Below are 144,179 nucleotides of genomic sequence, written 5' to 3' on the forward strand. Positions count from 1 at the left end.
CGGTTTCAATCATTTTTTGGTGGGGGGGGTCCTCAGATGCAAGATACATAATATCATCAAGATAAAATTAATAAAATACCTCGAGGACAGCAAAATTAAAAAAATTCTAATTATAACAAAGCATATTAATTTTTTAAAGAAACAGCAGGCACATTAACAGCAGTTAATCATTTCAGAGAGTAATTAATTGAAACAAAAAAAAAATGTGTAAAACAATTCAGTAAACGCAAGCATATAGACCACATCTACAACCTACACAACAAATGACACGCATCGGGGGCGGAGTTACTTGTATCATCATTCATATGTAATCATTGATTCCATTTGCTCTAGTTTAATCTAGTTTATGAAATCTCCAGGGAGATGTTTACTACAGTGCACTATCCAGAGTTTTCAACCTTTCCGTTTCTCTGCACCTCGACATCAAAGCAGCCGCCCACACATTTGCATATATTTGCATACCTGAAGAAACATGTTAATTTGAGGAAGCTGTTTGCGTAAGTGGATAAAATTACGAAGAGGAAGAGAGGCCTTCAGGCCCGACTGAGATGGACTAATGAAGGTCTGAACAACACCCCACCCCAAGCCCCCCCCCCCCCCCCCCCACTTCTTAAATTACTGTAAGAAGCATGAACAAACAAACATCTCCACAAACTTAACTGAAGTTTAGAGCATCTTAACTAGAAAATGTCAATCTGGCTATATCCTTTACTCCCTAATTTAAGATAATTTTTCAACCCTGTTGCTGTTTTATTAATGGGGAAAGTGCCAACAAGCTGTGGCATTCTCTCTCAGGGAATTCAATAAAGTAAAACAGCCAAAGAAAATATTACTCCATAAACTCGTCCAAAAAATATCCACAGCTTGCTCTTCTTCGATTGCGCCTCATTAACTAAAAAGCTATATCTATTCGACCTCGTAAAAAAGCCACAATTACCATTATGGAAATGTTTTCATAACAAGATCTTCATCATTGTCCGGTGCACAATTTCAAGCAACACAATCGATTTTCCACCGTGCTATATTTAAAGGGTATTTAAACCTAAAGAGATGAGCATCTGACGCTTCGCCTCTGCGTTCCCTCCGATACATTCTCTCTGCAATTTTCCGTCTAATTTTTCTCATGACTAATACCACTTGGCTTGTGCTTATGGATAATCACAGTTGACAGCCTCGGCTATGTAGTGGATAATCTTTTTAGCTCTTTTCTCCTCGTTCAATTTGTAGTGTTGTATATCCAGAACCGGCCCACGGGCTGGCCAACATTTGCAAGCATGTTTTGCGAGGGCTGCTGAGAGGTTTTATCATTTATCAATACATGCAAATCATTTCAATGTTTATGGCCTGTGCACCTTATCCTTCCCTGCGAGATTACAATATTATCTACTTAATACCGTAGCTGCCAGAATGCTTTATCGGTACCATTATGAAAGTATTTCTTTATTCCTGCTGATATGCAACATGCAATTTAATTTTGTGTCATACTTTCCATGCAGTCTTATTGCATAGTTACCATTGCTTTTTGTTATGTACGGCAATTTTTGTGCCATCAAAAAAAGCTATGAATTTAAACTTTTAGAGATCTGTTGTTAAAACATATTGCGTACAAAATTGGCGATAGCTTTCCAAAACCACAAGCTCCTATGTGATTGGCTGGGTGTGAATATAAAGTTATCTTCAAATAAATCTTTACAAGACAACTTCAATAAATACAACACTATCTACCAGAATAATTTGCAATATGGAAAAACAGATTGAAATGAATATATGAAATTCAACATACCGTAAATGTTGGCAGTAGCTTGTGGGCTGAAGCTGTGATATTCCCTCCATGCAGATTTGCAGCACTGCCAAAAGCAATCAAGAGCTATTGGGCATGCAAAATATTTCCGACAATACAGAAATGGTTTTGTTTTCCCCTCGGACGAAACAGGGCAGACGAAAATTCAAACACAGAAATGTCACAGCTCAGAGGAACACTGGGCACACTTTGGGTCATGTTGCAGAGAGCGTTTCTCAGCATATAAAAAATTCATGTACGAAGAGGATATATTGGCAATATGCATCCTGCAGAGTCAAATGCATATTTACAGAAATATTGGTTAAGGTGAAGATTAAAACGTAATATTGCCTTGGGGAGCCTATAAATTGACTTTTTATACAAATGAGCCTCAATCAAAGCTGTTGTAAAACAACTCATAACATGGGGCCAATAAATGATATTTTACAATAATGCGCCAAGTTGCTTCAAACACAAACTATTAATAGCATTACTATAAAAATACTAAATATTGGCCCACATATTCATTACAGTTTGTTAAAGGACTTTTTTCATCTGCAAAACACTAAAGACCAGTAACCAAACAACATAGGACTCACACTGACTTCCATTGTGTGGACACAAAACCACAGAGAGATTTCGCAAAATATCTTCATTTATGTTTCACAAAAGAAAGAATTATAAACAAGTGTTGAACTTCATGAGGATGAATAGAGTTTTGGGTAAACTGTCCCTTTAAATCAACATCTATGATAGGAAAACGTACAGAAAACTGATCCAATATATCTAAAGCATGTCTTCAACCTTTCATTCACTCCTAATTCTTCTTGATACCACAGACATGAAAATATTCATTTTGCACAAGATTTAAATTCCTAATGTACTTCCACTGACACCTTTCGATGCAAATTGAATTAAATCCAACAGCCTTCCTATATGCATCATGCCCCGGCCTTCAGGGCGATAGATTCAGTTTCTTCATTCGAGGAACAGGCGGAGGCTCTTTGGCTTAGACGATGCCTCCTGGTACTGTGTGTCGTTGCAGTATTGACAACCCATAGATCTCTCTGGGATGGCACAGTTGTAATGCGTTTAGACACGATCCATATCCCATCCAATTAGCAACATCAGCACTGGCTGACATACACACACACGTGAATAAATGTCTTAATTTCTCTTATAAATTATTGACATAGTACAGAATATTATGAATATGCAAAAGCGATGAGATTCCAAGATTTTTGCCAAAATACGTAGGATCTCACAGGCGATTTTTAATAATTCATGACCACGCAGAGTTATGCAAAGAAGCTTTTGTTGGGACCATAAACATCAAATGCGGGGTTATCAAAACTTTTATGTTCACTGTGGGGATGCAACACACAAAAACATCAAGAAATCATTTCTAAGCTGACTGGAACACAGTTTAAAGGCCAAAAGTAGAAACTTAACCCCCAAGGGGCACAAACTAAACATTTTACAAAGACTGCTTTTTGTTAATTTGAAGTTATTTTGTAAAAAATGTCTTAACGCATTTAAGTACATTTCTAAATAATAGGTGAACTAGCAATGACAGCTCAATTTCTCATCCAAGCCCTCAATCCCCAAGATTCCTTCCACTCAGGGTTAGGACAAAATAGATTATTTTAAGTGGAAAGACAAAAACGTCATGAAAATAAGTACAAAATTTGAAAAATTAAAGCCATTTTCAGTGTAATTCAACCACTTCTGTAAAAGATCAGTTTCGAGATTTTACCAAAGTAAACCTTCAAATTGCAATTCCAAGCAAACATAAGCTTACTTCAGCGTTACTTCAAACAATATTGCACTCGAACTCATACTTTTTCAATTTAATAAAATAAATATTAAAATAGACTACTGTGTTTGAGCACTTTATCGTCCATAAAGTCTTTGAATTGTATTAATGTGTCAAAGACAATACAGTAACCAATGGGCTCAGCTTTCACACGCCGCATTGGTCTAAGCTGTAGATGAAGGCTTTTCTTTTGAGGAAGCTTGACCTCTTGAAACCCTCGATTTTGCTCCTTGGGTTGTGGACTTAGATGAAGGACCAGCATCTGTGGATAGCAGATAAATACAACATGATAAACCGCATTTACAATAAATGCTTGTGCAAAACTCACATTTCCATAGCAGTGCAGATAACACTGCACGGTTAAACACTAAATAGGACTAATAAACTTGCGTCATTTTGAGCTCAAATACAGTGCTGAATAAATGTATTAGACCACCGCCGAATGTCCAGTAAGGTTTGTGCCACAGCTTCCCTAAACAAAGTATTTGTGATGATTACAAAGATGATTATCTTTATGTTTTCTTATGGTTAATCCACTCATATGTGTAAACTCTTTTGTCTCTAAAATATAGTCAGTCCCGAAAATGTATTATTTTTGTTATTGTTTTTACAAGGCAGAAAAAATAGAAAATAATTAGTTTTTTATCAGATGCCCAATGACAGTAATTTACTTGCCGTCCTTAAAGAAAAATACATTTTTAATTACTTCTTGACTTCTGAGAGAAGTTGAATGTGCCACCAGCTCAAATCTGTGTATAAAACGTAAATAACTATATGACTATTTAGTTTCTTAGTTAGTATCAATTTGTTGCCTGATAAATGACAATAAAACCTTTTGTCTTAAACATTTATGACCCTTTAAAAAACGTGTTTTCTCTTTAGTATGACAGGTGGTCTATTAAATCTGTTCATTAATAACGTAAATATTCATGTAAATATGAATGCTTTACCCGGTGGAGTCTGGTTTTCTAGCTGAGCCTCAGGTTGGTCCACCCACAGCTTATGCTTTGGGTTGTTTGGAAATCGTTTGGTCAATCCGCAGCTTAAACATCGTACAATGGTCTTCCGTTGTGCTCTGGGTCCCCCTTAAATACATAATACATTTTGAATCGATAGATTATAAACATGTCCTGTAGCTCAACTGATAAACAGATGTACTAAATCCTTGTGAGTAACTTTGGATAAAAGTGTCTGCCAAATGCATCAATGTAAATAAAGGCAGAGAGACAGACAGTCAGTCTTACTTTTCTGTCTTACTGTTGATGTGACACCTGGTATCAATAAAGCACAACACTTCTTGCAAATGGTTCTCTTCACTGATGGATCTCTGCGGAGAGAAAATGTCACGCTTTAATGAAACTCCATCATAAATGTGTTTGTTTATTCCAAATCAACATTGCACCTAATGGGAATGTCACAGGCATCAGTACAGTTACTCACTGCCTGAGCACCAGTCGTTTAGAGATGGTCTTCTGAGTAAAGCAGTAAAATCTCGCCAATTCAATATTTTCAGGATCTTGAGCCAAAACACAGTGAGCCGCCTGGAACACAAAAACAGCGTCAAGAGAGAGTTTAAGCAACTAAAACCTACTCGCACGGTCTTACTAACCTGATAGAGAAAGTTTAGACGCTGAAATGCGTCTTTATCTTTTATATTTCCGGCCATGTTTATTTACGGACGTCTCGGTTGTTTGGTATCCACGATCGAAACGTTAACGATAAAGTTCCCATATAGTGTCAGTGATATTAAATACGATTAAAGCAGATTATCGTGCAACGCTTTCAGGCAGCACGAATGTGTTTTTCTCTTCTTCGCAGTTGTGCTAAATCAATATATATGTGTGCCGCATGTCGCCATCTAGCGGATTAGCGGTGCAAGTACACATTTAAGTAACGTTAAATTCCTTTATTTTTGGACATGCCAGAATATACTAAAAACTTGTAGGGACACATACAGAACGACACAAGTAATGCGTTTAAAATAAAACAAAGAGTAAAAATAAAAAATAAGCCGACCCATATTTAGCCTATAAGATTTTACAATGATTTTGATTATGAGCAATGTCTGTATTGTGGCAATGTCTATTATTATTAACCGACACGATGAAATATTTTGGTAGTCTTAACCTGCGATCCAGACACATCGGATTTTGGATAATTCCCACCTTAACCCGTTTCAGTCCTTTTCGTTTAATGTTAAAACTGTTTTCAAGTTACTACACCATAAGTAATTAATTTCTCACTGTTACTAAATACGTTTAATGTCACTAAACCATAAGTAACATTCATTTCTTACGGTAACTAAATACGTTTAATTCCAAACGACTAATTCCAAACATTAATTCCGAGTTTGAGGTGGAAAATATTCAAAATCCGAGCTGTCTGGAACGCAAGTTACCCACCCCAACCGGAACCATTTCTGTATCGGCGCTGTTTTAATTTTAATAAATACTTGTAATACTGCAATGCTACTAAATAATTAGTTGTATTCATTTTTTAAGTTCTTTAATAATGCTAGTAAATTATTTCCGGGCTTGAAGTGGGAAATATCAAAAACCGAGGTTCCTGGAACGCAGCATAATTCCCTGATCGTCCATACTTCACAGACTTTTGGTGACGTTGATCATACGTATAATTTAATAATAAACCATTTAAGATTGTATGAATATGAAAATTTCAAAAAATGTATTAGATTACGTGGACATAAGTTTATATAAGGAGTAGTTTAAAACCCACGTTTCTGTAAAGTCTCTATTGGTATTATTTAGGAGAAGCCTTCGTCGAGTTTTTGCGCCCGGGATACGCAAAGGAGGGTATTTGGGCACACACGAGCGCGCGCGCACGGACCAAGCACGTCTCCAAAGCAGCTTGTCAATTTACGCCAGCATGTGAAGACCCCTGCGATAGAAGAGGCCGGAAAACTTTCTTTGGAAACCATAATAACCGGCTTCTAAATGCGCATCTCTTCTGGACAATATTTCGGACTTGTCTTTGGCTTTTAAAGGGCTTTATATGGTCTGAGATGGTGCAATGCTCCGCAGGACAGAATCGCGTATATGTTGGCTTTGCTTTGTGCTCTTCAGTCGGTTGATATGGGCAGTCGAGAGCGTCAGTGCGCAAAGCTGTCATGAAGTTAAAACCGCGTTCCAGCTGCGCCAGGTCGGTCCATTAAAATGGGTTCCGGAGACTGCAGCAACAGGTTCGTTCATATGTAACATGTTTATTATGCAATTTAAATACGAGGCTGAAGACTTTCAATTTGTCCTTTCATTTTTTACCCCCACGTTTTTCATTTTTAATCCTAGTATGAAAATTCAATGGGAAACATTTCTTTTGGGTAAACTATTTATTTTAGATGTTTATCTCCAGTTAAATAATTGAAAGAATACTTTGAAAATGGTAACCAATAAGAATCTCATACCCTACACTATATAATATAATAAAATATATATAAAAGACAATTAAATAACAAACTACTGTATGCATACATAACATTTTAATACACACACTTAGAATATCACAAAAATTTAATAATTCATCATAGTTTCCAGTGATCCAAAGTACTACTTATGTAAACCTAGGTGAACTATAACATTAAGTGTGACACAAATCAATTTCGTTGACAGGATATAAATCAGAAATGTCGCTGGTGTTGACAAAATCTAGTATGGACTGTCAAGTGCCTCACATGCACCACATGTTGTGTTAGAGCATTGCTGAGAAAGAGGTCAGCTCAAAAACTCGAAGAATGTGTCTCGGTCACTTCAGAAATGTGTCTAGTAAAGTTGCTTCTGTTTGGGATCTACACGACCTGGGGGTCTCTCGGACCCCAAACAGAAGGCGAGGGGTTAAGTGTTGAGATGGTCTCCAGAAGAGGCGTCGCAGAGGAGGTGAGCGAGGTCAGGAGTATCGCTGTGATTGCATTCAGCTGTTCTAATGCATGACTTATGGGGTCCAATTGGTGTAAAATTGGTCACATGGGACAGGGCCATCTGACAGAGCAGATCATGCTCTTACTGTAACTCGTGCTTACTTTCTTTGGTGAAAAACAATAGAAGAATCACACCCGCATTCACTTAATAAATGTGGACGGGAGCTGTCAAGCTTCAAAAAGGACACAAAGGCAACATGCATGAAAGATCATACAAGAGTGCGATTTTAGAGAACGACTAAAATTAAATCCTGCCTATAATGTTGATAATATTGTGTACTTTAATATGATGATATTGTTCAAAAGTTGTGGTCACCATTCACTTTCATTGTATGGAAGACAGCAGCTTGGAATATTTCACTATAAATATCCAAATAATAATGTAAATTAATACAAAGAAATAATAAAAGTATTTAAAAATGCTCATTTTGTTTGATGGAGGAAAAAGGTCATACACGTTTTAAAGAAATGAGTGAGTCAATCATTTTCTCTTTAAGAAAAGCACGTACCCATATGTATCACGTGTTTTTTGTGTTTTTTATGACTCATTCTCTACAGATGCAGATCTTCTGATCTGTAAACATCAGGGTCCCACATGTTGCACTCGCAAGATGGAGGAGGGCTACTACACCGCCTCCCAGAGGGACACGCTCCAGAACGTTAAAACCTATAGCTTTGAACTGAAATATCTCATCCACGCCTATGCCTTGTCCTTCCAGGGTACGTACAGTATGCAACCTTTTTGGTTACTCTGCTATAGTAAAACAGTACAAGTGTTTGTTTGGATAACAAAGTCATGGGCTCAATCCCCTGGAACAGCAGGTGGTTTCCACATTCAATGCATGATATTGCTTTTTATGCACATATAAGAGACGCTGGATTCTCTGGTTTGTGTTGCTTTGAGTATTACGGTCATTACTGCATTTGCGAAAGCTATAGAACGCGCATAGCAATGAGTTGCAAACTACTCCGCACACCTTATCAACCGCATGCCAACGCCCTGGCAACAAACCCAGAGTACCACAGCATTGTGAGGGCGACTTTTGCGCTGGGGTGCGACTCGCACAGAGCTTTTCTTTAGATCTGTTATGGGGCCATGTCCTCGTGTGAAGCGGTACATGCCTCCCAGGGGATGATTGGCATTCGAGGATTAAAACAAGACTGTTCAGAATCAGTGTTTGGAAAGCCAATGTACAAAAAGATCGAAAGATCTGTCTCGCTCTCACACGGTTAAAGGGATAGTTCACCCAAAAATCACAATCTGTCTTCAGCATAACACAAAGGAAGATATTTTGAAGAACGTTGGCTAACATTGGACCCCATTAACTTCCATCATATGGACACAAAACCACCGAGACATTTCTCAAAATATCTTCTTTTGAGTTCCACAGAAAAAAAAGAGTCATAAACAGATTTTGATCCACATGAGGGTGTACAAAATACTTTTATTTAAATTTTTGGGTGAACTATGCCTACTAGCAGGCTCTGTGCATATCTTCTACTTCGGCGCATTTGTAATGTAGGCCTATAACATATGAGGTCATAAATTTACTTGCCCAACCAAATATTTAAGTTCATCCAATTTGTCTGCCCGAACCGTCACAAAAGCCTATTTAGTTTCGTAGGAAAGGCCACCGCTGCTGTCTTTTCCACCAGCCGAGTGAATATTTAGAGAGTTGAAAGCAAACAAAGAGAGAAATGTTGAAATACTTGGGGTATCCTTGGAGATCCGTTTCAGTGGACTTCAATGTATCGCTCTATAATGAGAGCTTCAGAAAAGATCTGTCGTCTTTCTCTGCTTCTCATCGAACGAGTGTAGCCGGTGTCCTGGTTAAAAGAGACATCCGTAAAGTGCTTTCCATTCCCACGTGAAAGAACATTGTTAATGTAGGCAGCCTTGGTCTAAATGCTTTTTTGTCTATACGAGTTTCAAGGTTGAACTGCATTGAGTCGTAAAATAAATAAAAACCATTTACTCACCTTGATGTTGTGTTTCGAACCCACAACTGTGTCTTATTTTACACAATGAAGACTAGAGCTGTCAGGTCAAGAAAACGACAAAGCAGCATAAAAGAAGTTCAGATCTCATATACAACGCATGTGTCCTATGGACTACTATTAAAAAATATATATATTTTGAGTGATCTGTTCCTTTAAATCTCACGTGTCAGCATAACAACCTGCGTGCTGTTTCTTAAAACCTGGTTTTATTCAGGTCTCTCTACCCCTCATACGACTTCAAAGCGAACCCAATAAAGCCCAACCATCCCCGCCGAACCTAAAACTTTAAAAATACCACACGCTAGATCACCTTCTTTTGATCTTAATTCAGTCCTGGACTGAGTACAGCACGCAAGAGTTTCTTACGCTCAGATCTACCCAGACTATTATAGAATTAATAAAGCCATCAGCTGCATGATCGCCCAAGCCACCCAACAACCTGTTACCGCAGAGGTCAGAGGTCATAGAGGTCATGATCTGTGTGACTTCGCTGTGCGTGCCTGTATGGTCCAGAATCATGTGAGAAAATCTCTGTTACGTGATCTGACCGTAATCCCCTGTCATGTTACCCAACACTGAGGTGTCCGGGTGTACAGCAGTTGCCAGGGATTCTAAAATAGTTATTGTTATAGTTAACAGTATTGGTGTGAATGGACCTCTAACAAATCTTTAAAAAGTAACTTACTGTTAAATCTAGTGTCATGCTACATCTGGTGTGGTTTTGTGGTTTCGGGTAGGAGGGTTTGGCAGATAGTGTTCCTAGCCCGCGAAGGTCAGTTGCTTAACATTGTTGGAATTACTGGATGGTCGGAGTGCCATAAGGACACCACCAGAAGCTGGAATGCAAATGCTGTTAGAGAAACAAGAATGAGACATTTTACAAAGCTGTGAACAGATGTTCTTTTATTTATGCCTCAAAGCACATTTGTCGCAATCGCTAGCATGCTAATTGTTTAAGTGCATTTGACCAAAATGCCACACATTGAAGATACACAAAAGCCATTGTTAACAATCCACATGGTACTGTACTATCCTTCCACATACTGAGGTATAATATTTCACCGACTGCTAAAATTGGTTAGATGTTAGTCGCATGTGTCGGATATCTCCAAGCTAACCTTCAGCCCCATAGCGCCGGACCTGAAGACCCGTGGATTACAGCTTGTCAGACCCCATTAGACCAATGGAAAGAGAGATTACACGCAGGAGAAAGAGGGTCGTAAGCAATGCGAGAGAAGCACTGAGGTTTATACCGAATGAACAGTGACCGAAATAAACATTCGGCATAATCACCTATCATGCTGGGTGTAGCATTTTGGTGACAGGTGCTATTTTATTGAAGGCTGCAAGACATACTGACATGCAAAAAAGTAAAATAATCATTTGATTTCTTCTTTCCACAGATACTTTCCATTCTCTGCTCTCCTTTAGTCTCAATCACACTCACTCGCTCTTCGACAGTGCCTACAAGCCGATCTCTGGCGATGCCAGACCCTTGGTCTCCGAACTCTTCTCTGATCTAGCCCTCTACCTCCGTGGCGATGGCAACGTCTCTGTGGAACGCTCGGTCCACAACTTCTATGACAAACTTTTTCCATTAGTCTATCAACAAATGATCAATCCCGGTTTGGGTTCCCCAGTATCCGCGTGGTCTGCCGAAGGAAGCGAGTGCTTGCGTGCTACGAGGCATGACGTAAACCCCTTCGGCCATCATCCCCAGTCTCTCGCTCAAGGGCTGTCCATTGCGCTAGTAGCAGGCCGCGCACTGAGTCGAGCATTGGAGATGGGCACTGAGGTGCTGCATGTCACAGAGTCGATGGGATTGGCACGCCAGTGCGGGCAGGCCTTGGTGAGGATGCACTACTGCCCGCACTGCCGCGGACTGACCCTCATCCAGCCGTGCAATGGACTGTGTCTTAACGTGATGCGGGGATGCCTGGCAAGCCTGGCCGAGCTGGATGGGCCATGGAGACGGTACGTGGCATTTCTGGAGGGGCTGAGCGGGGCACTGGCAGGGGGGTACGAGATGGAACTGACGCTTTTGAGCATCCGAGAGAGGATCAATGATGCCATACTCAATGCACAGCTGAATGGGCCGCATCTCAGCGCAGTGGTGAGTCATTCTATTCAATGCTTCAGGTTTATTTTTATTGCACGCTGGAGCTGCACCATATGCTGGACTAATCGAGATCTGACATGCATACAAATGCAGCAACATGCTTAGTGATTGGTGCAAATCACTGGTGCCAATCAAATACTGTTGCAGTTGTACCTAACATAATGAAGCATTATATTTGTATTACCTTAGAAGGAGATATTTCTATCTACATACACCGCGGGTCCCCTTACATGGAATTCACCATGTTCCTTCTACAGAGCCACGTAGTGCTTCGAATGACAGGGGGGAGGGTGGAGTGAGCCGTAGGCTGCAATTCGCAACCTCACAGCCAGATACCGCCAAAAATCACACAATGGTCCTTTAATAAAGTTGATCAATTTACTAAAGTTAATGTTACAGTATACTAGAATTTACTACAGTTTACTATGGTAAATAAATATTATGCAGTATTATTGTACTATAGGATTTTATGTATTTTATACATATTGAAAATTATGAGATTATTTGATAGATGACATTTTATCAACTTGGAAAAGCATGGCACAGTTTGAGATCCAAGGTAGACAGTCTGTTTTTCAAGGAAACGAAACTGAGACAAGGGGGACCGTCTCCATTTTCAACTCATCTCAAATTGATGCAAATTTATGATGTATATTATTACAATATAACGTCATTCTTTGTTTAACGTTCAGCTCATAATGCAAAGCTCACAGCTGTTATTTGACAGCATCCACTTAAAACTTTATAATAAAAGTAAGAATTCTTCTAATTGAGCTTTAACCCTTAAAGCTCTTGATCTGCATTCAATGGAGATATGAAGTCTTGCAATTATAACATCTGCAGTGGGTTATTATTAGCGTTGTCATTAGGAGCGTGATTATGCAGTAACATGACACAATTAAAAAAAAACTGTCGGTAATGACAGTGTGACTGCAGCCGTGTGTAAATGAATACCCAACTGGCCACCCCAAATCTATTCATACCTTCCTACATGTGCATGGCACAGGAAAGCCGCCTGCCAGTCTCTCTCGCCCAACTGCTTCACTGGAAATGAAAGTGTAGGGTCCCGTGACAGCTCGGCTTTGCACTCATCAGGAGCTGCCGTTGACAGCTGCTGCGGGTATAGGTCAGGTTGGAGACGCATTCCTGAAAACCTGAAAAAGCGTAGGCTTGGCAATCAGATTTGGAGATATTATTATAGAATCCCCCAACCTCAACCCCCATGAACTCAAACCTAAGGCCGGTTGCTGTCGGCCTTCTGTCTCTTCAGGATCAGATATTGCTCACTCACTGATGCCATGAAGCTGGAATTACTTTAGGTTCAAGTTACACACGTTGTGGAGCCAGTCTTGGGGGTCGGGTTGGACCCGATGCTTATGTTATATCGCTTATTGCTCCCCGAACGCCCCCTGTGGCAACTATAAGATTGCAAATTTACTTGCAATGTATTTAAAAAGAGTTGAGACATATTTCGTTTAGTCAAAGTTACAGATTGTTACACAAAATCAAACTTGTTTTGCTTGACTTATTTATAAATATTTTTTTTAAATGTAGGTATATTTCAGGCATTAGTAATCTTTAATATTAAGACATACTACAAATGTGATCGAGTTTTTCATCCCTGACCTTCTCAGTTGTAACCGCATTCTTATATTATAAGTTTCAGAATATCATATTATACCTTTATTGTTAATAAGATGTCTATATGCACCGCCCAATCGTTGGCAAGACAGGACGACGGGGCATCTCATGTCCCCCACCCAGCATGCGGTCTGGCACTATCTTGGTTCTGCTTGAGTTGTTTGGGTGATGTCTGGTCCCCGTCGGCCTGATGTCCTGAATGCAAATTCTCCTCTGGACAAAGGCGCCTCTCGCGGACCGGATGGCCCCTATCCCACAATGCAATGCAGTTAGCGAGGGGCCCAAGTCGGGGAACGAGATGGTCTGACTAATCCTTGTATAAATAAGAGCTCTGTTAAAGATAAATACAAACACGTTTACACACTTGTATGTAGACAATTCGCTTAGCTGTTTGTTTGTGAGGAAAAGTTTGTAGCAATGTGCATTTTACAAAAAAAAGTATATGTGCAAAAAAATGGAGTTGTCAGTTTTGATTTTTTTAGGTCATTTGGTCAGGGTGAAATTTCCAGAGAACTGTATGATAGGAATAAATAATTTTATTTTGACAAAAAAAGGTATTTTGTAAATGTTGCTATTGTGTTGTTATAATGTGGCCACCAGGTGGGGTAATCTCTCCAAACTGAGTAAATACAAACGCCTGTTACTATATATGATGGTTTCTATTTTTGCCTAAAAAAGAATAACACATTTTTACTAATCTAGTCAGGGGTGATACTGAAAACAAGACTAATGTGACAATGTGCCTGTGGTGTAAGAGATATATTATATATTATTCGGAAAACATATCTAATGCAAATGTACTTTTATTTTGTTCCAAGAATATTTAGAAGATTATTTATTCTTCCTCTTTTTCTCCTTCAGGTGGGCAAAGTTTGTGGTCCCTTGACTCAAACGATTACCTCGACTCCCAGCAGTCTCACCTCAAAGAGTTTGACTCCTTCGGTGAACCCCACAGTACAGCTTCAAACGGCAGTCACGTCCTCCAGGCCTACAACATCACCTGATACAGGCGAACATCACCAGATCATACTCAAGAAAAGGTAAGGCGTATAAGGAAAATCCCATCACATATATGGAATGTACCTGTTGTTCTTTTGCAAATAATTGGAAGATCTTCTCATGGCTGCAGGTCTTTTCCTCTGAAGCCATCCAAAAATGACAAAACCAGAAGTTTAAAAAAGATTTCAAGGTAAGTGTGCGTTTGTGTTTACCTAAAGGTCCAGTGTGTCATTTTTGGGATGATCTATTGATAGAAATGCAATATAATATACATAGCTATGTCTTCAGATGTGTATAAAGAGCTTACACAATGAAACGTTATGTTTTTTTTACCTTAGAATGAGCTATTTCTATCTACATACACTGCAGGTCTCCTTGCGTGTAATTCGCCATGTTCTGTCAGCCGTCGTAGTGTTTTGAGAGCTATATCATCCCTTGAAAAAGAAGCATTCATTCATTTCACTTCATATGTACATGTAATTACGTGTACTTAAATATACTTTAACTTTACATAGTTAATATACTATTATCAATGTGGGCCTAGTATGCTTGTAAGTGTACTATTTCAATACTGCATAAAAGTATACTTTTAAATATAAAAAAGAATAAGAAAAAGTATAGGCCAAATATGCAGACATTTTTGTCAGCATACATCAAATATATCAAGTATATATGTGCATTTATATAATTAAAACCATTTTCTGACAAGGATTGTTTCTTACTTTAGTTTAAAAGAAGTACAACACACTTGAATTAACTTCATTTTTGTAAGGGATTTCGCAGTTTAAATGAACGTGAAATAACGTTAGAATAACGTGCATCGATTTATGTGTACAAGAAGCACACATACATGCATATATTTAAGAAAAGTATAAAAATTAATTACAGTTTATATATAGGTAATTATTGGTAAATATCAATAAATATTGATATATTTTCTGAATATGTATCCATGTCCGTGTATGTGTTTATAAATAATAAAATGAATATACACAGTCCACACACATATATTGTGTAAACACAAACTTTTATTCTGGATGCAATTCGCGATTAATCGTTTAACAGCTCTAAAATTTCGTAAATATGGTCCTTTTAGTGCTCTATTTATTAAGATTTTACATGTTTAAACAATAAACAATACCAATCAAGTCAAGTAAGAACATCTTACGAGTCTCGACTTAGATTGACTGTGTCAATAATTTTATATCGTACCTTTAAGGTTCATCATTTTAATTATCCTTAATTATTTTGTCATTGAAAAACTAATGTTGGCTGTCGCCCAGAGAATGTTCTTACAATTAAAATGCACACGAAACTTGCGCTAACAAGGATGAACGCTTTTAGCATTAGTAACCATCACAATTAAGCATGGGAGATGAATCCAGCATTCACCTCATTCAGTGTTCGGACATGTTTGATAAGACAAGCGTGAACTTTTTAAATAAACACAGGGGACGGGGCAGAACAGGTTGTACTGTATAATTACATCTGGTTGGATGCTTTTCTTTATTACTTCCTTAATCGTCTGTACTTCCTATACAGGGAGTTTATGGGCTATATCCAGAGGTACAAAACGTTCTTTTCCACCCTTCCTGAGACGCTCTGTGAGGGGCAGGTGGAGATTGATGAAAACACATGCTGGAGTGGAGAAGATGTGGTGGAGAGGTAGGCGTCGGCCACTTCTAATCGACTTTTCAGATGCCAACTAAAATGTGCATGAGTGAATTTCATTGATGAATTCAAGACAGCTTGTCCCTGGTTTATGCGACGGTAAAAATACCAGTTTAATACAAACAATTATAAAAATAAGTAAGTAAATAAAATAGAGAAAGTGCTTTGTAATCCCATGTATATCCCCTGTTTGGACTCTTTTGGCTCTGCCCCTGGACAAACTGTTCTATAAGTCCGACATGACGGCAAAAACATTGGCACTGGTCATACAAGGGGGGCCCGTAGGCACAAACACAGGGTAGTCCTGGAGACAGTCCACTGTTCTCTTGAAGAAAACAGACTGGATTGTTAATCTGTTGTTTTAGGTTGTATCGGATAAAGACGAAAAGATTTTTATCATCGGAAATGTGAGGTTTAAGGCTGCATATAGGCACAATACATATATAGATGTAACCGCTACATTAAATCATAACAGAGAAGTGCCCACTTGATGGCATTCTTTCACATACTATACTGCAACTACTTATGTTGTGTAAAGTATATAGTACAAGTATACAGTTATATACTGGAGAAACAGAAAGTGATATTTCAGTATGCATTTCCTACTTTGATTTTATTTTAGATTTTTTAGTAGGTTATTGGTTCTTATATATCAGTAGGTCATTGGCAATGTACTTGGTAGTGCAACCTCTTTAAAACAGTCAACACTGCCCCCTTGTGGCCAAAACAACTTTGACGCGTTTAAAGGGATAGCTCACTTAAAGAAATGCTTTCATGATTTTTCCCCAAACCAGTTTGACTTTCTTTCTTCTGCAGAACACAAAATAAGATAGTTTGAAGAACTTTGGTAACCGAACAACATTGCACCCCGTTGATTTCCATTGTATGAACATTTCTCAAAATATCTTTTTTGTTCCACAGAAGAAATATACAAGTCAAATAAAGGGTTGGAATGACATACAACTATGATTCAGAAACCTTGTCGTCTGTCATAAAGAACAGCGAGTTAAATAAATGTTTTGAGGAAAACATGTGTTCACAACATGTCCAGCTTTCGCACAGAGTTCAGTCGGAAACAATCATTTTAATGTCTACATTTAAGGGCACGTTTGCAATTCAGCGCACAAGGTCTTTTTAAACTGAAGCTGCGGTCCACCTTCCACTGCCCATTGAAGTGTATAAATAAATGTTTTGTGGGATGTTACAGTTCACCAACGAGAACTCGCTCTCAGCCAGACTCGGTAAGCATTTTCAGTCGGTCGGAAGCGATGATGTGTGAGGTTACTGTGACGACTGCATGTGTTTGTTTTCATTTCAGCCAAGTAATGTCTCCACTCGTATCCGCCAATGTCCCCTTAATGCTTTCTAAGTAGACAGCTCACTAAGTCTAACGCTACTATATGCAACATGATATGTGAATATCTGCAACATTTATAGCGCTTGGTCGATCTAAAAGTCCGTAACGGATACAATGTAACAGCTCACAAACCATCCTTGTATTACAACTTCTTATCCGACTGCTCTGTTTTTCCAGAACATCTACTTTAATACGGGATGACATTGTTGGCTTTGTGCACTTCAAAGCCGACTAGATATATTACAGATGTCCTACATTAGCACAGGCCCTTCCCTTCTTTGTAGACCACAGACAATAAATAGGATGGAAAACTAGAAACCCCAAGGTTTCGCATAGACGGTTATTACACACATCAAGCCGCATGGCAAGCCAATTTAGAATAGACCAAAGTTGTGTGTTTAGACATGGAACATGAAATATTAGTGCTGGTAAGGTTACTTGACTGTCACAATCAAAGTTGTCAAGGTTGTGTGTTGTGGCCTTAATGTATTTTTCTGTTAACATGCGTTTTGTTATGAGCCATGAAATGAAAGAATTCAGGAATTGTTGCTATAACATTTGAGGTTAAAATATCAAATATAACAAAAAATCGAAATGAAGACAAACACGAAATTAAGACAAACTTAAATAATACTAAAGACTGCATCTGTTCTGGATGCCTACTGGAGGCCTTCCTCGGAAGGTGTTCAGGGCCCGTCCGACCGGGAGTAGACCCCGGGGAAGACCTAGGACGGGCTGGTGGGACTATGTCTCCCGGCTGGCCTGGGAACGCCTCGGTGTCCCCCCGGAAGAGCTAGAGGAAGTGTCTGGGGGAGGGATGTCTGGGCATCTCTGCTTAGACTGCTGCCCCCGCAACCCGGCAGCGGATAAGCGGAAGATGATGATGATGACTGCACTGTATTTCAGAAACACTTTTAGCTTGACACCATACAGCAAAGCTTAAATCTTTTGCCTCAATATTGCCATCTCTGTTTGAAAATTGAAATTGCAGGGTAGTTTACGTACTTTATGTTGGTCAAATGATGTCAAAATGTCATTACGTGTGAAATGATAGCCAACTTAAAGATATATCATACCCAAAATTATTTATTTTCATTATTTATTCACCCTCATGTCACCCCAACCTGTATGACTTTCTTTCTTCTGCACAACACAAAAGAAGAGATTTTGAGGAACATTGATAACCAGACAACACTGACCAAGTTGACGTCCATTTTCTGACTTCTGTTGGATTTAACGTTAGAAATCAAAACATGTTCACACAGCGCCAACAAACACCAACAGGCATTTCACGTTAATCCGATGAATGAACTGTTGGCAACAAATGTGTTTGTCTGCGTTTGTCGGATCAATGTGAATAAGCCTTTAGGCACTCACAATATTGGTTAGAATTATATTTCCTTGTCAATAAGGCCTTGTTTAACTGCTAGTTATGAAAATGATATCAAGAAAATGGTTATGGACCAATTACAAAAATTATTTTGTTGTTTTAAGAACACCATGCACAGATGAGCAATGCACAGCCAACAGCAACGTTTATAACGTGAACAAGGACCATTTTAATAACCTGTAGCTTTTAATGCTTGTAGCTAAATGCAGTTGCAATCACGCCTGCTTCATTTCAACAGTCATGCAATAATGAATTTCATAAAATATAAAAAAGAATCAAAATCTTAGTTTGGCTCTCCGCTTATTAAAACAAAATAACAGCCATGCTGTTTCCGATCTCTTTTTATTCATGCGAATTCAAATAAAACAACGGCTTCCCCAAAGATAGAATGCACCAGTAAAATAATGACAGCGTCCACGGACAGATCGTTTTTCATTTAAATAAGCCAAATAATTCGCCGCTGTCATACAGTGAACACTCACTTATCTCTATATACTTCACATGTCTACCTCCCCGGGTGTGAGACCGGTTGAGACTACGATTTGCATACAGCAGCTAAAAAGAGCAAACAAATATGCAAATCAGTCTCGCATCGGTTCTAAACAAAGTGGTCCCGCCTCGCAGCCTGAACCTCGTGTTGGGCTGCTGTAGAGATGCGGGAGAGGTTTCTGGGGTCATCATTTATTCACTTGGATGAGCTGCTGTGGAAACAACAGGCCGATTTCACCCACAAGCATTCGAGTATTGATGCGCAGGCAGACGGATGCATTATTCTGCCCTCCTGCTGGGCTTTATATGACCCCCCACTGTTCACCCTTTGATCTGTCTGTCTGCCAGTCTGTCTGTCTGACAGCCTCAAGCACGTTACTACACATCTTGTTCTCATAGAACAACCATAGCAATTTCATAGACAAATGCTTTTGCATCATTTTTGGAGCGGATGTTCATTCTTGATTTTTTAATTGCATTGAAATAGAAAGGATTCCATTTTAAGCTCATTATATTTAGTTGTGCTTAACATTACTACCAACACTTTTGCTTATACTAAAGTATCACATTTATCCTGCGTTGTTTTTGCTTTGAATAAATGAAAAGGTCCCATTACTTTTCCAAGTGCTTCGATTTATGATTCCAAAGATGTACAGAATTCACCTCAATTCAAGAAGACAAAAAAATTGTTTTTTTCAGTGTTATGTGCCTTCTTTTTCATTCTCGTATTAAAAGTCTACTAATCTCACTAATGACACAATTTCTGGATGCGATTCAATTAGTCGTTTTACTTGGTTTACCTCTAGAACAAATACTGAAAAGCAATACTTAATAAGAATTAATAAGGCTTGCTTCTTTGGAGGAACATCTTGAACATACAGTATATATGAAAGATGCCCAGTGGCATGGTGATTAACATAGTGGTTAGCTCTGTGGTTTGATGGACACATTTAGTGGTAGCACGATAAAACTCTCATAACCTACTTGTTTTTGGACAAAATGTAAAACATGTAAGTTGGTATGAACTTTCTATGTTATGGAACACATGGGGAACAGTATCTGACAGTGACATTCTTAGTTATCAGGATACGTTCCTGATAATGATGGACAAATGCATTACTAGCTGGATTAAACTCTCGGAACCTACTTGTTATGACGTAAAAAGTTAACAATGTAAATTTGAGAAGGGGAAGAACTTTCTATCCTATAGAACACAAGGGGAACAGTATCTGAAAGTGACATTCTCAGCTGTCAGGATTCTTTCCCCCTGCTATGATAGCGGTCTAAAACTCTCAGAACCTACTTGTCGTGAGGTAAAAAGTCAACAATGGAAATTTAAGACATTTTTCTATCTTATAGAACATGAGGGAAACAGTATCTGACAGCTATCTGTCAGGATGTGTTCCCTCCATTTTGTTGTGCAAATTTAATGCTAATCGGCTTAAACTTACAGAACTGTCTGAATATGTTGACAATGCTTTCCCTAATACTGTTTAGTAGCAAATTGGTTTCACAAGCTTGTTTTTTTCTGAAGAAACTTATCTCCACGAAAGGGCGTAGGGTCAATGCCTAGAATTGCTGCACATTTTTGACTCCAGGCTTCACTATGGGAATCTTAATGAATTATTTATGCGGGTGAAAAGGCTGATGTCCGATCAATGTTTCAATCAGACAACCTTTGAACTCTCCCTGCATTTTTGGCCTCTAGAAAAGACAGAATTAAACGATGGTTATCAGAATTCTCCATTCACGTAACTGTAACATATCTCTCACTCCGTTTTTGTTGCAGTTATACAGGCCGCGTGGTTGGAAATGGATTGCAGGCTCAGAGGCACAACCCAGAGATAAGAGTCAAAATTGCTCATCCACTCTTGGTCAACATTAAGGAGAGGCTTGAACGTTTCAACCAGGTAAGTCCATAAACTTTTTTTTTCTAAATTAATTTAGGAAAAATTTCATCAGACCACTGACCTTGCCGTCGAAGTGTCAAGCTTTACCATTCAAACAACCAGAAACAAAGATTTGCGTTGTTTAGAAGACATTACCAACCACCAAAATTGCATCCTTTCGAGTGTGCCCACCAAACAAAAATAGTCAAGGCCCACATCGAGTGTGCTGTCATTACCCATGGCCTTGCTCTGTGATCAGACTGTAGCGAGATCAGACCAAGCCTCCCCAACTGGAGCGCAGAAGACCTTCTATTTGGCTTGATGACAAAGTATGTCGTTCCTGCAGCTGTGTTTGGGAGGGAATGATGGGCAGTGCTGCCGGCCCCTCTGGAAGCCATTTTGTAATGTCTTTCATTGCTCCATTAAAACCAGACGCTCTGGTTTCACATTATGTATAAACTCGACCCAGCCCTGGCCCACAGCGCTGCCGGGTGCTGGTTGCTGTTAGGACTTGCGTCACCAGCCGGCAAAAAGATGGGAAAGTACAGTACGTTTGTGTCAGGGGTTGAGAAGAAGTTCACTTTAAGTGTGAAGTGTGAAATTAGTTTCAGTAGTTGTAAGGGTCTCAAGTCCATGGTGAGGTCTAGAAGAAACGTCTAAAATTTGCTTTCTTTCCTTTCTGTCTTGTTTTCCAATAAAGTATTCCAAACATCTTTCAAATAAGACATACTTGCAAAGTAAAATGATAAAATATCAAATCTAAAATAGCTAAAAAACAAGGGGGGGGGGATTTTTTGCTTGGAACATTTTTGTGCAATGAAAGAAAAAGTATGAAAATAGTAAAGTTTACCCCACTGGCAGATATAACATATTTTTACTCTAAAACAAGACATAAAATATATTTTTCTGCAGTGTGGTGGCAAATATTCAAACAAATAACACACACTACCTAAAATTATGAACTTGTACAGATGCTTTTCAGAAGACTTGTATGTCCTATTGATTGTCCTGTGTTAACCAGTAAAACTTTATGCACTAAAAAGGGGCGGGCTAAATTTTCAAGCATTATGATCACTTCTTCAGCTACCCATGTGAGTGCATATATCTCAATTCCGTTTAACAAATTTGCTCATTTAAATTCATTCCACTGAATATTTTCATCCCAAATTGAGACAATTCTTTTTCAAAATATCCGCCATGTGTTTGGCCCTGGTGCACAGATTCATGCAATGTGTATCACAGCTTATGGAAAAATGTATATTGCAACGCTATGTCACAAAACCGAGTCATCTTACCCTGCGGGACTGATTTATGCCTCTGAAAGATGAGTTTACATCAAAGGTTGCTATTATTTTCTCCCCCAGAATCATCTGTGCATCCTTTAGCTTTGAGCAGACGATATGATGTAACACTCATTTACATAAAGCCAAGTTATTGATGAGTCCACCGTGTAACAATGGCTAGCAAAGATACTGCGGGCGTGATTTGTACAGCCGAGATGTGTCACGGGGAAAAGCTAATGAGTATGAATTATTTCATAACCCCAACCTAATATATACATATATCAACACACAAACTCGTACGCCCACGCCGATGTCATAATTCAAGGCAATGTAAAGACAGCCGAGCCTTCTGTGATTGTAACAAGGCACCAGTGGCTCAGTTTCTTTGCGAGATAGGTTGGATGTGAGCTAGATGTGCTTAAATGACTGTGATATTTATCAGACTGCTGCCAAATGTGACCCTGTATCGCCTTCCTCTGACCATAAGGGGCACATCCAGCCGATGGGGTTAAGTCACCAGATGAGCCCTGTTGTCAAGGAGACATGGCTTAGCAACAAAGACCTCCATCATCATCATCACCATCCAAAGGATCTTATTGATTTGTATACACATACATATATTACATGTCTAGTTTTATGTACTTGTAATTGGTTGAATTACAGAAAGGCCTTTTACATCAGCTTCATGGATGAATCTCACATACTGTACCAAATACAGCAGGGGATTTTATGTATGTTCTATGACAAGACTTCACGTTACTGTAGCGCAGCTGGTGGGTTCGATTCCCACAGCACACGTATAATGATAATATGTATATTTCAAACGCACGGTAAATTGGTTTGCATAAAACCATCTGCCAAAGGCAGATCATTTGTTGATGTGTTGGGAATATCGGATCTAACTCCGCATGGGACAGCAGTCTGCAAAGCAAAACAAAAACGGTCAGAGGGTTGCCCCACTTATACCTATGGCACAAAACTTTTTCTGCCGGTCGATCAGAAATTCGAGGGTGGGGATTTGGGAAGAGGGTGCATTAAAAGGAATAGTTGACCTTCAAAATGAAAATTAAAATTCTGTCCTTTTTTTTCACGCCCTCTTGTCATTTAAAACCTGTATTTCTTTCTTCTGCCGAACACAAAAGAAGATATTTTGAAACATGTTGGTAACAGAAAACCGTTTGTCCCCATTGACTTGAATTGGTTCTGTGTCGTTTTTGTGTCCATTTGGAGTCATTGGGGACCAACGGTTCCATTTTTCAAAATATCGTTTCAATTGTTAAAAAGTTATAGTATAATACTGAGAACTATAGTTAAGCAATGTGGATGAGAGAATGTTCTCTAATTGTTTTTTCTCGTATCACAAACAGGACCATTAAAATGTAATATGCGGCGTAATTGAATAATGAATCAGGCAGGAAAAAGGAAAGCCCTAAAAATGACATCCCTGCTTTTTTATCTAAATGGAGGTGAGGCAGAAGACATTCCAGTTGTGTTACCATGGCATTCGCCGGACGCGTGGCATATTTCAATACGCACCGGTTCATTAACAAATCCCTTTTATGGGTTTCATTCAGTCACTGTGAAATTTAATTGTTTGAAGTTCACCACGGTTTCTGTGTCAAAGAGCGAGAAATGAAGTAGAATGAAATTCTTAAGGAAGAATGTAAACTAGTAGAAACCAATAGAAGAAGTCCAGGTTTCATTGTAACTGAGTTAAGGCACAAAGAATAAAAAGACTATTTAAAGTTCTATACAAATCTTGCTACGCTATATACACATGAACTATACAAATGAAAAATAATTGTTGTTATCACTTTCAAAGCAATGGATCAAATCATATATTTCCAATACATATTCTTGCTCTACATAGTTAAGACTGGAACGTTTAAAAATGTTCAGAAGCTACAGCCTATATTGAAACTAAAAACAGAAACAACGGGACACCAGAAAAATGCTCGATTAAAACTTTGTAAATATTTACTTCTACAATCCACGAGCTGTTTGTGTAAACCTGCAACAGCACGTGTTTAATATGCTCTCGCTGTGAAAATAAAGGTTTCACTTAAGCGAATCCATGTTTAAAGCAGTTTGCTCTTCTGAGCTTTGACTTCTTGCATGAAAGACTTCTGGTGAAACACATGGGGCTATTTGGACTGGATGGGTGATTTCGACTCGCATACTTCAAAGAGACAAATTTAAGCGAAACTCTACCATTACAGCTTAAGAATTCAGAGTAGCGCTGCTGTAGTCATTATAGCGGCAGTCTGTGCCAGGTGTTGAATAAAGATTAATGGGTTTGCTCATAAATTTATAAAAGAATGAAAATTATGAAATAATATAGTGCCAAATTGATCATAGCCACCAATTAGGAATCATTACAAAACACATTAGATGGGTAATGGCCATTATATACATGAAATATACAGTTCTGAATTCTCGATTCTCATTGGATGAAGCTCAGTGTAAAATATTTGATGAATGAACACCTTTGACCTCACATCAGGTTGCTTAGCAACTACAGTTTAGTCGCCTTAAGGTATTAATGGAACTAATGTAAATATTACTTTTAGATTTGTTTGTTGTAATATTTGAAGTCTCCTCGTCATTTAGCATCGCCTTTTGTTGTTGTTTTGAAAGTGCACCATCTAGTGGTCCAAATTTACATATTGTGACTTTAAATAATTTGTTCAAGAGGTACATCAGGCTTGAATCAAGATTTCCCCAAGTTTTACTCATCCTCAAGGCATCCTAAGTAAACGTGACTTTCTTCATGAAGAATAATGCAGTTGGAGTTATAATTCCACATATCCTATTACTTACAAGTGGTAGAATGGGAGTGTTTCTGTGAAACACAAAAGTAGATATTTTGACGTTGGTTACTGACGTTCTTCAAAATATATTGTTGTGTTCTGCAGGAACAAAATTACATGAGGATGAATAAATGATTGAAATTTTTTTTGGGGTAAACCATCCCATCAAGAATCCCTAATATATTGTATTGTTAGTTATTATTTGTTACCCTCACATACCTTAAATTTACCAATATAAACAAAAACTAAAACGTGTCAAAGTAGTAAGTGAATAAACACTTTCTGAAGTTCATCCAGTCATGTTCTCATAAGAATGTGCGTGTGTTTTAAGAGCCGTCTGTGATTTGTTACAGGAGATGAGAGGTGAGACTGGTTTTGGAGCAGATGGTCACGGAGATGCTGAGACGGGCAGCGGCGACGCAACAGACGGAAGCGGCGAGTGCGATGATGAAGACGGCTGTCAAGAATCGGGCCACAGTGAGAGCGAGACAGGTGAGTTTGTTCCCGCTCGTCCTCTGTGGCGACAGCTCACAGTCAACTGTCTGTTTGCGTTTACGTGATCCCAAGCTCCCAGGAGATGATATTCTACCCACGTTGTTTAGAAACCCAGAGTCATTTTCTGCCATGTGTTTGTGTTAGGAGGTCAGTCTCTTCTCATTATTTACAGTTCGGACAATACCAAGAACATTGGGATGATCCCTTGCATCTAAATATGAATCATATATTGAATTAATAGAATTATTAGTTAAACTGCTGCACTTTATTTTGTCGATGGTAATACAATTGTATGGTTTTAGGTTTTGGGTAAACTGCTTTAAGATATCAGCTTTGGTGGAAAAGTGTGTTGTGCTCTTACAAGCGTCACATAAAAGATTCCCTTAATTATAGATTAACTGAATTGCGTGTCGCAGGATTTTGCACAATTTTTCAAAGAAGTCCTGCTGTTTGAAATGAGTTTACTGTTGTTTAGGAGCTCCGACTCCTTATATGAGGCTATGCATCTTTGTCTGTCTTCTTGGATAGAGGCACTTTCCAAATGGAAACTTATATAGTAATCAATTTAAAAATAATAGTAAATAAAAAAGTAAACTGAAATTAACATGAAAAAATAAAAGCTAATTCAGAATATTTACAGTACAATACAATACAATAAAACTAATTTAAGTATAATAACTATTTTTAGCAATATTTTGCCTGTTTAACGCTAACGTTTGCACACCAACTATTTAGTTATTTAAGAATACCTTTGCAGCTTCTGAAGCAGAGATTCATTTATTTTCTCTTTGTTTTCCTGATATCCTCACGCACAGATAAGTTAACAGCTTACTTTTAAGCATGAATTACTGTGCCGTGAAATTGACGATAGTTAAACGTGCATTTCTCCCTCTCCATTTTAGTATAGCGGTTTTTAATCTATTTTCTTTTCCCTTTACCGATTACTTGCTAAAATGAACTGCTGGCATGGCCATTTTAAATCCCCCAAATCCCTTTGGCTTGATGAAAAATGAATCGCTGAATGACAGCCAGTCTCATCCAGGGTCACCGAAGTAACCACAACCTCCAGCCCCCCCACCCGGCAGCAACCACAGAGCTGATGATAATCAATCAATTATTCATTTCACAGGAAACGGTTCATTAACGGTGACCAGAGCATTATGATACCCACCTCTCTCTCTCTCTCTCTCTCTCTCTCTCTCATTCCCTCCTCATTAATGATGCTGAGATAAGCCGAGATAAGACGTGCAAGTTGCATTGTTTGTTTTTCTCAAAGTACTTTGTTCGTAATTGGCTGTGACAACAACACAAAAATAAGCACTGTGGTTTATTGTCCGTCACTACGGCCACCTTGGATGAAAGCCGAGGTCTGATTGCCCTGAGCTTCCAGATACAGAACGGGAATGTTTTTGCGTGCATGTCCCCTGAGATCTGCATGAAAATGTCACATTGATCTGTTCCTGCAGCCACTGAGAGTCAGATGTTAGATAAGACATTCAACGTCCACGTCAATAATGCTAATACAGCTGTGTTGAAAGCTTCATTTCTGTTGATCTTAAACGCTAGGCCCGGTTTTGGTTGCCTTGGTAATGAAGGGTGCTTCTGTTTGGGGTCTAGGTGGACATCACCTTTAACTGTTTTCGCGGGCAATCACACAGAAATGTTCATGTTCGGAAACGCGCGGGGTACAGCAGGCGGCAAAAAAGATTTTACGTGATCGGCCCCTTAGATGGTCATTCTGGCATAAATTATTAGCGGTCATCTAGTGGCAAAGACAAGCCTCATTAATTACACTTAAGGTTAGGGGTCAGTTAAAACTTCTAACCTCAAGAATTAAATGTAAGAAGTCAAACATGTTTGTCCAAAGTGTAAACTGAAGAAAAAATTGCTAATTATCATTTTTACTAGACAAAGAGAAGGTGAGAAAGAGAAAAACGCACAACAGTGGAGATTCGAACCTGCATCAGTCACAAGAGCACCAGAGCTCCACAACTCAGAGACACAGGGGCTCTATCCATAGCACCATACGTATCCTATTTATTTATGTCCCTGTTTTGTCCTTTTCTGTCCGTCATCAGACCTCTGATTCTGCAGAGCGTGAGGGGGATGTGGTTTTTAAAATGTAATTTTATACAGTTGTTTATAGAACCAGAGTCTGATAAGAACTTGCTGAGCTCTAACCTCCAGCCGAATGAAACAAATCCTCACCACTTGATTATGAAAAAGCATACATAAGAAAAACTAAACTGATCTTTGGGATTTCAAGAATATCAAATTGTTGGATCGTGATTCATTAAGGATAAGAAAATAAATATTTCACCCATCATTTAACAGCTAACTAGTACATTTGACCTGGCTAAGAATGATGCATTGAAGGGACAGTTCACCCACAAATGAAACTATTGTGACCAATTATTTACCCTTGTGTCATTCCAAATGTGTATGACTTTTTCTTCTGCTGAACACAAATGAAGATGTTTTGAAGAATGTTGGTAACTACCGAAACATTGACTTCCATTGTATGGACACAAAACCTCTTTTTGTGTTTTGCAGTAGAAAGAGTCATATATAGATTATGAACAACATAATGGTTAATAAATGGTTGAACTATCCCTTTAAATTTCACAACTGTACCCTTGAGCAAGACATCATCCCCAGGTTGCTTCAGTTGGCCTGTCTTTGTAATATACAAGTTGCCTATTCCAATCTTGGTCATGTGACAATAAAAGACTCAGTTTTCCTCTATCAAAGCCAAAATGAAGGTCTCCGATAATGTCGGCGACTGGACTGTCCTCCAAAATCTCAGCCAGCTATACTTTGATTAATTAAGTGACATCCATACCCGGACTATTGAATGGCTGTTGTTGAGAGCGAAAGAAGCCTCATTACTCAATGTGCCAACTCAAGAACACTCTAGTTTAATAAATCAATTAATGCTGTTAATGTACAAGGATAAATTACAAAAGTGACGGTGCGTTTGCTTTCCGCAGCCATTTCACATAAGCGGGTGTACGTGTTGGTTGTGATGTGTGGGTCGGCTGCCATAGTCGACTCTGGGGAATCGTGGCTTGGGTAATAAAGAACTCATTAGTAATTCAACAAGGATTGGACAAGGAGAGATACCTTTACACCCCCCAACCTCAAGCATCTGATGAAGGTCAAACAGTAATGGTGTTTGTGTGCAGGGACGAGCGTGTGCCCCGAATTTTTGTTCTTGCAAATGATCTTCGCCTTTTCAAAGTCGACACATAGCGGCGTTCGCGACCCAGTTTAATTCCATTATGCAGAAACAATGTGCTAAATGGAAAGATTTTATCCGTTGGAAATCGTGAAAAGTGACTGCATACGTACTGCAATGGAACCAAGCGTTTAGAGACGGGTTTGTAAGTGATTTGTGACGTTAAAGAAGGCATTTAAGCTTGTGGAAAATTATTCAATAAAAAATATAATTAAAGGAGCAATGTGAAGATTTTAGCTGCATCTACAGGGGGGGTTGCGTATTGCAACCAACGTTTATCTACACCCCTCCCTTTAAAAGTACTACGGTGGCAGACACAGGTCTAAGATGTTGTCCTGTTTTCGCTTCTTTGCCGAAGGAGATAACGTATTTACGAAACATGCTCTGTTGAAACATACAGCAGTTTGTCCGTTCAGGGCACCTGTAGAAACAACATGGTGAATTCCATGTAAGGGGACTCGCGGTGTATGTAGATAGAAATAGCTCTTTCTCAGGTAATAAAAACATAACGCTTCATTATGTAAGGTCTTTATACATAGTTACGTATATTAAATAGCATTTCTCTCAAATGCAGCCCTCCAAAAACTAAACACTGGACCTTTAAATGATATTTAAAAAAAAGATTTGAATAACATGCACCTATAATCGCACATAAAAATACCAGGAACATGTTGACGAATTTGACTTTACAATTATTAATATAAATGTACTTTTACATAATTGCAATAGGATTCGTCTAAAAAACAACAGTTCCTGCACAGATTTCTGGGACAAAAGATTATTGTCAATAATATTTGACTGTTGTTTGTATGGCACACAGCGGTGAACGCTCTCATGTTACGGTGTCGGCATTCATGTGTGTCTGGGTTCATAATTATCAGATTATTTTCTCAGCATCAGACATTGGAGCGGGCATGCTCTGACAGTTTGGTAAACTCTGATTTAGGTGACCTCACCTGACACGAATGTGCTATCTTCTGTTTATCGCCACCTGCAGTACTCCATTTCTTGCGTCTTAAATTCGCAAACTGAATTTCCGGGATAGATTTCGGTGGAGCTAATGCTAACATAATTTCAAGCTTCCTTTAGATCAGCTGCTTTCTCTCACCCTTCCCCCATTTATGTGAAGGAAGATTAGATTGACTCCCAGGGGTAAAACAAGGGAACCGGCTAGTTTAAACCACCAGCTGTAGGAAACAGTGCAGACGTTTTGTCTAAAACAGCAGGTTTGCTTAGATTTAGCCCTTAGTTTTATATAAAAACTTTATTCGTTTGACATGGTGTTGGTCATGTCCACGAGTGTATTGTGGGTATTAGCTTTAGACTGGTACATCAAAAGAAACTATAAGATAAGATATGGAAAAAGATGATAAAAAAGTATCCTACAGTAGATGAAAAAGGGTGTATAAAGGGGGGGATAAAAAATGTATAAAATAAAAGCCTTAATGTAATCTTTTGTGAAATAAATGATCTCTAAAATCTATCAAAATTAAACTAACACTGAAATAAAAACGCACGAAGCAATATAATAAATAAATAAATGTGATAAAAGCACTGCTAGTGCTAATAATGAACAGGAATACTCAAAATATAACAAAAATCGAAGTATTCGTAGAATTAAAAAAAGCTCAATTAACTTTGGTAGAGACTCACAATAGTAAGCAAATACTACGATGCCCAAGCAACTACTCAGAACATCCAAGTAACGTCATAACAACACACTCAAAACCTTGGAAACCCCACAGCAATCCGGACAATTTGTCAAATAAATTGTTCTGCGTCTTTTTGTGAGTTTATGGCCTTCTGTGAATCTAATACCGTGTTACTACTGCAAATGGCATTGTCATATTATGCATATTTTATAGCACTATAATAAAAACCAGCAGATTTACAGTCTGTGCTGTTTGATCGAAGATGAACATGTTTTTATAAGAGTACATTAACAGCAATTACAGGTTTCTGTGAAAACAAGCCACTCTAATGTGAAAAGAGTCATTTTTTTCTAGCCATTACCAAAGCTCAGAAACATCCAATTTCTTTGTCTTTTTCAGTCACTTTCAGTCTTCCTTTAAAAAGGAAGAGGTCATTTGAATGTGCTGGCGCATATTTCTCACTCGTAATTCTGCCTTTGCTGGTAGACGATCACATTTCAACACCTGCTTTTCCAACCTCTGGTTAAAAAAAACAAAACCAAATGAATGAATAGAGATGTTTTGTCTTCGGGCTTATAAACATCAAGAGGGTTTGCGGCTGCCAACTACCACACATAATTATACCTACGTTGTGGGTGGACAAGCTAACAATAGCGCTCTGTCTGCAAAGCGACGTTATCTTTCGAAGGAGTTCTTCCTGAAGGCACTTGAATGTAAAAAAAGTTGTACTTTTTGTACCCAAATAGATTTTTTAAAATATAATCATATAATTTGCTATGAAAAGCTAAAGTCTTAGCACACAGAGAGGTGAACCGCCTAGTGGTGGCCGCCATTTTTAGATCACATGACACGGTTTTGCACTAAATGAATTGGTTAGCTACACGAAACAAAAAGTTTTAAAGCATTTTACACCCAAAGCAAATGAAGTTGTGCAGACTTCTCACAGGTTCATGTTCGTAATGGATTACGCTGTACTGTATGTACGTTGTCAAAACTAGGTCAAAGAAGGCCCAGCGCACACTTCACATCATTTTAATATATTAACTCTGCTGGCTGTGTTCCGTAAGCCGCTGAGAACCATCCACTCGCTTCAGAGTCCTGTGGCAGCTTGTTCCTGCAACACCTAAAGGTTCATGGGAAAATCTGAAATGCAATCATTCTTTTTGTCACATGCGGTCATGCTTCACTTGCGTGTTTGATAGACAGTGAGTAAACAGGGTTTTTCCGTAATGATATTGTTTGCTGTCGTATTACGAATGAGTGGGCGCATGTCAAAACAATTATGGCTTTCGATACGTTGCCTGTTGTTGTACGTTGGCATTTAACAACCGCCTGCATAGAAGCTGAATGCATTTTTAATATCCATCAAATCATAATTTTAAGCTTTTGACTGCACACCCAAAGTCTGCTTTGCATTGCAGTGTATTCTGTTCAAGAACCGACCAACTTGATATGGAAATACTAAGCTGCAAGCAATAAATAGGCAGCTAATGGACTCCCGAAGGTCTAGCTTCAACACTTCCAGTGTAGACAGTATGAAAATGGCGTAGACATGCCTTGATATTTATTATTTTGCCAAAGGCAGCTGTTTTGAATGAATTTTAGCGGTTGTCGAAATATATAAATTGAGTGACACATTCAAACATGCCAAGATACTTGTTGGCACACATGTAACCATGCAAATGAATTCCTCTGATTTGCATTTTGATAAAACCAAAAAGCAGCTTTATATGCCTATAGGCTAACAATATGCTAAATAAATGAAATGAAATGTTCAGCGTTATAATACACGCCACATGTGTTCATACTGTTTCACACACACAACATGTTCTCAGTATCCTTTTTATGCATTTCACCCATCAATACCAACCAGCCCTTAGCTCTTAACCCCGATACAAATCGCATCGCTGTACCGTTTTAATTGACATCAACAGATCACCTCGCAGTGATTGGAGATAAATGAACCCCATTGTTTATTGTGCACATGGCACAATGGCTTTGTGTTCGTGTTGCAGGTTGAGTTTCATTGGGAAGAGGCGTGTTTGTTGTTTCGTCTCGTCTTGTTTATATTGGAAAACAAGCAAATTGATGCTTAGAAAACATAGAGACGTTTGCATCCTCATGCACATACTTCTGCTATCACGACACACTAAAGTCATTTGTGTCCGCATGGACGCTATGCATCATTCCACCGTGACACATTAATGTGCAAGATTCCGTCTGTTTGTTAGTGCACGCTGCCGCTCGGCTCTTAGCCTGGTGTTGATATATCGCCCTTCTCGTCTGCTGTGCAATGCACATATGTTCAACCCAAAGATACAATTATTATTAGTGTGTGTGCGACAAGCATTTATGACTGCCTGTCACTGCATTTATCAAGTTTTTCTTGTTTACATATTTTCGCTTGGTAAAAGGGACAGTTCACCCCCCCAAAAAATGATAACAAAAAAATGTCATTTTCCACAGATCCTCAAGACAATGCCAAGAGAAAAATCAACATGCAAATTCCTCCATGGGGTGTCATCACCACAAAGCAGCACCCAGACTCCAGATCCAAACCTGGGGTGAACGTCAATGGAGCCACGCCAACCATCTCAGGCATCCAAATTCTTACATTGTTACCCATAATGCTGCTCTTTCTCTCGTCTGATGCTGTCTGACGCTCATGGTCCAGAGCACAGACATAATTGGAGTATAAAAGAGAGACTCATGCATTGCACTAGTTCCCTTGTTACACGTCAGCCTCCCCAGGATGTGACTATTCACGTTGACTGTTCAAAAACCACCGCTTATTCGTACTGTTTATTCGTTCTGTCCTGTTTTAAAGGGTTTTGTGTAGCTACTAAGTAGTGTACTGTTAAGGAAATGTACAGTAAGAGAATATTGTTACTTTTATTATAGTTGATGGTTTACTGGTCAATTTCAGATAATCTATGAATGATTTACAAATATGCTTGTCGAGTTCGGCACGTTTGAGAATAAAACGTATAAAGAGATAGTTGGAATGGCTGCATGTGATTTGCTGTATGTGTGGAAAAATATTCGAGGACGAATGAGGACTTTTAATATTTTATCTGCTTGTAGATCTATATTTTAATGTCTACCTGGGTGAATCTCAGCAAGAAATGCCTGGGTCATTTTCACCTCAATATATAAGTAAACAGAAATGAAATTGAAAAAAAAATGTAAATAGGAAAAAAATGTACTTTCCATTTTTGCCATGATTTATTTTACAGTGCACATTACCCTCCTCAATTCTTATTAATACCACCTAATACCAGTTATTTAGTAAATCAATATTTTATTTTGATTTAATAAATATTAGCATAATAACAATTCAAACGGCTACATTGTTCTGCTTTACAAATCTGCTGTATTGCAATTGCCACATTTCAGAAATAAAGATTTCGTTCACACTTCAGTATAGGGGGGAATTGTCGCTATTAACAAACCATTAACTACGACTTTCCCCCCCAATAAACTCTTAATTAGTAAGGGAGTTGTTAGGATTAGGGATGTAGAATATGGTCATGCAGAATATGTGCTTTATAAGTATTAATAAACAGCCAATATGCCAATAATAGGCGTGCTAAAAAACAGTTAGTTAAAAGTAAGAATTGGCATTTGAAGCGACACCAAAATTTCTGTTTTCATTTAACTCAGTAAAATTATTTTTGGGTTAAACATGATTTGGGGAAATGTACTGTGGGGTTAAAAATACCCAGACATTCATTTACAATTTGCCTTTTCACGAGATTTACCCAATTGTTTTTGCAATTGTAGGTTTTTTGTAAGTCAAATTGTACATTAACATATTTATACTGAGATTTATGTATACAAAGTGTGCATACAGTATGACAATTAACAAAAATAGGTTTTTATTTAATCCTAAAAATTAACTACAGCATTGCATAACGCTGACATTTAACTGTGTTCCCACATGCATTTACCGCTTTCTTTACACAACGTGTGGATGACGTCCAGTCTTAAACTTTGGCTTGAATTCATTAATGTCACTTTTCAATGTAACACTGTCTGACTGTGCGATATAAAACCTTGCATATACAAATCGATAAATAAAATATCTGATTTTAAAGTAGGCCTACAGGTGTCGTTTTGATCTCTCCCTCTCGCCTCTCTTTGAAATGTAGATTTTATTCTTGCACCTCCTAAGTATCAACCACCGAGACATGTAGGCCTAATTCTTATTTGACAGCAGCTTTACATTTGATGTACATGGATTCCAGGCTGCATGCCAGACGAAATCTTTTTGTGACTACTTTGTGTCTCTTACATAAATAATTTCCAACATATTATAGTCAACAGATAAGCAATGTTTGACATTTATACCATCCACACCCAGATAGCACAAACCTGAATCATGTCATCTATACGTGTTTTAATTTATGAGGCTTCGTTTAATCTTCTGGGTTTTGTTGTTTAGTTGCGAATTAACCTGTCAATATTTCCTGGTCTCCTGCCACAATGAAACCCTTTATTTTGCGGTTGCTATGTTTTTGGTGCCAACAAAGTGCATGGCAACTGCCATAGGCATGCCGGAAAATTTCCTTTGAAGGCTTGTAAAGGTGAAGGCTTTATTATTTCTGTACCATCACTTATGACTCACTTTCAGTTTTTCACTGGCACCTATGATCAAACAATCAGGGGTGTCAGAGCTTTTTTCATAGAAAAAATACGATACTGATACGTTCTTTAAACCTATGCAATGGTGTTAAGAGAATAATGTTCCAAAATAATTGTATTGTGTTCTCATTCTAACTAAACTAACTTTGGCATAACTAAATATTTATATTTTTAAGTAACATATTTCAATCCAATAGATCAAAATAATATTTGATGCTTGTTCAATTTACTTAAATAAATCAAGTTAACACAACACAATTATTTTGAACCACTTTACTTAATCCATTTAAGTTGAGATACATAAATGACTACAAATGACTAGTTGTATTAAAGTAGCGTTATAGAAACTAGGCACAGGATTTCCACTTCCCAACATGCTTTGCATGGGGCTGAATAGGTAGAGTAAAAGTAAGTGCTTTGAGGTTAGCCCCGCCCTTCGAGCCTCCGGATCTCCAACCGCCAACTACTTTGGGGTTGGAGAATCCCATGTCTCCAGCCTCTTAGACCCGACTCACCGTCCTCACCACCCTGGCCCCACTAACTGCTACCTCTCCTCATTGACTGCCCCCGTCTACATTCCTTGTCCGAAAAATAACGACTTTCATGTTTCACTTGAATGATTTAATATCACACCACCAAAACAATCGACATTCACAATACGTTGTGTTAAAGTAATCGAGAAAGGCAGTAGGGGTCATCTGCTTACACCTTGCAGGTGTATAAACCCCTCCTTCTTTTTGATTATTCCACAGGACATGATTTGTTCAGTAAAGTTGGCAAAGCGCATTCCAGTGGTTTGACTGGAGTTACTTTAAAGCGTTCCCAGAAGTCCCTGCGCGTAATTTCGAACGTGAATTTGTTGCCGAGAAATATACAGATGAGTATGATGTTTACACACTTTTATTATTTATATCAATCTGATGTCTTCCCATGTTGGATATATGGCGTGAAAACTGAAAACAGCATCATAAACTAGTAATTATAGAGCTTGTTAATCGACATCACGTCGCGTTGAATGTTGCGCCATCTTGGGAGGAAGGCTGCTAGTGCGTTCAATGCAGTGTTTTGTTTTTCTTGTTTGATTGGGAAATATAACTACGGTAGGTCTGTCTTGCTGTGTTAAAAACTGCAATAGCATTACGCAGAGTCGTTCAGGAAAAGTCAATGGTTCTTTCACTTTCGATTTCTCCATATATCAAACAAAACAAGTAACGGTACATATCAAAACAATAATAACAGTGGAGTATTAACCTCCCAAGATGGCGGGGCCACTGCAACATACAACATAGGGCATGGCGTCATCTTCACATTCTCTTATAGTATTCTGAAGTGGTTTCGTATTGTTTAAAGGTGCTCAAATCACTAGATTAAAAAACGCCATGTTAACATGACAATACGCTTCCTTATAGTTTTACTTTAAAAGAAGCATTGAGTCTTACTTAAATAAAAAGATTCGCTTACCCATTGTGTCGTAAGTTGAAACGTAAACAATGATACTACAGTGACATATTTTCTTGATGCATTCAACTTTCTCTAAAATATATAAGTAGCCTATTACAATCTATTCACTAAAAACATCTCTAATAGGCTTCATCCACGGTGTGAATCGCTCAATAATGTTTGTATCAGCGTCTGGTATGAACAGGCCTTTAAGAGTCGAGTGATTACAAAACTCCGTCCGAACTGCCGTTCAAAGGAACCGACTCTCTTGTGACTCGAACGCCGCTATTGTTCAGTGAGAACGGGACGGTGGAGACAGACAGCGCAAGAGCGCGCAGCAGTAGCACCTAGAGCAGTCGTATTTCATCCAGCAATCTCTAACGGGACGTTATTTACAGTCCGGACTGTAGTGCTTATAAAGATTATTATTTAGTCATGCATTATTAATAGTGCGCAAAGACATGAGCGTCAGAAACAGATCCCCACCGGACTGACCAATAACCGACATCCTCTGTCATCAGGACCACCAGCTGTATACCTGGACGGGCGTGAACGCAGAAACCCGACAAGTGCATTTACATCTCAAACAAGTGGATTTTTGTGCATTTGGAGACTGCGGGTGGTGTTATCCGCTGTCCCGGACCGGTTTTGAATAGCGCACCGGCATCGGACTTTATTGAGTTCTATTCGCTCTCTGGATACGGACACAATGGATCTTACACCGGTCGCGCTGCTCGTGTCCATAATCTCGGTGTCTCTGTCTGCGGATAACGCCGGTGGTAAAGCGCGGAGCTGCGCGGACGTGCGCCAGTTCTACAGTGGGAAAGGGTTCACGTTAAACGGCGTCCCGCTGTCCGAGATATCAGGTATGAATTCCCAGCTTTGATGGTCATTGTCATGTCTATCTATCTATCTATCTATCTATCTATCTATCTATCTATCTATCTATCTATCTATCTATCTATCTATCTATCTATCTATCTATCTATCTATCTATCTATCTATCTATCTATCTATCTATCTATCTATCTGAATATTTTGCTTCTCCAGTGCTTCATGCTCTTATTGTCAAGTTCATGAGGCGCGTGAACAGATGGAGGTCCCAGACAAAAGCTCTACTTGAGAACAATAGACAAAATTGTAAGTGCTCAACAGGACTACACCTGGCTTCATCTTTACCGTGACTTATATCCGAAATGACCTTTCACTTCATTCATTATGTTGGCGAAGACACCCACCTGATGTCTCAGTCACCATGTGGTTGGAGCAGACGTCTGTGGTGGAGCACATCTCCACAGACTTGTGCTCCCTGTAGGTCATGTTACAAGTCTAACATGCCTAATTCCCTCAGGGTTGCGTTTTTGTAGTAAAGATCAGAGATATCCCCACGCTGTAGTCAAATATGGCATTTATTGTGCAGTATGGGGTTTTATTTGAGATGTAAAGTGTGTTATTTGACTTGCAGGTCCTATAATTTTCTTTACCATTTCCAGGTAACAGGCAGCAGCGGATGAAATCCGTGCAGTCAGCATGAGGGTTGTCGGTGGAGCCAGTCATTTTTTACCTTGTTTCCCATCAGAAGCCAAAAACTGTTGGCAGGTTGTGAACCTGTCCCGTGTGAAATGGCCATCAATCATTCCATCCCAGCCGTGCTAATGTTGATAATAGATCACGCGTCATACGCTAGTGATGTCGTAAATCAATCTGCATAAACGTCTGTGCAGTGATATCTCCGTGCATGTTGCCTTTTTCCACAAGAACTCCTCCGGGCTATCTAATTGTGATGTGTGTCCAAGAAGCTAAATTAGAAAAATGATGGCACATTCGCCACGCTCGCAGTTAGAAGCACTTGTAAATAAGGCATACGCTATTAAAGCCAGGACAAAATCCAATACAATTTACCCACCATGGCATTATTTACTATGTACATTTGGTATAGGATTACAAAAAATGATGATCCATGTAGTTGTATTCCACACACAGACCCTCAATGCTCTCCATGGCCCTTAATAAGTGTATTTGAGGCATTATGCGTTGCCATCCTCAGCAAATCAGAGACCGAGAGGAATAGAGAGCTCCTATTGGCCAGGAAGAATTTCTCAAGGTCATCGCCTGTGGTCTCAATGACAGAACGCCACAAAGGGGGAGCTGAGGAAAGTGTAACATGTGGCGCCCACCTTCCATTCGTTCAATTAAGGCCTCTGTATTCATTTATCTCAATGAATACGTTTTTCATTGAGCTCTTTTAAGTGGTCGGCATCCAGATAGTCTTTGTTTGCTTGAAGTGCATATTCATTTCAGCGATATCAAGCGTACTTAAATAAAAAAAATTATCAAAATAATTGATAAAAATACATCATGTGTTAAATATATAATGACATTATATAATAATACACTATACTATTCATTATATAAATAGATTCTATGAATATATTATGTAAATGTATATTTCTCAATTATTGCACGCCAAATATTTATAAATACTTTTTTGTGATCATTTATCCGATTGCAATAACTTGCTCTACCCCTTAAATATTTCACAAGTTTAAGCTTCCATGTAATTTTATTTCATTGTTGTGATGATATCTTTTTAAATGTTACATCCTAATACAGGCAACATCTCATTGGCTGGTGGATACAGTATATACTATATAATATATACAATGCTGTCAAAAAGTATTTAGACGCTAAAACGAAACTTTTAAATGTGTACCCTCATAGCACACATTCATCTCAGAGACGTCTATTTGATGTTTGCATTTACGTCTGCCAAACGTATTTTTTATTGTTTGCTCATCTGCAATACGTATCCGAGACGTTTCCTATCAGATATATGTCATTAAAGAGGTTTATGAATTACAATATATGTAAAAGTATTTTCTAAAACGTTTATCAGATGTTTTTCAGATCTCCAGATCTTTAGCAGACATGTTACAGACGTACTGAGTATGCCTTTAAATTATGTGACGTATATACGGTTTTGATTTGTTAAAAATTGAACGCAATGATATTCATACATTCTTAAATTTTTTAAAGAAGTGACAACATTTTTGGGCGTCGCTTTATTTAAGCATATAAATCATGGGAACATGATTTAAGACCTGACCATTTCTAACAGTGATGTCTTGTGATGAAAAAAGTCATTTTTTCCCTGAAAGTTGTGGAGATTAGGATTGTCATTGTTGTCTTTTCTAATGATGACAATAAGACATTTTTTGGACGCCACTTCTGCGGGTGTGTCTGTGACACACATATTGTGCATTCTGAGGGTTCGAGGGTCTGAGGTTTCCACCACTTATTGTTTTAGCATGTTGAGCGTGTTTCAGAAAGAACGGATCATAAAGAATAACCTAAAGGTCAGAGAGGAACGGCTGAATAGCCGTGGTCTAGAATTACAGAAGCAATAGTGTGTCTGCCATTTTTTAAAACACGAAGGCTCAGTATTGTTCAACGGAAGAATACGTGACACTTCAAGCCCCCCGGTGCCTCACAGACAATGACAATCTCACGTTTCACTCAAGTAGGCCATGAAGATGGGACTCTCGTATACGCACATGTATTTGTTTGTGATCAGAACGGTGTTATTTTTAAGATATTGTTTTCCAGTTTTGAAAGCGAGATCTAAGCATGCTGCATGCAGGCGTGTCTGTGTTGACGAAAGGTGAGGAGTTGTGATGTCTTCTGGTTTCAGACCTCAACATCAGCTCATGTTTGCGGTTCCTCTATACGGCGAGGCACACGCCCATGAGCCTTGTGTGAAACGAAGCCGGCACACCCATGTTCACAATTTGCCACCAACCTCAAAGCACTGCATGTTGTGCAAATACAGGGGCCTGTTTTGGTTTAGCTCTCGGGTTAATATTGAACCTGTTTGTGTACACAAATTCTATGGCTTTTTGGAAAAATGTGATCAAATGTGATTTTTAAAACGATTATTTACATTTATGTTTTGCAAGGGTCCTTTGTGATATCAGCAGTTTTAAAAAGTTGTTTCAGAGAAGGAGCAAGTTCGTGAAAAGTTTGAGAAGACAATATTAAGTATATCTTCGCGATGTAAAGTTTGAAAAATACGCTGAAGTGGGAAAAAGTTTTAAAGTGACGATTATTAATCGCAATAAAAATGTTGATGTGATGGTCAATTTACCTATCATAGTGCAGCTGCATCTTCCATTTTTACAGTGTAAACACCCATTCGCAACGAGAATGATAGCTATAAAGAATCAAGTTCCCATCATTTAACAAGTAAGACAGAGAGGAACAATATTGTTTGGATCACTTTAAGAGTGTTTAAAGGACTCATGCATTTAAAATGGGAAACTGCAAAGCATAATCTTAGAATGCACACATTGTTATCATCTATTGGTGTGGAAGCTAATACTGTATCTTTATATCGATACGTTTCTTAGTCTGGCCTTTACACTTCAAATAATATTGCGCAATTAAACACAATACAAGCGCTTTTGCGAAAACTCAACGTTTCAACTGATGGATCGCTGACTGGGGATTATTTGAGCACAATTACACTCTATCCCACACGTTTCTCTTCCTGTGAGCGCCGATTGTTCTTTTGATGCGTGGGGGGTGCTCTCCTGTGAGGCTCAGCAGGGAGCCTGCAGCAAGAGCGGAGACGTGCAGATCCGATCAGGGCCCTGTTGGATTGTACAAAGATGCACCAACACAGTCTCAATCCTGCACACGTTTGCCTCACCACTAACCACGAATAAAAGCACACCTGGCTCCACAGGTACAAGCACAAGCACCTGGAACCGCCAACAGGCCCCTTTTGTTCAGTTGTGTTGGAATGGTGTGAAAAGTCTGAAGCACTGGGCTTTGGTAAGCACAGATTATCTGTTGAAAAGCGGAGAGGGCAGTTCTACACGTTAGTGTTTGCGATTCGTAGGTTAAATGAATTTGTCTTCGTAATTTTTTTATCTAAAATAAAGTTCAAATATGCATACAAAAATCTTTTTTGGGAGAGGGGTTAATAGAGGAAGCCAAATGAAATAAATGCAAAGTAGGCATTTTGTGTGTTAAATTGGTATCCCTACTGTGACTTGTGACTTTCACATCACGGTTACCGTGGCCAAAGCACAATACAATAACAATATTATGACAGTAGCTATTGTATTTGTTTGTGATTAACAATACTATTGGTCAAACTTCTCTTTAATCCTGTTAATTCACTTACAAGTGTAGTGAGAGTTTTTGACTATTGTGACTCTTAAGGCAAACGTGCTGAATTATTTACGATATTATCGCACGTAACATTAACACGATATTGATAATCGTGCAGTTTGTATCGCGGTTATTGCCAATGCCGGTATATTGTGACACCCCTTTTGTAAATTATCCCTGTAGGATGGAAACCTCGTAATTTCTGAATTTTTTCTATTTATGTTGAAACACTTTCTTTTCCAAGTTGATGGTTGAAAATGCTTTTTGTAATATTCCTCATTGGTTGCATATTTGCAAAACAGACAAACAGTAAGGATTTGTACAAAATGTTGCAATGGTTGTATACTGAAAGCAAATTATAATCATTTCTACACCCCACATTTGACACACAATATCAGCTGTGGTTGATAACATACATCCATGAGAAAGTCTCCACACATACAATTAAAGAAAGACCCGACGGCCATGTACCATATTTATCAATTCAGAATACAGCCACAGTTCAATGTATAACACAACCACGTCTAGTTGGTGAAATGACTGTGTGATTGGCCCTTCGCAGCCATCGACAAATGCTCAGCAACAGCAGCGCTGTGAATAATTCACAGTAGCGCCGGGCTTTTATCCAGCCACTTTGTACTGTCAATATTAATTGTGCGTTTTTTGCATTAGCCAATTTGTTGTCAGTTTATCTGGCTGCCAAACATGCTGGTAGAGGAGAGAGAAAAGTGATTGATGAAGATGGAGGGATGATTATTAGCTTGGATGCCGTGACAGTTTTTCTGGTCCTTCGGGGTCGAGAGAAAATCACAGAAGCGCTGTGTTATAACAGTCGTGTCAGCATTCGAACAAGACTTGCATGAGTAAGAGGACATATTATACGGCATTCTTGAACTATATGACTTTAAATCTTCTAGAGGAAAGCAACAGAAAATATTATGAAGAATGTTGGTGTTCACACAACATTGGACCCCATTGCAACCATTGTTTGGACACAAAACCACAGAGACATTTCTCAAAGGAAAGAGTCATATACAGGTTTTGAATGATAGAGAATTAGTTTTGGGTGTGTACTGTCCCTTTAAGGATTTTAAATCTCTCCAACCACCTGTCATATCTTTACTGCATTTCACAATCCAATCAGTATCTGAGCACTGAAACACATTCCTGCTTTATTTGCTTATTTTATTTGCAAATGTGTCATCTCTACTTCATAAGCAGAAAATCATCCTGTAAACAGATAGTCCCGCCTCCAATTTACAGTACGCAATTGGCTGAGCCAGTGAATGTTTAAAGTGATAGTCACACAAAAATGACAATTCTGTCATCATTTACTCACCCTCAGAATATTCCAAACCTATATAAAGATCTTTGTTGCATCGCCCATACACTCCCATAGTATTTATTTTCCCTAGGCCTATATATGGCTGTAAATGGGGGATGAGATCTGTTTGGTTACTGACTCTCTTCAGTAAATGATGACAGAATTGTCATTTTTGTGTGAACTATCACTTTAAAGAAACAGATGTTCACATACAGTAATATTCAAATAATATTTCAGATTTGTCTGTTGTTGAGCTGGATAAGATGGAAAGTTTTTCACCATCACAAAAAACACACAGACAGCTTGTTTGTACAAATCCTGTGTCCTGACCACAGGTTCATCTCGGGTTAGAGTTCAGGGAAGGTTTGGACATCGGACACCGTCTTTCATCCTTATCTGTTTTAGTCGGGTAATCTCTTTATGGTCTTGAGGTGTGTTATCTGTTAGTTGCCACTTACTCATTAAGTGTCTCCATGTAACAGGATCTAATGGAAAAAATGGCTGTCAGAATCTAATAAAGTGAAAGTAGCGTTAAAAAAGTCTTAAAGGGACAGTTCACCCAATGTAAATTCTGTCTTCATTTACTTACTGCCTTGTCATTTGAAACATTTATAACTTTCATCTGCAGAACACAAAAGATTATATTTTGATGAAATGTTGGTAACCGAACAATGGCGGGACCCATTGACTTGTATTGCTTTTGTGTCCATACAATAGAAGCGAATGGGTAGCGCCTTTGTTTGGTTACCAACATTCTTCAAAATATCTTCTTTTGTGTTCTGCAGAAGAAGTCATACAGGTTTAAAATGACATAAGGGTGAGTAAATGATGACAGAATTACTTTTTGAGCGAACTATCCCTTTAATGGTAAATTGTATTCACGATTTCAAATCATGCATGTGCTTTTGTAAACATGCATTTCTGACTCCATGCGTGACAGATCGGGATTAGGAGTTCTTTAAGACATCTGCGCCTAATCTAAATACTCTGCGCATAATCCAGGGGCTCGTAATCCCGATCGTTTCAGTATCAAGCATGGCAAATTGAATTTATCCCACTCACCCTGTCAGAAAGAAAAGATTTCAAATGACACAAAAGCCCTAGATATAATCAATTATATCCATTTTGGCCACGTTTTGCATGTTTATTTCGACTGCGTCAGCCAAGATAACGGACCATTAAGATGATGAAAATTATTTATCGTGACATTTTTTGTCGTCACGGTTCGGCGGTTTGAGTGGAAGCAATTATGAAGATCTTATTGTTGTGCGTAATGGTCTGCCGTTTCAGACGTTTCCTCGCCTTCACACGAAGGGCCTCATGCACCGAACGACAGCCACCGTTGATAAAATTCACGTTTTCAGAGATTATAAAATGAATGCATCGTATAGAGCGTGATTGAACATCATCACTTCTTATTTTTACAGACGACTGAGAAAGCACATTTGGTGTATCTCTAACAAAATTGCGTTATTCTGGAAATTTTGGGCAAAAATATGTCAGCAACGACACTTGATGTCCCTGTGAGCCGAAAGTTTACTTCCGTAGTTTGTAGCATTTCTGAGTGAAATGGAATATTGATGGAGAAAATAGTGGGCGTGGCTTTCGTCTTTCTCTGCAATTTGATTGGATGTATAAAAACACCCATTGCATTTTGAAGTGGAACTGGCAGCAGTATAAATTGAAGGGGAGGAGTTAATGAATGCTCTGCCCAAGCTGTCTAACCTACGTCATTTAAGACGGATAGTCATTACAGGATGGAAGTGCATTTTTAGATTTCAATTTAAGATTATGAGGGCACATTATTTTTAAAAAGAGAATGAACCACAAACTTTTTACAATAAACGCTGAAATATTGCATGAAAAAATAGGCATTGTAATTTTTTATTTCTCTGGGCCTTTAAGTCACCCTCACTACATCCTCAAAATCTTTTTCATAATCTTTCCATGTCCATACTATCACACGTGACCTCATATATTACATTTTATTAGAGATCTGGATGTACGTTTTAACAACGTTTGGCAAACACTGTAATACCGTACACACAATGACAAGCTCATTGGCACACATGTCTCCCTGGCAGACAGTCCCTGGCACAGTCTTCGCTGCGGGTTATTTTTGGATTTATGGAAACCTAGAAATGTCCAAATCAAAGAGCCGGGCCGTCCACTCTTCCATTTTTTGCCATTTGCAAAGCGAGACATACGCTTAAGAGCGTATTCATAATGCATGCTGCATGTCGGTTACGATCTGAAGAAATGCTCAAGAAGTTGAGGAGACGCCTTAAAGAAACTGTCTACTGTTTCAAATGCTGCATGCAACAAATGAGGTTTCTTTGTTGTTTAAAATTGACTTTATATAATATGAACAGCATTCTAAATGTACAAATGAATCGAGCATACAATATTTTGCCATGAAAGTGAATTGATGGTGATTTGTGCGAGAAACTTGTCTCTAGTCAGTTTTGATGTCTTGTGTAAATCTTCTCCATAGAGTTTTGAATTTTGGTGTTGCTCTTAAAGGCACAGTACACCTAAAAATAAAACAATCTGTCATCATTTATTCATCTTTATGTTTTTGAAACTGGTATATGAATCTTTTTGTTCCACAGAAGAAGATATTTTGAGAAATGTCTCAAAAGTGGTTTTGTGTCCATACAATGCAAGTCAATGGGTGTCAATGTTGTTTGGTTATCAACGTTCTTTAAAATATCTTCTGTTGTGTTCTGCAGAAATCATACAGGTTTGAAATGACATGAGGGTGAGGAAATGGTTGGTGAATCTTTGTAACATTAAACACTAAACTGCACTATTAGCTTTATTAGCTTCCCAAATGGCTTCTGTGTATCAGGTTCTAGATATAAATTCAACAGTGCTATACATTCGCTTTGAACCCTCTAATATACCGCATGTTATGGGATCACGGCAGCTCATTAGACCAACCTGTTATGGCCTTTATATTTCACACTCCCTTTTGCTTCCTCCGTTCCCCTGGGTCATAAAACCATAAACAGGCGCATGAGGCAGACCACGTGCAAACTAAATCACAATCAGACCCGGGCTGTTTTCACGGCATGGGGCTTGGTGATCATTCCCGTTTACCACGGAAGTAAGGGCGTGCATGTTAGAGTTACCTAAGAAATCAATTAAAGGCTGTTTTTCAACGTTTTATAAGGCGTGCCAGGCTTGGCTCTGAAGTCGTCTCTTTTGGCAGGGTGGCCGTCAATCGTCTTTATTGCAGCTTTGTGCAAGGCCCGGTTCAGGGGTAAGCGCAGGACGTTGAGGCCCCAGTGACGCTCTGGCCGCTTTGAGCGGCCGTGTGACTCAGCAGGGTAGCAGATAAAAATTACCGCAGGCAGATGTTTAAAAGAGTGAGAGAAACGTGGTAGGAGGGGCGGTAATGAGCACTAATAGAGGCAAGAAGAGGTTGAAAGAAAGGTTCAGGAGACGAGGCGGGTATTAACACAGAAACAGAGATTGAGTAAAGGGAAAGTTTGCAAAGTTCCTCATGACAAAAAATATATTTTTGACAATAAAAAAGTTGTAGTTTTGTGCTAAGCATGGTTTGGTTTGTAACCCACTAAAATTGGTTGAGAAATTCATTTTTTTATTTCTTGAGCAGGAGTTCCCTCTCCAATATGGCGGCGCTGTTGACCAATTGTGTGTTTGTTTGCAACCTCAATAAAAAATCTATTCTACAGTAGTTCATGTGCATCGTGGGCAAAGGGCCAACAGGCCGATCCAGCTGCGTATGCAAAAAAATCTGTGTCGCTGACACAAATATGGAGTTTGACACACTTTTGAGCTGACAGATAATTAGTTGTGGCCTACTCCCTGCATGTCTCTCACACTGGCTTCCTAACCTCATCTGACAGAATTTTTCCTGTGCGTATTTCACAAATGTCCTCAGGGGACACTGGTCAGCTGGGGATTAGGGAGATATTGCATTATGTTCATTAATGGAAGGCAAGCTTATCCTCTTTATTGAGACCAGCGCCATGTCACCCATAACCCCTTTTTTAAAAAGAAGGTCGAATTCAGAGATTAGACGCTGAATGGCGGCTTGCTTAGAGGATTCTGTACAAATTTTACCCTTCTTGTCGGGGCTTGTAAATTATATTCAGATGGACAGGAAACCATTTTTTGTTAAGTGACTTTACAATCTCTTCATTCAAAGCTGAATATACATATACATACTTTATTAGTTTATTTATCTTCAAGTAGATTTAAAAATATTAAGTAGAAAATGTGTCTACCCATGCAAAAGTGCTCCCACGTTGCTAAAATGTTCTAGGTGGTTGCTAGGGTAATCTAAGTGGTTGTTAACTTGTTGCTAAGGTGTTCTGAATAGTTGCTTTAGCATTGCTATGCAGTTGCTAAGGTGTTTTAAGTGGTTGTTACATGTTGCTAAGGTGGTCTGGGTGGTTGGTATGCAGTTTCTAGGGTGATTTTAAAGATAGTTACATGTTGCTAAGGTGATCTGGGTGGTTGGTATGCAGTTTCTAGGGTCATTGTAAAGATAGTTACATGTTGCTAAGGTGGTCTGGGTGGTTGGTATGGCACTACTAGACCGTTGTTAAGGCTTTCTGGGTAATTGTAAGCATGTTGCTATATGTTTCTAGGCCATTACTCTGTGGTTTTAAAATGGTTGCTTAGTGTCTTAATATAAAAAACCCTGTAGGTTTCTAATCTAGTCTTAAGATGTAGTTTTTCTTAAAGTATATGAAACATGTAAGCTCAATAAGGTTAATGATTTGACTGCTATTAAAAGTGAATAAGTGTATGTCAGAGTGTTAGCTTAAGCACTAAAGACTGAATTGTTTTACATGTACTGCTCACTAAGCTGGTTTCTAAACCCTGTGCAAAGTCAACTTATGCAGTAACATCGGTGTGTTTGTTTACAAGGGTACCACAAGGGTTTAGCAGTGAGCTAAGCTTACCAAACAAAGTCTCATTCCTCAGAGACATCAGGCACAGAGGACGTAAGCATGTTTTTAGCCGGGCAGGGATTTTCAAACCAGGACCGGGATCACCTTAGAGCCTTGCGCACCTGCTGTCGGTAAACCAGCGCCTGAGGCGGCATTTGCTCTCATCTCAAAAGAGTCCACTCAAATCCTCTCCCAGGAAAAGCAAAGTACAGAGATTGGAAAATAAAAGCACTATTCACTTTGGTATGTCAGGGCTTTGAAGGTAAACTTCAAGACTGTCCCTCAAAAGAATTTCCTCTTACCTTTCGGTTGTTCTCTCTTAAAACGCGGCCTCGCCTTTTCCGTCTGAAGTCTGTCCAAGACAGTTTTTCAGAAGGCAGTCCAGGAGGCATGAGGGTAGTGTGTCGTGTCAACATCTGCGCTTTTTATAAAAAAAGGTGGCTTGTAGGAATGCGGTCTATACACAGAGCGCTTGGAAAATCAATCAACATATTGCAATTCACGTTGCATCAGCCCCCGCAGAAACCCACCCTGCAAGTTTTCTTGTTCTTGCGTGAAGATATTACTACATCAAAGATCAGAGATATGCATATTTCACAGTACTTTCATATTTTTGCTGAAATTTGCAGTAATATCTAGTAGCACTGGCAAGGTTGAGAATTGCAACCAACCACTCACACTCCCCATCCCTTACGTAACACAACAATGTCTGACAGAACATGGCAAATTACATGCTTTGCATAACCCGTACGTAGATAGAAATAGCTCACCCTAAGCTAATAAAAACATAACGATTCATTGTAACAGCTCTTTATACACATCTGAAGACATAGTCTATCAATAGATCATTCCACAAATTACACACAGGACCTTTAAAATCAACTTCATTTTGAAATACAGTGACACTTGCATGGCCAAAAGTTGTTGGTCTTGGTAGAAATGTTGCTTAAACGTTGTGTTTGCTAAGAAGCTCTGAGAAGGTTTTTTAACATTGTTGTGATGTTGCCAAGACGTTCTGATTAGGTTTTTTGGATGTTGGGGTCAGCTGTGGCCTAGTGGTTAGAGCGTTGGGCTTGTGTTTGAATCTCAGTGCCAGCAGGTCATGACTGAAGTGCCCTTGAGCAAGGCACCGTACCCCTGATTGCTCTGCAGTAATGTGCCACTGTATAAAACTACGTGTAAGTCGTTTTGGATAAAACCGTCTGCCAAATGAATAAATGTAAAATGTAAATGTTGCTGTGTGGTTGGTAAGACGTTCTGAGCGGGTTTATTTTGGACACATTTTTTTATGTTACTGAGCGGTTGGTAAGATGTTCTCAGGGTTTTTTAAGCGTTGCTGTGTGGTTGCTGAGATGTTGAGAGTGTTTTTTTTTGCACATGGCGATGCTAAAATAGTATGAGGGGATTTTTGGGCGTTACTGTGTGGTTGCTACTGTATGTGGTTGCTAAGGTTTATTCTTAATTTTTTAGATGTTCTAAATTGGATTTTATGCACATTGCTATACGGTTGCAACAAGATGAATTGCTGAAATGGTTGCAAGATGAATTGCTGAAATGGTTGCAAGATGAATAGCTGAAATGTTTTGTGCATGATGCTATGTGGTTGCCTAGTGCTCTTGTACATGTATATTCATAAAGATATCTTCAAAGGAGAGGTGAAACGGTGCCCTGCAGGTATCAAGCCAGTTGGATTGAAGGTTGAAATCCACCTGCTAACAATTTAGCCTGATGGGCTTCCCAGTTTCATCTGACAACATGAGGATTCACCCCATCTGCCTCCAGGCCCGTTCGCTGTCCTTCTTGACTGTCCGTCACTGACAAATGGGCTGTCTGGTGAAACCCTTGATTTTTCACGACAGATGTCAGCCGCTGAGAGGCGCTTATCCGTCAGTCTTTGATTTCAAGTCTTGTTCTGATGGCAGCCTATCGATTTCCATCCCATGCACACATGCTGCAAAAGATCATTTATATATAATAACTATATTTGCTTTAATGTTATTCAGATCTCTAATCGGATTCATCTCTAAATCTGCCTGAAATTATGGAATTTCAGAATTTAGTTTGCACATGCATGCCCAAGATCAGTCTCCCCCTCTCTCTGTCCAGACTGGAATGCCAGTATACTGTCTACTGCATGCTAAGCAAGCAGTATATTGAATACAACCTAGTGCTTTTTAAATAGTCATTTTAGTCCAAATACTGTATGTTTGTAAATGTGTGCCGGATGCTGATTCTTCCTTTGTGCACCAGAGCTGAAAGAAACACTTAATCTGTCTTGGGTCTCTCGGTCCCTCGTTAACGTGCATTGATATGCAGGCCACACTCCCACGCTGCTCACGGACCACAACGAAGGGAACGGGACGTGCTGCGTAATGAGACTCAAGTCTCCTTAAGATCACGAGACGTCATCGGGTACAGAATATGAAATCGAGATACCGTCGCTTGTTTACGATCGCTTTAAAATGGGCTCGCGACACGCACACGTGTGATTTAATGCAGCGGGAGGGTGTTTGAAACATCACCCTTTGAGACATAAACCCCCACGATCAGAGAGAGAGAGAGAGAGATTGTGAACAAAATGCAGTTGAATTACATATTACGAGAAGCTGTTATTCAAGAGTTTTACTGGAGTACCATGTCTGTCTGTCTGTCTGTGTGTGTTTATCTCTCTCTGTCTGTCTACATATCAATCGTTTTTTCTGTCTATCTAACTGTTTAATCTAATCTGTTTTTCTGTGTATCCGTCTGTCTGTCTTCCTTTTCAGTTTTGTTTGTTCATCTGTATGTCTGTCTGTCAGTTTTTTGTCTGTCTATCTATCCGTTTTGGTTTTTCTGTCTGCCTGTCTCTTGTTTGTCAATTTACCTGTTTTTCTACCTGCCTGTCTGTTTGTCTCTCTTTAAGTTGTTTTTATCTGTCTGTTGTCTGTCTGTCAGTCTATGTATCTGTCTCTCAATCTATTTTTCTGTCTATCTATCTGGTTTCGTTGGTCTGTCTGTCTGTCTGCCTGTCTTATCTATCTGTCTGTCTACCTTTTTATTTATGTGTTTGTTTTTCTCTCTCTCTCTCTCTCTGTCTGCCTGTCTGTTTGTTTTTCTGTCTGTCTGTCTGGTTTCGTCTGTCAGTTTGATTTTCTGCCTGTGTCTGTCTGTCTGCCTCTCTTTCTGTTGTCTGTCCGTATATATATCAATCTGTTTTTTGTCTGTCTGCCAGTTTCTCTCTCTTTGAGAGCCTGTTGTCTGTTTGTCTGCCTGTCTCTCTTTCTGTTGTCTGTTTGTCTTTCTGTCTGTCTCTCTTTCTGTTGCGTGCATATCTATCTGTATTTCTTTCAGTCTACATTTTCTGTCTGTTTGCTTTCCTATCTGTTTTCCTGTCTACCTCTGTCCATCTGCTTTCCTATCCATTTTTTTTGTCCGTCACTATACTTTGTTACCATAATACAAAACAGTTACCATTTTTGTGAGTTTTGATTAATGATTTCCTTTACCATAAGTACTCTACATTTCTGTAAAAATAGATAGAAGACAGATACATGAAATATAGGTTCTGCAGTCTAGACCAAACCGCACTAGTATAGACACACACAGAGACAACATTCATAGACAGTAAACTGCTGATGTACAAAAGATGTGATTGGACGGCTCTCAGGTTGACCGTAAAATGGCCAAACTGAGAGTTCAGTCTCCTCTGCTAAAACGTTACCACGGTGAATACATAAAATTGTGCTTCCCTCTGATTTTCCACTCTCGCTGCAGTCAGGCGGCATAAAAAATGCATGATAGCAATAGCGTCTCTCGCTCCAGTTCTCTAAGCCGCGACCCAAGACAGGCTTGGTGTTTGGTAAATGTCAACGGGTCCGGCACCCACCAAACCTACCTTACTTCAAGTACACAGAACAAACAGAATAAATTGTGTTGATGATTTTAATTTGGGTAACAAATCCACACTTATGTCAGTGATATTTTCAAACCTCTATATGAGAACCATCAATTTTTGTTGTAAGCTTTATCATGGAAGTATAACATCATGGTTAAGCATAATCGTTGCTAAGAATAAATATGATGACATAAAATATGAAGCACGATGTCATTGGTCATCCTGGTGTTAACAAAGTATTAATGCGCAAATGGGGTAATCTATCAGTTCTCTCTACAGGGGAACATCTGCGCGTCTGTCCACAGGGTTACACCTGCTGCACCAGCGCTATGGAGGAGACGCTGTCAAACCTGAGCCGCAGAGAATTTGAGGGCCTGGTCAGGGAGGCGGGACGCTCCATCCAGGCCTCGCTTAACGCCCAGTACAGAACCTTTGATAGTGAGTTCACTATTTTACATTTTATTTGACATGCTAAATCGTTGGACCCTTTTAATGATGTTCTTGCCCCCTTTTAACAACTTTTTGTATGGTGCATGTGGTTGGTCATGTACACAATCAGCGATTTTCCCAAATGCTAACATCTTTTCACTTAACTTGTCGTGAAGTTAAGGAAGACCGGAGAACCAATGGGAGGGACTTAAAAGGAAATGAGCTTTACTGATACCTTACTGTCTTACACAGTTTATGAACTAACGTTCATCTGCTTTACGTTAAGATTTTCCTTTTATCGCGAGGCACCTTTAAATGCCCCGGGGGTTAACGAATGTGAAGGGTTAAGAAGCTGCAGACCTTTGAAGATCAAACTCTCTCCGGTTTGTGTCATTGTGACTGTAGATTAAAGGAGAACTCGGAAGCGCATGTTCACACCGAGCGGTCTTCACAGGGCAATTACAGTGGGGTTTTTATGACTTTTTACTGCAGTGCACCATTTAAGCATGAGAAACTATAGAGACGGCCGGTAATGAAAGATACTTTAATACAATAATATGAATGTATAAGATGATTTATATATTTACAACTGCTAATAAGATATAAGATTTTATTATTCTCCCAAGTATTTTTAATTCTCCCAACAGAAAGAAAAGCTTTTCACCTTGTTAAAAACTCATTCTGATATGATTCTTTGACTAGAGAGCACATATATTCCCCAGGGGAAAGATTTTTAGAATTCCAGTTCTCAAAAAATAGGAATAAATGTAATGAAAGCAAATAAACCTAATGGCATCATAACCTGAAAAGATACATTTATTTTATATTAATAACAAACAAAAAAGCTAATATTTGTCTGTGAAAACCAAGCTAGCCTTTTTTGGGGTGATTCACGGTTAACTACATAAAATCATTCTACATAATGCAAAGAAAATATAACCTCTAATATTGACCAGGTCAAATGTAAAAGATTTAAAAAGAGTAAATCCACCCTGTTGAAAAACTGATCAAATAGAAACCATCACAGATATTCGAATAGTTTCCATTAGAATACCACCATTACAGCCCAATAGCTTTTTTCATTAAAACCATTACAAAATTCCTTTTTGTAGTGTGTTTTGGGCATTATTTCAGTAGGATTTAACATCCCACCAATAGAATCCATCACATACACGTAGACACCATTATAGTTTCCATTAAAGCCAATACAAATCCCTTGAAAACCATTACAACTTTGTTGGTTTATTTTGTAATGGTTTTAATGGAAAACCCTATTGGGTTGTAATGGCATTCTAATGAAAACTATTAGAATTCTGTGATGATTTGTATTGGGTTTTTCAGCAGGGTATGAAAGTGACTCTGCTTCTTTCTCTTCCAGCGTACTTCCTTGAACTTCTGAATGACTCTGAACGGTGGTTGGAAGAGGCTTTCTTGGCAGCACTGGGGGATCTATACCGGCCCAACGCTGGAGTTTTCCGTGACCTGTACGGTGACCTGCGTCGTTACTACAGCGGCGCGTCCTTGAACCTCGAGGAGGTCTTGGATGAGTTCTGGATGAGGCTTCTGGAGCGTCTTTTGAAGGCGTCTGACCCTGAGACCGCCTCCCTGCTCTCTGATGACTTCCTGGAGTGCGCCTCCAAGCAAACCGAGACCCTGCATCCTTTCGGAGACACCCCGCGTGAACTGAAGGCCAAGCTGGTGCGGCCGTTCGTTGGCGCTCGGGCATTTGTTCAGGGCCTTAACGCGGCCGGTGAGATAGTGAGGAAAGTGTCACAGGTATGGCATGTGTTTCTTGTCTTGATCTTATGTATGATGCCAGTCTTTTTGTACTTGAATCAAATTTTTCTATCTGCCCTAATGAATTTTCCGGTGCCAGTTCCAAAAATGCGTTTGTGCCAAATAAAGCGCTTCCCATCAAAGCCTAGAAGCTCATTTCATATCATAAATTCATTTCTAAATCAATGAGTCACTCACATGCCTTTAGGGCAAATACCAGCAGACAAGTGTCAACAAAAGCGTCCTTCTTCCACCCTTCCACAGATGCCAAGTTTGCTTTGAAATAAAATCATTTCAAATCAATCGTGTATTTTGAAGTTATGGAGTGTGTGTTCTGGGCAGTTTCACAGTTCTTCTATATTTCTTACCGTTTTAATGATATTCTTCTAGGTGTACTTAATACTTAGCGCTTTTTATATCCTTGACCTGACTCGTATTTTTTAAGAGCGTTGTCTCATCTGTGCTATTTTTTGGAAATGAAGTGTGTATAATACCAAACACAAGTGTATTCGACATTACAGATCAGCTCAGCAAGATTCTTGAATCATGGTTAAATGCTGACGGTTCAAGCATAGTGAATAGTTTGTACGTCATAATTAAAATGGCGTTACATATTTTGAAGCCACGCATGAGGAAAATAAAAGAGATTAATCGAAAGTGACTCTGCTGTACAAAATGCCATTCATCCAACTCTAACTTATTCAGCAATATTTAACCCACCATGAAACCGTTGAACTAAAGGATCCGTGAGATCAAGACAAATGGATAAACTGCAGCATTCCAGCTGATGTTTGCCCCAAACCCACACAAAGAAATTTAGTTCAAGTCCTCAGTGGCTATCTTTCTTGAAGCTCCCCGCTGCTTTGACAAGCGTATGTAGGGCGCAACGGTACGTCTCCTTACTACAACCGCTTCTTACATGAATTGGATTCCATCTCCTAGTGACCAACTCTCTGGAGATGCCTGCTGAGAAGACCTAAATTCTTGCTGACGTAGGGAATATATCAAGGCGGAAGCTTGAACTTGCTTTATATGATCATAAATCAACTGTGTGCCACATATGCGCTGTATTAAACATAAATACATATGTTTTAAAAGATAAAAGTGTCGGCTTTGAATAAAGTCAGATGTTTAGTCAAGAAGTAGAATATAGCATGAACACTCCGTCTTCCATATACTGTCATATTTCCCAAAATACTTTTTTGTGGAATTCATCAAGCGGTATGATCTGAATCCAGAAGCAGAAAATATGCTAAGCTAAACATTCACGCTATCTAACAGCTAGCATTTTTGTGTTTGCTAGCATCCGTGCAAAATGTAGGCTAATAACAAATGCATTGGCTGAGGAAAATACACTTACTGGATTACAAAAACAGTCGCCTTTAAGGGATATTGGGTCGAGGATTCCAGAAAACGGTTTGATGAAATCCGTTTCCTTTCTGTGGTGACATATTTCCTGTTGGAAGTCGGGATGTATTGTCCCTTTTTGTTGTCAAATAGCCAATAGGCTTTAGATTAGTGTTTGATCAGACACATTTTGTGCAATTGAATTGAGCAATAATAAATGTTTTTTTAGAGTTCCTGTATATTTACTTATATTTGAATTTCTAAAACTTTTACGCGTTCTTTTAATATTTCTTTTGGATAAATATTTGCAAAACCCACAAACATGAATGGTGACCTATAGTAATGGTTTATGAAAAAATGAAAATAACGAAATATAAAGACAAGAGATTTATTTTATTACTTATCAGAGGAAGCATTTTTTTCATTTGTCTGTAATTTATCGGATTGTTTTTACTTTGGAAAAATGTACTTCTCAATGTTATAAAACAACATATCTTACTTTTCACTCCATTGCATTTCAAATACAACTTTACGTTTTTTTACCTTTAATAAAATGCACATTTAAAATCTATTTAAAATTCTTATTAAAGTAAGAAAGTACTACATTCTTTTGTATTTTATTGCATTGAAGTATTAAAGTTTAAAAATAGAGAAGCAACATGTATTAATGAAATGTAGTGGAGTAAAAAGTATAATAATATACTTTATCATGTAGTGAAGTCAATTTTCCAATTTAAAAGTCCTCCGGTAAAGTACAGGTACTTACAAATGTACTTTGGAGTCAAGGTTCTTTATTTATTCTTTTCTACCTCTGGTGCACACGCAAAAAATATATTAACATCTCTTTAAGCGCCATGCTCGAGGGCCCAATGTTGTTTGCTCACAGATCACCCTTCAATGTTTTTTCCGACCCAACCAAATCATTAACCACTATTTACATATATGCATATAAATACATTACAAACATTCAATACAAGTGGGTGAGCTTCTTCCATATGAATGATCCTCTCTCCCAGGTTCCTCTGAGTCTGGAATGCAATCGTGCCATAATGAAGCTGGTGTACTGCCCTCATTGCAGAGGCTTCGGATCGGTCAAACCTTGTGGCAACTATTGTAGGAACGTCATGAAGGGATGCCTGGCCAACCAGGCTGACTTAGACACAGAGTGGCAGAGTCTTATAGGTAACTCGGCCCATGCGGAAATCTCATTGCTCCAAATAAAAATTGTGTTGCTTTCTCTCTCTCACACATTGTTTATCTCGAACAGAAACCATGCTACAGGTGGCCTCCAGTTTTGGTGTCGAGCCCAGTATGGACACCGTGATCTATTCGATTCCTGTGAGAATCTCGGAGGCTGTTGTCGCTATGCAAGAGAACATGGGGATCTATACCAGCAAGGTTAAAATAATGAAAATAAGCATCTTTTCTTAACTGTGTGCGGGTCGGTTCGATTGCACAGAAAGGATTTTGTTTACTGCAATGTTTTGTGGATTTTTTACGTTTAAGGTATTCAAGCTCTGCGGGGACCGCGGTGAAGAAGGCACACCGAGCTCAATATCAGAAGAGCCGAAAAAGAAAGCAAGTACAGTGACGGCCGTAGAATATAAACCCAGTCCCAAAGCTGCTGCCAGACTGGAGGTGCAGGTGTGTATTTGTGTGACAACCAATAAGGAACATTTGCCCAACCTTTCAACCTTTATGACTTTTATGCAATATGAATTTGCGTGTGGGATCCTCAGGTCACAGACGTGTCCAGTAAACTCAAGGAAATGCAGTTTTACTGGATCCAGTTGCCCTCGGCTCTCTGCAGTGGGAAAACATCAGGCAGTGGTGACAAATGCTGGAACGGAATGAGTAAAGCCAGGTATTAAATCTTTCAAGTGTAACAATTTATAAGGTGGTGAAATGGTTACCGAAGATTGATTTCGATTCAGTTACCTCCCTGAGGTCATGGGTGACGGGTTGGCCAATCAGATTAATAACCCGGAGGTGGAGATTGACATCACCAAGCCAGACAGGACCATACGTCAACAGATCATGCTGTTAAAGATCATGTCCAATCGTCTGAGAAATGCCTTGAATGGAAACGACGTGGATTTTCAAGACACCAGTAAGCATTTGTATAATATCTATCGCATCTGTTTAAAAACGTCTAAATGATCAGTCTTGCTTCAAGTAAATGTCTTTTGATTTAAGGAGATTTAAAACTTAAAAAAATTGAAATAATAAATATCTTCATATTTTAATATACTTATTAGGACTTTTTATTTGATGTATTTTTCACATTTTATGTGTCATGGTCAAATGATAATAATAGCCCTCTTCTAAGGCCATTGGGGCTAAATTGTATGATCATTTCTTAAGTACACATCAATATCATGATAAATTGAATATGACATAGCAAATATTATTTGTAATATAATTTGCACCAAAGTAATCACCTTTTCCATAATGCAGGTGATGATTTCAGTGGCTCCGGAAGTGGCATGTGTGCGGACCACCTGTGTGTCCGGGGCAGGCCACCGGTCTTCGGTCCGAAAAACGACAGGCCCAATCACTTCGCTTACGGCCCCGAGAACAAAAAGGTCAAGAGCTCGGCGAAACAGATCCAGCCTTCCGTCATCTTACTGGTTCTGTCATTCGCGTGTCTGTTTCACAGCCGGCAATGCACATTGCGGTGCAGCTGAATCAAACTTTGGGATCTGGGTGAGGAAATTTTGGATAGGGCGGAGCCGAGCAAGGAATGTTTAAAATGCATAGAAAAAAATCAAGAAATGGTGAGCTGATAAAATGGCCAAAAGAAAAAAGAACCTTGTGATGAACGAACATTTTCCTCTGGAATACGGAGGCAACCGTGAAAATAGCTGGAGATTGATTTTTGTTTGTTTTTTATGTTTTGTAATCCGTCAGATTTGATTTCTGACATGATACATCATTTGACATCTCGCTTTTTTACCTTTGAATGTAAAAAGAAGAAGTGGACAGGAAGGATTCCGATTTAGATTTACACTACAAGGTTCTCTGAAGCAATTTACAATTACAATTCTTCGTTCATCTCATTCACCAACTACAATCTCAAATTTTGTCTCAAATATTTCCAGTACTAGGTACTTAGAATTAGGTCTCTTTTAGATAACAAAAAATGAATTAAATTGGGTTTGAGCATGAATTAAAATATAGTTTTGCCGTGTATTGTGTGTTGAAATCATAAACGGATTCTAAGAAATATTTTAAAAAGTAAATTTTCATGCACAGCGAGCTGTATTGACAAGTGAAATACAAAATTGTGAGGAAATATCTTGGGTCATATCGCACCACAAAATCAAAAAGAGCATTTAAATTGTAAATGTTAAACTAGATATGAAGATATACATACAAAACATAAAAAAAAAACTGGGTTATTGCTCAGAATGGCACAAAATATACATCGGGAATGTCAAGAACCTTTCACACCGACGGCAAACTGTCCTTATGAGTTAAACAGAAGCATGTGTCGGTTTTGAATGAATCAATTTGCCTTGAATGGAATTTCATTTTTAGCCAAACCTCAAGGGAAGCAGTCATATACAGAATGTACCATTAAAAATAATAAACATCTGTCACTTTAAAAATCAACAACTTTATTGATTTTTGATTCCAGAGCAATACCAAGTAACTAAATGTGTGGCAGTGGCACTTTTAACACCAAGTTGATTCATACAGTTAGAAAGATTTTTGAAAAACTATTCGTGAGAGTACACTTCAAACTTTCTAAGTCTACTTAAAGTTGAATTGAAATATGTTTAATAAAATCCCCTTCATGTTTCGTCTGATGTTTGTTTATAATACATTTGATGCACAACTGTCGTTAAATGAATCAAGGCCTGGTTTGGTGGGACAGATGTGATATGTGAAACATTGTAAAAGTTGTGGAATGTAACCTCAGTGGAGAATGTGCTCAGGTGGATTACTTCACAGGAGGGCTTTTTTTGTACTCGGTGGTTCAGTAAAAATCAATTAAAGCACATTGTAGTCTTAGTTGAACGCATGACTCGTCGAACGGACTTTGGACCATTAACACGTTCTGTATGTCATTGGGAGATTGAACACACGCATGAGCGTGTATGAGAGATGCAGAGATGTGTGTATTGGAAATTTTAAATTGTTTTCAGCACTAGTATTTTGATTTGTAAAATTTCGTCTGTTTTACTTAAATAAACATGCACAGTTGTTCAAACAAAATGGACTTGGTCAATGAAAATATTCTGAAATAAATAGGATGTGTACGTTTTTAAATATTGTGCCTATAAGTTATTAAAAGACAGAAAATTATATGTGAGGCCACACCCGTGACTACATATAACAGAAGTAAAACTTTCTTTTACGAGGCCTTTGTGGAAGACCTTATATAAAACTGTAATTTTCTTTCGGGTCACGCTCGTGGATTTCTGGGGTTGCGTTCGGCTGGAAGGTCTTGGCTTTAGCATTTTTGGCTGACGCAGGTGGACGCCGTCCGATGGAAGTGCATTTACTTCTGTTGCTTTTTCCACTCATCGCTATGGAAACAATAAAACCAAAAGGTGCATTAGGTCATCTTGGTTATAAATATAGAAGCCATTTTGCAACGGTGAATGATAATTATGCTCGCTTGGTCAATGAACAGACGTTTAAGTATCCCATCGGTTCGTCTTCACAATGCATTAATAGAATAAAATAAATAAAATATATTTTTATCTAATAATTAATTTTTATTTTATTTTGTATCCAATTATTTTCTATATTTATTTATTAATACAATTATTAATTGTATAAATTAAAACTACATAACAGTTATTGATTTTTTGTGGATGTCTACCAGTAGTTTGGGTCATATAACGTTTATGCTGTCTATAATAATTAAAATATTTTTAATGAAAAAAGTTTTTTTTTAAGTTAAAGGTTTGATGTTAAATGTCTTTGTGCACCAAAGCATTGCAGTGGAGACACTGCATGGACAAATCCTCCAGAGAAAAGCACCAAATAGACCCCAATCAGGTTCTGCCAAGTTCCTGTGTGCCCGGCTAAGCCTGTGGCTTCATCTCTGGTGTCTCTGATGGACCTTCGTTTGTTCTAGTAGAGCGGCCTTTATTCCCACAGATGTCTGACTTAATAACATTGTTGTTATGAAAGCGTGCATCTATGCTCAGTGTATTCTCATAAGAGTGGACCTTTGCAGGAGAGGGTCATTTCTCATTTCGTACTGAAACCCCCTAAGATCTTCTGGTTTCAAAACACGATTCTCTGCTTACAAACACATTTGTGTCTGGTTTGTTCTAAAGCTTCACATCAACACAACAGCAAAACAAATAAATAAGGGCTGTCAAACGATTCATTGCGATTAATTGCAACTGGAATAAAGTTTGTACACGGGCATATATAATGTAAACGCAAACTTTTATTCTCGATGCGATTAATCGCTTGACAGCCCTAAAATAAATAAAATAATGGTCCATAACCGATAAAGGTTCATCTGGCTGATGTCTTTTTTAACCATGCTATACAGTAATCGTTGACAAAAATGTCATAATAATGATATGGTTATATAAAAAAATATTGCTAATCGTCAAAATATTGCTAATTCTCCTTCACAGCTCCTTCCTGGTGGAACATTCTTCGTAACTCAGTCCGGTCAACCACATCTCTTACAACCTTCAAAAACTACTTAAAACCCATCTCTCCTGTGAATACTTGACAAATGAAAAAAAAAACACAAACTAACTCTTTCTCTCAACAGCTATTGGTCGGGCTTTTGTTGAAACTAGTAACTTTGTATTAGCACCTATTGTATTATTGCTCCTGTATGAAATATTGCTTATTGCTTCCTGCTTTGGATAAAAGCGTCAGCTAAATGACTAAATGTAAAAGTTTATTTGGTTACTCTAGTTAAATTCATTATTTTACCGACCTGGTACACGGATACACTCGTCTTTGTGGATCTGGTCCCAGGCCTTCATTTTGCAACTATTGCTGCAGTAAAAGACCTCCTTGCATCGGCTACACGCCGACAGGACCACCCCCACGGACCGGCCGCACTGGTAGCAATATTTGAAGAGAGGTTTTCTGAAAGTAAAAGCACAAACGTGGAGAGCTTTTACACTCACTGTATCTCCAGAACATCAAAATTGAAGCGTAACTTCGTTGGATTTCAAGTAGTGAAGCATTGAAGCATACCTATGAAGCATTGTAGGCTACGGAATAGAGTTCTTAGCCTCACAGAAAAGCATTTATCTTTTAAAAGCTCATTTTATAATGGTAAAGGTTGTTCATACCTCGACGCTCTTTGACTCTGCTCTTTAATGACACTCCTTACATTTTTCTCAGGGGAGCTTAGCAGACTCCGACTTCGACTACCTCCTGCTCCGGTGTACACAAACTTATCTGTCGGACTGACACCTTCAAATAACAAACACACAAATTATTAACCATTAATACAAAATTCATAAAAGTTGCACATTCCTGTCTTACTCAATATGCCCTGGCTCTCTTCCTCCTCCACACGGCGCCTCTCTATCGTGATGGCCGCCTGTCTCAGAAGATCTACCATGAGGCTTAGCAACTGGCATCGGGCATTATAAGCTTTCCTCTCACGCTCGTTGAGGGCATGGTAAGGGGTTTGGGCCACGCGCTGGTCCTGTTGAGAGGATCATAATTACTTGAGGTAATAAATGAGATTTAGGGCCGATCTGGAACACGGGATGAAGTGGCGATGAAAAGTGCACCTGCTTGAATTCGTGGTGAGCATAATCCACCACTGTTCCCACGCTACACCTGGGTCCCTTGCCCACCACGACGGGCATGAGGATGTCAGCGCCGGCTTTGATCAGCTTCTCAAGCTTAATGACGCAAAATGGGGAAAGAGTGTTATTTTACTGGTATAAAATTGAACAAAAGCCAAGTGATAATCAGCTAAACAGGATTACTAGGTTGATTTGGTTGCGAGGTTCTGGCCCACGGTCGTAGCTGATGTTGGCAAGGGTACAGAGAGCGCTTCCCACACGACGAGCAAGGGGGAGATTAGGATCAGCCAATGCAGCGAGCAATTCAACCACAGCCTGGGAAAACCGGGGTAATAAACATAGCACATTGATGCAGTCTTGTTTCAAATCCCAAAACGTGTTTCAAAACATCCCGTAGCAATTGCAGAATGACTCTCACCCTTATCAGCATTTTTGTTGTAAATAAATATACGCTACTTATCATTTTTGATTATACATAAAAATCTTCACATACGAGGTTGTTACCACTTGCAATGGCAAGGGACAATGGTGAATGTCCACTCCATAGATAATTGGTGGCCGCTTTATGAGATAGGAGAAGGACAACGACATCTCGAGCAATCTGAAAAATAAAAGTTGATCAAATAAAATAGTACATTAACTAAAATAAAAAAATGATATAAAATCAAGTTCTGCCCACAATCTGACTAGCCGAGTTTATGGTTTTATATCATAACAGTGCTCTGAATGGACTTACAGTATAATCTGCGTCTCTTTGGCAGGCGACATGCAGTGGTGTCCTCCCTCCTTCTTCTGGAGGCTCAGTGAGAGGTCGGCTGCACTTTGCCAGGGGTCCAGAAGCCGGGAAATCCATAGAATCAAAAGTCTGGGGCTCAGACATGATCTGAGGCTTTATATTTGTTCGATAAGAGGTACAAAAAAGGCAAATATATATGATTAAGCAATATTTCCACTGACCTCATCTAGTTCATAGACCTCATCAGCATCCTGAGCTTTGACATCAGGGTCCGCCAAGGCGTGCAGAAGGAGTTCTGTGATCTGTGGACTCTCGGCTCCAGGTAAACCAGCTGCTATGTGAAGGGGGTACAGACCCTTTTGCTGACATGGAGAGAAAAGAACATTTAATATAACCAGAAGATAACCAATGATAAGCCTATAAGAAAAAGTACGGTGGCTGACACAGGACTAAGATGTCGTCACACTTTCCCTTCTTTGCCGAAGGAGATCACGTATTTACAGAACACGATATGTAGAGCAGTTTGTCCTTTTAGGGCTGCTGTTGAAACAATATGGTGAATTCCATGTAAAGGGACCCGCGGTGTATGTAGATAGAAATAGCTCTTTCTCAGGTAATAAAAACATAACGCTTCATTATGTAAGGTCTTTGTGCACCTCTGAAGACACAATGTTTTTTTCTTCTGCCATACCTCACTAATGTAGGAAATCAGTTAAAATAAGTTGTTATTAATAATAGTAATGATTAAAAACCTGAATAGTACTTTGAGATGAGAGGACAAGCCTCACCTCTGGAGGTAAAGGTATATCTGTTCGGGCTCCACACTCCACGAGATGACGGACCCCTTCGACATGGGCAGCTTTGATAGCCAGGAAAATGACAGGCATGGGGATGCTAGAGGCATTAGGGTCCGCTCCTCTATCCAGAAGGAGCTTCATTGTAACCCATTGATTCCGGTGTCTATCAGAACAGAAAATAATAATAATAAAACAACAAAAGTTAAGATAGATAAATACACAGACAGACAGATAGGAGTGTACTAACTCTGTCTCCTGACTGTCTGCAGGTGTCACTGTTCCCACTGCAGAATCACTGTTCCGAGCAGAATCGAATGCTGATCTTATGCTTCTATCGCAGTCTTCCTCAGCCTCATCATCTGTCTTTCCCGCCAGCCAAGACACAGATCCCACTGGAATCTTATCATCAAAGACTTTGAGTTTAGTCTCATTTATCTCTGAGAACTTGGTAACATTTGGTTCTAATGTTGGTGTCTCTTGTTCACGCTCAGGTTGATGAACCGCCTCGGGTTCCTCCAAGATTTTGAGGGTCTTTGGTTGGTCAGAGAAAACACAAGTGTTTGTTACAATGCACCTCAACCCCCAATAATACCAGTATAGTCAAGCATTTCCTCTGCTGTGGTATTTACCTGTAATTCTGCGCTGAGGTTCTGGGGTGTTTTTTCCGCAAGCGTCTCATGTAAAGACTGGTGTGGGTAGAAAAGGACATTGCAGACCGCCAGAGCAGACATGCCTTCGTCATTTAACTTATCTACATCTACCCCGTTGTCCAACAGCAAGTGGATGATGTCATCATGACAATTAACCTGATGTGTGTGTTCAAAATATCACAAACCACATATATTAATCATATTGAATATTAATCATCAATTATGCAAACATGCAAGTTTAAATGTTGTATGTTTTTTATTATTACAGAACATATTTAGAAGAATGTTGGTAAACAAACAACAATGACCACCATTGAATTCAATTATACATTTCTCAAAATATCCTCAATTATTCATCCTCATTAAAAAAAAGATGACAAAATTAGCATTTATTGATGAACTATCCCGTCAGGTTGAGTGTTATTGGGTATATCATCAATTTTAGAACTATATAGCAATGCTGCCCTCTGCTGGTAAACATTGTTTACAATTAAGTAAAAGCAGAACCAATCATGTTTGTCACCAAATCCAAATGTATTATTATCACTATAATTATTACATTGTAATAACAATAAATTTAACATGGTAAATTATTAGATTTACGGTTTCTTTACTGTGACACAACAACAAAATTAGTTGAAGATAATTTTCTATGTTAGATTGTGAATCATACCGTGGCTGCGATGAGTGCTGTGTGTCCCTGTGCATCACTAACGTCAGGATGAATGTGTCTGTTTCTGAGAATTTTACAAACAGTCTTTTTGTCACCAAGTGAAGCTTCCTTGATCAATCTCTCTGAGTTCAGCTCAAGAGGGCCTTTGGCTCCAAACTGATCCCTGTTCATATTCAAGACTGCAGCGACATCCCAGTCTAATCCCACAGTCTCAAATCTGTTCGGGAAATAGATGAAAGATTAGATAGATAGAGATAGATAGATAGATAGATAGATAGATAGATAGATAGATAGATAGATAGATAGATAGATAGAGAGAGAGAGGGAGAGAGGGAGAGAGGGAGGGATGGAGGGATGGAGGGATGGATGGATGGATGGATGGATGGATGGATGGATGGATGGATGGATGGATGGATGGATGGATGGATAGATGGATAGATGGATAGATGGATAGATGGATAGATGGATAGATGGATAGATGGATAGATGGATAGATAGATAGATAGATAGATAGATAGATAGATAGATAGATAGATAGATAGATAGATAGATAGATAGATAGATAGATAGATACCTACCTGTGTAGTAGAATGTGTCGGTTCATGCGCTGCTGCAAAGGCACATCATCTGTGGTTTGCCATGCGCTGATGTCACTCCTACCAAAAAAGTGCAAGTCTAGATCCTGACGTAGACGCCTGGGGACGGGCAGGTGGTCTGAGTCCGTGGTGTAGCGCTCAATGTCTGGAGGCCGAACGAAACGGTCCTCAACCTCTGATGGAGCGTGACCCAGACCAGAACTTGTATCATCATCCATTGTGAGAAGTTGAGGTGGCACCGGAAGTTGTTTCTTGGGTAGTCTGGCCATGTGTTCTGGAAAGTCTCTCAAGGTAAAGCCGCCCTCCAGGCTAGTACAGAGTCGCAGCAGCCTCTCTCTGTGCCAAAGGCCCACGTCCTGTCGCCCATCCGGGTACGTCATGACCCCGGGCCCGAAGCGTTGATCGGCATGATACAGACCCTGTTTAGATGGATGGAACTGCGTTCGTTTTCAAACTAAATAATATACTGAAATATAGTGTAGTCAAGACAAATATGTCATTATTATTTCACCTGAAAGGTCGCTCCGTCTGGAAAAACGTGAACTCCATGACCCTCCTTATGGTTCAAATAAAACTTTCCAGTGAATTTCGACCCATCCGGCCAAGAGTACATGCCATTTCCATGTCGACAATCCCTAAAAAATGAACCTTTATAGAGCTAAAAAAAAATAAATGAGTGTCAAAATACCAAACATCTGATGTTCACACTGGAAAGAAGACCAATGTGTGTTTTGATCAAATAAATAATAATTATAAAAGTTGCATTTCTATTTTTAAGATTTTAATTTGTTTATCCATGACTTCACTAAAACTTTCTCTTAGACACAACTGGTCTCAGTTTCATTTAACCATACCTCTCCATTCGGCCATGTGAAAACACCAGTGCCATGTTTCATGTTATTTATAAATTCTCCTTCATATTTAGATCCGTCTGGCCATTCCTGCGCCCCATATCCATTCCGTTTACAAACACTGTCCAATCCCCACATTGCCATGTGTAGACTTCAGCTGTTCGCTCCGTTACAGGTGCCTTTTCGTGCCTTTTACGACTCTTGTTGTCTTTAAAGATGGACAAGGTGCGGTAAAGAAAGATACAGGGAAGACTGTTTTATGTTTACCTTTCAGGGGTTACCTTGACGACGGGAGTTTCATCGGCCGCGTGCGTTTGCATTCTTGAAATTACGCGACGTAAATTTTCGACTCCAGGCATCTGACAGACGTCAAGCAAAGTAAAAGTCCTCGTTCAATCGCAATCCATCCTCTTCGTGATTCATATTACAAATAATCATTGATTTATTTGTGCGAGTTCGTTTATTTGTGAATTTAATTACAAGTTAAATTGACTGGTGACCCTTTTAATAGAATTCGAGTTTAACTTTTATATGTGTTGTACTTCAAGTTAAAGCGAAGCGTCACGCAACCAAGCAACCAGTACGCGTCCCAAAGGCTCTCTCTCTCTCTCTCTCTCTCTCTCTCTCTCTCTCTCTCTCTCTCTCTCTCTCCCTTCCTCCCTCTCCCTCTCTCTCCCTCTCTCTCCCTCTCCCTCCCTCCCTCCCTCCCTCCCTCCCTCCCTCCCTCTCTCCCTCCCTCCCACAAGTATATAATATTTGTGTAAGGAATATTACAGAATATTTGCTATTACTGCCAATTTTTTAGAAAGATCGGAGATGTGAGTAAAATACATGTTGATTTTTATAAGAACTAATGCAAAATTATTGGCCGCTGGTGCAGCACAGGTTAAAATGGCCGAACCTGCAATCTATTAGTTCAAAGCCCTGCTCTTTGACCACTATGTCGCATTTTGTTGCCGCAGAAGGAGAGAAGGCAGCTTGGGAGGCACCGAAGTCTTCCATTAAGTCACTATCCGGGTCTCCGCTGGATATGCATCTTCGAGTTCTGCAGTTCCTTCACAGTCTGCGCTACAACCATCACCAGTTTAACCAGAGTGGCCGATCAAAGCCTGACCCCAGTGGACGACTCAGAAGAGAGCGCAAAATACTTGCCCTTGATCTAGATACAACATGAATGTCAAGATATGTCAGACCAGTGTGTTTTGGGGGGGTTTATTTAATGGTAAAATGGAATGTAATTTCCATACAGGCGGGGGACATACAGTATTAAGGACTCCTCCTCTTTTTAAAAGTTGAAAATAATGTTGTTCACTTTTCTTATGTTATACTACTACATACACACTTTTCTTTGATGCAGCATAATCCAACACAGTTTCAATAATCGATAATAATCTAACACTTTTTCTAACATAAAATATGTCTGTTTTGGTCTCACCTCTTGTAAGAATGCAACAAAATAACAAAATGTCCGCTACATTTTATATAAAGGCCAAATACTTTATTTTACACCCAGTGAGGTCTGGTTTTACCCTTAGTGTCTTTTAGTGCCTTTGGTGGGTTTGGGGCTGGTGGGTTTGGGGTTGGATTCAGCGTTCTGACGTGTTTTGGGTTCAGATGAAACAGCCGGGGTGCTAGGGGTCTTGAGTGGTCCAGTTTTTTTGTTCACTGTAAAAAGTTCAACAAAAACTCGATTTAGAAATAGAGTAGTTCAATGTTTTTCTACATACACAAATCTAAATCTTGTTTATTTCTAGCTTGTGGTGATCTTGGACCGTATACAGAGTTTGTTACCAAAGTTAATTATATTCAGCTGATGGTGAGATCTTAACATAGTATGTAGTATTTTGAAATAATAGCGTAAAACATGAAAAATACTAAATACCTTTCCAACATACATTAGATACTGGATGACACTACCATGTGTTATTTATTTTAGTCAGTGTTTAACACTTACACTTGTTCTCCATGTTGAGCCGAGCCTGTAATTGTTTCTCCAGATCTTGGATCTTGTCGAGAGCAGCCTGCAGGTCTTCCTCGGCTTTTAGCGCCCGTACTTCTGCAGTGATGGCACGAGCTTCCACCTCTCTACAAAATACAGCTTATGAAAATCTAGAGATCTCATCACAGTTCAAACACGTGTGCTGAACTTACAAAAGTTCCTGTTGAAGAGATCGCAATGTTTCTAAAGCGCTGAAGGCTTCCTTGGCATTCTCAGTGTGAGGAGACACCACAACGTCATCTGTCTGTAAAAATTATCGTAAGCTTATTTCCTGAGAACAGACTTGTGGTTTGATCTTTGACGGCACTGAACTACCAGCATTCTGACACAAAAAAACTAAAACAAAGCTAGATTTTTAAGGAAAGTGTTGGCAAAAGTGCATCTGTTTCTGGTCATAAATCTTGCCTTTCTTAAACTTAAAAGAAGTTCAAAAGCTTCACAAAAAAGTTACTCAAGCCATTTATTTCAAGGGTCCTGACAGCATATGAACTAAAATATAACTAAATAAAACACAATAATATAAAAATATTCTATTAAAAAGTGATTTGTAATAAATGTTATATATATATATATAATAAATTAACATAAATACATTTGGAGTTTGAACAGCATGACAGTGAGTAAATAAAGATTTTTAATTTCTTTGGATGAGAAGATATGTACATGCTATATTAATAATTCTAGAGGTGAGATACTTTATACTGTATGGATGTAAACCTGATGATGTAAACACGGACAAACTCACCCCTGTAAGCTGGACGGTGTCCTCTCCCAAACTCTGTTCTGTGATATTCCCATCATAACCTATTAGCTTGATGACTGGTCCGTCTTTAGCCTTTAAACTCTGGTCTTCCCCCTGCAGATGTGATAGCGTGACATTTAATAAGGCCAAGACTAACTGCCAGAGCCAATATTATCTGGTGCTAATTGTAGTGACTGTGATATAAAAATGTGAACATCTAGGTAACAAAGCTTAGTATAGAATCTTAAAGGGTCTATGCAGTCAAATGGTCAATGTCAAGCTAGCCATTTATCCAGTATAGAAATGTTTAATTATTTACATATTCATCAGCTCTTGGGGAAAGATGATGCCCGCTAATATCTTTGGTGACCAAAGGTTCTTCGTCGTCTTTTTTGGTCTCTGTAGGTACCTCCAGTTCTTGGTCAAGCTGAGAACACAGTTTTCACGACAAGTCATTCAAAATATTCATCCATTTATTTCTCTGTTTGATGAAATTGAAACCCATTGTAAACGTCTGGTTAAAGGTCACCAGTAATAACAGCTACTGAGTTCTACCAGAGAGTCCATGCTGGCGTCCTCTAATGCGTTCTCGCTAACAGACTGTGGCACAGACAGCTGCATCTCCACAGGGCTTCCCTTCGTATCCAACAGCAGGACCCCACAGCTTTCCACCCACTCACTGCATTCTTTCTGTACACGCACGAAGCAGAAAACACAGTGACATTTCAGAAAGGATGTCAATCTGTTTGCTACACAAGGAGGAAACGTTTGATTGGTTGAGAGGGATGAGAGGGGCGGGTTTGACCTGAAGCTTGCCAAGTTGGTGCAGCTCATTCTCAGTGTCATGGTGAGTTGAGGTCTTCAAGATTTCTTCTTCCACGATGGCCTGACAAGAGCTACAAAGAAGAACTTTTTAAGAACGTTGGTAACCAAATGGTAACCAAATTTAATGGGCCCTCGTTGACTTCCATTGTATGAACACAAAACCACTGAGACATTTCTCAAAATATCTTCTTTTGTGTTCCACAAAAGAAAGAGTCAGATACAGGTATTGAACAACATGAAGGGAAAGTTTTCTTTTTGGGTGAACTATCCCTAAAAGATCATCCACAGATGATGTTGGGTTTGAATATGTTACCTTGTGATGTATTTGGAAAGGTTATCCAGTTTCTCTGAGATGATGCTGGCATCTTTATCCAGCTTCTCAGCAGACACGTCGACTATGATGTTCAGTTCAGGCGATGGAAGAGCATGGTCATCCGAATGTACCGGCACCATTAAAAGCAGAAGGTCCACCATCCAGCGAATCAGTTTAGAGTGAATTGAATTGACCTGGCAACCCAAGATCAACTAATGAAATGAATGGCTTATTACGTAATGCAGGGAAGATACAAAGGCCTGTTTCATACCTCCTCGCAAAGCCTCATGTTTTCACAGTCAAAGAAGTTCTCTTGGGAGAACAGGAAATCCTTTAATGTCTTCAGGACATCATCGATTTCAATCCTTTCACAGACCCAGAAGGCCAAATAAACATAATAGTTCAATGAGGAACATCTATTTTAAATACAAGCTCTACAAACCATAAAATAAACAAAACGTTAGGTTATTTCAACCCCTGGTTGGATAAAATATGGAGCTGTGGTTTAAATGAACGTAGTCATACAACTCTCTTACCTAGCATGGGGTATTTTCTTGGCCCTGTCCCGTTCAAGTTGTGTACTGTCCACCAGCAAAACAGCATCTTCAAAAATAGTTATCAAGCTGCCAAGAGCTTCCTCCATCTTCACCCAATCTCCTGAAGGATGCCGTTCAGGTCCACTCTGGAATTTTAGTCTTCTGGACCAGAACTCCATATTATCACTAAGTGACATTAGTGTTGCATGGATCCCTGCATGAAGAACCAAAACACAGTCATTCATTTGAGAATCAAGACATGACTACTATATGTGGAAAGTCCTGTATATTACCACTTTCTCCATTGATGCGGATTCCCAGCTGCTTGTGAAGCTCAGTGATGGCTTTAGCCAGCTCACCCATGGCCTCTTGACCTTTAGGTGGCCCTCCATCTGAAGCCGGGTGTCTCCTAAAGAGCCGAAGACAAACCTCAATCCAGGACTCTTGTAGGTTTGTTAGCATTTCAAGTGTTTCCTGACCAGACACTAGCTCCTCCCCTCCGTAACGCTCACATTGTTGTGTTAACAGCTAGGGTTGAACAGAGATAGGGTTTAATTTTTTGACTTACTTAAAGAATTTTATAAAGAAACCAAGAAAATAAGACAATTAGCATTGCTAACCGTTGACCATTGTTTCAGGTCATAAGACAGTTCCTCCTCTGAAGATCTATCGGTTTTCATATCAGGGCTCCTTTTGTATAATAAAAGTACAGAGTGAATAAAACAAAGTAGAGTGTGAAGAATGTATAGAAATAAAAGAGGAACTCCTTCACTGACCTGATCTGGTCTTCACAGAACTTCTGCCACTTGACAACATGAGCTCGGACAGATTGGATGGTTTCACGTTGACTGCTTTCAGTCTTTCTGAGGTTCTCCATGAGGGTGGTAAGGTTCTCTTTCCATTGTTCGGTCAACTCAATGATGTGCGATAAATCCTCTGAATCCTGTGAGGAAGTGATTATGGGTTTAATCGCATACACGGTCAAGTCCTGACAGATCTGTTTAGATATGAGAGAGTTGTGTTTATACCTTTGTTTTGAGGATGAGAGTGAAGTGCTCAGCAGTCTTGGCCCAGGTTTGCTCGCTAACATTAAGCCGTTTGACCAGCTGGAGTTTATTTATCTTAATTATCTGAAGGAAATATGAAAGACAGTTAGTTTCATTCATTATTTATTTACCTTCGGGTCATTCCAAACCTTTTTGGTGAATTATCCCTTTAACTGACATTGAATTGTAACAAATCAGCATCATCTACAACAAAACAAAAAAGAAAGACTTCTATTTATTGGTTTTATTTGTGTTGTATTTATATTAATATTCTAAATTAATGTTAATTTTATTCATATTTTCAATTCACTTTTAGTTTATATTTTTAGTTTTCAGGTTAATTGTATTAAAATCTTAAATTCGCTTAAATTTAAAATGTTTAGTTTTCATGTTAATTTAGTTTATTTTTATACATTTTGTTATGAGCTCTTATCCGTTCTTTGTTTTTTAAATTAATTCTTTGATTTACTTTTAGTATTTGCAGTTTTAGATACGTTTTACGTTTATTACCTCTAAGTAATTTTTGTTTATTACTAAGACAAAATTTCTAATATTTGTATTTATTATATCAAATAATATTTAGGCCTGTGGTTTATTTGATAAAAAAACGTATGTTTTAGTTGATTATCTTTAGATACAGATAATAACACTGGAAAGGTGTTAAAAGTGACCTTTATAGCAAGGCTGTACGTTGCTTTTCTCCAAAGGTCCCTCTCATCGGACAGGTGGAGCATCTGACCCCCGAGTCTTCTCCGTTGCAGCTCGTAAAGATCATGATACTTTGCTACAATGCTACAGAAAAGTCGCGTTTGTAAACCTTTTGTAGATATAAAGTTAAAATAAATCAATTTGAATTTGTATTTTACAGATTCATATATAAGCATAAATGACGTAAATATTTATTCACACACTCTGCATTGCGTTGTGATTCCTCCAGAGCTTTAGCGAGTTCCTCCTTTGATTCCTCGGCCTCTTTGGACACACACTCATCATGTTCCTTCATCATACTCAGTTCCCTTTTAAAGATCCAAAAAATACACATCTGAAAAGCAAGGACTGCTAAAAAAAACTTTTAAAAGAAAATTGCAATACAAACACACAAAACCTTTGTAAGTCGTATAATAAAGAATTAGGTTTACATATTAAGCTTTGCAACAGAGTTTCTAAAGCTCATGATCTCCTCCGTGAGTCGTCGGTCTAGTGCCCTCTGCGCTAATGTCTCCGAGTGTAGACCTTTCACCTGCCGTGGGATACGGTCGAATAGTGCCGCATACCTCTGCCTGAGGAGTAATAGCAGTAGGAAGTGATGTCACCATCTCAAGGATGCGGGATAAAAAGACAGAAAAGCTGTGATGAGACCTTAGATTGGCAAGAAGCTGACCCCTCTCGGCACATTCAACGCTGACTTGGCGGATGAGTTCGTGAAACACAATGTTGTAAATGTTCTGCTCCGTTCTAACCAGCTCCAGTAAATTTTCCATCTGAGATCGAAGAACAATAGCAAGAGATAATCAAATAATATTGTATGCCTGTCTTAGTAACAATAAACCTCACCTGAGAGAGTTCAGATAGCTCTTGAAGGTCTTGGTTGACACCTGCTTTTTCCAGCATATCATCCATTACTTTCATCAGCTGCATCACCTCAAGCCGGCTGCTGGGCTTCCTGGAATATTATAATATTAATATACTTGTATTTTTACCATATAAAGAAAAAGTTACACACGCACGTCCAAATTTATCGACCTTATTTTTATATTTTGTTTATATTATTAAGAATTGATTAAGGCACATAGCAGCATGAAAATGAAACATTCTGAACATTTAATTTGTACAACACAAATTAAGATATTTTGAGAAATGTCTCAAGTGGTTTTATGTCCATAACATGTAAATTATGGTTGCCAGTGTTGTTTTGTGTTTCTGAGAAGACAGAAAGTCTCACATGTTTGGAATTACATGAGGGTGAGTGATGACAGAATATTTGGGTGAACTATCACTGTAAGAGAAACATTTCTATTAATTTCAAACATAGTCTCCTAAAGAATCACTCACATTGATGGAAAGACTCTCAGCTTCTTTTCATTGTCTTCCAGTAGAACTGTGAATTTGCTGTAAAATGATGAACAACTTAAAATGATGAACATTTAAATTGAAAGAAATAATGTAAAGAACGTGTTTTTATTGGTCAAATCCGGACTACTTACTCGTCATAGCATTGCAATCCCCTAAAACCTTTGTTTTTAATGATGTGATATTCTTCAGGGATTAATGTTTCCAGTGGACTCATGTCCTTCAACCAAAAGCATTACAAAAATAATTCAAACAAAGAAATTATAGGAGCAAACTGAGACGGTTATCCTAAATACTTGCTTTTTGATCTCCTTGCAGCAAAACAGAGCCTTGTTCATCCATTGACTGGAGATGCAATCGATCCTTCTGATATACGAAGGCGTCACACAGAAAGGATATATCTCTGTTTAGATTCAAACAAGCACAAGATTACTTTAAGGGCTGTTTTACGGTATTCCAAAAAACATATGCTTGTGTGATGATAAAACAAACCTTCCAGCTCCACTTATAGATGTTGGCTGGTCGAGAAAGTATTTGTATTTCTTGCGGCCAGCGGGGTGATGCCATATTGCATCAGGCCGGTGTTGCAAACAATCCTGGTGAAGGAAACCAGAAACGTGTTATTCATATCTTCTACCATACCTTTACATGAACTTAATCTCAACCAAAGTGTCCATACCTTGAAGTCCTTGGGAGTTTTGGTTAATTTCAGGGGTCCGAGCGTGTTTTGAGGACATATGGTGGAGGTGAGGGTGGCAAGGAGCTCATCGGGAATTAAATCATTATGAATCGCATCTTCTTGCAGGCTGCTTTTGTCTTTCATGGATGTGTCGTCTCTCAAAGAAAGTTCTCCATTCACTGAACAGATACATTACATTACATTACATTACATTAGATAGAGAGATAGAGATAGAGATAGAGATAGAGATAGAGATAGAGATAGAGATAGAGATAGAGATAGAGATAGAGATAGAGATAGAGATAGAGATAGAGATAGAGATAGAGATAGATAGATAGATAGATAGATAGATAGATAGATAGATAGATAGATAGATAGATAGAGTAGATAAATAGATAGATACAGTAATAGATAGATACAGTAGTAGATAGATACAGTAGATGATAGATAGATACAGTAGATAGATACAGTAGATGATAGATAGATAAAGTAGACAGTAGATGATAGATAGATAGATAGATAGATAGATAGATAGATAGATAGATAGATAGATAGATAGATAGATAGATAGATAGATAGATAGATAGATAGATAGATAGATAGATAGATAGATAGATAGATAGATAGATAGATAGATAGATAGATAGATAGATAGATAGATAGATAGATAGATAGATAGATAGATAGATAGATACGATAGACTAGACTAGACTAGACTAGACTAGACTAGACTAGACTGAACAGACAGACAGACAGACACTTACCTTTATTGAGGCAGAAGTTAGTTCGTCTCTTCATGTTGCTTGATCTCTGCAACTCTATGAGCACGTTTTAAACACGAACAACCCCGGGGAAGACGTACGTGAGGCAAAACATGACGTTTCCGAGGTTATTTTTCCACCGAGAGCCAAAACGTTGTCCACGCTCCTCAGTCTAGTACAATGATACATGTGTGTTGCTATGGACGCGTCGCGCGCCCGTGTATCAAATTTCCAGAGTTACGGAACTGTATTAAACTCTCGAGACCGTCAAAATACAAACACGATACTATTTCAAAATAAAGTAACGTTATCTGATATAATAGCTTTGGTTCTGTCGCTGACGTAATTCATATGTTGTTAAGTTCTTTAAATGATTTAAGTAGGCTAGTCTTATTAATTATATAGCGGGTTAGAACGTCATGGCACACGTGTTTTAAAGCGCACATGTCCATTCCTGCTTAAGTGTAGTCAGTAAAAAGATAGATGCAATTTTATATGCATTTTATTAATGATCAGAGAGTTAAAAAACTCACTAGATGCAAAACCTGAGGTTAGTTTGAATCCACATCTCCACGTTTTCCATTTAAAAGTAAAAACGCATTGTACCATTCAAAAACAAAATGCACATAAAACAAAAATAGTTCATTCGATACGTTTTCAATGTTGATCCCTGATTATCCAAGAAATGCATGAATTATTAACAATAATACATTGGAAAATTGGGTGACAGATCTTTGTTATGAATTACTCAAAAGGCAAACTGGGACCTAAAATGTCCCGGTTCACCTGAATTCAGTATCAGGTCAGTATTTTGTGGTAGGGGTGCAGTTTGAGGGAAGAAGTGAACGCCCGGATGTCTGTTATCATTGTAGCTGTGGCGAGCGCTGGTGAGGCGGGGAGGAAAGTCAACTCTGAAACATTCCCGTAAGATGAACTTTGGTTTTCTTCATTCTGAGGCTCCAGTGCCGGCATGGGGCCATTTTCATGAGTTTGCTTTTCCTTCTCCCCGAATCCAACCACCTGCCAAAATCAAAGAATCAGTTGTTTAAGAAACAGCTTAATTTTATCTGATACATTTAATGTACTTTATAGATTACTTTAATAACAACATACATGTATACTTAGTTTTCTACTGTTGGCGCCTCTGTGGTCCATAAAAAAAGAAACCAATTTATCCTTGGTGATATCTTTCAAAATCTCAATCTGCAAGGAAAAGGAAAACGGTGCTCAGTAACAAAATCTCAAAATAGTGCAGGATAAAGAATAGGAGTTAATAATAAGTCAGACTAAGAGTGAGACCATATGGACTGGTTTCTCACTTCTTTATGGAGTCTTTCAAAGACGTATTGCTGGGTGACCACTTCAAACCAGTTCCTGTCTACTTCATCTCCCAGTTGAGTATCTTCGCATTCCTTTAGTTTGATCAGGGCCGTTGCTTGAGTTTGAAAACCCTCATCTGACAGACCGGTCAACTTCTCTCCAAAGTTGACCAAAAACTCTTCGATTTTAGTCTCCACAAAGTCAGTGCTAAGAAATGAGTTAAGAAAAACGATTATTCAATAAATCGTCAAACAGCAGGGTGACAGTGGACAACTAAACAAATAAAACAAACACTTACCTGAACTTTGTTGCCTGAGTCTCAACAGTAACTGAGAAGCCAAGCATACCAGACGTGTTTCTGAAACACGCATACACCTGATACCTGAAGGGAGTGTGAGAAATATATCTTAAATACGTACATTTATGCAATTTTCCAGATGTTTCAGTCTAATTGAACTACAGGGATGCTACATATTCATAGCATCACAATCGATCAAACTGAAGAAATTTCGACTGACCCCAGAGTTTGCTTTGTTCGCAGGAAATCAAAACAAGGCTCTTCCATGTGCATCTGAAAAGTGTGAAAAATAAATGCAGATGCTTCTGTTTAAAGTTGAAGAGTGTGTTTTTTGCATTAAACTGAAAACTCAGATGGAGTGCCCCGTTTGGTGAGGTGAATCTTACCACAAGCAGCTCCATCAGTGTGTGCTCTCGCAAGTTTCTTAGGCCCGTCTAAAAAAAAGAAAGCAATTTACATCAGGGTGTCTACAGATATATAAAAGTTAAATTTAAGACCTTTTAAGATCTTTTTAATACCACTTTTTATAAAATTTAAGACCAAATCCGGAATGGAAATACACATTGTATTACTTACTGTATAGGTATTATATATGTACTGTATCTGACAGTGTGTTTACTCCAGAATGCCAGACAGAGGGACATTCAAATTGTTTAGGTTTGTGTTTAAAGTAAAAAATGAAAACAAAATATCACTGACAATTTCAATTTATTAAAATATACAGTTAGTTTTAAACAGCAGACAAAAATAAAATTCAAAATTGTTAAATGGATAGCAAGAGAAATACTGTTCTTTTGAAAGATAAAATGCAAAAAATAAAACTAACATTTATTAGGATGCTTACAGAGAAAACATGGTTCCAAACCATATGACTTTGCACTTTCTCCAAATGCCAGACACTAAAGCCACTTCTGATGGCATTGTGAAGTGTATTTGTAATACAAAAGGAATACTCAATGAAAGACTAACAATCTAATGTTTGATCTCTTTCTTACACAAAGTAACACAAAGCAATCATATGGCACAGAATGCTGTTTTTTGTAAATTGTTTCCTATTGTTCCTGAATGCCAACCTGAAACTTTAACATACCTCCCATTGAGCATTACCTGATAGTATACTATGACCTCTGCGTTAGCGTCGTCTTTATTGAGAGACTGGACTTTACATAAGTGAGGAGCCTGAGGTAGTTCAACCACTCGAAACTGAACGGGGGGTTCAACTGGCAGAGGTTTATACTGGAGTTTTCTGTAACATACCGAGAAGAAATTCTAATAACACTGCTTTTTTTGATGAGCAGATATTGATCGTAAACAGAATAATGCAGCTTTTACTAAGCCAATATAAAAACAAACTTACTCTATAAAATATTGGAGAAATTCCTTGGATTCCTGTGTAGATACAGATAACACTTAACTTTCCAACTGGAATTGCTTATTTATAAGGAAATTATTTGTCAACGAGACTCACAGCACTCGTGAAGTTCCCTTGTATGAGTCCCTCCACGTATAAAGCGTCCTTAAAGCGATTCACAAAGTCCATGAGATCCCCAACACTGAGGTCTGCCATGATGGCATGATACTTCTGCATCAGCGACAAGCGATGATGCTCCAAAATCTGCAGCCGGACGTCTCTGAAACACAAAGTCACTCTTGAGAATATGCCTTGTAGGATTTGGATTAAACATGGTGTGTAACAATGTGGTTTAAAACCTGTATCTTACTTGCCAAGTTGCTCTGGTTTAATGAGGATGTTGAAGTAGGTCTTCTTTAGCTGTTCAGTAAACATGCTAAATACATCTAGAGCGGCGCTGAAGTCAGACAGGTGGTCTACAATCAGCTTCAAAAGCAACTAAAGGTTTTAAATAACGGAAAAAAATTGCTTATTGGCAGAGGCAACCCAAAAAATGAGCTATCTGTGTGTTGTACTCGGATGAAGTGAAACTCACAGGCAGTTTGTGATTGAAGCCTTTGAGTCTGATGAACAAGCCATGGTCTCCAGGTAAAAGTTTATACTCAAGCTGTGCCATTTCTGCGTCGTACGCCGGCTCTGCCAAATTATGAGCCAGAATATTCACGAAGAGGTCAAACAAGACCAGACTGTCATGGAGAAGAAAAGAGAAAACAGGCGGTGCATGTAAAGTGTGGTAGATCTTTCAACGCTAGGTGTACCACGATACAATGCAGATTTGAAACGCGTACTTTTTTGGAGACTCTTGTATAACTGGAGTGAGCAGATGGAAGCGTGCGTAAGCTGTCGGAAAATATAAAAAAACTCAATATGTACGGAAATTACGAATATTACTTTCATGAACCGTATCGTCGTCTATTATTTCTTTTTCATACCTTTGGGCATCTTGAACTTGTTGTCCTTTCTGAACCACAGACGGCCTCTCGAGCTGTCCATTATTTTGACGGGGAAGTCCGTGTCCGGGCAGTCTGATGATTTGAGAGTAAAATCTGTGGCTGTGAGAGGATCCAAGCGGAAGAGATTTGAATTTCTGTGATAGGGATCCTTAATATTTAAACGTTTGTCTTACTAAAATGAATTCTATGAAAGAACAAAAACCGACCTATAAACTTGTTCTCTGCTGGAAGGTGAAGGTCCGGATTCAGCGGGAAATCTCCAGCCCAAAGATCACACCATTCTTGTGGAATGTCTGTGAAAGTAGATATAATTCTATATTTATTTCACTTCAACACGGTAAAAATATGTCAAATGTACATAAATAAATAGATCCAACTCCCTTTGCCACACCAACAAAAACATGCTCAATATCCAGTCAAGTCATTACCTTCAGCACTGTACAGGGTTCCGAACCATCTCTCCTTTAACGGACAGCGACCCTCATGCTCGGGGGACAGAAGTAACAGGTTGGCCGTCTCTGGGGTTAAGAGTGTCAAAGCAGCTGAGATGACCTTCAACCAATCAGATTAAACCTCAACATCAGAATAAAGTCTCGATTTTTTCTCAAAGCCTGAGGTTTTAGACTTGATAATGATGGACCTCTTGGTTGTATTCAAACATAAGCTGGTCTCCACACAGGAAGTCCTCTTTGGGGTAGAGTTGCATGTTCTCACAAATGTTCTCCACAAACTCCATAGGGTCCGTCTGTTAGCAAAATACATATATATGAGGAAAAGGCCTCTAAATACTATTTAACATATAATAGATTATTTTAACTGAAGGGGGAAAATGTCACAACTGTTTTTCACCTGTTCCTGAAAGTAAAATTCATTGGCTTCGATCTTCTGGATTTCCCCATAAATCCTGAAAAAGCAGAAACAGGACACTGAAAAACCAACACACTGAGAAAACAAAATACTTTAAGAGATATGAGACCTTTGCTGTGGTCCAATAGATTGAAGCATCTTCAGATACTGGAAGACTATATGAATGATCTGCACACACAATATCAAGTGTAAAGTAATTTAATAAGGAGCAAAACTGTCCTACTACAATAATAGGATGACATGAACAGAGAACACTGATATGACCAAAAACTGAATTTCACCAGACCTGGAAGACGTTCTGGAATCCTTCATCAGTGAGTGCGATTGAAACACAGAAGATGGAGTAGGTGGTGTTCTGATCAAAGCCTGTCTCACTGTTTCCTCCAAACAAAGCCAAAGCCCAGCATCTACATTAAAGGAAGAGTGCACCCAATAATGACAACTTGTAAACGTGTCATTAATTCACCCTTATGTCATTCCAAACTGTATGGCTTTATTTAAACCGATTGGAAGACAAAAGTAGTTTGTCAGCGTGTTGACTTTCAGCCTCCAGTCACCATTGACTTTCATTGTAGGAAAGAAACGCAATGAAAGTGAATGGTGACTGACATTAACACTGTACCAAACATCTCCATTTGGGTTTGGAACAACACAAAAGTAAATTAATGAAACAATTTTCATTTATTCAATGCATCTCTCTTTAAAAAAGCAGCATTTTTATTTCAATCTCTCTTAGTTTAAATGAATATTTTAGTGATCGAGTGAATGTGTAGTAAGCAAGAATGGAAATCCATAACTCACTTCTTTCTGAGCAAAGATAATATACTTCCAGCTCCTTCATGACCAATCAGCCAGGAAATGTAATGTAGTGGTTTTATTCTACAACAAATAAACAAATACAGACAGTGCTGTACCATCATACCATAACCATTGCTGGTTTTAGTGTTGGTGTGGGTATACAGACCTGTAATGTTTTCCTTGAGGTGGAAGAGCCCAGCTGATGGTCAGTGCATGAACCTTTTTCACAGGCACAACTGTAAAAGCAATGTGTTGTTATTAAACCTTTATAGTTACAGTTCGCCCAAAAATCGACAATTCTGTCATCATTTACTCACCCGCTCGAGTTGTTCTGCACTGCAGCAAGAGCTTTTTTATGTAATATGTCACTTTTTAAGTTTTAATTATTTACTGATGTTCGTTTAAATGTTTTATATGCTGTATTGTGCCGTTTCACTGATGGATTTGCCCATTAAACATGGTCGGATGTTTCATACTCTTTTATTTCAGATATCATATTTCTGAAAGTATTTAAGGTATTTCTTTTCCATGTGGTTGCTACACGCAAATATAATCCTATAAATATTATTTATATATAAATAATGTATATCCCAATTCCCAACTACCACGGTTAATTTGTCTTACTACAGCCCTACATGTGCTATACACCATGGATGTGAATATGTCTTTTTTGTACGTTGTATTTTCAACAGATAAGTAAAAATAGAATTAAAAGTTGAAATGGTTAATGTGTCGTAACTACACTAAGGTAACAGGTGTGATCTATACTGTGTGAAATCGAGCTGTACCTCGGTAAAGCTTATTGAAAGCTGGTGTATTAAATGGATCCTGAAGATGGGAGAAATCCGCCCGTGGCTGACCACTGCATAAATGTACAGAAACATATATTTAGCACAAGGGGATTTTTCTTTCTATTACTGCATATTGTTCAATTGAGAGATGTGTGAAAATGTGTTTACTTACTTGTTTGGAATTTTAATAAAGATCTCTCTCACCCATTTTTCCAGGTTGTCCAGCGTCTCTATCGGGATGACAAAAAAGAATGACCAAAATAAGAAACGTTTCCATAGACCATATATTCTCAAATTAGAACTGTAGAAAAGTACCTTTGGACTGCACAGCGAGGGTCATGTAATGGGCGGAGTAGTATCTCTTCCAGAACTCACTCAGATGGTCATAAGTATTGATGTTCTTTTCTTTGGGCTCCTGCTTCAGCGTTTGAGCGCTCCCTGATTCAAGTTCAATCAATATTGTAAGAATCATTCTCTCGTTCGGTACCTCAAAATATTACATACGTGTGTAATGTAGACTGACCCCAGAAGAACTTGCTCATGGGATGATTGACCTTTGCTAGACTTCCAAACAGCATCTCTTTACGATGAGAGTCTGATGGTCGGGCCAGCTGGTACTCTGCTCATAAGGCAAATAGAATGCAGTGTTATTTTTTATCTGAAGTAGCATCATGGTTACATGAATCAAATATTTTTACAAACCACTGTCCACGGCCTCCACCTCTCTGTCAACAGCATCTGGAATCAGCAGGGGGCAGATGAAAAACTGTGCCCATCTGTGGACAAATAACACCTCTACACAGTTTGTATGATTTATGTTTGAAAAATCTGATGTGCTAGAACCAAAGAAAGTGTCTCACCTATCCAGCGCCTCTTTGAAATACTTCCTCTGAACAGCAAAATGAAACATCGTCCGCTCACAGTCCGTAGACGCATTGTCACTTCCTCCGTGTCTTTTCAGGAAAGTGTCAAAGCTGTTTTCATCCGGGTATTTCTCGCTTCCCATAAACACCACTGGAAAACGACAGAAGCATGTGAATAAAAAAAAACTAAAGATGACAAAATGCAAAACACAGATAAATCAAGTATGCCGGGGACTGGAACTTACTGTGTTCGAGAAAGTGAGCGAGACCTGGCAGATCTTCAGGATCACTGAAGCTTCCCACACTTATACAGAGAGAAGCAGCAGACTGAGATCACACAATCAGATGTTATACAAAGACAAATATATAGGTTGACAACTATTGTACATTAAATAACGTTAAAACTATAACAAAACAGTAATGTTACCTGTTTCTCTGAGCAGCATTTCGTGTCACCTTCGTCGGTTTTGTTCATCGTCTTTCTGCCTTCTTCATCATCATCATTACAATTACCAGCATTTTCCACAGAAGCACCATCATCATCATCATATTCTCCTTCTTCAATCTGATCTGAATGAGTGACGTCTGATATGAGCAGTGCTTTCAGTCCATTGCTCAGCTCAATGTACCTTTTGAGTTGAAAATAAATAATCATTATTATTATTACAATGTTGTTGATCTTTTGTTATTTTATATTACCATTGATTCATTTTTGTAATTAAGTAGGAAACGTCTAAAGTTTCTTTACTTTGGAAAGTTTCTTATTTCGTTAAAATAACTTTGGAGAAGGCATTCGACTATGTCCCTCGTGGCAACCTGTGGAGGGTGCTTCGGGAGTATGGGGTCCGGGGTCCTTTGCTAAGGGCTGTCAGGTCCCTGTACGACCGAAGCAGGAGCTTGGTTCGCATTGCCGGCAGTAAATCCGACTTGTTCCCAGTGCATGTCGGACTCCGGCAGGGCTGCCCTTTGTCACCGGTTCTGTTTGTAATTTTTATGGACAGAATTTCTAGGCGCAGCCAGGGGCCGGAGGGTGTCAGGTTTGGGGACCACACGATCTCGTCTCTGCTCTTTGCGGATGATGTTGTCCCCTTCAAACCAGGACCTTCAGCATGCACTGGGACGGTTTACAGCCGAGTGCGAAGCGGCTGGAATGAAAATCAGTACCTCCGAATCCGAGGCCATGGTCCTCAGTGGGAAAAGGGTGGCTTGCCCACTTCAGGTTGGTGGAGAGTTCCTGCCTCAAGTGGAGGAGTTTAAGTATCTTGGGGTCTTGTTCACGAGTGAGGGAAGGATGGAACGGGAGATTGACAGACGGATCGGTGCAGCTTCTGCAGTAATGCGGTCGATGTACCGGTCTGTCGTGGTGAAGAAAGAGCTGAGCCGCAAGGCGAAGCTCTCGATTTACCGGTCAATCTACGTTCCTACTCTCACCTATGGTCATGAGCTTTGGGTCATGACCGAAAGAACAAGATCCCGGATACAGGCGGCTGAAATGAGCTTCCTCCGCAGGGTGGCTGGGCGATCCCTTAGAGATAGGGTGAGAAGCTCGGCCACCCGGGAGGAGCTCGGAGTAGAGCCGCTGCTCCTCCACATCGAGAGGGGTCAGCTGAGGTGGCTTGAGCATCTGTTCCGGATGCCTACTGGAGGCCTTCCTCGGAAGGTGTTCCGGGCCCGTCCGACCGGGAGGAGACCCCGGGGAAGACCTAGGACACGCTGGTGGGACTATGTCTCCCGGCTGGCCTGGGAACGCCTCGGTGTCCCCCCGGAAGAGCTGGAGGAAGTGTCTGGGGGAGGGATGTCTGGGCATCTCTGCTTAGACTGCTGCCCCCGCAACCCCGCCCGGGATAAGCGGAAGAAAATGAATGAATGAATGTCTAAAGTTACCTGTATTTTTTCGGGTCGCTTGGTGACGTTATTATTTGCGGGTCACTTTGATCGCTTTCTTTGCATCCGTCGGCTCGTGAAAGGAGGACCCGCGGGTCGGTTCGAGGTGGTGGGGGTTCTCCGTCCTTCGGACTGGGCAGTTCACCGGCAGGTTCACTGCTTGTTTTAGCTTTATTCGTCTGAGGCATTATAATTCACACACTATGCGTATAACAGACGTAAAGTTAATAAAACACGCATGACTGACTCCTGTCAAACGTGCATTTCACGTCTTCTGCGCTATTAAAACGCGAACAGCCACTAATCCATAACAAAAACACACTAGGAGCGTTTAAATAAAGGTACGGCTGTAACTGATTTACACGGAATTAAAACCTCATCGATAATGTGAAAAAAACCTCATTCATACCTTTGTTGTGGATGGGATTACGAACGCTGATACGTCAACAACACTTGTGCTGAGGACGCGTAGTATTGTGAAATCTAATTGGCTGATTAAATATGTTGTAAAATAAAGAGCGTATGTGATTGGTCAAGACGCCCGGCGCCGTTGATTTTTGGAACAGAGGGGTATCCATAAAGCTGTCTATACCAGGGTCAATTTAAGGGTTTAGTTAGCCGATAACCTGAGCTTTGGGTTTCAAATAGGGAGATAACTTTCAGGATTTGTAAGAATTTACTCTCTGAAGATATTCCAGGATTAGTTCATTTTAAGGAAATGTTACTAATCTTTAGGGTTTGTCTGCGCATGCGTGCGCTTTTAATGAGCGTCAAGTGGGCGTGGAAGCACAGATAACGTATAATATATAATAATTTTACAGCGATTGTAAATTTCGAAATTCAGCATTCACCACTCATTTTATTATTAACTTTATTATTGAACTTTTAAAATGAAACAATCATTAAATAAAATAATGTAAGCTTTTGTTAAACTTTTACTTTGTATTTTTATTGAATACTTTATGAATTAGGTTTGTTAAAACGTTTACAAATATCACTGGATGACTCTGAAGAGTTTGGCTCTTCAAAATGAGATTTTCCAAAATCATGTTTTTTATTAATTTATCATGTTTTGTGTGTTATTGTGGTAGTATTAGTAAGATAATTTTTTTAGTTTTTATGGCTAAAATCAAAACAAACCAACTCCAGTTTCATTGATATGAATGGACAATAAAAAACGTGATTTATCTCAAAACCTCAAAACAATCTCATTTTGGAACCAAACTCTTCGTATGCACACCTTACAATTTCCAACAGTTAAAGGATGTTAATAGTGAAATATATTAACTGCGTATCAATTGCATATCATTAATCTTGTGATAAGGTAATATTTGATGCGTTGGGTCATAGATAGTTGTGGACTAATGGTTAAAAAGCCAGATTTAAAACTCAAAGGTTGCAAGGTCATACCCAGGCTGGCAGTTTCCAAGGTTTCCCAATGGGATCACCTATGGCATGTTCACATATTTAAATTCTTATTATAACTTTAAAACCATTTACATAATAAAATACATCAAAAGACTTAAGGTTTTCATACTGACTGTATTCCTTAAAATGTCTTTCTGATCCTCAGCCTCCTCTTACAGTTTAGTATTGAAAGGCCTTTTAACGTTTGGAAATCCACAGTCTTTTAACTAACAAAGTCAAACCAAAAAATGAAAATGGATATATTTTAAATACATTTATTTAAAAGGGATATATTACATGACATACGTGCGTTAACTCTGGGTAACTTGCGGGAGGTTGATTAAACTTAGTCTTCAAACATGTTCTGGAACCGAAATACCCCGAGTATAAGCAAGGTTTGGGTTAACCAACCCAGAGTTAAGGGTTTAGCTGACGGTAAATTAACCCTGCTTTCTGGAAAACACCCCTGGTTTATCTCAAAATCCACCAATGGAAAAATGTAACAGATTATATATATATATATATATCTGTTACATTTTTCCATTGGCGGATTTTGAGCTAAAACCAGAGTATTATTGTATTGCACGATAATACTTATTGTAAATGTCATCAAAATGACAACGACATATGAAACAGTAATATAACTGACATGTGACCTGTGCTTTTATTGTTATAAATTGCATCTAAAAGTAACATTCACAATTGTACAATCACTTTACGCTCCAGTGCAAATTGTCTACAAATCAAAATACACTGACAGCAAATTTACATCTACATATTCCCAATAAAGGAACCAGCAGCATAAAAATAAATATCTACTCGGGAAAAAATGCAGCCTATAAGATCTGAATGAAAAATATCTTGTTTAGAATAATTATTTCTACTATAAATACATGAACCACTCGTACAACATCACTTGATAAAATTCCAAAGTAGGTTATACGTACACCAATCCACAGGGATTTGCTACAAGTTTCTGAAATATAAAGACATCCTGGCACGAGTTCACAATATATTCATTTTCAACGTTCTGCTTAAGGATTTAAGTGAAGAATAAATTTAGATTTGATAAGAAACTGAACATCACCCGACTATGGAATATGTCGATTGCGTGTTTAGTCTATTAGTACGCATAGCTGTTACGGGTGGCTTCCGACGATACTATATTCAACATGTTATGTTTTTGTGTAAGACATTAATTTTCATTTTGCGTGATATCTGATTTTGAGATTATTCTTTTCAACATGAACATAGATTAAACAAGTGCTCATACTCTCAAAAATGCATACTTAGCGGATATAGGCTAGATGGAGTCCAACATCCAATGTGCAATTCCTTTCAATATCAAATAAACGACCGAGCACCATAAAAACAACCAAAGTCTGCATAATGGCAGCCATTTGTTTAGTGGAATGAAATTCGAACGATATATTGTATAAACAGAGCATTTTCAACCACTATTAAACTACTGATATACCACAATTGAAATACAACTTTAAAGATTTGCAAGTTTGTGCCATAACAGATTTCAAATCAAGTTTCGGCAGTGAACACTGATGTTCTGATAGCCACATAGCTTTGTGCTTTTTTCTAGTCCCTGCTTTAAGTTTTCTATGGACTGTAGATTAGAGGTGCTATTGTTACCGAACTACTCGTGTGTTTGATAGCTACTATCTAATAGGTCGGTTCTGATTGCAACACAACTGAATTCCATAAATTGTGAGGAAAGATTGAAATCAGCAACAATTTTGAGGTAGCTGGGGCGGCTTATCGGTTAGCCGGGTGGTTTTGGCACCGGTGACCAGTGGGGGAACTGTATCGACTCTTTCGGACATCTTCACGCAGATAATGTCAACCAACCGCTCAAACACTTGTCGGACGTTGATGTTCTCCTTGGCGCTTGCTTCATAGTACTCGAAACCTGTAAGAAAAGACCACATTGTGTCAATTGTCTAAATGAAAGGAATCAGAGATACACGTAGGCATAACTCACCCAACTGGTCGGCTAGGTGCTTCCCCTTCTCGAAAGGGACCACTCTCTCCTCATCCATGTCACATTTGTTTCCCACCAATATCACTTGAGCGTTATCCCAAGAATAAGTCTTGATCTGTGTTGCCCTGGACGGAAACGATAAAAAATGATAAGAATGGCCCAAAACAAAGTGATACGGGTGGCCATGGCTGCAATATTCCTGCCATCACGTTCATAAAACTTGATTTTACTCTTAAAAGCATCCGAACATGGCAGTCTAAATATGAACTTTGCGCTACTTACCAGTCCTGGACCGCATTGAATGACTCTTCATTGGTGATGTCATACATCAGGATAAAGCCCATGGCTCCTCTATAGTAAGCTGTAGTTATAGTTCTATATCGCTCCTGTCCAGCTGTATCCTATTTACAATATATACACCAATGATTGACGAGACGAATAGAATAGAACAGAAATCTGCAGTTAAATACAAATGTAATGAATGGTTTAATTGAACAAATGAAAAGTTTTTTTCAGTCCTGTCTTTACTCAATAGCCAACGCTTTTTGTTTTCATCCCTGCAACTGTTGTGAATGAGTCTATTTTTACCATCTCACAACAAATCGTCACACTTGTTGCAAAGATGCCCTCGCATGCCCCCCGAACCCTCAGGAGCAGCTTTAATTGGCTATGAGGATCAATCTGCCAGGGAGCAGTATGGAGTGCTGCTTCCATGACAACCAGCATCGATGATGCATGTGGGAAAAAAGAAGGCGATGGTTTTCTCTCCTCCTCCAGAAAATGACGGCTCTCATTCAGTCTGGTGAAAGGCGACTGTAAAAGGAGGCCGGCGAATGTGGATACAGTCTACAGTAATATGCTTTCTGAAGTCTGTAGTGTCATTTTTAACACGCGTGAATAGAATTGTATTTCCATAGAAACAACATGGCGTTCGCCAATGTAGCACCAGACTCACCCATATCTGAAGTTTTACTCTCTTGTCGTTCCTGTAAACAGTCTTCACCTTGAAGTCGATGCCGACCGTGCTGACGAATGAGTTGCTGAAGGAGTCGTCCGCGTATCTGAATAAGAAACTTGTCTTGCCCACACTGCTGTTTCCAATGATCAGGAGCTTGAACATGTAGTCAAAGTTCTGATCGGATCCATCCCTCTGGCCAAAACGCTGGTCTGCTTTTGCCATCTGCGCAAAAGAGTGTAAATACAGCACACGAATACCAAAGAAATTAACATTTCATCCAATTTTCCGAATGAACCCTATATATCAATATAGATCAAATAAAATGTGTATATATAGGCCTGTATACAAAGAAACGTTTATTATATATATTATAATATATAATAATATCTATTATTTCGACACTGACATTATTAAAAATCCTTTATTAATTAAAAATATTACAACACAATGCCTTTACACATAAAAACAATTATAACATTATTACAAACAAATCTAAAATATACTTACTACATAGGCCTATATGAAACAATAACAAATAATATTTTAATACATTTTGTAATAAACAGCTGGCCATACTGTCACGAATAAGACGTGGTCTGTGTATCATGAAAACGCATCTAAAACGTGCCAATGTGACAATTCACCATTTCGAAAGCCTCCGTCACATATTTATGAGGTCTGTTTGTCCAAAATCGATAAAGCATCAACAAAATCGACAGGTGATTTGCCAGCTATAACCACTCACAACCCATAAACATGCATAATCGGAGGACGACGGTGATGTAAACACACAAGCTCATACACAAGTGTCACCGAGACATTTCAAACGACGACATTCGCAGACAAACATCCATAAACGACAAGGAGCCGTCGATAAATGGCCATATGATAGAGATGCTCACCTCGGATGTAAGCGCAGCTCCCGTCTGTTGGATGTAGGTGGGCGTTTATGGACGGATGCTGCACCTGACGACGCGCGCGAACGGATGCGGCTGGTAGCACCGTCAAAACGCCGGTAATTGGCGTATAAAAGATGATAAGGGTTATAAATACCGATTATTGGGAAATGAATGTCAGGTTTATTTGAAGTCTGTATAGTAGAGAATAGGGTGGGGCATCGGTGACAACTGACTGTAGCGTTTATCTGTAATAACCCTCGTAAAATACCTCCTTTGCTATCAAAACCATTGTGTGGCTTTTTAGATCCTACCCTAGATTTGCGTTCTGTCATGCAGATAACATCCCACCAAATGAACACGACTATTACAGACCTATACACTATTATAGTTTCCAATAAAACCAACACAATACCCATTATAACCATTAAATAATTTGAAACGTGATAAAATTAAACTAAATAGTATTTGGACATTAATGTTATGGTTGTAAATACATATAGCTAGATAACAAAAAATAAGAATATAATAAACCAGCGTCATTATTTTAAATATTCAAGGGCAACATTTCCAAAACAAAATTGTCAGATTAAAAATGAAAAAACATAAATTACGTACGTTTCAAAATTATTTTTTCGGAATTGGGGCTATGTGCTTACAAAATGCAGAATTTGGATAATACATTCATGGTGTGAAGAACAAACTTTTATTATGAAGTGCACCACAACAGACATACAAACAGACACACTATTAGTGTCCCCAAGGAATATTCACATAGTCTATTTATAGATCTCACTGGGGTAGAGGTGTGCTATCACATGTTATACAACCCAGTTCCAAGTAATAAGACACATGGGGAAACAATACAACCATTTACAGAACAGCAAAGTCTTTTCCTGGAAAAAACAAACATGTGTGGTATATGTATCCGTTATTTCTAATAACCAAAAGGTTTAAAGATAATATATTTGCAGGTATTGTAGGGGACACGCATTATCATTGTTGAATGCGAAACAAATAATGTGAATCTGCATACATGGTAGCAGATGTCTCATAATCCCATCAGTCTATCAACTTTGAATCAAAGGCAATGGAGACATCCACTGAACGATGAGTTAACATCTCTTCTAATAGGACTCCATTCATTATCAGAGGCGTTGTCATTAGGCTTCCGTTGTTTTTATTGCCTTAAAACTAACTTGTTGTGACTCCCGGACCCATTCCACTCTGTTCTAGTTCTGCTATCACAGACATGTGTTTAAAATCTTCAGATTTGTGGTTGAAGGTCTCAACCAATCGAAAAGTCTCATACCGCTGCGATGCGTAGAAAAGCTGCACCTGATTGGCTAAGCATTGTGCCTGATGGACGGTCTAAAAAAAGAAAAGAGTTTAAGAAAAGTGAATTAAAACACCACTGTGAAAATAAAAATATTCGCACAGGCCAGATCTCTGCATTCAAATTTGGTGTATTGTTTATAGGTAAATTTCAGTTTAAACATTTACAAATGATGAACTTACAACAAATCTGCCATCCATTTCAGCAGTCATAAGAACGATGTCCTTTTCCTTCTGCAGGTCTGCATAATGGTATAAAATAACCTGACTGGGTGCATTCTCTCCCACAGTCTGAAACAGAAACAAGTTAATGCATCACATAATCAAACAATAAATATGCAGTAAATATAATAACAAAATCTGGAAAATAGTACCTGAACGTTGATCAAAGAAGTGAAATGCAGCTCGTGACCAGACCACTGGCCGATAAAGAACTCATAACCCTCTTTCTGGGGCAGGGGATACAAAAACTGCAAAGATTGGCAAGACTTAGCTACTGATACCGTATCTTGGTTTTAGGCAATACATGTATTGCCTGGCAATCTCAAAATAATTAAGATTTAGACACAATCTGAGAAAAAGGTGTAGGCAAACTCGTGAAAGATGGTTTTGTGGTGAGCTACTGCCATCACGTGGACATTTAGAAGTTAGCATTCAGTATGATTCTACCAGAGGCCACTTGAACTAATATCAATGCCAAGAGTCTTACCATTGGACATGATTTGGCACGACCAAAAATGAGGTCAAATGTTGAACCCTATAAAAGAAAATGTGTTAGATGACTGGTCACATACTGAGTCATTGCATTGGAAGATGAACACCCATCACAATAACTTGGAACACAATCTAGAACAGTTAACATGAAGGATAAAGCTGAACATTGCTATGACAAATAAAATGCACAGAATAAAACTCACTGGGATGACAGCGCTGATCGTGTCTTTCTTTGCAAAGTACTCCATCCAAAGCTGTGAGAATTAAGATATACTTTAAAAAGTATACAGTCTGCTGATGATCATCTATTTAACGTTTTCTATGGGATTGTAGTTTATAATGCAACGGTTTGCATGCGGAAACTATGACAAATCCACTGTAGGGTATAGCCGAATATCTCCTCACTTCTTTAACAAACACAATAAAATAACTTGTATGGAAAAGTCGGAAATGTGTTGCTAGAAAAAACATTTTCCTACCTCTGCGATTTCAGCTCCAGATTTTTCTTGAACCATTTCAAGATTCAGAATAGACCCCAATGTCTAAAAAAATAATATCAAAGCACATTATACAAATAACACACCCCAATTCATCATGCATTCAAGTTTATTTCTTACCTTATCTTTGGTGAAGCCTCCAGATCCTTCTTTTCCTCGTTTGTCCAACTAAAAAAAAGTTGCAAAAAAAAGCATGGTCTCCGTCATCATGTGTACAGATTTGGACCTGGCATATCGTTACATTAATGTATGAAAAGCATGTTAATTAACCATAAATTAAAATAAATACAATTAAATGTTGTGTAAAAAAACTTCGAACACAAATGTAACTTTATTTCAATGGAGACATTTGTTACCGTACCTCCTTCTCCATATGCTTCACGAATTCGGATTGTCTGGACTGTCCGAGCGGTTGCGTATTCACTTCACTTCGCTTTTCCAGTCGGATTTTGTATTCTTCAGGTTTTGAACTGATTTTAAATGAATAAACACAAAACATATGGGTTGATAGACTGTATCAAACAGGTTGGTCCACCTAAAATGTATAACGTCATGTAAAAAACCCATCAGCGTTTGACACTCACCTGCGGAGCTTCTTGATCTTCTCTTCATATTTATTATAATAGGGATTTTCCTCTAACTCCGGGTCTTTCTTTACCGAAAACGCCCTAAACTGAGATGGCACAAGCCCTGGGATGAGAGGTCGGATGCCAGTTGCCCTGACCGCCAACATCCCACGATACAAACATGACATTTGTACCACGGCCGCCGCCATCTTTTCCCCGTCCCACATCTATAAGTGTCCGGACGGAAAACAAGGCGGAACCAAGTTAGGTTATCGAAAATACCAAAAAATGTATCTCTAAATAAAAATATTCAGAAGCTTTCATAATATTTCTGGATTTGTGTTTGTATCTATGTATCTTAAACCGCAGCACGATTGTATTGTAGAAACAGCAGACATTTGTGTGCAAACATGCGCCATGCACAAATGATGAATTTTATGACTCATTTTTTATTTTTATATGTTTTATTGTATTATCACAATGTAATATGTCATTTAATCACAACAGAAAGCATCCATTAACAAACCTTGCTTAATTCAGTAATGCGTTTTTAGTGTATTTCAAATCGATACAAAAATGACAATTATAACTTAAATATCTGTTTTAACTCATTTGTGCAGGTGATGAGCAAATGTATCTGTGTTCTGATCCTTCAGTACAACTTTTTGGGATCCATATCTTTTGACTTTGGACCAAAACACAGGTGGCAGTCGAGCTGTTTTGATCCTGACGGTCGGTCCCGGCTCCCTTCTTGAGTTTTGAGAATGTCAGAGGTCTGCCATCAGTCCAAGACCACTTTTCATGACTGCCTGTGAGTCCTGCATAAATAATATCAAAGCATTCTTAATTATAGGAAAATAAATGCTATAAAACAGTACATGAATGTTTCAGATGATATATAATCTTACCGATCCAGTACGCTTGCCTTCCAGCAAACTTCCACATCCACTTCATGTCAGTCTTGGAGTGCACACTTGTCAAGTGACTTTCAAGCCTAATGTGGAGATGGAAAAGATGAAGTCTGAAAAAATGCAAATATGTACGCATGTATACTTTTCCTTTACAAGCAAAAAGTGTAACATACAGCATACAAGCATGTTGCGCGCTGCTCCAGCTAGCAATACCAGGGCCCAAAATATAGCAGTTTCTCCGATGGTGAGTCCAGCCATTGGGACAACCAATACTAACAGACTTCTGAGACTTTAAAATAAAAAATAAGATATAACATGTACAGTATTCCAGTGCAATAAATTAGTAGTATTAAAAGGAAAAGTTCATCTCAAAATCAAAATTGTGTCAATTTTTACGCACCCACATGATGTTCAACATGTTTTAAAACCTCCCGGCATCTTGAGAACACAAATTAAGATATTCTCAGTGACATCATTTCCAGGGCTCCTCATAGACATCATGGTTTTAGTTGTTGTCAAGGTCCAGAAAAGTACTAAAGAGATTGTTAAATTGGCCCATCCGCTCATTGTGGCTCAATTCTTTTTTAAACTACGAGAATACTTTATGTGTGAAAAACAAACCAAAATAACAACTTTACTAGATATATTCTCAAACCGAATGCGGATGCGTCAAAATGCTCTCGTGAACGCGCACCATAGACTGACAAGACAGAGGAGAATATATCGGTTAACGTCTCTATTTTGGTTAGTTTTTCGCACATAAAGTATTCTCGTACTCGTAAAAATCTCTCGTATGTCACCTAAAATATCTTTATTTGTGTTCCGAAGTTGACGGGAGGTCAACAAAAGTAAAAATTAACACCATTTTGAGGTAATCTTTTCCTTAATCCAAAAAGTCAAAAACCCATAAATAAATGCAGAATTATTAAGACATACATACCTTGTGTTGTTGCACTGCTGAGTTCATTGCGAATGAGTCTGAGTCCCTCTGAGGGGTCTCGACTGATTCCGAATCAGCAGAAAATCCAGACCAGGACCAGATCGGAGTGATCTCCAGTTCAGAGTGGACACGAGGAATGGGCGCCTTTTCCTCTTGTCTCACTGGGAAAATCCCATGAAACTAAAAAAAATATGAATTTGTCATTTTGTATTCCTAAACTTTTTCAGCAACAAAAGCAGTAATGAAAACCCTACTGTCCAAACTCTTTCTTGATTTCTGTTGTCCACCTGTGGCAGATGCACCTAAAACCATAATCACACTACAATGAACATGTGTTTTATTGGCACACTATGAAGTAAATGTCAGATGTGTGGTTGCTGGCTCACTCTGTGTCTGTTTCTACCCAGAATCCTCAGCTGTCTCTGGAATTGACTGTGAAAAGTCTGTTCCCGAGCTTCTCCTTCCCCGAAATGGCTAAAGTGGGTACGATATGGGACGTCCCCTCTCTGCGGATAGTTGTCAGAGAAGATCCTGGTTCTTGGGTCTGGAGTGAATTCCTCAACCAGTGGGGGTTCGGGCTCTTGGACGTTTGGTGGGCTTAGAAAAGGATGTTCTCTGTCATCTTCTTCAACAATAAGATCATCTTGATGACACCTGCCTGGAGGTAATAGTCTCAGATTATTCGTATATCAGAAAGACCATGTGATATGGGAATGGTGAAGGTCATATTTTACCATTCCTAGGATCCACAATCTCAACTGTGGCCTTGTTCCTTTGTCCCAAAACCGCATTTTTTGGAGCTTTTAGAATCACCTCAAATTTCTCATGGTTCTCTTCTAAACCGTCATCTTTGAGGTGGATGTTCCACATTTTGATGTGCACACCTAGTGCATATAAAATGTGCACATACAACTTATTCAACATACATCAAATCTTAGTAGGCTAAAAGGAAATGCATGAGATAACCACCTGGATCAAACTGTATAAGACTGGCCGAACTGTGAGTGAAGTCTTTCCCAACTTTGGCCGTGCCCTCTTCCACCTGTATGATCATTTTTTTTTTAAATGAACTCTGTCAGTGCAAATATAGATGCATGTGACACACCAATGCCGTTTTAAAATGATTAACCACACCTGTATGCCGATGTACGCTGGATCTACGCTATTCCCACTACGCACCACCTCCACACCGAGAGTTTCTGCATTCTCGCAAACGCGAAAACAGGAAGCAGATAGCTCCACACGGGACCACCTGAGCTCCATCCTGTGTTGGTAATTGAAAAAGGCAAAATCACATTGGCCCCAACATTACACCATGTGTAATTCCTTAGGAAAAATGCATTCCAGTATTTGTTTACTTGTATTGAACTAAATATAAGAAAGTATACTTTCTGCTTTACTTTGTAGGTACTTTTTGAAATATAATTTATGTGCGCTACAACGAGGTGACGTACACTTCAGGAAGCATTGTGTTTCCTGCTGGATCTGTGATTTGGAACTCAAAGCTGTCTGATGTCACTTCCATATCCACAGGTACGACATAGCGCACTGCCTTCTGGTTCACATCCTTCTGGGTGAAGCGCCCTTTGATGTAGGCACCTATAAAGAAACAACAGTTATATTTACACCTCCATTAACCTAATATATGTGAATTTTATAGTGACAGTCCATCAGCCACCCATGCACCTGCCTGTGAGGGCATTCTCAAAGTATCCGAAATGTGGAGGCCTCAGTATTGTGAACTCAAGTGTGTCGTCGGGGCTGTCTGGGTCGGTGGCTTGCAAATCTTTGGCAGTGATGTAGATGCCTTGTTTGCCATCTTGATCACTCTCCACAGTACTTGGAATGCCCTTGTTTACAATATTGGGTGATGTCTTGTCCAGTATCTCAATCTGTAAAGATGAAAATGATGGCATGGGTTAGTAGTGCATCCCGAAGAGAGAAAACATTTTAAAAGCATTCATGAAATATTACCACTAGAGGGCAGCATTACAGTGTTACATATCGAGAAATGTTCGAGAGTCACTGCTTTGTATAAACGTTAAAAATATAGGAAATCTTTAAATTTTGGTATTCATATACTTTTCCATATGTTTTTATACAGTAAAAATACCGTTTTATACAGTAAATTGTTAAATCTATCTATCCAGCCGCTAATTTAACCCCAATAAAAGAACAATAATGTATTATAAATATGAATAATATTACTGATTACATTTTTAATTGTTATTTTAGTTTCATTAACAGTAAAATTACTTAAAGATATTTTGCGAAAGTGCATTTGCTTAAAAAAACAAACAAAAGTAAGAACAAATAAAACTATTAAATAATAATTTAAATGAACATGATGCACAATTAATAAAATGTTAAAAAATATCAATGTCATTTTTTTATGATACAAAACATGTATTGCCCACCAGAACAACGTAAAGCATCCTGCTTTCACCAAAAAATATGTTTTATTTGCTTGTCTTTTAACCGGTATAGTGGCCTATACATCATTCATGGCACGCCGGGGTCTCGGCGGATGCGCGTTTTTGGCTCAAGTAACGCGCAGCTTCAACAAACGGTGTGCGCTCTCCCGCGGGCACGGAAACCAAAGTTTTCGACCGATTCACCTGTGCAGGAAGAAACGGTGTTTTCTCTCAGGCACGGGCGGGAATTGCGGCCAGCACGTTTGCCGCCTCGCTGACCGCTTAAACGGAATATTAAATGTGGATAGAGGCCTCGAGAGAGCCAAGGTTAACTCGGTGAACGTCAGCGGACCTGCGCGAGCACCTGGCCGGGCGCAGCTCTCCGTTTAAAATGCAATCCAACAGGGACCTCTATGCTAACCCGTTCATCTCATGTAGTGTTCGGCTATTCTATTCTATTCTATTCTATTCTATTCTATTCTATTCTATTCTATTCTATTCTATTCTATTCTATTCTATTCTATTCTATTCACAAGACAGTTACAGTTATTTAGGCTAAAACTAAGATGATTATTCACACATAATACAACAAATTACTGAGGTAACTTTCTAGCTCTGTGTTTTAAAAATACATAAGACATACAGTAGTTACTACTGTATGTGTATTTTTTATTCTTTTTAACGGTACTTGTAAATATTGTAAATATGACTTGGTAAACAATTATTATTTAGCAGTTTGACAAATGATAATGTTCTCAGTTTGAATACATTTGACAGAAAATGTAATAAAACAATGGCAATTTGGATTAGCAGTTTTTGGCTTTAAAAGCAGATGTAAAGAGAAACAATGACGCTTCTACACTATTGTTGTATTGAAATCAATAATAATAACATAACTGTGGTAACTATTCAAGTAAATGATGGTTAATATTGTACATTTTTGTTCTAATTCAGATAAAATATTTACATTTTCACAGTCAGTCACTAAAAAAACAAAAACAGTAGACTACGTTGATTACAAGAAACGAACATTTTGAGGATGAGTAGTACAGTTTTTTAATGGGATAGTTCACCCAAAAATCATCAAACCTAACATGTGTGACTTGTTTTTACTTCAGCTAAACACAAAAAAATACATTTTGTAACCGAACAATATTGGAACCCATTGAAATAAAGTCATACAGGTTTGTAATGACACGACAATGCAAGCAAGGTAAATGCAAGAATTTAAATTTCGGAGTTCATTTCGGATCTCTTCAAGGATAACATTTGACTTTTACTCATTACTTTTAATTGAACGTCCTTAGATGGAGAAACGACCTACCTGTATTGTGAAAACAGCAGGCTCTCTCTTCATCTGTCCATACTCCAAATAACCTGTGTTAGTTCCATCAGTGGGTTGAAAGGTGAACCTGTCAATCTTAGCTCGCCCGTTCAGATGGTGGTAAGCTAGATCCATGTTGTTAATGTCCGCTTGCGTGAAACATGGCTTTGAAAGGGGATCTCCTCTCAAGAGCAAGTTCCCATATTGTGGGTCTTGAGTAACGATATAGGTGAGATTGTCCAGAACTGTGTCTGGATCAGTCAGTTTCAAGTGCTCATGGGATATGATCTTCACAGTGCCCTCTGTGAGCTGAAGGCCTTTGTTAATGTTCAGGGTGGGAGGGATACGGTCACTATGCTCCACGGTGAACAGAACGCTGCCACTTCTGGAGGTCATGCCATTGGTGACGACAAAGCTGAATGAGAGAATAATTGTGATCACTCTAAAAAACATGTGTATTGCTTTGCTTTAAGACTTGTCAGTCAAAGAGCTCCAATTGTCATCCAACAGGGTTGACATATTCAAGCAGGAAAGACGACAAGGAGGGGTACAAGCCAGGCTGAGTCCCACGTTCCACCCTCTGCCAAGGCAATCTGCCACCCAATACAGATTGCCCTGGAGCTGATAATTGCCAGCCATGGTAAACAACACGACTGCCACCTCGCAACCTGCACGCAGGTCCACTCTCGCAGCCAGACTGGTGCAACATCTGGCATTGCCATTGTCCCGAATTTGCTTGGTAATTGTGCCCTGGGATTCCGTCTCTGGACAGCATCTCTTAGAGGCATATAACCAATGCCAGGGCGAGTTATTACTTTCTTAATAATTGCAATTTATCATCAGCTGTCATGGCAGAGCAATGGGAGACGCAAAGATCTCTTCTTTTTTTTAACCTCGCTGTCGGAGTTTGACACGTTGGTGTATCGCTCAGGTGTTAGGTAGCGCCTGCCTGTTTTTGCTTTGAATTTACAAACACCTAAAAAACGAATTAACCATTGTATTTGCAATGTGAAAAAGTACCACAGCATAGTGTCCACACGCTGGGGTTGGCCCTCATTCCGCCCCATGCTGTGCCGACTGAACACATTGGCACAGAGTGGTCTGTACTCTACCGCCTCTTGTCAGGCTTGGCTCGGCAAGGTTTGTTTGCTCCCAGATGACCCAATGAGGAAAGCAAGCCAGAGTTTTAGGTGACAAACCCAGTTATAGAATCACTTGAGACGGCGCAGGTCAACTGTACACCCCGACTGAAGCCCGTTGCCAAATTGGCCGAGAAAACATGCGGACGAAGCAAAAGTGATCCATCTCTTGTTTTTAGATCATCTTAAATTTTTTATCGAAATGATTGGAGTGGGCTAGTATAAAGAATTTTAAAGAAAAGAGTTTGATACGGTTTTAAAACTCCCATCATATCACCTATTATAAAATACATTATTGTGCACGTGTTATTGTATTAGATGTTGCTTTTCTGAACTGATATAATGATTTACAATTTTTATACTAATAAATTATATGAATGTAAAAAGCACTAAAACAAGATCAGATCTCTTACGATTAACAAAACAACAATAAAAATCACTGACCTGAAAGAATCGCGGTCAGCAAAGTGGCTGTTGTCATGAGTGTAGCACACCCGGTTGGCAGCCACGTCCATCTGGGTGAAGGAGAACACGGGAACCCCCTGAGTCTGAACCATGTGCAGGTGTCCATGTGCAGGTAGAACCGATACAGTATATATGAGCTCATCTGATGCACTTCCACTGTCTGTGGCCATCAGAATATCAGTGGTCAGGGTAACTCTCTCTCCCTCCATCAGGGTTACAGGTTTAGTGATGAGAGCAATGTCGCCTGTGTGCGGCAAGTAAACTGGGTTGTAACAATGCTTGTACTGCAAAAGCACTATTAGCAATATCTAATTTTTTATTTTTTCCACATGGGATAAGTGTGTGCGCAGATAAGCTTGTTAACATGTGAGAATTAGTTGTGGCAGAAGGGACAGTGCTGCGATGAAGGACTACAGATGTTTGGCCTCTGCTCTGTTAATAATTCACGCTGAGCGTTTAAAGGCAGCCCATCCTGCACGCTAGAACGTTCTCACCTCTCCTCCTACAGGATAAGTCAGAACAGAGCCAAGAGGACAATGGATGCCATCCTTCCATGTTCACCCAACTGGCAAAGTCATTTTGACCATAGGGAGTGCCAGTGCTTTTAATTATGTATGTACAGATTTAGTCTTTCGGAAAAGTTGTTTTCCTTGGACTTGGGTTGAGAGGGAAACAAATATGACGATTGGACTGTCACTATGGTGATGATATAACGGCACAGAATTTTTTTTGGAGTTGAGTGATATGTCATTATATTTCAATGCCTATACAACATTATTAATTAAATGTAAAGTGGGAGTTGGTAAAATGCTTTTTGCAGTGTTTCACCTTCATTTTAAGGACAGCACAATGCAGAAGCAAGGTTCCTGTAAATCAATAGCATTGATCAACTAAACTCACCTTTTTGAGAGATGCGAACTGAGATGAAGAAAGTCTGTGGAGGTGATGTGTTTTCCCCATCACTGAGAACAAAGTGAAGCCTATCGTGACCTTTGAAGCCAACAATTGAAGTGTGAGAGTAACGGAGGCGGTTCATCTCCACATCCTCCTGGGTGAAATTCTGACCTGGACTCAGATCAATCCATTCTTCTGTCTGGAGATCACAGAAAAGATGCATAATTTCAATAAAAATAATGTCTCTTTCAATTATATTGCATATCATATCAACGACTATCCATCTTCACTAACCAAGAGTTGAAGAAGGCCAAATCTGGGACCTGCATTGAGTATAAAGAAAAGTTGGTTGTCGGGAGTGTCGTGGTCCTCTGCTTCTAGCACCACACTAGAGATGACTCTTTTCTCCAAAATTTGCACCTCAACACCTGCATTTCTGTGCACAGAGATCCAGACACTTTGTAAACTTAACCAACCGATGACAAGTCTATACGCTACAGTGAATCCTAAATAAATAAATACGTATTCACATCTAGAAAAACCACCGGGACCAGCCTGTCCGTGAGCAGACCTCAACAAGGAAGTAGGCTCACGTCAAAAATACACATTACTTCTGCTGTTGTGGAGCTTACATATACAGCCTCATCCGAGAATGATTAGCAATTTACTCAAGGATGTAACTTAATTCTCAGTTACTCCATCAGGGAGAGACAAATTCCCCAGGCAAATGTGCAGTGCAGGTTGTATCGACCCCTCCTCTAAAACCTATCCAAGATCAGCTTCTCCAACACATTCCCACTTTCATCCACCTTTTTGGCTCTGAATTTGTCCCAGGGCGTCCTTACTTTAGTAGCCGTGGCTTTTCATCATTGACTGGTATGATTCGAACGCATACAGTCCCCTGGACTGTGTGCCCACCATCTGTCAGCTGTATGGTGAAAGCATCCTTGAGGGCTTCCGTGTCATCGTGGATATACATGATCTTCATTCCTATGGATCACAGCAGAACAAAGAATGTTATTTGATAGCGATTTCAAATGACCGCTAGGCTAGCTCCTCAATAGCTGCCTTTGACGGATGTCCCTAAAACTTTTTTTACTAGTTCATTTGTGAACGCTCTCCGTTTCATCCATGACCTATTCGCCCATATTTCAAAGGCTCTTTATCACTTGCTAACAAGCAAAGCTGTGCGGTCGCCAAGTACCATGTGCACAACGGCCGCGACTTAGCCGTGCAGTGAGCAGTCAGAGCGACTTTGCAGATGAAGCAAGAGCACCGCAGGCAATCTGTGACCTTTGTCTCCTGCAACATCTGTTCTGCAAGCCTGGATACCCACAGTGATAACAAGCCAGTGCCCTCTGGAAGGCACACAAGGGTGGTTGTACCACAGAAGGGACACTGTCCTCTCAAACTCTATGCTGATACCCAAGAAGAATCCCACTGGGAAAATGTTTGATAACTTGTTTAAGAACTGACCTTGTTGTAGCTCCTGTATAGTAAAAGAATGGACCGCCAACGTTCCGTTTAGGTTCTCAGGGCTCATGCTTTTGTAACGGCTCATCTCAAGACCACGTATGCCATTGAGCAGGGTTCCATGGGCGGGCGGAACCAGGATGGTGATTGAAAGAGTTTCAACTGGGACATCAACATCCACTGCATTTAGAATATCAGGACTGAGGTCCTTCATCCCTCCTTCCGTGACCTATTGAAGAAGATAGTTTGTTTACTGATAAATTAAGTCCTGAGACCAGACAGCTACAGGTAGCGTTTGAAAAAGCAAGGCTTACTGAGAAGTTGCCGAGAAGCAGTGATGGTACTTCATCATTGGTAGGGTTGATAATGATGTAGAAGGGCAATGGTGCAGATCTCTGAATCCCATCACTGACGCTAACGGTGAAGAAATCTGCTGTGGGCTCAATGCCCTGGTGCAATGACTGGACATAGTTGATAAACCCTGAGCTGAGGTGCAGCTGTCTAAAAGAAACTTTATTCATAAAATTTGACTTAGTTGGCTAAAATTAAAGGTTGTAGAGTAAGTGTAATAACAGATTAAATATTAGGAGTTTAATTAAAGGTGAATTATTTTGTCCAATACTGCAAAATAACAGCATGTTTTCAGAGAATATAGTTTGTTATAAGTATATATATATATATATATATATATATATATATATATAGATATAGATATAGATATATATAGATAAATGTTGTTCTACACTGCCAAAAAGGAACTTCTTCCTTGCAGTGTAGAATAAGCAAATTTACATTCGGATAGCTTTGGAAATGCTACTGACCCACTCTGAGTCCAGCATTGCTTTTCTCAAAGCCAGGAGATGGGAGAACGTTCTCCAGGAATCCATATTGTGGTGGGGTCACCAAGTGAAGGATGAGTTGATCCGGATGAGTGTCCGGATCAGTGGCCTCTAACACCCCCCCACACAAACACGCACTGGAACCCTCATCTACCAGAAACATGCCACCTGATGGAAGAAGAAAAAGAACAGTGCTATAACAGAAGAAGTCTCAATATTTTTCTTCTCATTTTCAGGCAGTTCCTCTTTCCCCATGCCCGCTATGCCACCCCACTAACACTCCGCTCCCTCTCTCGGCTGTCGGCCAGCACGCTGCCACCTGGGTGTTGATAAAGTCATCATGCCATTGCTTACTGGCATCTGCTACCATTTACTGCACTGATAATGAATGCAGAATGGGCTCTGGTGAGGTTGTGGTTGGATGGAGCCCTCAAACACAGAGAGGAATTAATGACCAGCAGTCTGTAGAAAAAGTGCCAGCCTTTATTCAATGCAAATTAATTACATGCCAACATTTTCTCGCAAACCAGGCGAGATCTGCTACATAACGTTGGAGAATCCTGCTTTTTTATTTTAAGGATTAACCGAATTAAAGATTACAATTGAGACTGAATGAGGAAAATGGAAGACACAATGAGTAGCTTGTCGTCTATTGTCTTTTCTTTGTGTCCACTTTCTCTCATGGGAATGTTTATCTTTGTTCTTCTTGTGCTGTTTAACCTCAACCACTCTGCTCTACGTCTTCAATCTTAACCAGCTGGCGTGTACGTCTACCGCCAACAAGCCTTCTTGGTACCCAGCCACCGTCATTCGCTTATTGTTTCGCTCTGGTCACTGTTCTGCATTGATAACTGCAAAGTTAAATTTCAGGCCTGGGATTTATTGTTAAATCCCTCATCTTGGCCGTAGCGCTTACGAGACCTCTTGACTACCATTTCTCGGATCTTATGCTTGCTTTAGTGTGGCTCCCTGAGCTGGCTGCATGCGGGGATGGCGATTAAGCGATTCACCAAGCTGCGGTCCATCACCTGCCTATAGCACAGACATGTCCTGGTTGCTTGATTACTTAAGCGGATTGTCATTAGGATGAAGTAATAAGTAATAATTAGACCTTTGCAATATGCTCTGGCGAATAAATCGAGAGAGTGTGCGGTTTAATCCATTCAGTCCAATGGAAGCAAATGAAAGGCCATTGTCTTTTTTTGTCCCCAAGACAACTACAGACGCTATAGTAGATGTTTACCCAGTGTTATGGCAGGGATCTGATTGTTGACAGGCACCACAGTGATATTGAGGTCATAGACCGGAAGTGTCCCGTGCAGGGGGACGGGTGGGGGTAGAGCATCCTCGGGGCAACAGCCATCCATTATTCCAGCTTCTCCATCAGACACTATGAGTGTGACTGTGTCTGACACAGGATCTGGACCAATCTCACCACCTATTGAACGAGGGAAGTGTATTGGAGAGCTGTAATTATTTATAACATTCACAATCTATTATTATGTAATTAATAAAACGGTAAGACTGGAGGCCTGGCATTGGAGCATTTTTCAAGATTTAAGTGGATTTGCAAACTTATGCTGTGTTTACACCAAACGTGAGTGATGCTAAAAACATCATGCGAGGGGGAGTGTTTTCACGCATCCAGACCCATCAAACAGTAGGTGTCAATGAGCTCTTCTGTGGAAGATGAATTTGACGCACGTCCTCTGCAATCACGGCGCCCGATTCGCATCGCCTGTTGCAAGTTTATGCGTGTTTGCATCTTTGTATTGACTTTGTATGTAATTTACTCACGCAAATCGCTTAATATGCGTTTGGTGTGAACTGTGAACACAGCATAAGGAATAAAATATATTATTTGAAATAATGTGAATACATGAATTGGCCTCAAAGTAATATAGTTTATTATAAATTATTGTTTAGTTGTATGGTTGCCACAATATACCAGTATTGACAATAACTATGATATTAATAATCATGATTATTAAGAATGATTATTAATGTGATCAATTTTTTTTACAAAAAATAAACAATATTTGACTGATAGAGCTATTCATTTGATCTTAATAGATATAGTAATGATATTGTGAAAATCTGATGTTGTGATAGCCCTGTTGAGTTGATATATAAAATTTAGTTTTCAAGTTTTAGGAGTAACAGGTTCTGTCATAACCTGTGTGCAGGTAGAAGATGAGTCCGTTGAGCACATCCAGCTGAGAGAACTTGTCCACAGTGACTCCATTTCGCTGTAGAACCCCACGTGCAGGTGTTCGGGCCAACATGTATGTTAGACGAGTATCTTCACTGTCCTCATCTGTAGCCGAGATGTACTCAACCGTAATCTGGACACGACCGCCCTCTTTGCATGACAGTTCAGCTCTTAAATCTGAACCTAATTTTGGGGGTTCGTCATTCACAGGCAAGATCTATATACAAAAATAAATCAATTACATTTAATAAGAAAATGCAGTAAGGAAGCACGATATGGAAGTGTTAAGGTATATATTTTAAATATATCTACTGTAAATTATAATGTTAAGTATGTTTGATTATATTTGCATTAACAGACGTATAACTTAGAATTTACCTGAACTAAAAGCTCTCCATTCGCAGAGTTGATTCCATCGGTGATGGTGAGTCCAATGCTATCCTTCAAGGTTTCTGAATCATCATGAATATATCTGTCATGACAGAGATGGGATAATGAAATGGCCTCCAGTAATTTGTCTTAACCCTAATATAATATAAACTTTCTTAAACATAATAAAGCATTAATAAAAATGGATGTACACCTGGTTGCTCAAAGTGTTTGATCCATCAAAACCATACACCAAACCATGAATGAAATATCGCCATCTGTAGCATTTTTTGTCCTACCTGACCCTCAATGCTTTAAGGTCCTGCAGAGTAAAGCTGTCTCCTTCCATCAGTGTGGTGCCCTGCAGCTCCAGTGTTCCATGCTGTGGTTGAGTCTTCAAATGTACTCTGAGCTGATCTTCTGAACTATCCACATCCTGCACCAACAGGTGTTCCCCCATCAAGAAACTACCACCACCCTCCTCAACCCTCAGCAAGTTAGTGAACATCTGTGAATTTGGGAGACAAATACAGCGATTCATACCTGTAGTTATGTTGGAAAATAGATTATTAAAAGCTTAGCAAGATGTACTGTGTCTGTTCAGTTCAATGATGAAACTTTTAAAACTCTTTTGTAGCAAAATACACATACACAAAAATATAAACATAAATAGTGAACAACTCACTTGTGGAGCTTGGTTGTCAACGGGTGTCACTGTGATGTTGAAAGTGAGCCCTATGAGGGTGCCTCCCTGCTGGTCACTTACAGAAAATGCAAACTGCACAAAGAGGGGGTCAGGACCAATATCCTCTATTGGAGGCATGTAGCCGACTTTGTGATGGTTCACTGCATGCTGTGGGAGACATTAAAGATACAATTCAACTACACTCTTAAAAGGTTCTTCACAGCGATGCCATCAAAGAACCATTTCAATCAATGGTTCTTTAAAGAACCATCTTTTTCTTACTTTTTTATAACCCGAAGAACCTTTTTTCTCAGCAAAAAACTTTTGTGACACAGAAAGGTTCTTCAGATGTTAAAAAGGTTCTTTATGGAACCAAATGGTTCTTCTATGGCATCGAAGAACCTTTTGAAGCACCTTTTTTAACTGGGTTTTACATACACCAAAATTATGTTAAGTTTTTAAGGTGCATTAAAGGTGCACGTTTCAGACCTGGGTGAATGACTTGAGCACTGGAACCATTGCGTCTTTTTTCATTGCGTTTGTGCTGTCAGTATAAAACAGTCTGCCTGCATCTGATAGTCTGGAGAAGGTTTATGTTAGAAACAAGTGAATACCTTTCAAAACCTCGTTCTGAGAATAAATATATACTGTACCTAGTGTTTCCCGGACTGAGACAGGGACGGGTGATCACATACATGAGGTCAGTATCTGGATTCTCTGTATCTCTGAAGTGTAGTTGGCTCTGAGTGATGTAAACAACCTCGGTTTCTTTCACAGTGATGGAGCGGACCGTTCCAGAAACTTCCACAGGCAACTGGTCCTTCACTGGAAACACATGGATCACCACCGTCTATAAATGTAGAGACAAACAGCTTATATTTTTTTGTAGTGCACCTTGGTGGAACTCTTTAAGAACCTCTCAAATGCATAAATGCATATATGCATGAATTTGTCAGTTCATCTGACAAACTTCATAAGACCCGAATGTTTGTTATTACTTCAGTGAGGTGGGACTTACATGCCTGTCGGACAAATTTGGAGGAATATAGGCATCTGAGAGGATAAAATCAAAGGAGTCTTCAAACACTTCCTCCCCTAAATGCCTATAGTAGATGATGCCCTGAAACAGGTCCTTCTGTAAGAAACTCTTTACTGGGAGACCTGGTTGACATGAAGACATTGGTTACTACACTGATTTTATTGCATTGACAGATATATAAAACCCCATCCTGGCATTAAAGCCCACTGACCTGCTTCATGTCTAGACGTTTTTATCACTAGCTGTCCAGCTCTGGGGAAAGTGATCATCTGATACTGAATATAGTCGTCGCTGGAATCCAAGTCCGAGGCCATTAGCATGTACTCTTCCACCCGAACAGAACCGCCCTCTTGGACCTCGAAGGCCACGTTATTGATGAGATAAGGAGGGGTGTCGTCTTTTGGAAGCACGTAGATGGGGAATTTGTGTCTGATGCTGTGGCGACCATCTGTGATGCGAAAGACAATGTAGTCCCTGGTGGTGTCGCTGTCAGAATGGTGATAGACCACGACCCCCTCTCTGAGATCCTTCACCTTAAACATGAAACCTTTGCCACCTTGAATAAAGAATGCGGTTACTCAAAGAATCATTCGTATGTATGATTAATGACAAGCCAAAAAGCACTTGATTCCAGTTTAAGATGATGAATTGATCACATTAGGTTCAATTCTATCTAATAATCTTAATCTATATAATCCATATCGTCTACATCTATATAATCTATGTATTTTAATCTACTGTATAAAGTCTATATCATCTATATTTATATAATTTAAATTATCAATATCTGTTAATCTAAATTGTCTATATGTAAATACTCTACATCACCCATATTTAAAGGAACAATGTGGGATTTTTAGGGGATCTATTGACAGATATACAATATAATATACAAGGTATTTCTTCAAAGGTGTTAAAAAACCTTACGTTATGAACCGTTATGTTTTTATTACCTTAGAATAAGCTATTTCGATCTACATACAGAGCGGGCCTACAGGCATTGAATTCTCTATTTGTATAGTAGCCCAAAATATACAAACAGCTCTACAAAGCGTGTTTCCTCTCCCTGTACCCTGCAGTAAAATAAGCGAAGACGACACAAGTATATACAAGCAGCACACTGGTTCTAGATTAACAATGATGCTCAAAACTGCTCCGTTTCACAGCTAATATTACACCAACAACATATCTTGGTTCTAACAAACAAAAAAAACAATGTTACTCAAATATTGATGCGAATCAAAGCAACCTCCTCGGCTGGAAAGTATCTCCATAGATATCTGAGTATTTCCTCTAAAAGCTTTAGTACCGTGGGTCCTAACACATCTCCGCTGGAAAGTCATTATAATATTAACGCAGGTCCTGACTTTTAACCATCTTTTTATACTTAAAATCCACACACTTTATTTTATGTAATAAATAAGACATATCTCAATTTGTTTGCATTCTTACTCTTTCGGCTTGATGAAAATACGAAAAATATGTTTCGCTTTCGCCTGCGGCACGCACGCTGCCTTCATCCCAACGCAGAAAACAAAAAGAAAAATGGCGTCCTTCCCAGGCAATGGCTGGGCGCCCACCGTGAAGCAGAGCTCCTGCTTGCCAGGGAGACAGAAGGGCAAGGTCACCAGACAGATTGAATGATGACTGGTTGCACAGCAAACCCAATTAGCAACTTCATCATGGGGAAAAGGGCCACAAGTCCATTGGAGAAACAACTAAGTAATTGGGCCCAAAGGTGGCTGTGGGCATCAGGCCCAAAAAAAAGGCTCCATCACATGAGGACAATGGGCAGAAGCAGCGGCATGTTTCCATTTGGCCAAAGGCACTGGACTACCTGAATGGGAACTTTCCCAAGGGTCGGAGTCACTTGTTAGATGTCCGGGTGGGAATTCCCAATCCTTATCCAGGTTCTCAAGAGAGATCTGTCTGTTAATAACTAAATTTGGGTCCAATCATTTTATTGTAAAAAGCACAAACATATGCTTTCGGATGGTCCTGGGTGTATTTGGATCCTGTATAGATCAAAACCATAACCACACCAATTAAAAGAAACGGCTGGTTGAACATGGAAACAGTTGTTTGAGAAGTCCGGAGGCCGGTGCTGATATACTTGAAACCAGAAATCACCCATTTAGTCCCTTACAATAAAATGGCTACATACAGTTCTTCATTTCACACACATGCTTGTAAATATAAACATCTAAAAATGCTATTCAGACATAGATTGTCACCAGTCCACAAAGCTGGCTTAAAATAGTCTGTGGGAAGCGAAATGACCTTGTGTTGTACATCTGGCCTCTGTGCAGAGGCATGAAATGCCATAAGTCTTAACAATCTGCTTCATTCAAGGTTTGTGCGAACTAAAAGCTGTCTCGCTGTCCGCTGGAGTGGAAGGACAGACGCTACGGCTCTAAAGACATCTTCTGACCGAGAGGGCCCCTGGGCGAGTGTCGCTAAAGCATTTTACAGTTGATTAGCAAACTCATGCAGGGTACCAAGACATATGTTTCTTGCATGATAGATGGTTGCCACATGGTAATAGCGGGTTTAAACTTCGGAAGCAAGGATGCACTATACGGGTTTGACTTGAATGCTGATAAAATTGAAGTTGCTTTGGACTAAAGCATCTGATAAATGCTTGAATAAATGATGAATAAGGATGAAAAGGCTGCGTTCGGATGTACAATGAATGTCAAATTTCAGTGCTATTCACTATTATTAGTTCATTCTAAGTTCTGTCTCATGCAATAACTGGTAAGTTTTTATTGGAGTTTTGTCTTTAGCATAATATATTAAATGAAGGTAAGGCATGATTTACCTCTTACACTTAAGTGTCCATTCAGAGGCCCATCCACAGCGATGACTGTCACAGCATCTATGTTATCATTATCAACAATCTGTAGGTTCTCCCAAGTGATGGGTCTGGATTGGCCTTCCAGCAGATCCAATCCTGTAAGAATAAAGTTGCTCAGCCTTACAGACTATTTATATTTTTATCATATTATATATAATTCAGTAAATCTGCTGACCCATATTCCATGAGACTCGAGGGGAGTTGGTCTCTGCAGTACGGATAGAGATGTGCATCAGGATTGGTGAGCTTGCTGCAAATAAGCCGTCAATGGCTTCAAACTCAACCTGCACAACATTTACATTAGCAACACATCTTCATCCACTTTAATGGTAATCTTCTTTTGTGTTCCTCAGAAGAAAGAGACATTCACAAGAAACCAACCTCATAATTTCTCCTGGCTGTATGGCTGCTGTTTGGTGGCTGATAGGCAATCTTCATTTCATTCAGATCTTGCCATGAGAAGGAGAAGGCGACTTTTGTGTGATCATCCAAGTGAGTTATATATCCTTCTGCTGGTGGCTTGGTCACATTAAAGATCAGCTGAGCCTGAGGGGTCTCATCGTCTTTGCCATCCAGGGCAGCGGTGGTCATGGGAGTCAAGATGAACTGATCCACCTCCAGGATGAACATCGACATGAAGGCAGCATGAGGGGGTTGATTCTTCATGGCCCCCAGAATCAGTACTGGTAACCAAATATTCTCAGTCTAAAACATTGGAGAAGAATATTCAGTGACTTCAGTGTAAAGGTCTTATATGGATCAGATTCTTTGTGATATTTTACCTCCAGCAAAGATCGTGAAGTCTGGTCCCTGAACTCCACCCTGATCGGGACATAATCGATCTCAGGTGATGGAGGGCTGAGGTGCTGGTACTTCAGACCTGAAGTGAGGAACGCTGCACAATCTGTCTTCAGGAACTCTACTTCTCTTGAATTGTGGTCACATGCCTTGTTTCCTGGACAGGGGGTTCCAGTATGCCACCCTTGAACGGTTTAAAGGATGGTAAGATCTACAGTAAGGTACTAATGTTTCAAATAGAATCAAGTCATGTTTTCATCCTCATTTTTTTCATAACCTGTATATGTCCTTTCTTCTGTACAACACAAAAGAAGCTATTTTGAGAAATGTCTTAGTGGTTTTGTGTTCATACAATGATTGCTGTTTTGTTACCAAAGTTTTTCAAAATATCTTCTTCTGTGTTCTGCAGGAGAAAGAAACTCATACAGGTTTGGAATGACATGATGGTGAGTAAATGAGGAACACGTTTTCATTTTTGTGGGAACTATCCCTTTAAGAGTCAAAATAATCGTTTAGTGTATTCAAAAATCCAAACACCTATTCTTGGTCCAGCCTCAGACGCCTTTACAGTTGTATGATCCTCAACCACCAGTTGACCGAACATTGGAAAGTTGATCTCTGAGCTTAGAAGACGGACAGTGCAGACCACACCAGCCTGGGTTTTAAAGGCTAGGACACTGCTGTTGATGGTGTTGGAGAGTCCGTAGAAATCAGGAACCCCGAGGGGGACACTTCCAAACACTATTAAGCTTCTCTGAGAATCTACAACCTTGACCCTTAGCAAGACAGTCTCAACGAAAGTCTCCATGTTGGTAAACCTGAGTGTGCAAAGAAGAAATGCAGAGAATGTTTTGGTAAGGAAATTACATTAGACTTTAATGGTTTTTGCAGCAGGACACTTTCTTGATTTATGAATACATTAAACAACAGCTGTTAATTGACAAAACAACTGCTAAATGTTAAGGGAAAGTTCACCCCAAAATTGTATTTCTTTCATAATTGTTTTCACCCTCATGTCATTACAAACCTCTATGACGTTCTTTAGCAGAACACAAAATAAGATATTTTGAAGAATGTTGGTAACGTTGGACATTGGACCCCATTGACTTCCATTATATGGACACATGGATTTTTGGGTGAACTATCTCTTTTCTGTTGGAAAATGAAGGATTATGACAACGCAGTTTTCACCTGTAGACCCTCAGCATGACTGTGTCCTCCTCTAATAGTGGGCTGCCGTTGTGAACATACTTCACTTCATCTTGTAAGAACTGACAATCAAAGACCTGCAAGACAACATTAAATAGTTTCTTGTGCACATACGACATGGGTTTAATTTGCTGAAACTGAATTTGTTTTGTTACCTGAGGCATGAGCTTTCCAACTCTCTGTGTGATGGGCTCAGTGACCACCACCTCCACCTTGCAGGCCTCAGACGCCCCCATCGTGCGGAACTTGAGTTCACCTGCCGTGACGAATACAGATCGTCCTCTGGCTACCTGGAGGCCTGTGTTTACCTGAACCAGACTCGAACCTTGTGCATGTTTCCATAGGTAACTCAAGGTGAAGGTGAAAATAAAGAAAGTCACTGCCATCTTTTCAGTAAATTCAGTTGGTTTGCCGACATGAAAAGAGGAATTTCAGCACAAGAGTAAGTCTTTCAGTCTTTTCCAGGTAGTATGTGCTGAACTAAAGGTCATCAAAACAAACCAAGAAACAATAGGATTAGTTGGAATATTAAAGCTGCAGACTGTAAGTTTTTCATCTCTGTTTGGAACAATTGCAGGTTACTTGATGTACTTAAATTTATGTGGGTAAACATGGAATGACATCAAACCGACATCTCTCACAAAATCATACCCGACAGCTCAATTTTTAAATTATTGTTACAAACATACTTTTGTGAATTGCAGTGAATTAAAGAGACAGTTCTCAACATTGTTTTTCTGTTCTATCTCGTTTTAACCAAATGATTACCAAAACTTTCAGTTTTAATAGTTTACAAATGTTACAATAGTTAACATTTTTATTGAATTGTTAACATTTCAATTATGTAGCCATGTCATATGATTAATCTAATCCAGATTAACAGTTTGTGTTTACATAATATATGTCTGTGTACTGTGCATATTCATATATTTAAAAACACATACACATGAATGTATACATATTTAGGAAATATTTACTTGTTTTTTTATATTTACCAATTACTGAAATATATGTATGCATGCGTATTCTTTATGTTTTCATGAATATAAAATTACTATGCACAGTTCACAGACATATATTATGTAAACACAAAATTTGATTCTAGATGCGATTAATCGTTTGACAGCCTTAATGAATTCAGGCAAGTGATCAAAGGAGCATGGAAACTGCACTTCTCATGGTAACTTCCTATGTAGCCAAATGGCAAAGAAACCAGAAAGCACAGGTGTCAGACAATAGTTTTTTCATTGAATCACAGTGACATTTGAAGGGACAGTTCACCCGAAACTTCTGTCTTCATTTGCTCACCCTCAGGTTGGTCCAAAGCCGTATAATTTTGTTTCTTCTGCTGAACACAGAGAAGGATAAACAGAAGAATGTCAGTAACCAAACAGATCTCATCCCCCATTTACTGCCATAGTAAATAAATACTATGGGAGTCAATGGTGCCCCATAACTGTTTTGATATTCCACCATCTTGTTTTGTGTTCAACTTAACAATGAAAGGAATTTTTAGGTGAACTGTCCCTTTAATGTCAAAATCATTTAAATACACTATGAGTACTTTAATTTGAGTAATAGGCATATTTATAAAATCTTATCTCATGCTCCAAACCTCCCCTCTCAAAACTGTTTTGTAAATGTAATGATAAAAACGAGTTTGGAAACTCAGATTCGACTTTAGACCTCTTTCATCCAAAAAACTGCATGTTTAAACATGACTCGCCATTGACTTAGACTCATGCGCACTATTGATGTAAGAAACACAAGCTAACATGTTCAGACAAAGTATTAAGAACTTCTCAATCCCCATTTCATTCTCTCAAAACAATAGTAGACTTTCACAGAAAGTTGGTTGCGTGTAAACAGCATTTGTCCTTGTTAAACACAAGCCAATGTGCGAAAGCAGGGATTGTGAAATTTGCATTCAAATGTCTCCTTTGCTACATTTTATCGTTTCAAACCACAAAACAGAGAGCTAGCAGAGCATTGTTAACATACCTATAGCTGAATCTGCTGTTGGCCTTTAGTTCCCCTTGACTGTGCGGACTAAACAGGAATCATGTCAGCTCCTCAGGTCTACCCTCAACTGCCCCCCTGCTGAATAAGAACCATTACTGAAAAGCAAACAGACAGGGAGAGAGAGAGAGAGAGAGAGAGAGAGAGAGAGAGAGAGAGAGAGAGAGAGAAAAAGAGTGAAATGAACAAAAAAGGGTTGACACGTGTGTTTGCCGTCTTACCTTAAGCAGAGCTGCAAACCCAGCAGAAATGCACGGAAAATGAGAGGAGAGTTAAATCTCCAAACACAGGAAACGTGCAGAGCTCCAAAGGTTGTTACTTTTCTCCTGTTCTTACAAACCCAGATGTTCTTATTCCCCCAAGTAGACAAAGCTCGGTGCACTCCAAAAGAGCTTCCAGAGAGTGCAAGGGCAGACAAAATATAAAAAGAAAAAAGGAAATAAGCGACATGTTAAAATTAGTACCAGCTTTGAGCACATTTTCAATTTCTCAAACTTTGAAAGGCAAACCTGCGAGCTGAGTCCCGGATGCTTTGATGTTTTATTGCCCTATGGGCTTCATTAAAGGAAATGGAAGTCGAAGGGGGATCAGACGTAACTTTAACACAAAGGTGTTTTGGAAAAACAGTCACCCATATGTATCAGCAGTCGAGCACTTCTCAAACCCTGTCCAATCGCACACGTTTTTTTCCTGCCCTGGCCTGACCCGCGGGACAAAGCATGCCGCCCCCCTGCTGGGAACTGCCCTCACACTGAGACAGATAAATGTGGTGTGGTCAGACGTGTTTACCCCCCTGCTGCCTCCACATGGGGGTGAGAAACGCCGTTGCTATGCCACAGAATAGAACTTGTGGACACATTCTGTTAAAAATGTATTTGAAAAGTTTAGCGATAGGTTTTGAAGTATAAAAATAAACAATTTACGATGAGGAAATAAATGAAGAAATAAATAAATTATTTAACACTATCCACAATATTCAAATGAATCTAAGCATCTATTAGTTCTAATTCTTTGACCAAAATAATAAAGTGTAAGACCTTTTGGGTATTCCTCATTTATTTTCTTTATTTTACCAAGGTAGTCCCGTTGAGATGTAAATCTCTTCTTCCAGGTAATGCTCATCGCATTCTGAAGCACTATTTCCTGTTTTTTTGTGTTTAAGAGATCTTTAGAGAACTCACATTCTCATACATATATAGTAAATAGTCTCCAGAGAACTGAAGTGATATAACACATGTTGTCCTGCACACCGTTTACCAGATGCCTGAGTTTGAGTAAACCTGCACTATTGTCCATTTTTTTAATTTGTTAAAGAATAAAACATATAATGATGTTATATTTATTTTTCTTTGAGTCGCTTGAGATCTGGGGCCGCAAGTGTACATTGCTGATGATGGCGTATATAGCCTATGCCAGTTCCATTTAATCCAGTGCCTTGTCGAATCAACAAAATGTATTGAGGCATGTTAAAAGAGACAGGGACATGATCACAGACTGACTATAAAGAGTAAATCATGTCCAAATTATGATTTATATAATATAAATAACATCAAATAAATAACATCTTTAACATCTAATTAAGCTTATAAAAACTAATTCAAATTGTATTGTTTGTACCTTTTTCAACTAAAGAATAAAAAGACTGAACTAGAGTTTTGCTACAGTAGGTTGAACTATGATATATGCTGTGATAAAATTATGCATAATATTGTACTACACTGTATATGGCCATAGTATATTATATTGCTTTCATTGAATCTTGAGGAAAAACATGTAGTTTGCAAACTTTATTTCGCTTTCAGATTTCAGAGACCATATACAAACGGACTGTATCACATTAACAATAACAGCCAGAAAAAGCTCAGAGCTTCAAATTGCCCATTCATATATGGCTTCTGTTTTCATTGCAATTACAAATCGGAAGAAACAAAGCTAAAAAGCCACAGAATATTTTTTTTTTGACAAACAGACCAGGTACACAGGCATGCACAAGTCTTTATCAGATAACTTCAGCCGTATTACTCGCCGGTTGATGCCACAAATGAAGTATTTGTTTTATGAATGAAAGGTTAATGTCGTAGTGCGCATGCGCAGAGACGCGACAACGCCAGGTGAACAAATATGAGTACAGTAAAAAAAAATCGTCAGAAACCAACAAAAACCTTTGCCACGGCAATTAAACACGCTAAACGAACACATGATTTACCGGTGTGTTCACTGCTACTTTGTCTTCTTACCTTGGCTTGTGTTAATGCCAGCTTCATGTGATACTATCGCTAACGTTGGGTCCCATCAGTTTTCATTAAAACTGCAATTGAATGCACGAGAAATGCATCTCTGTATACTTGTACTGTCTCAAAGTATTCTCAAATACTATACAATAAGTTTGTTTGTTTGTTTGTTGAATTGAGTTAGCAAAGCAAAATGATGGGTTACCCTAATTCGTGCATGCGTTTATACTGTGCCCGTATAGGTGAATTGTGAATTTGCTAACGTTACTTTAAGAATTTAATTCTATAAATTGTCGGCAGTTTCCATCACTATCTTTCATCGTTTTTTCCCGATGTTTTATCCAAGTTGATGTGCGCGTCTGTGCTGCGCGAACCGATCTGCGTTTGACATCAAATATCGCGAAATCGTTATCGTGATACTATCGTTATACTACGTTGCACTACGTTATACGCCAGTGTTCTGTCGATTTATGTTGCCCATCGAATTTTGCTACCCTGGTCTTGTGATTGGGTTGGAAAGGGGTAACTTATGTTTTGGAGTTTGGGGGGGTCATTGATGTTTTGTATGGAGGTAGCAAAATTTGACAGGGTAGCACAATTCGACAGAACACTGGTCTATCTGCGCCGCGTTGCTTGAACCTTGAAAAATCTAACTACAATGTTTCTAGGGGAGATTTTCACAGACGTCTTTATATATATTTATTTGTTGTTTATTTGCGACTCAAGAAGCATTTTAATAAAAAAAAGGTTATTGAGTATATCAATGCTTCAGTGTAACTGTTAACTCAGTGACTCAACTTTTCAGCTTTCTGTAATGTTTATCATACTTTATCATTAAAAGCAATGTTATTTTTAACATTCTGATCTTTGTAAATATGTTTGACACTGTCAGGGATTTGAAAGAATGCCAGTAACTTGTGCACGCTGTAGTTTTAATCTCATTTGAAGTGTCTGCTCTCACTGATCTGTTCTGACTGCTACCCTTTCGCGTTTGCGGTACTGGCTGCACGCCCACCTTGGCCCGGGGCGCATGTCATTCTTGGGCCTTGACTTTTTGTCTGGAACCAAGTTTATGTTGCTTATCGACCCTTGATTTAGGAAGGACAAATCCAACGAGGCACCCAAAAATGTATTTGGTTAATATGCACACCAAATGTATGCATAATGTTTAGCTGAAAAACAGAAGCTATTTATGAAAACCTACAAACATGATACATGATGAAATCAAATGATTGAATAGTAGCATGCTGATCTTCATATCTAATGGGAACGTCATTATGGCTTTTTCAGGTTTAAAATCAAACCACAGCTGTGTTGGAGAAGAAAACGTTTCCTGGCACACAAGTCAAACTATCACATTCATCATCACACCACTAGAAGAACTTATTTCATTAACAGGTAAAGTCTTACTGCATTAATAGATATGGGGATGAGGATATTGGGTTAACACTTCACCATCGCAAGATTAAATAAGGTGATATTCTTTCTCAGTTCCTCTAATCAACAGTTGGCAATGGTGGCATGAGATCTGACCCTGAAGCCCAATGGCAGTCGTTTCATTGCACATACTTTGCCAGCTGTGAACGCAGAATGCTTTATTTGTGTTTCTCCTTCACTCCAAGCTCTTCTTATAACTTAACTTAAAGTTAGTTCCGTGATTGAAGTGACGGAAATGTCTAGAGAACTCTTAGCATTCTAACATTGGCAGGGTAATGTGTTCTGGTTCATGTGATGGTTCTCAGTTTGAAATTTTACGTTGTAACTTTGTCCCTTATGTCATTTTGATTTTATAATAGACAAAGGTCTGGAAATTGCATGCTGGATTTAAAGCACGAGGACCTGAAGTATCACATCTTTAATAATCTTTAAGAGTAAAAAGCTGGACATCCATTTGGCTACTACTGTACAGTATATAAAATAAATGATTTGTCTGATCCAGTTTAGCAGTGTAAAGTGGATCTTACCAGGGACCCCAAGACAAGCCTAGAGTGTGAGGACACTAGGGGACGATTGACAAGGTCCTGCAGTGTGGACCTGTCAACTGAATGAGCCCTCAAGTCATGTGCCCTCATCATGGGAGGACGGACGGATGGGACGGATTGTGAAGAGGGTCTGCCCACAGCCTTTCCCGAGGTATCAGGTAAGGGACTCAAGTGCATTTGTACACCGTGAGAATCTGGGGGTTGATCTCCTCACGAGGAATCATGGGAGACGTTGACCTTCGCTGGCAGGAAAAAGGGAATAATCCCGCGATTATGCTAATGTGGCCGACTTTGATGCGAAAGCCCCAGAGTGGTCACTAATGTTCATGGCTCGTGAAAGGCCAACGCTCCCTAGGAGAAATAGTGTGTGAGTGAGAGAGAGACATAAGATTAGAATAAGAATGCAAGTGGGTCTCTCTTAATGAGAGTCATGGGTGACTCCTCCGGCACAATACATTATCATATTTCCACATAATTAGTTTGTTTTTCCACTTGAAATGAAAAAGCGGGTCGACGGTGCATTCAGCGCCGGAGGGTTCAGAAGAGGAGCAGCCACCCTGCATCTACCTCTTCCAAATACGATGAACTCTCACCCCACCAGATAACAACAAGACCTCCTACTCGCTTCCTGGCTGTAACATGTTAATATGTAGATACATGTAATTACTGTACAGGGAAATTATGTTTTCTCGGTTATGGATCTCATGAATAGTGCATGCAGGCCGATAAAGAATGGGTGAGGGGTGTTTGAGAAGGTGAGAGGATGTTGAAACGAGACACGAGCAGATGACTTCTGGCACTGTGGTTTACTATCAAGGCCAATGAGGTGCCTCAGGGGTCGAGACTTGGGCCGAGTTCACAGTTTTTATTTGTAACCAGGAATCACCTGTTGGATTGATCTAGTCTCAGTATCTTACAAGGTAAAATATATGATTCACCTAAAATAAAAATCTTTCATCATTTATTAATCTGTGGAACTCAAAAGAGGATATTTTGTGTCCATAAAATGGAAGTCAATGGGGTCAATGTTGTTTGGTTACCAACGTTTTTCAAAATATCTTCTTTTGTGTTCTGCAGAAGAAAGAAGCTCATACAGGTTTGAAATGACATAAGAATGAGTAAATGAAGAAAGAACTTTCAGTTTTGGGTGAACTATCCAAATTGGGTATTTCGAAGGCTTCATTTTTGCGCTCGTCTACATTTTAAAATGTTGTGGTTTGATGTGACAGCCATGCACAGATTTACCAGCGGCTACGGCAGCCGGGTGTCTCCTCCAGTGCTCGGTGAAGCAGCAGCATGGTAACTTTAGATTAGACAGAACGATTGGAGGAGACTTGGCCAGCGTCCTAGCGCCATGCCTCATGACTTACCGCCTAAAGAGGACGGTGTTTGTTTTGTCTTTAACTTGAGAAAGATTATAAGAAGAAACAGAAGAAACTTTGTCTCCATGTTTTTAGGATTATTATATAAAGGCCCAGATTTTAAGTATTTTGATATAAATGATGTCGTAGAGCATTTACACGTATTTCTGTAGTTCGTCCAAATGTGATAATATTATATTATATTATATTATATTATTTTATATCATATCATATCATATCATATCATATCATATCATATCATATCATATCATATCATATTAATTATAAATAATATAATTTAGTGTGTTAAATAATAAACAATATCAATAATAAATAAATGTAATTTGTTAATGTATTATATACATTTGTTAACTATGTGATGCAAATATTGCTGTTGTAGCTGTCTTGTAAAATGAAAATTTATTGTCAGTTTTTTTACGTTGAAGTCTAAACTTGTTTTAGAAAGTAATGAATTCATATGTGTAATAAGGCTGAAAGGATTCTATTTGAGATATTTTCAGATCATTCACAGATAACTATTGTAATAATTTGACCGAATTTGACCAAGCTGAAACGCTTCTTGTTCAATGACGGGGAACTCTACCCAATTAGCCACAAATAACATCACTATTATTCACAACACTCACGTTCCGTGCAAAGAGCTGGAGAATCTTGGCGGGGTGGCTCGTGCAGACATTGGCAGCGTGGCTCGGGTCCAGAACTCTGGCCGCATCCCAGTTCAGACTCTGGTCAGTTCGAGGCCCGTCGCCTTTCACAGCCAGCTGACATCAGGGCGGTCTGGGACGAGGGAGCAGAGCTGGCTGCCATCCGTGTCCCACCCTGACTGCTTTTGCATGCCAGACAGGTGTGTAATCTTGAGCTGGATACGATGGAGGGTGGTGGGCAGTTTAGAACAGCACGCATACAGGAGCAAGAAGTGGTTTAGGTGGGGAGGAGGAGTGGGTAGATCTGCCAAGACCACGGGCACAAATTTGTGGGCCTGCCAAGCCTGGGTCACCTAGTCACTATCTCGGCCAGACGCCTGGTGCCTCACAAAAATCAAGAGGCTTGTTTATTTGTGTGGATATCAGAATGTAAACAAGTTCAGTGTTGCGCTGTCCGTGTGAAAGAGGCGTTTTATATTAGATTCTTTACAACCTTAAATATGTCACTACTACGCACAGTATGAGTAAGAGTGCAAGCTCATCTAAAGCAAGGTGCAGCAGTAGTACAAAATAATTATAAAATTAACAACAAAAAACACATTATAAAGACACAAAAATGTAATTAGGTTAAGTTAGAAATCACTGACTCAAATAATTATTCAATAATCATATTTGTGTGATGCTACAGTTTGACACAACAGCATATCCATAATATAATAAATACTCTTTTCAAAAATAAAATAATTACAATGAATAAATATCAATATAAAAATAAACATATCCATGATAAGATCAAAAATAGAATAAATACATATATATCAATAATAGACTAAAATAAAAATATAAACAATAAAATATATACATCATAAAATAACTGTTTCCCTGATAAAATCAGTCTATGTATTTTAAGTAAAGAATAAACGAATGAATACATTTATATCCATTACAGAATAAATACATCTGAATTGTGCTATTATATAACAAACTGTATGTTCTGTAAGTATACCAAAACATTGTATTCATTTTAAGGGATAATAATTAATATGCTCAAAATATTTATAAAGCACACAATTAATAATTTGCAATTGTACTATGTATATAAGCAGAGTAAATGTAAACAAACAAACATTAATTTTTCCTTGTATACTGTTTATTTGTATCCGCATAAAGAAAAAAACATAAAAAAAATCCTCACATCTTTTGACTCCCTTTATGACACTATATAATACAGACAGACAGACAGACAGACAGATAGATAGATATGCTTTGAACACCAGCAGCAATTAAATAAATAAACAAACAAACAGTTTGCGAAAAGGCCTTGTATGCAAATGAGGAAGAAATGTCAAATTTGCATACATTTTCTCAGTGACCCCCGATGCCGTCTACCTCCCAGCAAAAGTCGCCATCTCCTCTGACAGGCCGGGCCATTGTCCAGACGCCCCGTTCTGAAAAGCGCTTGTCAGAGAGAGTGAATCTGATGTGAGCTGACAGCAGACACAGCCTGAATGACTGACTGGCCACTGACACATACACTAAACATGGGCTCTGGGCCTATAGCTGAACCTAGCAGAAATACAGAAAAGCACTCGATTATGCAAATGATTTTGTTCATTTCATAAATTACATGTCGACTGTACATCAAAAAAATATCAGTAACCTGGAGGTCTTGTATGTTAAGAAGCGTTCATGTTTGATTGAAGATCACGAACAAGAACAAGAAGACATTTGTGTTATCATGCTTGAAGATCTTCACTTAACATTCTCTTTGTGTTTGAAAAGATGACGTTTCACACAGTTGGTTTATGGATTTCTGAGCTCGATATCGAATCATTAGTACACTATTATTGCGCCCAAAATAATGAGATTATCACAATATATACAGTATTAAAATGTTTTTATAATACTATTCAAATTCATTTGTAATTTAGTTTATTTTGTGTTTTCTGTCTTTTGGCCAATGAATTATGCTCAATATATTTGTAGAGAAGCAAATTCAGGTGCTGAATTGTTTACCGTATTATCAATATTATGTATAAAATTAACACTGTATCAAAAATGATGGTTTTTAATATTTATTCTTAATCCTGGTATAATGCGTCACCCCTATGCATTTAATGCAGTCAGTTTATATAAATGCATGTATATTTAGGATCTCAGTGAGAATTTAAGTCACTCTTTTTCTGAATATAGAACCAACTATGAGTTTAATTTTTACCTCTACGTTTGTATAAAACATAACCAAATTAAATTGGTTCATTATTTTTAATTTGTTTTTGTAGATACTTTTCACGGCTATTTAAAAAAAATTCATTACTGTTTATTTTATGCTGTGTTCTTCATTTGTTATGTTTTCTTTGAAGAGAGGATCATTTAAACACATGGTCGATGTGCTCTGCATTTTGATTCCCTCTGCTGGGCTTTATTGGCAATGCAGCAGGGTGTAGCCGTGCCATTGTTTTATATTTATTCAAATTGTCTATTATTGTCCAAGAAATCTTCATAATTCACAACAAGGCTATTTTAAATGCATGGCGGTTTGTGTTTATTGTATTTGTAATTTAAATCTGCTTGAAATAGGCTAGTACAGAAGAAATGCAAATTGGAATATTATTTGATCTGTGCAAATGATGTATTCATTTAGTTCGCAGGTCCGGACTTGGCATATTACACTAAATAATTTTGGTCAAATGTTGCCTAGAGGTAATGAATTGTATTAGCCAATGAAAATGTCAAATGTCTGTTTGGTTTGTTGCTAAAAATGACAAAGAAAACAAAACACATCCTTTCATGTATGATGTGTTTACAGAGAAAACTATATTTTTTATTTAACATGGGCAACTATTTAGGATTATATATTCAAACTATTATAATTTACATAAAAACAGATTATTCACGAAGTTAAAGGGATTGTTGACCCAAAATCGTTCATTCACCCACAAGTTGTTCCAAATCTGTATCAATTTCTTTGTTCTGTTGAACACAACAGTAGATATTTAGAAAGGATGTTTGTAGGTGCCCCAGAACTGTTTGCTTTTCCAAATTCTTTGACATATCAAATTTTGTGTTCACCGGAACAGAGAAATATTGTTCTACTATGGTACTCAATGATGTCCCAGAACTTAACTTTAACATCTAGACTTGCTCACATTATTCCAGATATCTTTCTTTGTGCTCAACAGAATAAAGACATTTATCCAGATTTGGAACAACTTCAGGGTGAGTTAATGGTGATGGAATTTTCATTTTGGGGTGAACTATCACTTTAACAATTTATGGCCTGATAAATGCATGTTTTCATGTGATATTTCTATAATGAATTTGTGGAAAGTGAAATACCAAGTCTTCGATTGAACCCAAATTGAAGAATTACCCTCTGCATCGGTGGAGAATTGAGATGGGCGGCATATTGAATAAAGGACATCTCGCAGACTCCTGCCAAGCGCTCTTTGGTGCATGAATCTGCAGCATGTGTGGAGCGGATATAATTTCATTTGACTGCCTCACAGTTCACCTGAGGCGTCCTCTGCCTGACATACTGAACGTTCAGAGAGCTAACACATCTATTATATATACATGAAATCTTGGGGACGAACGGCAGATGTTGTCAGAGATGTGACTTTTGTTGTCGTCTAAGCACTGGGAATTGTTAAAATAGGACAGTGTTGTAGTCTTGGTTGTGCGAATTCAATTACGAATACACACGTGTGCGTGTTGGACAAACTGACAAGTGCAGCAATGGGGAAGCTGTTTCTCAAAAGATATTTTGAGAATTGTCTCAGTGGTTTTGTGGCCATACAATTGAAGTCAATGGGGTCTAATGTTGTTTGGGGTCAACATTCTTCTAAATATCTTCTTTGACAGAAGAAAGAGAGTCATACAGGTTTGAAATTACATGAAGGTGAATAAACTTTCAGTTTTTCCTTTTAAGAGTTATATGCATTCAATTTATTTACAAATCTGATGTCAACTTTGTCTCAGCTGTGTCTATTTTTATTTCTCCCTAGGATTTTTCGGACAAACATCCAAGACAATATTGATAGCAGAGACACAGCAGTAGAACCGGACGTGACAATGGTCCATCCAGAGATGTTGGCTGGAGCTGAAGACCTGGCTGTGAGCTGTAGAGACACAGAACAGATTTCACTCCTCAAACACGGCGTTTCTCAGCCAGCTCCACACTGTGAGTTTTCTGCCAGCTACTCTTCACAAGCAGCCTGGCCGCAGTCGCCGTGAGAAACCATCCGATTTGTTGTGTCTGCACCCAAAAATTCATAAACAAAAAGACCGGGGAGGGTAGAACAAGAAAGTGGGATATCTAAAGGGGGGTTGCGTTGCCCACATGGGACGTGAGCCATCAAAGCTGGACAGGTTCCTCATCATATGGCAGCACACGGTTCTCACTGAACACGACAGCCACAACAACTCGAAAGCCAAACCCGCCACACCAGGCTCTCTATGAAATTTTGGATCGGGCGGATGGCTCGTCTTCAGTCGATGACTGGAGATAACATTCGAATGTGGATCCCGATGGTTTGAGCATTTGATGACAATGACTATACAGTGTAGCCAAAGGTGTCGTACAACAAAAATAACAATAGAAAGCATTTTAGTCGCAACGTATGCTTGCCACTAAACTTTTCGCTCGCAAAACTGCGATGAGGGAGTTCAGCCAAAAATATGCTACTGTTTTTTTTTGCATAAAAATGTATAAAAGAACATTCGTATCCTTGAGTATTGTTATACAAATGCTTGCAAGCTTCAATATTGATAGTTGGGTAGTTGACAAATAAACCGTACCATGGTGTGACAAAACAAAAATGTAGAAAACAAACTGTTAGTAATATTTGAGATTATTTATATTTTATTACTGTCCTTCTAAAACGGTTATCAACTTTGAAAACACAGCTTTTATTCATTTAACAAGTGAAACGTTTTTTGTTGAAAAACAGTACATTTAGACATTCAAGATTTCCGAAGGACAGTGACGAGTTATAATCTAAAATAGCATGAGAGAGATTTATCTTTATTGTTTTTTTTCTAATTTGTTGCCCGCTGTCACACACATGTACTGTTTATTTGTCAACTGCCCATTTGCTGTTTTTAACCTTTTTCTGTTGTCTGAATTATATATATATTTGAAATAATAAAGGCACATTAGTGCGACTCACCCTCCAGTGATTCTAAATTGGTTCTTGCAATAAACTCAGTGTTATTAGGACACACCATCTTTAATTACTCTTTATGACCTTATTAATAATTTAAAGGTTCGGCTAAAGAAATTAACAATGTTCATATATACTTCATATGGTGACCGAGATTCCAAACCACACACACCTTCAGAAATTTAATAACAAAATAAAACCAAAAATGTTGTTTAACATTTAATACACAATCCTAATTTCTGGTTTAACAACAATTAAAAGTCATAGAATTATCATAATTGTTATAATCACAATTGGTTTAAAATTTCAGCAAATATCAACACCCTGAGGATATTATGAAGTTCCCAGTTGTGTTTTTTAAAGTATCTATATCAGTCTCTATCAGCTTCTCCTAAAATTGCTAAGAAGAAAAATTTTAAACAAATGCGAGAATTGTTTTATTTCCATTAAGAGTACAGGGGTATACAATGAATGCAGATTGTATAGGTGAAATAATCTGTATTTGTGTACATTTGATGAGAAATATTTGAGTTCATATTGAGATCTTACATAATATTGACTTTCAAGCGTCTGGTTGACAAATCTGAGCTCAGTTTTTGACATTGCTCTAATGGAGACCTTTTTTATTTCTAGCTCTTTTCTCATAAGAGATGCTGGAGACTCGAGCAAATCCAGTCGTTTGTGCATTTTTTGGATGAAGATGTGCGACAGCGGCCAGCTGGAAACAACCTTCAAGTGCAACTGCAGAAGCGTGATAGCACTCAAGCCAACACAGACTGACCACGTCCAAAAAAACAACCTTCCCCTGACATCAAAACTTCAAAGGTAACACCACATTCTCATCCCTTAAAAAAGGATGATTATATTGATTCTAATGGCTGGTTGGATTGAACTGGAATCTCACATTCTATCTGCCCACACAGACGCTCCACCATTCGGCACCAGATTGCCAGGCCCCCGCTCTCGCCACACATCAGTACCCAGCCTGCTGCCTGATCCCTGAAGGATGGACCAACACCTGCTGTTGGCAGGCACTTCCTCCCCCTTCCTCGTTTCCCTGTGCGCTGTCTTCGTGAGCTCCAGCGCTTCGGGGGGATTCACCGTGGGTGAAGAAAAGGGTTTTGGGGGTAGGGGGGTTTTGTAGAGATCCTGCCCTCGCCGCTGAACTGGCTCAATATTCAACCCCTTCACTGCCTGAAGCCCCTCGTGTTGTGTCCATATGGTTCCTGCGTCTTTCTTTTTGTTTCAATGGGTCTTTTGGGTCTTGCTGGGATTGCTGGATGGTTGACCCCACGTGCATATAGGACGAAGGAGTGGAACTAACCAGAAAACATTAAAGACAGGTGAATAGGCAGTCATGCGCGGGAGTCAACGAGCCCTCGTCTTCATTGACTAATGGGTCATAAATGGTGCGATAATCCCGCTACACAGTAATTCATGGTTATGTACTCAAAGTGAACTGTGGTTATTTAAACAGAGCTAGGAGGACATTCAACTAAATTGTGTTGACTTTAATGACCTTGAGGTTGATTTCTTTTCTTTAAAAAGAATGTTAATGGCTGAATTTTCATCTATCAACTTGTTCCAGACCAAGACTTTAATTTAATTAAAATTGAATACATTATATTTATAGTATTATATATTTATTTCTATATTTTTATTTATTATAAACATAATTGTCACAAAAGATATAAACATTTAGAAAATTGTGTGAAAATTATATTAATCGTTGATTCATTTCATTTTTATTTACTTATTATAAACAACATTTGTATACATTTGTAAATTGTGTAAAAATTATATGAATCATTGATAGTTTTGTATTTTATTTAAAGTATTTGGTTATTTATAAACTATTTATTTTATTTTCTGTGAAAGTTGATAAAAATCATTGATTGGTTGATTGATTTTTACACATATTGTTACTGTAGTTCTGTTGTGGTGTTATATAGCGTACATTATATAGTAGACACATTTGTTATTTTCTTAGTCTGTATTTAAAAACACCCTTAAATTGTACTGTATCAAACAAACTTTTACATCCAAAACCCACAGCAGACTATGACTGTCATTAATAAAAGTCAATTCTGGCGAGCTGCCACAACCGCAATGATTCTCATTTATACTTGATCAATAATGCATCCTAAATTATTTACATTAATATTGCTCCAACATATTAAATCTAATCTGTGAGACAAGAATGCCAACAAAGAGTTTGAACTATGGTCAACCTGCAAGATGGTTATTTTACAATGTGTTACATAGTAATGGTTTTATTTTTGAGGTAAGAGAAAACTGGGGCGTGTAGCATTAACTGTCTTAGAAGTTAGCCATCTAATATTTCTCTTCAAGGTCATAACTTCTTCAAATCAGTTACATAATAAGGTCGATTGGGCTAATTGAAATATGAAAAGTAAGACTGATTGCTAGTCAGTGAGAATATAGTTGTTAAGTCTAAACTTAGCAGATATGCACTGGGCCCTGGTTGCCAAACAAAGTCTGTCATTCAAACATATTCAGATCTATACCGTGCGGGACAGATGTATGTTTTTGAGGCATAATCTTTACGGTGTGAATCTCATAATGAGATTTCTGAGGCGTGACAAATTATCATTTCCAGATTAGTTGCCAAAAAATGTTTTTGGCTTTGAGGCTTTACCTCAGAAAGGCCATTGAAATGTTGCCAGGAGTATCTACTGGCCTATGCTAATTTCAGTCCTGAAATTTTGATGCCCAGTATGGTGGAGTCCCTTGGCTATATCACGTGCTCGCATCTAGGTTAAAGGACAAGGGGAGGTTGAAATGACAAAGCGTACACAAACGCCACGTTTGCTATTATCTTTAAACCCCACATAGAGGAAACTAGGAGATCAGAGCAAAACAAAGATTTGTGTTTTGAGTTGTATAAGATTTAGCGGCAACTAGCGTTGAGGGTGCGAATTGCAACAAATTGCTCCACCCTCCCTTTCGAAGAACTACGGTGGCTGACACAGGTATGAGATGTCCTCTCATTTTCGCTTCTTTGCCGAAGGAGATAATAGGTGTACGAAATGCTACTAATGCTCTGAAGACGTAGTTATGTAAATTATATTGCAAATCTCTCAATAGATCCTAATACTCCCAAAAATTAAGAATACAGTATATTATCAGGTAATACTTTAATGCATTCATATAGAGTTAATAGAGTCAACTAATTTCTACTGACAGCTCTCCTTAATCAGCTCATTTAACCTCAAATTACGCAGCATCTGTCTGATCGCACCCAGAAGAAATAACAACCAGAATATCTGATATCCGCCATTGTTGCTTTGCCTGTATGCAAATTAGCTTATTAGCGAATCATGGAATTAGTCATGTTGTTTCTACAGCATCCTTAAATGGACTAAGTTCTGCCAATACGCTATTTCCTTCAGCAAATATGCAAACGTGACTGTCTGTCAAAGGCTATTGTAGTGCTTTGAATGGAAGGCAGGCGGGGTAGAGTGAGCCGTTGGTTGCAATTCACAACCTCACCACCAGATGCTGCCAAAATCTCCACATTGCTCCTTTAATTTAATCATTGGGCCATCTCAAAAATCGCATCAAGTTGCGTTATTGGTTTACGTTTCTCAACTATTTGTTATTTACAGTGCATTTTTGATACTATGGTGACGAACCAGATTAAATTTGCGCAAAAAAAACCCCACACAGTTCCAAAAATAATTCTATGACAACATTGCAACTGTTTAGTTTGGTTTGGTAGCTTTGCTGAGCGATGTGATGCGAGCAGAGGGAGAGGTTTAGGACGCATAATTGAACGTTTAGGAGGACAAGCTTGAGGTAATTAGACTAATTAAGAGCAGTAACTAATGAAGCCATCCCTCCCGCGACACAGTCACCGTCCCCTCGTACAGTTACTCACCATTAATCTTCCATAATCACCGACGTCTCCATGCAGCAAAGAATTATGGGACGGCCAGTCTGTGAAACGAACGTTGTATGTACCGCCAGTCCCTTGCAACTGAGCTAAAAAGATCAAATAACAGTTTTTAAGGGTACAGTATCTTTCACAGACTAATTCATTTCAGATTGGTATTGTAGGGGCCGGTGCCAAATAAACTGGTACACACTGTCTCTTTCTAAAGTGGTTTGAACTGTTTCACTGCAGGGCGTTCTGGGCATGGACCACCACTCTGAAACAACCCTCAGTGGCTGCCTTCCAGCTTACAGGACTTTTTTCATAGTGTGGTGCGTGTAAATCGTTGCCAGGAGTGTTTTACATATATGGACAATGACGGGCTGACAATTGCATTGTTATCCTGATTCTATAAGGAATGTTCATTTTGTATGTCTTTGAAGTACAAAAATTATATACATTTTACGGAAAGAATGTGGTGTATTCTTTATAACAGGGTTCTCAATCTGCCACAGACCCCCAGGTATGATCTTGCTCATGTGAGGACCCCCATCTTTTTAACACACCAAATTTATACAATGAAATCTTTTTTTTTCATTATAATTTTTTTATTACAAAAATAAATAAATTATTTCTTTCATTTATATTTGTTTATTTATTTTTTATTTTCAGTATTGGAATATATGATGATGAATAAATAAATTCTTTGTGTTATTTATTTAATTATTTTTATTAGAGTTTTTAAATATTAATAATGATAATTAATAAACAATTATTATTATGATTTAACTTTTAACTTTTATTTTTTCACTTGATTTGGATTTTTCTATCTAATAAAAATTTTAATAAAAAGATTAATAAATATTCTCAGTGACTTTAATCATTTTTTTCATTTACTTATTTTAACCATGTTATTTATTTTCTATTTGGGCATCATTTTTACCTTTATTAACAGTTATTCTCTAGACTTTTCTAGAGATAAGATGGAAATGAGGAGGACATTTGGAAATGGCACGAAACTGATTCAAACCTGCATTCTCAACACGAGCGTCAAAGCTCAACGTGTCCGAGCACATGTGCCACCACTACGCCAAAGCTCTGTTGATCAGTTAAATATTTACGACGGTCTTCCTAATTGCATTTTCTTTTAAGGCCTTGGGTTTCTCAGGTTAGTGTATTGTAGCTCAACACTGATCCTCGACTCTGATGCTACCCATTAACATTTAAACCCGATGGAGGCCAGGATATAAGAATCATTTTACAGGCCAATAGTGACAAGCTTTAAGACCAGGCCCCGGTGTCCAAGCTCAGGTCTCTTCCAGCAGACGCCACCTGAGTCTGTCACCAGACCTGAGGTACTGCAGTGAGGTAATAAGGTGCTATGGCAGCTATCCAGGTAACCACCAGACAGCCAAAGCAATCAATACAATACGGTGCTCTTAAAAAGGAAGATACATTGTATTTCTTTATTCACCCTCATGTCATTCCAAACCTGTATGACTTTTTTCTTCTGCAGAACACAAAAGACGATATTTTGAAGAATGTTGGTAACCACACAACAATGACCCCCATCGACTTCCATTTAGGGACACAAAACCGCTGAGACATTTATCAAAATATCTCATTTTTTGTTCCACACAATGAATGTTTTGTACAACATGAGGGTGACTGGCAGAATTATTTAATTTTGGTTGAACTGTCCCTTTAAACGGTTTGTTTTGCGTTAGGGTGAAATGTTTTGGAAACGTTTAGGAAACGTTAAACGTTAATTAACATTAAATAAATGTTCATTTAGTTTTTTTCCCCACCCTCTTACTAACAGTGGGACAATTCTAAATATTGTTCAACATACAATATTCTTCAGTTTTTATTATTATAATGATTTGTTTGGTTTGGTTTTAGTCGTCGGCTATGATTCAATAATACAACAGGTTTGCAAATTGTCTTCAAATTACATAACTTAGTAAACTTTGTATAACGTTTGCCTCTCTATCGCCATCTCTGTTTGAAGCAAATATCGCAGGCACTGCACACACTTTTTTTCGTTTTATGAAATGATATTTTACAGTAAATTATCAGGATCGGATAGCATTCATCATACAATCACGAAGAGAACTTGCAGACGAGATTTAGTGCTACACAAATCAACACAGACACGTGGTTGTCAAAGCAGAATGTGAATTAAATGTGATTTTGGACATCCTTTGGGGTTTGATGTGAAAGGTGGAACTTCAAGACAGTGGCTATATCACAAAGTGCAGAAGGTTTTCTTAATTCTGTCTCTGGGGGTACTGCAGGCCAGTGTGAATGCCAGACAGCCCTCTTGTCTGTTAATCCCCGCTCGCGTGAAAGGGAAGCACTGCCAAACACGAAATGCAGATGGCAACACTTCCATATTCCGTTTCGTTTCTGGCCGACTTTACAACGTTATTCATATGCATGAATGTGCCGTGAATACGAGCATCATCACATTTTTCAATGTCCCGTTTTTCCATTTTTAACCTCGGCGTTATCAGCTTCACGTGCGTCTGATGACGATATTGCGTTCGCTCAACTGCGCTGAAGCTTGATCGCCCCGCGTTATGTGTAATTGTAAATGTCAAGCATTAAAGTCCCAAAAGATGGAGATGTTATAGCCACAGCAAAGCATGCCCGTGGCACATAAGCTCAAAGTCTGCATGCTTTTCTGTGTTTGTGCCGCAGCACCGAGATGGACATCTGCTGGGGTTTGGTGAACATATGTTTCAACAGCGCTCTGTTTCCAAAATGAAAAACATAATGTCTGTCCAATTAAATATGCAAAGAACAAACACCTTTCTTAGCTGCAAATAAATCGGTGGCTTTTAAAGTCTTTTTTTATTTAAAGAATAACTTTTTGTTGGATGCACTTACAATGTTTGAGACCCATTAGAGAGTTGGTATGGGGGAACAATCACAGAAATATATTTGATGTCTCAGTTGTTTCTCACAGATCAACCAGAAAGCAGATACTTAACCTTTCTCTTGAGAAACAGACTTCAGTCTCAAATGTATATCCTTTGGAGATCTAGCACGTCTGTGCTCAGATTTGTTCAGAAAAGCTGCAATCCCAAATCTAACATTTCAAGTCAAACATCTCTGGTTGAAGAAAGCTTTTTTTGAGGAATAAATAAATAAATAAAATAAACAATAATAGGCTTGTTTCCCACATGCTCTACCTGGGTATCAATATTCTTGCATTTGTGTTCTTCTATGAAACGGCTGTGACATATATGGCTAAATAGGGGTTAGTGTTTCTTCTGCATTTCTGAGGACCTTATGAATATTAGAGAAGAACTGTTACGCTATTATTGTATCCATACACATTGTATAGCCTATTTCTCATGTAAATTGTAAATCTGATCACAAACTGATGATATAAAATAGCAAAATAAACCGCATTGTTTGGTCTGAGTGTGGCATGAGCATGAAGTCTGTCGTTTGTCCAGTTAACACATGGATATGATTAACTGTGGCAGGAGACTTGAGAGCGCTGAGCCTTACTGTAGGCTGATCAAATTAATTATGCTAAATAGCAAAAGAGAACATGGCCAATTGTTCCTTGTGATCAGGTTAGGCTCTACGAGTCGCCCTAAAGCCCAAAAAAAGCTAAAGTACGCAGTCTTGGCATGTTTTTCAATGGATTAATGTATGTAAAAGCACAGAATGTGTTGATGTGTATTCTACCATAATTTGATAACAACTCTCATCTGAGAGTTATGGGGTTAAAGGTGGGACCATTATAGGGGCCAATAACAGTGGAGGCTCAAAACAACTCGTATTGACCAATACTATTGTATTGTGGTGTAATACATGTTCTGGCTTTGTTTATATATAATAACCTTCAGGAGCACATCGTCCCGCCCTCTCATTTCTCAATTTTTCCTCATTTACTCTCATTTTTCTCTCCACACCTTATCTTGCGCGAGACCCTGTGCCAAAACCTCAATATGCTGTTCACCTCTAGTGACGATTTTCAATTAATGCCTTCATTCATCACAGTGCAGTGATCTAATTCTGGACGTCTCCTAAGGAACAGTGTGGTACAATTTATGATGCAAGTGATTCAGTGGCCCGCTGCTTAGTTTGCCCTAATGGATTTAGGAAAAAGTTAAAAAATGTTTTTGTGCACAAATCAAACTTTATTTTGGTGATTATTTAACTCTATATTATTCCAACTGCAGGGGGGGGGGTAGAATTAGCCAGTATTACATAAAACAGGCCTGCTGTAAATTGTAGTAGGCTCAACGTTAATAAAGCATCGTTGTAAGCTATTCATCGAAACATTTTGGACACAACATAGATGGCGGTCGGTACTTATACATGCTATCTGTGAAACAATTAGTAAAAAAACAAGATTTGGCAACTGTTTTCAAACATTTGATATTTTGTATAGCGCGAGGCCTACGTAGACGTGCTGCGCCTGCGCATAACGTCCTTTCCCCGCTTACCGGCAAGGAGCTGCGCGAGCGTGAACACATGAGGTTCAATTTAAACTTTAAATCTGCGGTTAACTTGTCACTTGTGATTTTGAGATGCTCGAGATCATTTTTGTGTCGCCATTACAAATAATATTAGGTCTTAGGGTGTCATTTTTACCAAAGAAGTTTCACGAAGTGACAAGTGCCGCGTTTCGTTTGTAGTTACGATAAACAGGACTCGTCGTCACTTTATCTGAGGTAAGTTTACTTTTGACACTTTTATGACGAGCAACTCGGTTCACACTTTATTTAAAACGTGGATTTAATTGAATGACACGACGTTTACATCTCTATACATTTAGAAGTAGTTTTTTCCATTAATTTTGAGTAAGAAGTAAATGCACGAATACGTCATCACCTTGCCCACACTGTAAAGGTATAGTGTCACATATATGTACAGTATATAATAAGAGGTGTTTGTTGCTAACAACCTACAGTTTCAAGCAGGGATTTGACAAATTTGATTGTTTTTGTCATTATGAATTAGAAAGGTCCAATGAAGTGTGTTATTTTAAGCAAACATGGATGAGTTGGGAGTATGTTTGTTGATGGGGGCATGAGTGAAGGTCAAGACAACATTGTTGAGGATGCTGCTAGCTGACATGGGACATGTCATTGACAGCTTTGGCCGCCATTCCTTGCCATTCTCTCTGATTAAGTCTGATGTGCCAGGATGGACATCATTGCAGCGGGAATATTGTAGGGCACAACACAAACCTCCTATTGCCATAAATGGCAGAATGGCACTGCGTCTTGTTTCGGGGAGATGTAGCGCCGTGGCATTTGGCATACCTTATCTTCATTTGGCTGGAGTTCATAGTGTCTGCAGGGCTTTTTTCCTGTGTAAACAGGCGTCCCAGTTTCGTGCTCGCGCTACATAGCAAAACCTTCAAAAGTTGTATATTTTCCTGACTCGAACGTCAACTTTCCACTCGCAGAATTGATGCATGCCTTCAAACGATCCATTACGAAGTCTTTAAAGGGCTGCGGGTATAAATAGCATTGAAGGACACTCGTAAGAAAGGTTATTTGCCAACTAGTCATTAATCTGCGCGAGGGGTTAATTGTGGCGGAGTTTGTTTCCTTGTCAGCTTTGTAACGAAATGACCATCGTTTTAAAGGCATTTATCAACTCCAATATTTACAGAAAAAACGAAAGTTTTTTGGGTTTATTCGTAATGAACTTGAAGCTGGTTTAGCTCATCATGGCCATGTAAAGGAGCTACAAGAAGATGGTCCTGATGGCCGTAGCTTAAGCTTTTTCTCTTTACCCAACTTTCTTATCTCTGCCAGGCCCTTAGTCTCAGGCGGTGTGCTGCTGGCATCCGCCACGCACGTTATTCTGTTGTGTAGTGGCACAGTTCACACACACACATGGGGTATATTGACCATAAACGCAAACAGATATCTGTGTATTGAGACCAGCTGTCTCGTTTTAAGCTCCTTTTGTGCAGTTTGACATCACGTTTTTGTGCTCTCTCTATCACAATTTTAAAATGATAGTTTACCCAAAAATTTCAATTCTGTCATCATGTACCTTCCCTCTTATCATTTCAAACATGTATGCATTTCTTTTGTCTGCAGAACACAAAAGAAGATATTTGGAAGAATGTTGTTCACCAAAGATAGTGGGTGCCCATTCTCTTACATTGGTTTTGTGTCTATACAATAGAAGTGAATGTGTGCCGCCGCTGTTCAGTTGCCAACTGTCTTCAGACAGCCTTCTTTTGTCTTCTGCGGACAAGTTTGAAATGACAAGACTGTGAGTAAATGATGACAGAATTTTCATTATTGGGTGAACTTTCACTTAATGTTAAGCAGATAAATGTAATCTCCAAATATAAACGTCCATGTTTTTAAGACGATGTGGTACATATCTATTGAACTGGATCTCATTCTCGTTGATTCCAGACAGGGTTTTCAATAGCTATAGCAGTACAATGGCTTCATTATTGGATGGTTTTCCCTGGCTTCCTCTGGCAAATTGAAACATTTTTGGACGGCAGATGAACAAGTGGCGTGTTTCTAATTGGCGGAGAGCGTTTGCAGCAGGTCCCTTTTACTTTCTTTGTTAAGCATTTTCTTTGACAAAAGAGTTCGGCCAAATCAAGCGCAAGTTTGCAACGGTGGCATTAGGCGCTTGTAATTCTTTCGCGTTAAATACTTTTTTTCTGTGTTGCAGTCATCCCTTGTCTACAATACGTGATAGTCTCATTAGCATGTTGCATGCCGGATCCTGGATTGTAGGATATCGTTTTCATAATATTTCAAAGACAACGTTGAGGTATCAGTCATGCCTGCGTAGCAATATAGATGGTAACAATACTGCAAATGACGAGGAAACATTTATGTGGCTTCATGCATTTCGCTTTACAGTTTAATAATCTGGAACATTATGGCATCTGCCAACAATCAGAGTGGAGAATGCGTGGAAATAAACATGCGCTTCCTTGTTTTGTCGAATGCTTATGTACCTCATGCGATACCTCAAATTTGGTCTACTTGAAATGTCCTGTTGTCTTGAATCAGGCCTTTAGGATAGTCATAAAAGTTACTGGGTATGGGACGGGTATTGCTTTTGCCAGTTCATATTGATTTTATTTTCACTAGTTAATATGGAATTCACAGAAATGCAAACACTGTGTTGAATCATGACGTTCAATTGTTTTAATGGCATGTGAATTGGTTGCTAAGGTAGTGTTTTGCCAGTAAATGAAATCAATGTGTTCTGCCTGCTGCTAATTTTAAAATAGATACATTTTGTAAACACGACCATGTAAACACTCAAAAAGCATTTAGCCTGTAATGCCACGTAAGAAGAAAGCATGTAATGGTACAACAAAGTGATGGACAACAGCACACACGAAAGTTAAATGTGCATGAAGGAAATGATTTGCTTTGGAAAATGGATTTGTCATATCTGCGATTTAAAAAACATTTAGTAATGTCACAGCGGGAGCATGTGATTCATGGTTTACAGCTTGCCATCAGCATCTTGTGATATTCTGAGTTTTCCACACAACAGGTCTTTGCTTTGATGGCTTCATGAAGCCAGCATTTGTATATTATCTATGCATATAAAATGACCTGCGTTTGATTTATAAGGTTTCCTGCTACGGAGCTGGATGTCATAATAGGTGGTACTTTTTTTGCCAGAGAAATGAAGGAAAGCAGATGCTGGCAGTCTTGTTTTTGGGCATTTGAATTGCAGTATGGTTAGCAAGATAACGTACATAAACATTTGTTTATTTCTAGGGCTGCAACAACGAATCGATAAAATCGATAAAAATCGATTATTAAAAATGTTGGCAACGAATTTCATTATCGATTCGTTGTATCGCGCGACTATAACGCGCGCCGCATGTTTGAGTGGCGTGAGCGTGGCGTTTCTGTTGCGTGTCAGCTCTGTGGCGGCTGCGTCGTGTTTTCTGTATCTTTGCACAGCAGCACCGTGCCTGACGCGGCGCTGGCGCGCTGCTGCTGCTAAAGGTGACATAGAGGGAGGCCGCCGACAGACAAGGGTCTTGTATTCACGACAAGTTTAAACTTTTTTCACATAACCTACACCTTCCAAAATCCGAAAAATGAGTAAGTAGGCTGTCTGTTTATTTAAATAACATTTCCAAATGTTTTGTAGCTTTATTACCTGATGTTGGACCGTCACTCAGATGACACACTAGACTACGTTGTTATTGTAGTGTGTCATATTTTTTTTCCATTTTTAATCACATTGTTAAGAGCATAAAAAACAAAAATAATTCAGTCACCAATACATTTTGGGGTTTAATACGAACCACAATTCGTATTAAGATGATTCTCAGATATGTTATTAAAGATGTAACGTAATCAATTGATGCACGAGTTTACTTTATGCAATATGTGTTTAAGATGGACATAAATTAATATTCCCATTCAATGCAATGTATCTTTTCATTGGATATAGCCTAAGCATTTTCTTGGAGGAAGATTTTATGGAAAAAAGTAGTTAATTGGAGTATTCATTTGCAACATTTTAGTAATAATATCTCATACTTAATAGGAATATTAATGTATAATTTATTTCAATATTCACTTGTTGTTTCTCCAAAAATGCATTATAAACATGATTTAAGTCCTGATGTTTTCTACAGTGGACATGTAAACCCCGTAACGTGTAGATGTTGGTTTAATGAAATTCAATTTGAAAATACGATCAAATAAATGATGATTAGCTTTCAAACATCAAAATGGCATTCATTAATATGTATTCGTGTACAAAATTACATATAAACATCTTTTCCTATTCTATTTTGCCTGGAAACGCTTCCAACACGCTTGCGTGTCTCGTGAAAAATAGGCGTCGATTCAATTCCTAGCATGCGCGCGTTTTCCGTGCGGCTCGTCTCACGCAGGCAGTGTGCAAGCTCTAACCTGTTAACATGGGAGCCGATTTAAAAACGGTCACGCCATGCTTCTGAGACGCTCACGCCACGCATCCAGTGTGTCACAGGACTAAAAAAAGTTGATCGCGCCGCGCAGCATAGCGGAGAAAAAATAAATTAAAAAAGCAGAGCGGAGGTAGAGGAAAGACCATCAGAGAGACCCGAAAAAAACAGCAAACCATGAGAGGCTTCTTGATGGGAAATGCATCATGTAAACCACAGCAAGCTGTAATAATAATATAATAAGTAATAATAAAGCTTTTGAAATATGTTTTGCAATGTCAGTTCTATTTTTCAATAAAGGGTTGAAAATGAATGCTTTTAAAAATTTGTATCCGATTCATCGATTAATCGAACAAATAATCGACAGATTAATCGATTATTAAAATAATCGTTAGTTGCAGCTCTATTTATTTCATTCTCAGATAAATGAAAAAAGACCTTCCAACCCCTGTTTGAGTAAAATTACATTTTGGATTTAATAAGTGCACTCAGTTTTCATTATTTCTTTGGAAAAGGTCTAGAGGACCATGTTATGTCAATGCATTACTGCTTTAACCCGCATTGCTTTCTTGTTTTTTAGTTTGTTTTATATCCATCAAGATTATAAAATCTACTGAAACACAAACATGCTCTTTCGTATTTAGTTTTCTTAAAGGAGTAGTTCACCTTCAAAAGGAAAATTCATCATTTACTCACCCTGTTGTCATTATAAACCTGTGTGATTTAATTTTTTTCTTTAGAACACAAAAGAAGAGCTATTGGACACACAACCACTGCAAGTTAATGGGGACTTTTGGGTTCTGCACAAGAGAGCATGTAAAAATGACAGAATTTTCATTTTGAGTGTCATCTATTCCTTTAACTCTGAAAAGAGAATCATTGAGGCATTTTGATATTTCCAGTAAAGTGTGCAAAATTTTAAGCAGGTCAGATTAGTGCAATAGTGCCTTCTACTGGTCAAAATGGGATCATGACATTCGCTGATGCACTTGCACTGTCCTCCATTTAAGGTTTTTGTCCTCATTATCTTAAACTAAATATAGTTTATAAATAGTTAACCACATATGTGCACATTTTTAAAGCTTTACATTTTCTTCACAAATCTAATTGTCGTGCACAAATGTGTAGGGTTAAATTTTTATTTTCACTGATAACTTGTGTATATTAATAGTTTAATTAAGTGCGTATACACACACATGTATTCCACCCATTTCCCACATATTCCATGGCATTTAAATATACAGCATAGTATAATTTTCTTACTGCAGGCTTTCATTTAATTCCTGCGCAGTGTTAGTCCAGTTTTTGGCTGTGTGTGGACCCCGATGACCTGTGAGATGTATATAGTAAACAGTACTATCTGGCCGTATGGCACAGCTCCCATTCAGGGCTAGTGTCCAGAATCCTGTCGTTTTTTTACGCTCGCATATCAAAGCGAGACTCCGCTGTCATATCTCACTGAGCACAACATTGTAAAAATGGACTTAACAAGCCGTGAAATGTGTTTTGAGTTTTTAATTTGTACATTTGGCTGTTGCTTTTAATATAAAGTGATTTACATTACATCCAAGGTACCTTTATCTTAAAAAATGTGCTTTAGTCAGATTTTATAAGTAAAAATACTTATGATTAAGGATACTCTTCTTAAAATTTAAGAAAATATGTAAATGAAACAAATAAAAGAAAATGTTTAAATGTAAACGAAACAATGATGAAACAAAAATTGAGGCTCAGGTATTTCTGAAGGATTTTCAAAAATGTGGGACATATTGTGAATTATATGTGTTATGAAATTTAAGGACATGATTTTATGTCCTTATAGTATTTGAGAGTTCTTAATGCATTTAAATAAACTTAACTGAAACGTATGTCTTAAATATTGTCCAGTTGTGTATCATGTAACTTTTTGAGTGTGTTAAATTTATATTCAGATCAGTTTTCTCGATGTCAATTTTGAAGTCTTTCTTTCATTTAACCCGGAGCTTAGGGTTACCTGTGTTCCTCCACTCCCTTCCCAACAATGTTCCCAATATCTCTGGCCAAATCACATTCCTGAGGCATCGTCACAATGGGAGAACTGTTTGATGGTTAGTCTCTCCCTCTCAGGTATTCTCCTTATTTAGAAACCTAAAGTACACCGAAGTCCCATAGCTGTTGTTGCTGACCACTCGCTGTTTGTGAACTTAAAACAATTCAGAAAATGTATACATTTTATTTTAATTATGATATAAGGTAAAAACATATTATAGAAAATATACAAAATTGAAGTTCTCAAAATTCTCAAATGCTTCTTTAAATATAGTTTTGCATAATCACGAAGTAGAAACCCATTGGTTATACTTACAAAATAAAATGTCAGCGTTGCTGTCAATAGTAAAAGCACGTTCCGTGTCTTTAATCAATTTATGATGCATAAATAAAATGAAGTGCTGATAAAGCAAGATAACAGAGGCGACCTGTCCATATCCGTCTAACGTGTTTCATTGCTCTACTGTTTGAAGATAAATTTGCCAAAAACAGAACTTTTCCGGCAGAAGGAACTCTGGGGGGGAATAAGTCCAAAACAAAACATTGCATGATAGTGTTTAAGCACTTCCATCTGTCCAGCAAAATTTCAGGCTAATAGCCTGTGGCGCATCAGTCAGTTCCCCTAACTCCGGCAACCTGACTCTGTCCTATTAAATCTCTCCACTCCTCCAAAAAAGAAAAAGAGCGAAAAAGATCTCAAACAAACCTAAGTCAACTGAAAAGTGATGGTGGGGATGATGATGATGGTGGTGCGATGAAGCGCAAGCCCTAATTAAGGAGAAGAAAGGACCTCAGGCACTCAGTGATGTGGAAAAAAAGGGCTCATCATTGTGGTGTGTTTTTTTTTAAGGACCGCTCGCTCTGTGAGCAGATGACTGCCGCTCACCTTGCCACGGGGTCTGCGTGAGATTGGTTCATTGTCAAGGATTTTTTTTACCCATGATTCCATATGGTATGGAGTGGGCTACATGTTGCCCAACATGCCAGTGCAAATGTTTTCTCAATTAGGTGTCTTATCTCCGGTGAGTGCGCTAGCATCAGATGAAGCTTGCTGACAGCGTAATGGCAGCGAAAACCTCGGAAGGCTCCATCAAATGGCAGCTCTGCTACGACATCTCGGCCAGGACTTGGTGGATGGTAAGTTGGCAGAGACCAGACTTATTTTTTCTTCTTTTTCATTCCATCTTTTTTAACAGGGAAACTTCCCTCCTTGTCTTTATGAATAGAGAAGACACTTAGTTTTCCTTCCACTCTTATATCCTAGTTTTGTGGTCTTTTTAACCTGCTCGCTTCTTTTGTCCACTTTGTTAAAGATGTCATATATCAACTGACATGCAGTTCATGCTGTTTTCTTTTAAACGCTCGAGTCGGACAAATACATCCTCAACGACAAAAGACCTTTTGTCACTTTCGCACAAGTGACAGTTCATTTCCTCACCTAACTCGTTCATTCATTACTTCCCCGCTGTCACTCCGCAGACGAGACGTCCTGTGCCGTTTTTTCCCAGCGACAGCAAAGTTTTGTGAAGGAGCCCAAACTAGGAAAAAACGTAGATTCTTTTTAATCCCTTGTTTACACTGAGGTTTGTGGTGCCCGCGTGGTCTGTCGGTGCAAGACTGCGAGACACGGAGCTCCGCTCCTCAGCTATGACACGCCGTCGCCGCAATTAAAGCATGGAGAGGAAAAAAAAGTGTTCTGGGACAAGACGTGCTCTGTTCCGGGGCAGATTAACTTGCTTGTTGTGGTCAGCGAGGCCAGACAACCTTTGACATTTCTGTCGCTCTAACAGAAATGAGGAGAGGGGCAGCGAGGAGAAAAAAAAGACTGGTTTGCGAGATGAGGAGGGGTGAAGATTCACAATAGTCTATTGTGGACGGCAGTTACAAATGAGCCGCGGCGGGTACACGAAAGGCTTTTTGGAGCGCTCTGTATTCATTAGGCAACGAATCATTAGCCCAGCTTGAACTTCAACAGCTTCTTTATTATTACCTTCATTATTAGAATTGCTACTTTCAAACCGTGTGATGTGTAACTCAATTTTTTTGCTACACAGAACTGAAATAAAAGGTAGTTGTGTTGCACTGGGACAAAAACTGTATTATTTCCCCGGCAAGGGGTCTGTAAACTTCAGATCTCGGATTGTGTTTCCTCCCTCCTTGCACTTTTCCCCTCTTGCAACCTCACCCCGGGTCACCAGCAGCACACGGGCATGTCTCGCTGTGTGATACCGGTGAGGAAAGTTGGTTACTTGAGTACATGTCTCTTTGCTTTTACTGCCTGCATGGGAAACTGCTTAAGTAGCCAGATTAGAGGAAGGGGAAATGTTATTTTCTGCTATCTGGATGGAGGGATTAGTGAGACGGGTGTAGTTTCTGTGGAGAAGGGGGTGGTGATGTGTACAAATTCTTTATGATGTATACTGGGGCCAGTTCTGGAGAGAGTCACCGTGGGAATGTGAGCCTACCCATTAATTGCTTGGGGATTTTTTAAACTCTTTTTAATTGTTGAATCTTAGGTTAGTTTTGATTTGAGTTTTTTTTATTTGAATTGTGATTTAGTTTAAAGTTGAATTTTGTTGGCTAGTTTGTATGAGTTATGTTTGTTCATTTTGGTTATATGATGCATTATAGGCCAATAGAAGTTTCCAAATGTCCTAATTTGAATAACAAATAACCTTTTAAATATCATTTTTGTTTTGCTGGTACTGTGTTTTATAGTGATGTCTTATAATATTATTTTATAATAATAAATGGGATGTGATAACATGGGATATGACAACACAAACATGAGAAAATTGTAGTAATAAATTAGTAAAAGGCAATTTTTTTTCTGTCCATTTAGATGATGATTATCTTTAATATTACGTTCTTCAAATAAAATAAAAAATAATATTATGGATATTGCACAAATAAAAAAAATACATTATGGATATTGCACAAATATTATATGTATTTTACTTTGTCATGAAAATCCGTACAAATACTTTCTTAATGCAACATGTGGTCAGGTTTAGATTGTGTATGTATTTGAACCTGGCGTATTCAATTTCAACACCGATGTCTCGAACGGTGATTTATAAATTAACAAACTGGCTTCATAATCTGTGGCATTATTACAAAGCTGAGAAATTATCAATGTGACCTGATTGGTAAAGATTACAAAAATTGTAATGAACTGATATTTAATTTAAATGATTTAGTTCACATTTTCTTCATTAAATGTATAGAGTTTATGCATAATGTATTTTATTTAGTAGGGGATTC

At 38.7% G+C, this 144,179-nt stretch overlaps 9 protein-coding genes across 12 annotated transcripts; 2 read left to right on the plus strand and 7 right to left on the minus strand.

The window, feature by feature from the left end:
- Positions 1-2,332: 2,332 nt before the first annotated feature.
- rpp21 (ribonuclease P subunit p21) lies at positions 2,333-5,470 on the minus strand. Its single transcript, XM_079470758.1, has 5 exons — positions 5,206-5,470; positions 5,037-5,137; positions 4,841-4,923; positions 4,547-4,681; positions 2,333-3,858 (listed from the first exon to the last, which is right to left on the minus strand). Exons 1-5 carry the CDS (start codon positions 5,260-5,262, stop codon positions 3,761-3,763), a joined length of 474 nt encoding a protein of 157 aa, XP_079326884.1. The 5' UTR covers positions 5,263-5,470; the 3' UTR covers positions 2,333-3,760.
- A 948-nt stretch (positions 5,471-6,418) lies between these two features.
- gpc5b (glypican 5b) lies at positions 6,419-34,659 on the plus strand. Its single transcript, XM_079470782.1, has 9 exons — positions 6,419-6,795; positions 8,086-8,247; positions 10,932-11,641; positions 14,150-14,328; positions 14,418-14,477; positions 15,830-15,952; positions 20,984-21,104; positions 25,530-25,668; positions 33,028-34,659. The coding sequence occupies exons 1-9, from the start codon at positions 6,627-6,629 to the stop codon at positions 33,219-33,221; spliced, it is 1,857 nt and encodes a 618-aa protein (XP_079326908.1). The 5' UTR covers positions 6,419-6,626; the 3' UTR covers positions 33,222-34,659.
- Positions 34,660-36,935: 2,276 nt separating this feature from the next.
- gpc1a (glypican 1a) lies at positions 36,936-59,770 on the plus strand. The gene is made up of 9 exons (XM_079471689.1): positions 36,936-37,511; positions 52,226-52,384; positions 53,754-54,151; positions 56,515-56,680; positions 56,766-56,896; positions 57,005-57,142; positions 57,238-57,362; positions 57,433-57,608; positions 57,956-59,770. Exons 1-9 carry the CDS (start codon positions 37,355-37,357, stop codon positions 58,183-58,185), a joined length of 1,680 nt encoding a protein of 559 aa, XP_079327815.1. The 5' UTR covers positions 36,936-37,354; the 3' UTR covers positions 58,186-59,770.
- Positions 59,771-61,413: 1,643 nt separating this feature from the next.
- ankmy1 (ankyrin repeat and MYND domain containing 1) lies at positions 61,414-66,700 on the minus strand (the record flags this gene model as incomplete). Its single annotated transcript, XM_079471917.1, has 15 exons — positions 61,414-61,576; positions 61,786-61,909; positions 61,982-62,147; positions 62,236-62,349; positions 62,437-62,568; positions 62,747-62,854; positions 62,990-63,142; positions 63,211-63,351; positions 63,778-63,949; positions 64,034-64,317; positions 64,416-64,592; positions 65,110-65,326; positions 65,688-66,124; positions 66,217-66,363; positions 66,560-66,700. The coding sequence occupies 15 exons, from the start codon at positions 66,698-66,700 to the stop codon at positions 61,414-61,416; spliced, it is 2,676 nt and encodes an 891-aa protein (XP_079328043.1).
- Positions 66,701-68,087: 1,387 nt separating this feature from the next.
- axdnd1 (axonemal dynein light chain domain containing 1) lies at positions 68,088-75,564 on the minus strand (the record flags this gene model as incomplete). The annotated part of the gene is made up of 25 exons (XM_079471918.1): positions 68,088-68,221; positions 68,511-68,641; positions 68,708-68,799; positions 69,301-69,411; positions 69,617-69,724; positions 69,853-69,987; positions 70,103-70,193; positions 70,436-70,629; positions 70,707-70,800; positions 70,972-71,185; positions 71,265-71,499; positions 71,592-71,661; positions 71,748-71,914; positions 72,000-72,101; positions 72,689-72,809; positions 72,929-73,033; positions 73,157-73,297; positions 73,377-73,498; positions 73,572-73,680; positions 74,070-74,126; positions 74,222-74,307; positions 74,388-74,490; positions 74,580-74,683; positions 74,767-74,945; positions 75,531-75,564. The coding sequence occupies 25 exons, from the start codon at positions 75,562-75,564 to the stop codon at positions 68,088-68,090; spliced, it is 3,039 nt and encodes a 1,012-aa protein (XP_079328044.1).
- Positions 75,565-75,998: 434 nt separating this feature from the next.
- On the minus strand, positions 75,999-85,190 carry nrd1b (nardilysin b (N-arginine dibasic convertase)). Of its 3 annotated transcripts, XM_079472070.1 has the most exons (31): positions 85,122-85,190; positions 84,713-84,913; positions 83,256-83,457; positions 83,074-83,155; positions 82,826-82,979; positions 82,668-82,741; positions 82,489-82,584; positions 82,281-82,403; positions 82,138-82,195; positions 81,963-82,036; positions 81,341-81,410; positions 81,178-81,255; positions 80,663-80,783; positions 80,486-80,544; positions 80,359-80,413; positions 80,150-80,254; positions 79,938-80,061; positions 79,716-79,802; positions 79,489-79,608; positions 79,345-79,396; positions 79,092-79,242; positions 78,867-78,994; positions 78,614-78,776; positions 78,503-78,534; positions 78,253-78,391; positions 77,532-77,579; positions 77,366-77,418; positions 77,146-77,229; positions 76,847-77,054; positions 76,641-76,730; positions 75,999-76,547 (listed from the first exon to the last, which is right to left on the minus strand). In XM_079472070.1, the coding sequence occupies exons 2-31, from the start codon at positions 84,898-84,900 to the stop codon at positions 76,326-76,328; spliced, it is 3,240 nt and encodes a 1,079-aa protein (XP_079328196.1). In that variant the 5' UTR covers positions 84,901-84,913; positions 85,122-85,190; the 3' UTR covers positions 75,999-76,325. The 3 variants fall into 3 exon arrangements, with proteins under 3 accessions (XP_079328196.1, XP_079328198.1, XP_079328197.1); XM_079472072.1 differs by lacking the exon at positions 84,713-84,913 and having other exon boundaries at positions 83,074-83,132; positions 85,122-85,182; XM_079472071.1 differs by lacking the exon at positions 84,713-84,913 and having other exon boundaries at positions 85,122-85,182.
- Positions 85,191-85,641: 451 nt separating this feature from the next.
- rab3b (RAB3B, member RAS oncogene family) lies at positions 85,642-90,361 on the minus strand. Its single transcript, XM_079471330.1, has 5 exons — positions 89,973-90,361; positions 89,068-89,292; positions 88,395-88,513; positions 88,113-88,237; positions 85,642-88,040 (listed from the first exon to the last, which is right to left on the minus strand). The coding sequence occupies exons 2-5, from the start codon at positions 89,290-89,292 to the stop codon at positions 87,856-87,858; spliced, it is 654 nt and encodes a 217-aa protein (XP_079327456.1). The 5' UTR covers positions 89,973-90,361; the 3' UTR covers positions 85,642-87,855.
- Positions 89,973-93,317, minus strand: atpaf1 (ATP synthase mitochondrial F1 complex assembly factor 1). Of its 2 annotated transcripts, none has more exons than XM_079471327.1 (9): positions 93,097-93,317; positions 92,874-92,982; positions 92,633-92,680; positions 92,495-92,557; positions 92,219-92,269; positions 92,011-92,058; positions 91,676-91,771; positions 91,485-91,592; positions 89,973-91,337 (listed from the first exon to the last, which is right to left on the minus strand). In XM_079471327.1, the coding sequence occupies exons 1-9, from the start codon at positions 93,303-93,305 to the stop codon at positions 91,161-91,163; spliced, it is 909 nt and encodes a 302-aa protein (XP_079327453.1). In that variant the 5' UTR covers positions 93,306-93,317; the 3' UTR covers positions 89,973-91,160. The 2 variants fall into 2 exon arrangements, with proteins under 2 accessions (XP_079327453.1, XP_079327454.1); XM_079471328.1 differs by having other exon boundaries at positions 90,652-91,337; positions 91,676-91,750.
- Positions 93,318-93,547: 230 nt separating this feature from the next.
- frem1b (Fras1 related extracellular matrix 1b) lies at positions 93,548-112,882 on the minus strand (the record flags this gene model as incomplete). The annotated part of the gene is made up of 35 exons (XM_079471919.1): positions 93,548-93,896; positions 93,987-94,072; positions 94,163-94,278; positions 94,930-95,109; positions 95,184-95,231; positions 95,316-95,587; positions 95,664-95,813; positions 95,899-95,971; positions 96,064-96,193; positions 96,384-96,528; positions 96,620-96,821; positions 98,668-99,082; positions 100,251-100,515; positions 101,172-101,364; positions 101,460-101,601; positions 102,011-102,155; positions 102,642-102,867; positions 102,953-103,149; positions 103,460-103,645; positions 104,721-104,915; positions 105,654-105,906; positions 106,068-106,161; positions 106,358-106,566; positions 106,744-106,911; positions 107,233-107,323; positions 107,397-107,593; positions 107,762-107,904; positions 107,994-108,338; positions 110,604-110,735; positions 110,815-110,923; positions 111,021-111,344; positions 111,422-111,519; positions 111,975-112,255; positions 112,629-112,723; positions 112,802-112,882. The coding sequence occupies 35 exons, from the start codon at positions 112,880-112,882 to the stop codon at positions 93,682-93,684; spliced, it is 6,201 nt and encodes a 2,066-aa protein (XP_079328045.1). The 3' UTR covers positions 93,548-93,681.
- Positions 112,883-144,179: the final 31,297 nt, after the last annotated feature.

This window comes from Barbatula barbatula (assembly GCF_947034865.1).
Source record: "Barbatula barbatula genome assembly, chromosome: 13".
NCBI classification, from domain to species: Eukaryota; Metazoa; Chordata; class Actinopteri; order Cypriniformes; family Nemacheilidae; genus Barbatula; species Barbatula barbatula.

Excerpts from the sequence above, each read along its gene's own strand:
- rpp21 (XM_079470758.1), bottom strand. The coding sequence starts at position 5,262 with ATGGCCGGAAATATAAAAGATAAAGACGCATTTCAGCGTCTAAACTTT. Across the intron at positions 4,924-5,036 it reads AAACGACTGGTGCTCAGGCA|AGATCCATCAGTGAAGAGAA; the intron begins GTGAGTAACTGT and ends TTCTCTCCGCAG. Across the intron at positions 4,682-4,840 it reads ATCAACAGTAAGACAGAAAA|GGGGACCCAGAGCACAACGG; the intron begins GTAAGACTGACT and ends TATGTATTTAAG.
- gpc5b (XM_079470782.1), top strand. The coding sequence starts at position 6,627 with ATGCTCCGCAGGACAGAATCGCGTATATGTTGGCTTTGCTTTGTGCTC. Across the intron at positions 14,478-15,829 it reads AGTTTAAAAAAGATTTCAAG|GGAGTTTATGGGCTATATCC; the intron begins GTAAGTGTGCGT and ends CTTCCTATACAG. Across the intron at positions 21,105-25,529 it reads GGCTTGAACGTTTCAACCAG|GAGATGAGAGGTGAGACTGG; the intron begins GTAAGTCCATAA and ends GATTTGTTACAG.
- gpc1a (XM_079471689.1), top strand. The coding sequence starts at position 37,355 with ATGGATCTTACACCGGTCGCGCTGCTCGTGTCCATAATCTCGGTGTCT. Across the intron at positions 56,897-57,004 it reads TGGGGATCTATACCAGCAAG|GTATTCAAGCTCTGCGGGGA; the intron begins GTTAAAATAATG and ends TTTACGTTTAAG. Across the intron at positions 57,363-57,432 it reads AACGGAATGAGTAAAGCCAG|TTACCTCCCTGAGGTCATGG; the intron begins GTATTAAATCTT and ends ATTTCGATTCAG.
- nrd1b (XM_079472070.1), bottom strand. The coding sequence starts at position 84,900 with ATGCCTCAGACGAATAAAGCTAAAACAAGCAGTGAACCTGCCGGTGAA. Across the intron at positions 80,784-81,177 it reads TTATCTTTGCTCAGAAAGAA|ATGCTGGGCTTTGGCTTTGT; the intron begins GTGAGTTATGGA and ends CCTTTAATGTAG. Across the intron at positions 76,548-76,640 it reads GTAGAAAACTAAGTATACAT|GTGGTTGGATTCGGGGAGAA; the intron begins GTATGTTGTTAT and ends TGATTTTGGCAG.
- rab3b (XM_079471330.1), bottom strand. The coding sequence starts at position 89,292 with ATGGCAAAAGCAGACCAGCGTTTTGGCCAGAGGGATGGATCCGATCAG. Across the intron at positions 88,514-89,067 it reads GAGTAAAACTTCAGATATGG|GATACAGCTGGACAGGAGCG; the intron begins GTGAGTCTGGTG and ends TATTGTAAATAG. Across the intron at positions 88,238-88,394 it reads TTCAATGCGGTCCAGGACTG|GGCAACACAGATCAAGACTT; the intron begins GTAAGTAGCGCA and ends GTTTCCGTCCAG.
- atpaf1 (XM_079471327.1), bottom strand. The coding sequence starts at position 93,305 with ATGTGGGACGGGGAAAAGATGGCGGCGGCCGTGGTACAAATGTCATGT. Across the intron at positions 92,059-92,218 it reads CGATCAGCGCTGTCATCCCA|GGTTCAACATTTGACCTCAT; the intron begins GTGAGTTTTATT and ends TTTCTTTTATAG. Across the intron at positions 91,593-91,675 it reads CTTCTTTGATCAACGTTCAG|ACTGTGGGAGAGAATGCACC; the intron begins GTACTATTTTCC and ends TTTCTGTTTCAG.